This window comes from Hyla sarda, unplaced genomic scaffold (genome assembly GCF_029499605.1).
Source record: "Hyla sarda isolate aHylSar1 unplaced genomic scaffold, aHylSar1.hap1 scaffold_521, whole genome shotgun sequence".
In the NCBI taxonomy this organism is placed as follows: Eukaryota; Metazoa; Chordata; class Amphibia; order Anura; family Hylidae; genus Hyla; species Hyla sarda.
The window spans coordinates 113,252-235,000 of record NW_026610532.1 but is presented as its reverse complement, the minus strand read 5'-3'; the positions used below and the strand labels follow the sequence as shown (position 1 = coordinate 235,000).

The window sequence follows — 121,749 nt, the reverse complement described above, 5'->3', positions numbered from 1 at the left end:
TGGTGGTGCAGTATATATAATGGGGTCACTTGTGGGGGTGCAGTATATATAATGGGGTCACTTCTGGGGATTCTGTTTATATAATGGGGTCACTTCTGGGAGTGCAGTATATATAATGGGGTCACTTCTGGGGGTGCAGTATATATAATGGGGTCACTTCTGGGGGTTCTGTATATATAATGGGGTCACTTCTGGGGGTTCTGTATATATAATGGGGTCACTTCTGGGGGTTCTGTATATATAATGGGGTCACTTCTGGGGGTGCGGTATATATAATGGGATCACTTCTGGGGGTGCAGTATATATAATGGGGTATTTTCTGGGGGTTCTGTATATATAATGGGGTCACTTCTGGGGGTGCAGTATATATAATGGGTCACTTGTGGGGGTGCAGTATATATAATGGGGTCACTTCTGGGGGTTCTGTATATATAATGGGGCCACTTCTGGGGGTGCAGTATATATAATGGGGTATTTTCTGGGAGGGGAACAGTATATATAATGTGGTCACTTCTGGGGGTGCAGCTTTACAAGATGAAGTGCAGCCTATAATTTGTATAATGATTTCCTGAAAGCCAAATGGCTCTCCTCCCCTCTCCTCCCCTCTCCTCCCCTCCCCTCTCCTCCCCTCTCCTCTCCTCCCCTCTCCTCCCCTCCCCTCTCCTCTCCTCCCCTCCCCTCTCCTCCCCTCTCCTCCCCTCCCCTCTCCTCCCCTCTCCTCCCCTCCCCTCCCCTCTCCTCCCCTCCCCTCTCCTCCCCTCTCCTCCCCTCTCCTCTCCTCTCCTCCCCTCTCCTCCCCTCTCCTCCCCTCTCCTCCCCACCCCTCTCCTCCCCTCTCCTCTCCTCCCCTCTCCTCCCCTCTCTTCTCCCCTCTCCTCCCCTCTCCTCCCCTCCCCTCTTCTCCCCTCTCCTCCCCTCCCCTCTCCTCCCCTCTCCTCTCCTCCCCTCTCCTCCCCTCTCCTCTCCTCCCCTCTCCTCCCCTCCCCTCTCCTCTCCTCCCCTCTCCTCCCCTCTCCTCCCCTCCCCTCCCCTCCCCTCCCCTCCCCTCTTCTCCCCTCTCCTCCCCTCTCCTCCCCTCTCCTCCCCTCTCCTCCCCTCTCCTCCCCTCTCCTCCCCTCTCCTCCCCTCTCCTCTTCTCTCCTCTCCTCCCCTCTCCTCCCCTCTCCTCCCCTCTCCTCCCCTCCCCTCTTCTCCCCTCTCCTCTCCTCCCCTCTCCTCCCCTCTCCTCCCCTCTCCTCCCCTCTCCTCTCCTCCCCTCTCCTCCCCTCCCCTCTTCTCCCCTCTCCTCCCCTCCCCTCTCCTCTCCTCCCCTCTCCTCCCCTCTCCTCCCCTCCCCTTTCCTCTCCTCTCCTCCCCTCTCCTCCCCTCTCCTCCCCTCCCCTCTCCTCCCCTCTCCTCCCCTCTCCTCTCCTCCTCTCCTCCCCTCTCCTCCCCTCTCCTCTCCTCCCCTCTCCTCCCCTCTCCTCCCCTCCCCTCTTCTCCCCTCTCCTCCCCTCTCCTCTCCTCCCCTCTCCTCCCCTCTCCTCCCCTCTCCTCCCCTCTCCTCTCCTCCCCTCTCCTCCCCTCTCCTCCCCTCACCTCTCCTCCCCTCTCCTCTCCTCCCCTCTTCTCCCCTCTCCTCCCCTCTCCTCTCCTCCCCTCTCCTCCCCTCTCCTCTCCTCCCCTCTCCTCCCCTCTCCTCCCCTCCCCTCTCCTCCCCTCCCCTCTTCTCCCCTCTCCTCCCCTCTCCTCCCCTCTCCTCCCCTCTCCTCCCCTCCCCTCCCCTTTCCTCTCCTCTCCTCCCCTCTCCTCCCCTCTCCTCCCCTCCCCTCTTCTCCCCTCTCCTCCCCTCTCCTCTCCTCCTCTCCTCCCCTCTCCTCCCCTCTCCTCTCCTCCCCTCTCCTCCCCTCCCCTCTTCTCCCCTCTCCTCCCCTCCCCTCTCCTCCCCTCTCCTCCCCTCTCCTCTCCTCCCCTCCCCTCTCCTCCCCTCCCCTCTTCTCCCCTCTCCTCCCCTCCCCTCTCCTCCCCTCTCCTCTCCTCCCCTCTTCTCCCCTCTCCTCCCCTCCCCTCTCCTCCCCTCCCCTCTTCTCCCCTTACCGAACACGGGACGAGCAGCTCCATAACATATCGGGGGCGTTTCCTACTTTTCAGAAGTGATGAACAGGAAATATGTCCCACAAATGATGGATTTGTGAATTTTTAACACTGTAATGATTCCTGCCAAAAAACGATGGTGTTAAAATACTCACTGTACCCCCTAGTAAATACCTTGAGGGGTCTAGTTTTTAAAACTTCATTATTTTTTGCATTGTCAAAAAACTACAAATGATATTTTCTTACTTTTTCTATGTACATGAAGGACGACGTGTGACAAAAAGAATAAAGTCAGAATTATCGTGATTGACAAAACGTAACCAGAATTATTCTCTAATAACGTCAGACACCCCCGATATAAAATACAGGCCGGGTCTATAAGGGGCGTACAGACCTAATTGTCTTGGTCCTTAAAGGACAACTGCAGCGGTGTGACACTTATCCCCTATCCACAGGATAGGGGATAAGTGTTTGATTGCGGGGGGTCCGACCGCTGGGACCCCCCTGAGATCTCCCTAACGGGGCGCCGCCATCAGCGCTCATGGTGACGTAGTGTCGACCTAGAGGTAGAGGGTGACGCCCCGTCTCCTCCCCGTCCCCATACAGTTCTACAGCACGAACGCTGCCTCCCTGCCTCTCCCATATAGATGTATGGAGGAGGCGTGCCGGCTGCAACGTCATGCTGCGGCCGGCACGCCCCCTGCACGGGAGAGACGCAGCCCCTTACAGGAGATCACAGGGGGTCCCAGCGGTCGGACCCCCCGCGATCAAACACTTATCCCCCATCCTGTGGATAGGGGATAAGTGTTAATCACGCTGCAGATGTCCTTTAAGGGGTTAATCTGCTTAAGCACTGCGAGGCTCTGCCCTTGTGTGGTCTCTGATCTCCTGTATGATCCTGTTGTTCCTTATATTGATGATCCTGGACTGTCTGACATCCACTCTGGTTCCTGATCCTGGACCTGACTTCTGACTACACTTCTTTCCTTTCTCCTGACTTCTGACTACACTTCTTTCCTTTCTCCTGACTTCTAACTACACTTCTTTCCTTTCTCCTGACTACTGACTACACTTCTTTCCTGACTTCTGACTACACTTCTTTCCTGACTTCTGACTACACTTCTTTCCTTTCTCCTGACTTCTGACTACACTTCTTTCCTTTCTCCTGACTTGGGCTTTTCCTTATCACCTACTTTGGCTCCTGATACCTTTCTGTGTATCTGACCCGGTCCCTGGATTCTCCTATTGTTTATTTTAATGCACAGTGAATGAAGTGTTAATACAATGTACGATTGGTGCCACAAAAAACAAGCTCTCAAACTGATCTGTAGATGGAAAAATAAAAGAATTATGGGAATGTGGAGAGGAGGAAAAAAGGAAACAGAAAAGCTTAAATTTCCTGGGTTGTTAAAGGGTTAATACTGATAATAAAATCTGTGTTATTCTCTGCAGATTCTTGTAGCAGGAGATCAGAGGAGAATCTTATATCTTCAGATTATAAAGCAGATGATGATATCACACAAGATACATATGAAGAACATTCCATTATCCCAGATACACCCTCAGCCCTTCACAGCCAAGATCTGTCATCTCATCCTTATATACAGGTCCTGTCTTCTCAGTCATCACAGAAAGGTCACAGAAGGGGTGTTGGACATCAACAAACTCATACAGGAAAGAAACCATATTCATGCTTAGAATGTGGGAAATGTTTTACTTCTAAATCAAGTTTTGTTGTACATATAAAAACTCAAACAGAGGAGAAGCCATTTTGCTGTACAGAGTGTGGGAAATGTTTTATTGTGAAATCACAACTTGTTCAACATCAAAGAACTCACACAGGAGAGAAGCCATTTTCATGTTCAGAATGTGGGAAATGTTTTTCTCAGAAATCAAATCTTGTTAAACATAAAATAACTCATACAGGGGAGAAGCCGTTTTCATGTTCAGAATGTGGGAAATGGTTTGCTCAGAAATCAGATCTTGTTGGACATCAAAGAACTCACACTGGGGAGAAGCCATTTTTATGTTCAGAATGTGGGAAATGTTTTACTCACAAATCACATCTTGTTCAACATCAAAGAACTCACACTGGGGAGAAGCCATTTTCATGCTCAGAATGTGGGAAATGTTTTACTCAGAAATCAAGTTTTGTTGTACATAAAGAAACTCACACAGAGGAGAAGCAATTTTGCTGTGCAGAGTGTGGGAAATGTTTTATTGTGAAATCACAACTTCTTCAACATCAAAGAACTCACACAGGGGAGAAGCCATTTTCATGTTCAGAATGTGGGAAATGTTTTACTCAGAAATTACATCTTGTTAAACATAAAAGAACTCACACAGGAGAGAAGCCATTTTCATGTTCAGAATGTGGGAAATGTTTTACTCAGAAATCACATCTTGTTAGACATAAAAGAACTCACACAGGGATGAAGCTGTTTTCATGTTCAGAATGTGGGAAATCGTTTGCTCAGAAATCAAGTCTTGTTGGACATCAAAGAACTCACACAGGGGAGAAGCCATTTTCATGTTCAGAATGTGCGAAATGTTTTACACACAAATCACATCTTGTTCAACATCAAAGAACTCACACTGGGGAGAAGCCATTTTCATGCTCAGAGTGTGGAAAATGTTTTACTGAGAAATCATGTCTTATTAAACATAAACGAACTCACACAGGGGAGAAACCATATTCATGTTCAGAATGTGGGAAATATTTTACTCAGAAATCAAGTTTTGTTGTACATAGGAAAACTCACACGGAGGAGAAGCCATTTTGCTGTGCAGAGTGCGGGAAATGTTTTATTGTGAAATCACAACTTGTTCAACATCAAAGAACTCACACAGGAGAGAAGCCATTTTCATGTGCAGAATGTGGGAGATGTTTTACTCAGAAATCACATCTTGTTCAACATCAAATAACTCACACAGGAGAGAAGCCATTTTCATGTGCAGAATGTGGGAGATGTTTTACTCAGAAATCACATCTTGTTCAACATCAAAGAACTCACACAGGAGAGAAGCCAATTCAGATCAATAAATGATGCAGATAACACATCTATATATTATCCATGTACATAGGATATCTGACATTTATACATATATCATATACTGCATCTCCAAACTTGTTACCAATTGTTAATAAAAGTTTTCTTTCTTATATGATTTATTATTCTTATATTCATCTCCGCACACTGGACTTATAATAAATGTAATATTGTCCCTGACGTTGTATATAGGGAATGTAACGCGTCAGTGTTGTCCCCGCCCCCTTCTCATTATGATTATAGAGACTTTAATTCAAGGCATCAGACAGGATCCGCGCGTCTCCCTTGAAGATCGTCTCTTCTGAACATAAGACGCTGCAGATACTTTTATTTATCACAAACCCTAGACCAGCGTTTCCCGTCTTGACGTCTATTTTCGGTCTCAGATCATAAAATCCATTTTTCTATATGAGAAGTCGTCAATATCTCAGCGTCCCCCGGGTTCAGTAAACATCGGTGTAATTCTTTTCCTTTTCTTTGTCCTCCCCGGGGTATAAAATCCCTAGAGATCTGATCACATCTGGTACAAGATCTCTTTACTTCACACTTTGCGCCATTATTACACGGATTGAAGACCCAGTTACACGCTCGTAAATTCCCATATATGTCGTGGATTGGAAGGAAAAAGGTTCTTAAATCTTATATTTACCAATAATATTTTATATTTTTACAGTCCGTCCCTATCATAGTACGGAATTGTTATTTTTCTTCTATCCAATGGTTATTTAGTAATTTTGTTAGGATTCAGAAGAGACCACGTGTCCCGTATAGACGCTCACCCTGAAGACATTAGACGGCGGTTTTGTGTTTCCGGATTTACACACTTATTATAAAGCTTTTCCTTCGTCTGGATTATTAGAGCTCGTTCGCTCTTCTTTTTCTCATCCTCCCCTTTATATTCCTCCTCATGTGGATATGGAATTCTCCTCAGTCCCTCCTTCTATAGGGCCCATTTTGTGGCCCCCGCACTCCTCCTTGGCCTCTCTAGTTCTTTCCTTTTATATATAACTTTGTCGGTATTACGAGACTGCTCTACGACTGATTCTGATTTCCCTTCTCCCCTAACCCCACTTTCTTTACTCCCTATGGTTATTACTAAACACATTTTCCCTCTTCCCCTTTGTGGGAACGTTTACATTCTTTTACGTTACGAGATTTATATTCTTCTACTAAGACTTTGGCCATAGAGGAATCTCAGGCTTTCTGGGGTTTTATAAGTAAATTTATCTTTACTCTCCAATGTTTTAAGCGTTATACTAACATACGTCCCTGAAATTGGTTAGAGAGATTGTATTTATTTCCTAAATAATAATACTATCTAAGCTTTATTCTTTTCTGATTTCTTCTGCTCCTAATAGTAACCAAAATGCATCTTATATAAGAAGAGGAGCTGAATATCCAACTCTCTGAAGAACAGTGTGGATTTATCTCTAGCGTCACGTGGCTCCTCCCCCTGTATTCGTATACAGAAGAGTTCATATAAGTTATATTGTCGGGGGTATGGGACTCCTCCTCTCCTTTTTTCACATGGTATTAGAGAATCTTATCAATGTTGAAGGTGTGGGATTGAGTCAGGCCATTAGCCATCAGTCCTTTGATAAAGCTGGGGATCCAGCGAAACATCAGGGAACTGGATACATGGGAGTTTTAATTGCAGCTCGTACAGTTATCTCCTGATTACTAAATATATAGATAGCTCCTGAATGGCCATACAGAATAAGTGCGCATTCCTTCTGAGCTTATCATATTTCCAGCACATTGATACAAAGCTACATTGGGTCTGTAATTTTAACAGTGGTGTGGTTCTGACACCTATTGGTGAATTTTTACATTACATATGGTTTTTGATTTCTTTTGATATTTTAAGTTACATTTTATAGGAAGGGTTCTTAGTTTAGGGTACCCCTTTTAGTGGTTTTCCCCTAAAGTTGTTGATATATTCAGAGTTATCCGGGCACCTTCTGGGGTTCTGTTGTATGTGGATTGAGTTGTGCACTCTTTTACATATTGCAAAAGAAAGAATGAAAAAAATCTAGGGTCAGCTCACCGCCTGAGAATGCCTTCAGTATATAGATGGATAGGACACTTGCATCACATATGGAAGCTAAGAAAGCTGCTCAGCCGTGTCTCAGGTAATCCAGGAAAAGAATGGAGAAATCCAGCTCCCATAAAATGTTTAACTTTATTAAAAAAAACATTAAAAACGTAGTGGATATATCAAAAATAGAATAAAAAGCGCATACGAAGCACTGACACGTTTCGATCTGTCAACAGATCTTAGTCATGGCATAAACTAACAACATTGCAAACAGAATTTATACTGACTAACCCACAGGTGTAAAGGCATTTGTGTCATATATTGCGCCACATCCTTGTATCAGGTGATTAATCATAATACGGTAACATAATACATATATAATCTCTGTTCTTGACAAGTATATTAACCTTACAAACATATGTACGAAAGAAGAAGATCACATAGCTTAATAAATATATGATAAATAATTGCGGAAATTCAGACCTGTTGGAGAACGAGTCTCCAAACATAAGATCCAAAAAGCTTCTCACAAGAATACTTGTTACTCCAGTCTCTGCCTCTAGGTGGAGGACGCACCCTTTTTATCCCGGAGGACCTGCATGGACTCCTAAAAAGTGCCTGGTAAGTCCCCAAAGAGACCTATGTATTGTCCCATATATGGGGCATATTTACATGTTCTAAGAACCTAACTTTGAGCTTCCTGGACGTACATCCCACATATTGTATATTACACAATAAACCCGCAACTATACTGGGAGGCTGCTAAGGCGGTTTTTAGGGGCCGGATTCTGGGTTATACTGCCGCTTAGAAGCGGAAAATAACCCAGCAGATTGGCTTATGCCGCTTTTATGGTGTCTCCATCGGCTGCCACTAAGATGCCTGGTCCTGTGGCTAAGGCAGATTATGAATGTTGGGTGGAGAGGCAGGTTAATTTAGCTCGCTCTAAATTCAAAGCCATCTTGTTTTACCATGGCAACAAACCTGGTCACCTGTTGGCCCGCTTCACTAAAGGGATACTACCTCCAGCTGAAATACCAGTGCTAAGGAATACTTCAGGGTCCTTGCAGAGAGATCCTAAGGGGATCAATGATATGCTGATAACTTATCTTCATTCTCTATACTCTGATGTGGGTCCAGGGAGTTCTTCTTTCCGGGACTAGATAGCGTCAGCTAATCTTCCCATAACACACTAATGCACCCATAACGGAAGAACTTGATGGAACGATTAAGGGGTTGGCGGTAAATAAGGCGCCAGGTCCAGATGGCTTTTCGGGGGATTTATAGCATTCTCAAGGGGGAGACTACCCCGACGTTGTTGGGACTCTTCAACTCTTACCTGCAGGGGAGCCCCATACCCTGCTCTATGAATACAGACTATGTAAAGGTCTTGCCTGGGAAATATCTTCTTACCCAAGATCGTCCCATATCTTTAATAAATCATGACCTTAAATCGGTCTTTAAAATTCTGGTAGCCCGTTTGGCAGCCTAAACACTATACACAAACACTATAATTTATCCTGTGTATATCGTCACTGTATTGATTGGGTTAGGGGTTTTGATGCCTATTCTAATACAGCTCTGGAGTCGGGATTGATGCACCCTTGGTCCTTACCTGCCCTTCTTCACTCTAAGGGGGCTATTCCTGGTCCTTTTAAAGGGCTCAGCTATAGAAAGGGATACGTTGGTGGCGTGGAAGGCGGGGAGCGCAGCAATGCAATCACCATTTTTGATTAGCAAACATATGCCTCTATGGTCCTTGCCCGGATTCCCTTAAGATAGGGAAAAAAGCATGTATTATTCCTCTGCAGTCACATGATCTTATACATTCTGGGAGTTGTAGTTCTCTCCTCTTATTCCTCTGCAGTAAACCTGTTTTTTATACGTAAATGTTGAATATTATTTGGGAACAATCTGATTCAGAAAAAACAATAGTAAACAATGCATAAAAAAGAAGCGTTTCGAATAAGTAACTGAGGATTTGAAGGGCTTAAACGCTGTTGGGCCACCAACCTAAGGGTGGAAATATAAAGAGTAAGGGCCCCGGTATAATACCCAACTATATCCAGCCTGGCCCAAAAAGTGAATTGGCAAGAAAATAGGTGCCAACCTTGCCAACTACATACTTGTTCAGCATATTTAATACGTAACTGAGGATTTCAAGGAGTTAAACCCTTGAGGACCTGGGCAATTTATGTTTTTGTACTTTTGTTTTTTCCTCCTCACCTTCTAAAAAATCATAACGCTTTCAATTTTGCACCTACAGACCCATATAGGGGCTTGTTTTTTGCGACACCAATTGTACTTTGTAATGACATCACTTTTTTTTTCCATAAAATAGTCTGTGACGAAACAAAAGAAAAGCTTATTTCTGGGGTGAAATTTAAAAAAATAAAAGCCATTTATGGCATAGCATTGAACTGTGTATGCAATCAGAAGATTGCATATACAGTGCCTTGTGAAAGTATTCGGCCCCCTTGAACTTTTTGACTTTTTTGCCACATTTCAGGCTTCAAACATAAAGATATAAAACTGTAATTTTTTGTGAAGAACCAACAAGTGGGACACAATCATGAAGTGGAACAAAATTTATTGGATATTTCAAACTTTGTTAACAAATAAAAAACTGAAAAATTGGGCATGCAAAATTATTCAGCCCCTTTACTTTCAGTGCTGCAAACGCTCTTCAGAAGTTCAGTGAGGATCTCTGAATGATCCAATGTTGAACTAAATGACTAATGATGATAAATAGAATCCACCTGTGTGTAATCAAGTCTCCGTATAGATGCACCTGCACTGTGATAGTCTCAGAGGTCCGTTTAAAGCGCAGAGAGCATCATGAAGAACAAGGAACATAGTTACATAGTTAGTATGGTTGAAAAAAGACATATGTCCATCAAGTCCAACCAGGGAATTGAAGTGAAGGGTGTAAGGGGATAAGGGAAGGGGATGTAGTTTTATAATTCTGCATAAGCCTTTATTTTGTTCCAGGAATGTATCTAACCCTGTTTTAAAGCTGTTAATTTTTCCTGCTGTGACCAGTTCCTGAGGTAGACCGTTCCATAAATTCACAGTCCTCACGGTAAAGAAGGCGTGTCGCCCCTTTAGACTAAACCTTTTCTTCTCCAGACGGAGGGAGTGCCCCCTCGTCCTTTGGGGGGGGTTTAACCTGGAACAGTTTTTCTCCATATTTTTTGTATGGGCCATTAATATACTTATATACGTTTATCATATCCCCCCTTAAACGTCTCTTCTCAAGACTAAACAATTGTAACTCCTTTAATCGCTCCTCATAGCTAAGATGTTCCATGCCCCATATTAGTTTAGTCGCGCGTCTCTGCACCCTTTCCAACTCCGCAGTGTCCCTTTTATGAACAGGCGACCAAAACTGAACAGCATATTCCAGTCGAGGCCGTACCAATGCTTTATAAAGGGGGAGTATTATGTCCCTGCCCCTTGAGTCCATGCCTCTTTTTATACATGACAATATCCTGCCGGCTTTGGAAGCAGCAGCCTGACATTGCATGCTATTCTGTAGTCTGTGATCTACAAGTACACCCAGATCCTTCTCTACCAGTGACTCTGCCAGTTTAATCCCCCCTAAGACATACGATGCTGCAGGTTATTAGTATACACAGCCCCCCTCTATATACACAGCCCCCCTCTATATACACAGCCCCCCCTCTATATACACAGCCCCCCTCTATATACACAGCCCCCCTAAGACATACGATGCATGCAGGTTATTAGTACCCAGATGCATAACTTTACATTTATCCACATTGAACCTCATTTGCCAAGTGGATACCCAGACACTTAGTCTATCCAAGTCATCTTGTAACCTATACACATCCTCTATAGACTGTACCGTGCTACAAAGCTCGGTGTCATCTGCAAAGATAGAAACAGAGCTGTTAATACCATCCTCTATATCATTGATAAATAAATTAAACAACAGCGGTCCCAGTACTGAACCTTGGGGTACACCACTAATAACCGGGGACCAATCAGAGTACGAATCATTGACCACCACTCTCTGGGTACGATCCATGAGCCAGTGTTCAATCCAGTTACAAACTAAAGTTTCCAAACCCAAAGACCTTAACTTACCTGTCAGACGTCTGTGAGGGACAGTATCAAACGCTTTGGCAAAATCCAGAAACACTATATCCACAGCCATTCCTCTGTATACACAGCCCCCCTCTATATACACAGCCCCCCTCTATATACACAGCCATTCCTCTGTCAAGGCTTCTACTCACCTCTTCATAAAAGCAAATTAGATTGGTTTGACAACTTCTATCCTTAGTAAACCCATGCTGGCTATCACTTATAATACTATTATCCCCTATGTATTCCTGTATGTAATCCCTTATAAGTCCTTCAAACAATTTACCCACAATGCACGTTAGACTTACCGGTCTATAATTGCCTGGCGAAGACCTAGAGCCCTTCTTGAAGATTGGTACCACATTAGCCTTGCGCCAGTCCCTTGGCACATTACCAGACACCAGAGAATCTCTAAATATCATGAACAGGGGTACAGATATTACTGAACTTACCTCTCTAAGAACTCTTGGGTGTAGTCCATCCGGTCCTGGGGATTTGCTTACATTTATATCACTTAACTTACCTTGTACCATCTCTACATTAAGCCAGTTCAGTACATTACATGATGTGTTACCAGCACTGACCTGTACATGATGTGTTACCAGCACTGACCTGTACATGATGTGTTACCAGCACTGATCTGGCCAATGTCAGCTCCTTTTTCCATAGTGTATACAGAACTAAAGAACCCATTCAGTAGCTCCGCCTTCTCTTGATCGCCCGTGACAACCTCCCCATTATCATTATTAAGGGGCCCTACTTGCTCTGTCCTTGGTTTTTTTGCATTTATATATCTAAAAAAATATTTAGGATTAGTTTTGCTTTCTTCGGCCACCTGTCTCTCATTTTGAATTTTTGCTGTTTTTATTACATTTTTACAGATTTTATTAAGCTCCTTGTACTGTTTAAATGTTATCGCTGACCCATCAGATTTGTATTTTTTGAAGGCTATTTTTTTTGTTGTTTATTGCTCTTTTAACATAATTTGTCAGCCATGTAGGATTTAGTTTTAATCGTTTATATTTGTTCCCCTTTGGTATATATTTAGCTGTATAGTTATTTAGAGTTGATTTAACCCCTTCATGACCCAGCCCATTTTCACCTTCATGACCTGGGCATTTTTTGAAAATCTGACCACTGTCACTTTAAACATTAATAACTCTTTGATGCTTTTACTTATCATTCTGATTCCGAGATTGGTTTTTTCGTGACATATTCTACTTTATGTTATTGGTAAAATTTCACTGATATTTGTATCCTTTCTTGGTAAAAAATCAAAAAATTTCATGAAAATTTAGCATGTTTCTAACTTTGAAAGTCTCTGCTTGAAAGGAAAATGGATATTCCAAATAAATTACATATTGATTCACATATACAATATGTCTACTTTATGTTTGCATAAAAAAATTGACAAGTTTTTACTTTTGAAAGACATCAGAGGCTTCAAAGTTCAGCAGCAATTTCCCAATTTTTCTCAAGATTTTTAAAATCGTAATTTTTCAGGGCCCAGTACAGGTTGGAAGTGGATTTTAAGGGTCTTCATATTAGAAATACCCCATAAATGACCCCATCATAAAAACTGCACCCCCCAAAGTATTCAAAATGACATTCAGTAAGTGTTTTAACCCTTTAGGTGTTTCACAGGAATAGCAGCAAAGTGAAGGAGAAAATTCTAAATCTTCATTTTTTACACTCGCATTTTCTTGTAGACCCAATTTTTGAATTTTTACAAGGGGTAAAAGGAGAGAAATCACCCTAAAATTTGTAACCCAATTTCTCTCGAGTAAGGAAATACCTCATATGCGTATGTAAAGTGTTCGGCGGGCGCAGTAGAGGGCTCAGAAGGGAAGGAGCGACAAGGGGATTTTGGAGAGTGAGTTTTTCTGAAAGGGTTTTTGGGGGGCATGTCCCGTTTAGGAAGCCCCTATGGTGCCAGAACAGGGGACCCCCCCCCACATGTGACCCCATTTTGGAAACTATACCCCTCATAGAATTTAATAAGGGATGCAGTGAGCATTTACACCCCACTGGCGTTTGACAGATATTTGAAACAGTGGACTGTGCAAATCAAAAATTTTATTTTTCATTTTCACAGACCACTGTTCCAAAAATCTGTCATACACCAGTGGGGTGTAAATGCTCACTGCACCCCTTATTACATTCCGTGAGGGGTGTAGTTTCCAAAATGGGGTCACATATGGATATTTATTGTTTTGCATTTATGTCAGAACTGCTGTAACAATCAGCCACCCCTGTGCAAATCACCTGAAATGTACATGGTGCACTCTCCCTTCTGGGCCTTGCTGTGCGCCCACAGAGCACTTTACGCCTACATATGGGGTATCTCCGTAGTCGGGAGAAATTGCATTACAAATTTAGAGGGTCTTTTTTCCCTTTTACCTCTTGTGAAAATGAAAAGTATAGGGCAACACCAGCATGTCAGTGTAAAAAATTAATTTTTTTACACTAACATGCTGGTGTAGACCCCAACTATACCTTTTCATAAGGGGTTAAAGAAGAAAAAGCCCCCCAAAATTTGTAAGGCAATTTCTCCCGAGTACGGCGATACCCCATATGTGTCCCAAAACTGTTGCCCTGAAATACGACAGGGCTCCAAAGTGAGAGAGCGCCATGCGCATTTGAGGCCTGAATTAGGGATTTGCATAGGGCTGGACATAGGGGTATTCTATGCCAATGATTCCCAAACAGGGTGCCTCCAGCTGTTGCAAAACTCCCAGCATGCCTGGACAGTCAATGGCTGTCCGGCAATACTGGGAGTTATTATTTTGCAACAGCTGGAGGCTCCGTTTTGGAAACAGTAGCGTACCAGACGTTTTTCATTTTTTTGGGGAGGGGGGCTGTGTAGGGGTATGTGTATATGTAGTGTTTTTTACTTTTTATTTTAGGTTAGTGTCAGTGTAGTGTAGTGTTTTTAGGGTACAGTCACATGGGCAGAGGTTCACAGCAAGTTTGCCGCTGGAAGTTTGAGCTGCAGCGCAAAATTTGCGCCATCTCAAACTTGCAGCACTCACTGTAAACCTCCGCCCATGTGAGTGTACCCTGTACATTCACATTGGGGTGAGGGGGCAAACATCCAGCTGTTGCAAACTCTGAGCATGCCCTTTGGCTGTCCGTGCATGCTGGGAGTTGAAGTTTTGCAACAGCTGGAGGAACACTGGTTTGGAAACACTAAGTTAAGTAATAAACTTTCAAGTGTTTTGCAACCAAACTTAGTGTTTCCAAACCAGTGTGCCTCCAGCTGTTGCAAAACTACAACTCCCAGCATGCATGGTCTGTCAGTGCATGCTGGGAGTTATAGTTTTGCAACAATTGCAACAGCTGGAGGCACTGAGGTAGGAAACGGACAATGTTTCCCAACTAGTGTGCCTCCAGTTGTTGCAAAACTACAACTCCCAGCATGCCCAGACTGCCCAGGCATGCTGGAAGTTGTAGTTCGGCAATATCTGAAGGATCAGATGTTGCCGAACTACAACTTCCAGTATGCTTGGGCAGTCTGGGCATGCTGGGAGTTGTAGTTTTGCAACATCTGGAGGTCCACAGTTTGGAGACCACTGTATAATGGTCTCCAATCTGTGCTCTTCCAGATGTTAGAGAACTACAACTCCCAGCATGCCTGGACAGACTGAGCATGCTGAGATTTGTAGTTTTGCAACATCTGGAAGAGCACAGATTGGAGACCATTATACAGTGGTCTCCAAACTGAGGACCTCCAGATGTTGCAAAACTACAACTCCCAGCATGCCCAGAAAGCCAAAGGCTGTCTGGGCATGCTGGGAGTTGCAGTTTTGAAACTCCCAGTTTTGAAACTCACCTCCGGGACACAGCGCCGCCGGGACCGCATGGAGGACGCCGCTCGCGCCGGGACCGCTCGGGACACTGCTCGGACGGGTAAGTGACGCCGGGGGACAGGTCAGGGACACTTAGCAGAGCGGTGTGTGTCCCGCTCCCCGTGATCGGGACTCACACACCGCGCTGCTAAGTATTCTGATAGCGAAACGCTGCTATCAGCTAGTCAGATTTGACCAGCTGATAGCAGCGATCGCTGGGGGGGGGGGTGGGGGATGAAACCCCCCGTGGTCGCATGGTAAGATGGCTGGATATCAGTGAGAGCCACCATCTTTCCGGGCGCTGCGGGATGCCGCGAGTAGCGGCAAAAATGTTCATGACGTACCTGTATGTCATGGGTCGGGAACACCTTGCCACCCATGACGTACAGGTATGTCATAGGTCGGGAAGGGGTTAATTGCCTCCAAAATGACGTTCCTCTGATGTATTTTTTTTCGGTCTTTATGTACCTTAGGTAGAAAATAAAAATAAGGTACATTTAGGTTGGGGTTAAATATATATCATGTTTTTCCCTCTTAACTCCTTGGGGACGGAGCCCATTATAACCCTAAGGACGGGAGCATTTTTTGCAATTCTGATCACTATCACTTTAAGCATTAATAACTCTGGGATGTTTTTACTTTTCATTCTGATTCTGACATTGTTTTTTCGTGACATATTCTACTTTATGTTAGTGGTAAATTTTTGTCGATACTTCGTCATTTCTTGGTGGAAAAATTCCAAAATTCGATGAAAAAATTTAAAATGTTGCAGTTTTCTAACTTTGAAGCTCTCTGCTTGTAAGGATATCAGACATTCCAAATAAATTATATATTGATTTACAAATACAATATGTCTACTATATATTTGCATCATAAAGTTGAGATGTTTTTACTTTTAGAAAACATCAGACGGATTAAAAGATCAGAAGCAATTTTCCAATTTTTCACAAACTTTTCAAAATCGGAATTTTTCAGGGACCAGTTCAGTTGTGAAGTGGATTTGAAGGGTCTTCATATTAGAAATTCCCCACAAATGACCCCATTATAAAAACTGCACCCCTCAAAGTATTCAAAATGACATTCAGTAAGTGTGTTAACTCTTTAGGTGTTTCACAGGAATAGCAGCAAAGTGAAGGAGGAAATTCAAAATCTCAATATTTTTACACTTGCATGTTCTTGTAGACCCAGTTTTTGAATTTTTACAAGGGGTAATAGGAGAAAGAGCCCCCCAAAATTTGTAGCCCAATTTCTCTCGAGTAAGGAAATACCTCATATTTGTATGTTAAACCCCACTGGCACTTGACAGATCTTTGGAACAGTGGGCTGTACAAATGAAAAATTTTCATTTTTCATTTTCACAGACCACTGCTCAAAAAATCTATCAGACACATGTGAGGTGTAAATGCTCACTGCACCTTTTATTAGGGGTGTAGTTTCCAAAATGGGGTCAGATGTAGGGGGGGGGGGGTCACTGTTCCGGCATCATGGAGGCCTAAACTCACATGACCTTCAATTTCAGCCAGATTCTCTCCAAAAGCCCAATGGCGCTCCTTCTCTTCTGAGCCCTGTAGTTCACCCGCAGAGCACTTTACATCCACATGTGGGGTATTTTCTGACTCAGAAGAAATGGGGTTACAAATTTTGCAGGGCTTTTTCTCCTATTACCCCTTGGGAAAATGATAAAATTGGGGTAACACCAGTATTTTAGTGAAAAAAATATGCATTTTTTTATTTTCACCTCCAACTTTACCAAAAATATGTCAAACACCTGTGGGATGTTAAGGCTCACTATACCCCTTGTTACTGTACGTTAGGGGTGTAGTTTTCAAAATGGGGTCACATGTGGGTGTTTTTTTTATGTTTATGTCAGAACTGCTGTGACTTTAGGCCTTAAATGTATATGGTGCACTCTCCCTTCTGAGCCATGTTATGCGCCTGCAGAGCACTTTGCGTCAAAATATACAATTTTTTTTTCCTTTTATCTCTTGTGAAAATTAAAAGTATGGGGCAACACCAGCATGTTAGTGTAAAATATGTAATTTGTTTACACTAACATGCTGGTGTAGACCCCAAATTTACCTTTCCCTAAGGGGTAAAAGAAGAGAAAAAAAATGTGTAACCCATAACTGTTCCGTTGAAATATGAGAGGGCTCCAAAGTGAAAGAGCACCATGCGCATTTGAGGCCTAAATTAGGGATTTGCATCCACCACCAAATTACCCTACGGCAGTGCTTCCCAAATTGGGTGTCTCCAGCTGTTGCAAAACTCCCAGCGTGCCAGGACAGACAATGGCTATGCCGATGTTCTGGCCCCTGTATCACCCGTCATTAAGCACAGAGCAAGTATGCTGACAGCAGGGTGCTGCAACCGAGATCACGGGGGTCCTTTGGAGAGGGGATAAGATGTCTAGGTGCGGAGTACCCCTTTAACCCCTTAAGGACGCAGGACGTAAATGTATGTCCTGGTGAGGTGGTACTTAACGCACCAGGACGTACATTTACGTCCTGTGCATAACCGCGGGCATCACAGCCAGGGACCCGCCGGCAATGGCCGACGCCCGCGATCTTGCGGGCGTCCGCCATTAACCCCTCAGGTGCCGGGATCAATACAGATCCCGGCATCTGCGGCAGTGCGTGATTTAAATGAACGATCCGATCATTCAGAACGCCGGACGGAGGTCCCCTCTCCTTCCTCCGTGCAGCTCCCGGCGTCTCCTGCTCTGGTCTGTGATCGAGCAGACCAGAGCAGGAGATGACCGATAATACTGATCTGTTCTATGTCCTATACATAGAACAGATCAGTATTAGCAATCATGGTATTGCTATGAATAGTCCCCTATGGGGACTATTCAAGTGTAAAAAAAAATGTAAAGAAATGTAAAAGTAAAAGTAAAAAAAAAAGTTAAAAATCCCCTCCCCCAATAAAAAAGTAAAACGTCAGTTTTTTCCTATTTTACCCCCAAAAAGCGTAAAAAATCTTTTTTTATAGACATATTTGGTATCACCACGTGCGTAAATGTCCGAACTATTAAAATAAAATGTTAATGATCCCGTACGGTGAACGGCGTGAACGAAAAAAAAAAAAGTTCAAAATTCCTACTTTTTTAATACATTTTATTAAAAAAAAATTAGAAAAAATGTATTAAAAGTTTTTTGTATGCAAATGTGGTATCAAAAAAAAGTACAGATCATGGCGCAAAAAATGAGCCCCCATACCGCCGCTTAATACAGAAAAATAAAAAAGTTAGAGGTCATCAAAATAAAGGGATTATAAACGTACTAATTTGGTTAAAAAGTTTGTGATTTTTTTTAAGCGCAACAATAATATAAAAGTATGTAATAATGGGTATCATTTTAATCGTATTGACCCTCAGAATAAAGAACACACGTCATTTTTACCATAAATTGTACGGCGTGAAAACTAAACCTTCCAAAATTAGCAAAATTGCGTTTTTCGTTTTAATTTCCCCACAAAAATAGTGTTTTTTGGTTGCGCCATACATTTTATGATATAATGAGTGATGTCACTACAAAGGACAACTGGTCGCGCAAAAAACAAGCCCTCATACTAGTCTGTGGATGAAAATATAAAAGAGTTATGATTTTTAGAAGGCGAGGAGGAAAAAATGAAAACGTAAAAATTTAATTGTCTGAGTCCTTAAGGCCAAAATGGGCCTTGAGTCCTTAAGGGGTTAAGAGGGAAAAACATGATATATATTTAAAACCAACCCAAATGTACCTTATTTTTATTTTCTACCTAAGGTACATAAAGACCGGAAAAAAAAAATCCCCTTGTTGTCCGATAGTTGCCTGATGTTTATCTGAATATATAGACCATCAGTTACAGAAATGTGCGGAGTCTTTACCAGCAAACCTCAGAGATAAAGGGCATTTATTAACCCTATAGAGAGATATCATACGGGAATAGGACTATATGTGGGCAACACTAGATGTTTCTTCATTATATAGTAATATACCACATGACAGAGGAGTGGAAGCTGTGTCATCTTTTTTAGTGGAAGATCCCTTGATGTCCATACATCGGAGGAACTTCATTTTGGAGGCCATTAAAGGAGTAGTCCAGTGCTGAAAAGCATCCCCTATCCCAAGGATAGGGGATAAGATTCAGATTGCGGGGGGTCCGACCGCTGGTGGGCCCCCGCGATCTCCTGTATGGGGCCCTGGCTCGCTGGCCAGATAGCGCTTGTTGACCACCAGACGAAGCGGCAGCCGACACGTCCCTTCAAAAAAAGCGCTATGGCAGAGCCAGAGATTGCCAAAGGCAGAGCTGCATCAGTCCCCCCAAAAATTTGAGTTTCTGGATTTAAATATCTATATTCCGGATGGCTGTTTGCATACTGCCACCTATTTTGAGAAGGTGGATGCAAACAGCTACCTCGACTTTAACAGTTGCCATTGGAAACAATGGAAGAAGAACATTCCATTCGGTCAAATGAAAAGAATCTGATGAATTTGATTCTGGTTTTCTAACCCGACCCGAATATAAGCCGAGGCCCTTAATTTCACCCCAAAAAAACAGGAAAAGTTATTGACCCGACTGTAAGCCTAGGGTGGGAAATACATCAACCCCCCATGTAATCATCCAGACCCCCGTCATCATCCCACCCCCTGCATCATCACCGCCTGTCAATCCCTTCATTAGTGGTCTTCAACCTGCGGACCTCCAGATGTTGCAAAACTACAACTCCCAGCATGCCCGGACAGCCATCGGCTGTCTGGGTATGCTGGGAGTTGTAGTTTTGAAACCTCTGGAGGTCCGCAGGTTGAAGACCACTGCGGCCTTCTTCATCATCCCCCTCCCCTTCATCATCACCCCCCCCCCCCTTCATCATCACCGCCTGTCAATCCCTTCATCAGTGGTCTTCAACCGGCGGGCCTCCAGATGTTGCAAAACTACAACTCCCAGCATGCCCGGACAGCCATCAGCTGTCCGGGCATGCTGGGATTTGTAGTTTTGAAACCTCTGGAGGTCCGCAGGTAGAAGACCACTGCGGCCTTCGTCATCATCCAGCCCCCCCCCCCCCCCCCTCACCTTTTTGTTTTGTACTCGCCTCCCCTCGGCAGGAAGTTAGGGTGAGCTGGTCCTAGTGACGTTGCCCTGACGACGATGCACAGGGACATTGTGCATGAACGTCCCTGTGCGTCGTCATCAAGGCAACGTCACTAGTCCGGGACCGGACCCGAAGCGTGGAAAAGAGGGCCCCCTGGTGAAAATGGACAGCCCGCAACGACTAACCCTCCCCACCGGATGGTCCCTGCACCATAGAGGGCCCGAACCAGCTAACCCTTCCTTCCCACCGAGGGGAGGTGAGTACAAAACAAAAGGAGGGGGCTGGATGATGACGAAGGCCGCAGTGGTCTTTAACCTGCGGACCTCCAGAGGTTTCAAAACTACAACACTCAGCATGCCCGGGCATGCTGGGAGTTGTAGTTTTACAACATCTGGCGGTCTGCAGGTTGAAGACCACTGAAAAGGGATTGACAGGCGGAGAGATCACTCGAGTATAAGCCGAGGGGGCATTTTCAGTACGAAAAATGGTGCTGAAAAACTCGGCTTATACTCGAGTATATACGGTAGGTATTACACGTCACACACCAATATTTTTCTTTTATGTTTTTTATTTTTTTGTATAGGTAATATTACCAGCTCATATTATTTTTTTTATGGTTTCCCGTGTCCTGTGCAGTATCTCTCCCAGAAGTCCACTTGATGGCCCACGTGGTGGTCTACACCCCGAAGTCATCAATTCTTACTCTAAGAGAGAGTTTGCAGCTGTTCCTGGAGACGGTTAACATTAACCTCTGCATGGTGGAATAATAGGTCACGGTGTTTATCAGGATCAGTAGAAGCATCACCCACTCGATGATTATGGTGGTGATTTCACGGATCTCGTCCCAGTCTTCATCATCATAGAATAATTCCTGTAATGTTTTATATCCAAAGTAGAAAATTGCGCAGGTAAAAGTCAGGCCACAGCAGGTGCATCTACTATGGTGGATGACTTTGTTTGCTCCTGGTAATTTATACATCTGGATGGACTGCCCAAGGTAGTATAAGGCTTCACATGTAATGGAAATTATCGTGCTGACAAAGTGTATCCTGGGATATTCTTCGGGGGACAATACATGCATGACAGCTGTACCAAAACAGGAGGCCCACACAATGGCCAGCAGGATCCTCTGGATCAGGACCTGATGACCCCTGAACTCTTCAGTATGCATAACCATATACTTATAAATAAGAAAGGTTAGTACCAAAGTGCCAATGGATGTCCCTATGAAACCAATTCTCAATAATATGTTTTCGGGAAAGAAATTTCCCACGTCACTGTGAAGGAAAAGAAACCAATGTTATTATGGATATTTCCTCACTCCCAACCCATGAAATAAGAATCTTGTGCTTGTTTATCTTACCTGATGTGCATCAGTGGCGAGGCGGCATGGCCGAGGACGACCGTCACGATGTAGCTGGTGGCAAGCCAGGCCACACACCAAAACGCCAACAGAAGGGGGACGAACCCCAAACCTTTTAGCTCCATCTCAGTCAAGAAGAAGAAATAGAAGTTGCTAATCGCACTGTAACAATCTACAGAATGAAGGCTCGGACGGCTGTCAGTGGAATGTCAGGACTCCAGCTGTCTATGACATCACATGTCTGATGTCACGATGACTGCTTGTTTCTTAGAGCTGCCATGATTTAGTATCTGCTATGGACAGAACCTGATGTTTCTACTATGGACCTTACAGACCCCAGAACCCAAGTAATTAGTGCAGGGGCTCCATTTTGATCATCTCATATTTCACATTATTTGAGTTCCAGGGCTCGGATACATTTGCACCCTCTATAGCAGTGGTCTCTAAGCTGTGAACCCCCAACCGCTGCAAACCCACAACTCCCAGCATGCCCGGACAGCACCTTTGCATAAGGAAATAGTCTAATTAAACTTTTCTTATATATAGACTCCCCGACATCTCCAAGGATAAGCATCTAAGGGTCTCGTTCGATCTTAATGTTATACCTTTTTTCAATAACATCGATGATTCCAAAATGTATGAATATAGGAATAATTCCATATAAGATACAAAAAGTTAGCATCCTCCATTTCTGGAAAAGTTTCTGAGTTGCCCAAAGCAACCAATCAGATTGCTTCCTTCATTTTTCAGAGGTCTTTTCAAAAATGAAAGAAGCAATCTGATTGGTTGCTATGGGCAACTGCATAACTCTTCCTCTACACTGGTTTTGATGAATCTCCCCCATAGAGAGAGATTTATCAAAACCTGACCAGTGGAAAAGCTGCTGAGATGCCCATAGCAACCAATCAGATTGCTTCTTTTATTCTTGAAAAAGCCTATGAAAAATTAAAGAAGCGATCTGATTGGTTGCTATGGGCAACTCAGAAACTTTTCCTCTGGACAGGTTTTGGGTTTTGATAAATCTTCCTCTCTGGGGGAGATTCAGCAAAACCAGTGCAGATGAAGAGTTGTGCTGTTGCCCATAGCAACCAATCAGATTGCTTCTTTCATTTTTGAAAAGGCCTCTGAAAAATGAAGGAAGCAATCTGATTGGTTGCTATGGGCAACTCAGAAACTTTTCCATGAAAGTAAAGTTTAACCACAACCAGGGGCGGATCCAGAGTCTAGTCTCGGGAGGGGCACTATTAGAGAATTTTGTATTGGCGCACAGAAAATAAGGTGTTTCTTAACCCCTTAAGGACGCAACCCTTTTTCACCTTAAGGACTGGGCTTTTTTTCTCAATTCTGACCACCGTCACTTTACGAATTAATAACGCGAAAACACTTTTACCGAATATTCTGATTCTGAGATTGTTTTTTCGTGACATATTCTATTTTATTTTGGTGGTACATTTTCGGCGTTACTTGCATCCTTTTTTTGGTGAAAAATCCCCAAATTTAATGAAAATTTTGAAAATTTAGCATTTTTTTAACTTTGAAGCTCTCTACTTGTAAGGAAAATTGATATTCACAATAAATTTTATTTTTCTTCACAAGTACAATATGTTCACTTTATGTTGGCATCATAAAATGGACATATTTTTGCTTTTTTTTTTAAATTAGAGGGCTTCAAAGTAGAGAAGCAATTTTCAAAAATTTCATGAAAATTGCTAAATCTGAAGGGACAAATGTTACAGAACTACAACTATTTAAAAAAAAACAAAAAAAACAAAGCGTATAGGGTTCATCGTATTTTCATTCTCAGCACAATACCAACCAAACAGCAACAGCCTGACGTTACCAGGGTGGGCGGGGACCATTGTTACTGGCCCTCCCAAGCCTAAATATCGCCAGCCTGTTACCGCCTAGGCCCAGGAGCACCATTTTTGACGCTCTGGGCCTGTTGGTACCGGCTCTTCCCGGCACCCCTGTGGCGGTGGGTACCGGGGTAATAATTGGGGGTTAGCGCTAGCTGTTTTTGGGGCTAGTGCTAAGCCCTGGCTTAGTAATGGATTCAGTCAATAAGACCAGCTTCCACTACTAACCCTGAAAATTCATTAAAAAAAACACAACACATTGGAAAAATTATTTTATTTAAAAAAACACTCCCCCACAGCCCTCATTAACCATTTTATTAAAAGAAAAAAATAATAATCCACCGTAATCCATCGAATCCGCAGTAATCCTCTGCATACACGGATCTGAAACGAGAAGAAAAAAACCACAAAAAAATGGTTATGACATTTTTGCCGCTGTCCGCTGGGGAGAGCACCCATGATACAATGTCTACCCAAACAGGGAGCCACCAATTGGTGCAAAACTACAACTCCTAGCATGCCCAGACAGCCTCTGGCTGTCTGGGCATGCTGGGAGTTGTAGTTTAGCAACAGCTGGAGTCTCCCTGTCTGGGTAGACACTGCCAGAAAGGTCTGTTCACATTATACAAAACGGACAATGTGAACAGAGCTTCAGATTAACTAGCCTTGTTCCCTTCTGTAGCCCCGCCCCCTAATGACATCATCACTAGGGGCGGAGCTACACAGACCTGCCCGGTACTCGAAAGAAGTAAGCGGACTTCGTCTTCTGTATACACTATATACAGCTATCTATAGATAGCTGTATATAGTGTATACCGCCCAAAGGGTTAACCTACACTGTCCAGCAGTGTAAGTTCACTCTTCCCTTGCTGGGCTTGCGCATAGCGCACAGCTCAGCAAGGGGTTAAGTGAGCCAGCAATGTGTATACTGTATACACATTGCAGGCTCACTGTAAGTTCTTGCTGGGCAGTAGATATACCATGTATACCTACGGCTCAGCGTCAGCTGTTCTCCCGGCTCTGTAGCCATGAGAACAGCTGATCCCGACATTCACATCAGGACATTGCAGAAGGTGTCAGGAGGAGTGACATCCGCTGGGATCTGTCCCTTACTGCAGGTACTAATAGTCCCAACATGGAGCACACTCTGCTCCATGCTGGGAGCTGTAGTACCTGCATTAATAGACATATTGTAGCGAGACATATCACAGCTCTGCGGGAAATATGAATATGTGTATATATACGTGAGTGCAGGGGACCATAGAAGAGCTGCCGCCCCATCTATACAAGAAGATCGCAAGGGACCCCAGCGATCTGTCAATTAGTACAGGTAACTACTACTCCCAACATGGAAGAGTGTGTTCCATGCTGGGAGTAGTAGTACTACCTAAAAAATTTTTTAAAAAAAAAGTGAAAAACACGCACACACTACATTTTCATTATTGTCGGCTACATTTTTAGTGCTTTACCCGCTCACATAAATTGATCCCTCTTTAAAAATTAATAAACATTTCATAATAAAAGAGATACATTTCGTTAGATACAATTTTTTCCATCACTACTGTATCTTTTTTGTTATGATTTTTTTTTATGGTACCCTACGAAACTTTACTAAAAAAGGCATCTCCATAATTTTTTAGGATCGCTAAAGTCCAAAAAAAGAATAAAAAGATTTACCGAATGTACCCGAATACCGAATGTATCCGAAAAAAATCAACCCCAAACACCCGAATACCGAATACTGAATGTATCCGAAGAATCAAAACCGAAAATATTGCCGAAGCGAAAAGTTTTTTCCAAAACGAAAAAACGAAACGAAACAAAACTAAATTTTTTGTAGTGCACAAGTCTAATGTGTGGCAGTGACTGGGACACAATGTCAATGACAGAAAGGTAATATATTATTAATATTAATGCCAAGTAATATTCTTAACCCCTTAAGGACCCATGACGTATGCATACGTCATGGTCTTTTCCTGGTCTCCGCCGCTCACCCGGTGGAGATCGCAAGCGGATCCCTGCTGAAATCCTTCAGCAGGGATCCAGGGCAAACGCCGAGGGGGGCCATGTAGGCCCCCCATGTCGGTGATCGCCGCAAATCGCTAGGGAAATCGCCGCTGTGATCTGCGGCGATACCGGGCTGATCGGGTCTCTGGGACCCGACCGCACGGTAATTTTGCATGATCCCGGCTGTCACAGAAGGCCAGGACCATGCTAAAGTATAGGAGCGAGGTGCCACCTCCTCCTATCCCCTGCGATTCTTCGGTTAGCTAACCGACCAATCGCATGGGGTGGGTGGGGGGCGGTTACTTCCTCCCGCCCTGCCCGGCCCCTGGAAGTCCGGAGAGGACAGGAGGAAGACCGGAGGACGCGACGGGGGAGTGCTGGGGCCCGGCCCCGTTACCTACCTCGTCCCTGAAGACCCGGATCCCGGCGATGAAGACGGCAGCGGCGGCGACAGGTGAGTGGATCTTCAGCCGCGGTCAGGCCCTTTACAGCAATGCACGTCGCCATAAAGCCCTGTATACTACAACTCCCAGCATACCCAGACAGTCCTTGGAGTTTTGCAACATCTGTAGGTCCGCAGTTTTGGGACCACTGTGCCCTTCCAGATGTTGCAAAACTACACATCCTCAGCATGCCCTTACTGTCCAGTCATGCTGGGAGTTGCAGTTCTGTAACATCTGGCCCTTCAGATGTTGCAGAATTACAACTCCCAGCATGCCTGGACAGTTTTGGCATACTGGGAGTTGTAGTTTTGCAACATCTGGAAGGGCACAGATTGGGAACCACTGTATAAGTAGTCTGCAAACTGTAGTCCTCCAGATGTTGCAAAACTACAACTCCAAGTATGCTGGGAGATGTAGTTCAGCAACATCTGGCTCTAAAGATGTCGCCGAACTACTACTTCTAGCATGCCTGAGAATGTTTGGAGTTGTGGTTTTGCAACAACTGGAGCCACACTGGTTGGGAAACATTGTTTGTTTCCTAACTCAGCGTTTCCCAACCCGTGTGCCTCCAGCTGTTGCAAAACTATAACTACCAGCATGCACTGATAGACTGTGCATGCTGGGAGATTCCCCCCCCCCCCCCTACATTCACATGGGCAGGGGCTTACAGTGAGTATCAGGCTGCAAGTTTGCGATGCAGCAAATTTTGTGCGGCAGCTCAAACTCGCAGCGGGAAACTCGCTGTAATCCCCCACCCATGTGACTGTACCCTAAAAACACTAGACTACACTAACACAAAATAAAATAAAAAGTAAAAAACACTACATATACACATACCCCTACACAGTCCCCCTCCCCAATAAAAATGAAAAACGTCTGGTACGCCACTGTTTTCAAAATGGAGCTTCCAGCTGTTGCAAAACAACAACTCCCAGTATTGCCGGACAGCCGTTGACTGTCCAAGCATGCTGGGAGTTTTGCAACAGCTGGAGGCACCCTGTTTGGGAATCACTGGCGTAGAATACCCCTATGTCCACCCCTATTAAAGCCCTAATTCAGGCCTCAAATGCACATAGCGCTCTCACTTTGGAGCCCTGTCGTATTTCAAGGCAACAGTTTAGGGCCTAACAAATTTTGGGGGGCTTTTTCTACTTTCACCCCTTATGAAAAGGTGAAGTTGGGGTCTACATCATGCTACAGCATGTTAGTGTAAAAAAATAAAAAAACATTTACAATAACATTCTGATGTTGCCCTATACTTTTCATTTTGACAAGAGGTAAAAGGGAAAAAAGCCCCCCAAAATTTGAAATGCAATTTCTCCCGACTACGGAGATACCCCATATGTGGGCACAAAGTGCTCTGGGGGCGCACAACCAGAAGGGAGAGTGCACCATGTACATTTGAGGTGATTTGCACTGGGGTGGCTGATTGTTATAGAGGTTTTGACAAACGAAAAATAAAAAATAAAAAAAAACACATGTGACCCCATTTCGGAAACTAGGGGTGCAGTGAGAATTGACACCCCACTGGTGTCTGACAGATCTTTGGAACAGTGGGCAAATTTTGTACAGCCCACTTTTCCAAAGATTTGACAGACACCAGTGGGGGGTAAATGCTCACTGTACCCCTTGTAATGTTCCTCAAGGGGTCTAGTTTCAAAAATGGTATGCCATGTGGGGGTTATTTTGCTGTCCTGTCAACATAGGGGCTTCCTAAATGCGACATGCCCCTCGAGCAAAATTTGCTCTCAAAAAGCCAAATATGACTCCTTCTCTTGAGCATTGTAGTTCGCCCGTAGTACGATTAAGGTCAACTTATGGGGTACCTCCATACTCGGAAGAGATGGAGTTACAAATTTTGGGGGGTATTTTCTGCTATTAACCCTTGCAAAAATGTGAAATTTGGGGGGGAAACACACATTTTAGTGAAAAAAAAAATATTTTTTTTACGTATGCAAAAGTCGTGAAACCCCTGTGGGGTATTAAGGCTCACTTTATTCCTTGTTACGTTCCTGAAGGGGTCTAGTTTCCAAAATGGTATGCCATGTATTTTTTGCTGTCCTGGCACCATAGGGGCTTCCTAAATGCGACATGCCCCCGAGCAAAATTTGCTCTCAAAAAGCCAAATATGACTCCTTCTCTTCTGAGCATTGTAGTTCGCCCATAGTGCACTTCAGGTCAACTTATGGGGTACCTCCATACTCAGAAGAGATGGTGTTACAAATTTTGGGGTATTTTCTGCTATTAACTCTTGCAAAAATGTGAAATTTGGGGGTAAACACACATTTTTGTGAAATTTTATTTTTCTTTTTTAACATGCAAAAGTCGTGAAACACCTGTGGGGTATTAAGGCTCACTTTATTCCTTGTTACGTTCCTCAAGGGGTCTAGTTTCCAAAATTGTATGCCATGTGTTTTTTTTTTTCCTGTTCTGGCACCATAGGGGCTTCCTAAATGCAACATATCCCCCAAAAACCATTTCAGAAAAACGTACTCTCCAAAATACCCTTTTCGCTCCTTCGCTTCTGAGCCCTCTACTGCGCCCGCCGAACACTTTACATAGACATATGAGGTATGTGCTTACTCGAGAGAAATTGGGCTACAAATATAAGTATATATTTTCTCCTTTTACCCCTTGTAAAAATAAAAAAATTGGGTCTACAAGAACATGCGAGTGTAAAAAATGAAGATTGTGAATTTTCTCCTTCACTTTGCTGCTATTCCTGTGAAACACCTAAAGGGTTAAAATGCTGACTGAATATCATTTTGAATACTTTGAGGGGTGCAGTTATAATGGGATCATTTGTGGGGTATTTCTAAGATGAAGACCCTTCAAATCCACTTCAAACCTGAACTGGTCCCTGAAAAATTGTGATTTTGGAAATTTTGTGAAAAATTGGAAAATTGCGTCAGAACTTTGAAGCCTTCTGGTGTCTTCCAAAAGTAAAAACATGTAAATTTTATGATGCAAACATAAAGTGGACATATTGTATATGTGAATAAAAAAAATTATTTGGAATATCCATTTTCCTTATAAGCAGAGAGCTTCAAAGTTAGAAAAATGCAAAATTTTCAAATTTTTCATCAAATTTTGGGATTTTTCACCAAGAAAGGATGCAAGTTACCAAAAAATGTTACCACTATGTTAAAGTAGAATATGTCACGAAAAAAATCTCGGAATCAGAATGATAACTAAAAGCATTCCAGAGTTATTAATGTTTAAAATGACAGTGGTCAGATGTGCAAAAAATGGCTGGGTCCTATGGTGTAAAATGGCTGGGTCCTTAAGGGGTTAATATTTGTCCAGCAAGAGACTATTGGAAAACCAGAGGGCTAAATGAGTAAAGAGAAACAACTAGTTGGAGAAAATACTGGGAATCTGAAGACTCCAATGACACGGCAGTCTGAGGAGCCTGTGAGGTAACGGGCGCGTAATGCTGAATAGTGGAGAGAGGGACAGAGATAGAATCTCGCGGGAACCGCCCAGTTTAGAAGCAAATTCCCATAGCAAACCTCTTCTAAACTGGGCGGTTACCGAGACACGTGTCATCAGAGATTACTTAGACAGAAAATAACAACCTAAACTTCAGAAGCTCATAAGTACTGAAAGGATTAAGCTTTTTTAATAGAAGTAATTTACAAATCTGTTTAACTTTCTGGAGCCAGTTGATATTTAAAAAAAAAGTTTTTCCCTGGATAACCCCTTTAAGGGGTTAAGGAACGCCTATACCTCTTATAACCTATGCCGTGTGCTGATTGGTGGATACCTTGCTGATTACCTACCTGCTATCACCTGCGTTCACCTGTGTTTTTTCTCTTCTTATTTCCGTTAACTCTTTTGCTGCTGTTTTTTCACTAAAAGAAAGATTTGGCACTATAATACTCGCCTCTTGCTTGTAATAAAATCCTGTATTAGTAGGTCTCTCCCATTGACTATGCGTGAAGCAAACATAATTCTGCTGTTAAAAATGGGAAAGAACCTTCTTTCAGCTGATTCATATAGACCCATCTCTCTATTAAATTCAGATGACAAAACTATTGCCAAGTTTTTGGCAATGAGATTGGCAAAGGTTTGTAACAAAATTATTGCTACTGACCAAACCGGCTTTGTACCGAGCCGAAATAGTCATGATAATTTGATTAAGCTGTCTGCTAATATTCATATGCCGGAGTAGGGGCTCCGATCCATCCTGTCGATAGATGCCATGAAGGCCTTCGACAGGGTAGATTGTAGCTACCTCAGGCCGGCGATGGAGAGGTTTGGGTGGCAGATTTTTGGAATGGGTCAGGGTCCTGTATGTTTTAGATCTTAATAAAAATATCAGATTTAAAAAAAAGAGAAGTTTTCCAGGTCCTTATACGGCAAGGACTGAAGGTCAAGCCATCCAAGTGTCACCTGTTAAAGCCACAAGTGCACTATCTAGGACCTGTCGTAAGTGCCGATGGTGTCCAACCTGACCCCCAGAAAATAAGTGTCACGATGCCGGCTGGCAGGAGGTGGATCCTCTGTGCCAGAGAGGGATTGGCGTGGACCGTGCTAGTGGACCGGTTCTAAGTCACTACTGGTTTTCACCAGAGACCGCCGCAAAGCGGGATGGTCTTGCTGCGGCGGTAGTGACCAGGTCGTATCCACTAGCAACGGCTCAACCTCTCTGACTGCTGAAGATAGGCGCGGTACAAGGGGGTAGACAGAAGCAAGGTCGGACGTAGCAGAAGGTCGGGGGCAGGCGGCAAGGTACGTAGTCAGGGTGGATAGCAGAAGTTCTGGTACACAGGCTTTAGACACACAAAACGCTTTCACTAGGCACAAGGGCAACAAGATCCGGCCAGGAAGTGCAAGGGAGGAGCTCAGATATAGCCAGGGAGCAGGTGGGAGCCAATTAAGCTAATTGGGCCAGGCACCAATCATTGGTGCACTGGCCCTTTAAGTCTCAGGGAGCTGGCGCGCGCACGCCCTAGAGAGCGGAGCCGCGCGCGCCAGCATATGACAGCAGGAGACGGGAACGGGTAAGTGACCTGGGATGCGATTCGCGAGCGGGCGCGTCCCGCTGTGCGAATCGCATCCCCGACGGCCATGACAGTGCAGCGCTCCCGGTCAGCGGGACCGACCGGGGCGCTGCGGAGAGAGAGACGCCGTACGCGCTCCGGGGAGGAGCGGGGACCCGGAGCGCTAGGCGTAACAGTACCCCCCCCCTTAGGTCTCCCCTTCTCTTTGACCGGTAACTGCCTCCCCTGGGATGAGGAGACCGGGAAAGGATGGAGGGATTCCTCAACGGCAGGCAGAACAGCAGGGGTAGGAATGAGGAGGGAGGGCAGAGGGCGAGGCCTGGCACGGGGCAGTGTGACACCAGGACGAGGGCCATGAGGAGGCACCGAGGCTTGCCTGACTGGACTGGGAGGGGGGGAGAGGCACTTCTTAAGGCAGGCAGAGTCCATAACGACTTTAGGGAGACCGGATACAGGAGGAACCACAGGGTCACGGCAGGGAGTACTGGGAACCGGTTTAAGGCAGTCCTTGAAGCAAGAGGTACCCCAGCTCTTGATCTCCCCTGTGGACCAATCCAGGGTTGGGGAATGGTGTTGAAGCCAGGGTAGTCCCAGGAGAATTTCGGACGTGCAATTGGAGAGGACCAAAAACTCAATTCTTTCGTGATGATTTCCGATGCACATTAGGAGGGGCTTCGTGCGATAACGCACGGTGCAATCCAACCTGGCTCCGTTGACCGCGGAAATGTGGAGTGGCTTGACAAGACGGGTCACCGGGATGCGGAATTTATTCACCAAGGACTCCCGAATAAAATTCCCAGAGGCACCAGAGTCCAGGCAGGCCACGGCTGAGAGGGAAGAGCTGGCTGAAGTAGAAATCCGTACAGGCACCGTGAGACGTGGAGAAGCCGACTTAGCATCAAGAGACGCCACACCCACGAGAGCTGGGTGCGAGCGTGCGTTTCCTAGACGTGGAGGACGGATAGGGCAATCCACCAAAAAATGTTCGGTACTGGCACAGTACAGACAAAGATTCTCTTCCTTACGGCGATTCCTCTCTTCCAGGGTCAGGTGAGACCGATCCACTTGCATGGCCTCCTCGGCGGGAGGCCTAGGCGCAGATTGCAATGGAGACTGTGGGAGAGGTGTCCAGAGATCTAAGTCTTTTTCCTGGCGGAGCTCTTGATGCCTCTCAGAAAAACGCATGTCAATGCGAGTGGCTAGATGAATGAGTTCATGCAGGTTAGCAGGAGTTTCACGTGCGGCCAGAACATCTTTAATGTTGCTGGATAGGCCTTTTTTAAAGGTCGCGCAGAGGGCCTCATTATTCCAGGATAGTTCTGAAGCAAGAGTACGGAATTGTATGGCGTACTCGCCAACGGAAGAATTACCCTGGACCAGGTTCAGCAGGTCAGTCTCAGCAGAAGAGGCTCGGGCAGGTTCCTCAAAGACACTTCGAATTTCCGAGAAGAAGGAGTGTACAGAGGCAGTGACGGGGTCATTGCGGTCCCAGAGCGGTGTGGCCCATGACAGGGCTTTTCCAGACAGAAGACTGACTACGAAAGCCACCTTAGACCTTTCAGTAGGAAACTGGTCCGACATCATCTCCAAGTGCAGGGAACATTGCGAAAGAAAGCCACGGCAAAACTTAGAGTCCCCATTAAATTTGTCCGGCAAGGACAGGCGGAGGCTAGGAGTGGCCACTCGCTGCTGAAGAGGTGCAGGAGCTGGCGGAGGAGATGGTTGTTGCTGCTGTAGCTGAGACTGAAATTGCTGTTGCTGTGACTGGAGCTGCTGTAGCTGCGACTGGAGTTGCTGTGTCATGGTGGTCGAGTACGACAGCTGGTGCTCTTGTCGGGCGACCAATGTAGGGAGGTCGGCGGCAACTGGCAGAGGAACTTCAGCGGGATCCATGGCCGGATCTACTGTCACGATGCCGGCTGGCAGGAGGTGGATCCTCTGTGCCAGAGAGGGATTGGCGTGGACCGTGCTAGTGGACCGGTTCTAAGTCACTACTGGTTTTCACCAGAGCCCGCCGCAAAGCGGGATGGTCTTGCTGCGGCGGTAGTGACCAGGTCGTATCCACTAGCAACGGCTCAACCTCTCTGACTGCTGAAGATAGGCGCGGTACAAGGGGGTAGACAGAAGCAAGGTCGGACGTAGCAGAAGGTCGGGGGCAGGCGGCAAGGTACGTAGTCAGGGTGGATAGCAGAAGTTCTGGTACACAGGCTTTAGACACACAAAACGCTTTCACTAGGCACAAGGGCAACAAGATCCGGCCAGGAAGTGCAAGGGAGGAGCTCAGATATAGCCAGGGAGCAGGTGGGAGCCAATTAAGCTAATTGGGCCAGGCACCAATCATTGGTGCACTGGCCCTTTAAGTCTCAGGGAGCTGGCGCGCGCGCGCCCTAGAGAGCGGAGCCGCGCGCGCCAGCATATGACAGCAGGAGACGGGAACGGGTAAGTGACCTGGGATGCGATTCGCGAGCGGGCGCGTCCCGCTGTGCGAATCGCATCCCCGACGGCCATGACAGTGCAGCGCTCCCGGTCAGCGGGACCGACCGGGGCGCTGCGGAGAGAGAGACGCCGTACGCGCTCCGGGGAGGAGCGGGGACCCGGAGCGCTAGGCGTAACAATAAGTGCTGTGAGGAACTGGCCTACACCCAAGACAGTACGAGACGTCATAAGTTTCCTGGGATTTGCCGGCTACTACCGACTTTTCATCCCTCACTTTGCACAAATTGCTGGCCCCTTGACTGCCTTACTGAGGGGTACTGCCAAGGAAAATTATAATGGGAGGCTCCCGACACAATGGGCTGAAGACCAAGAAACTGCCTTCCGAGCTTTAAAGTACCTTCTTACAGAACCTCCTATCTTGGCCTATCCTGACTACGGTAAGCCGTTCCGCTTATATACTGAGGCCAGTTTCGAAGGACTGGGAGCCGTCTTATCTCACCTCCAAGATGGTAAAGAGAGGGTAATAGCCTACGCCAGCCGTCATCTTCGAGGCGCGGAAATGAACGATGACAACTATAGCTCTTTCAAGTTGGAGCTCTTGGCCCTGGTCTGGGCCATCACTGAAAAATTCAAGGATTATCTGGCGGCCACCCCCTTCACGGTCTATACGGACAACAATCCCTTGGCCCACTTGAACGCTGCTAAGTTGGGGGCTATTGAACAGTGCTGGGTCTCCCGGTTGGCCAATTATAACTTCAGTATTAAGTACTGCAGTGGAAAATCCAATGTCAATGCGGATGCTCTCTCCCGGATGGCCCCAGGTGAAGAACCCCCTGCAGGGGACGAATGGGAAGATGTGGAAATGCCACCCTTCTACCAACGGTTCATGAGCCAGAATGCTCTAACGGCCCAAGAGGGTGACGAACCCGGACCTCTGGAAGTCCCTGAAGACCAATACACGTGGAAGACTCTGCAGGATGAAAACTGGGTCATAGGGGACCTCTTGAATTACTGCCTCCACAAGAAGGTGCCCACTCGACTCCACAAGCAGCAAGGGGACTTTGAACTGAGACAGTTGTGGCGACAGCGAAATCGCCTATTCCTCCATAAGGGGCTGCAATACAGAAACTCATTGGACCCGGTGTCTGGAGAACATGATATAAAAAGTGACCAAAAATGCACTATTTTGGACTTTGGAATTTTTTTGCGCGCACGCTATTGATCGTGCGGTTTAATTAACGATATATTTTTATAAGTCGGACATTTCCGCACGCGGCGATACCATATATGTTTATTTTTATTTACACTGTATTTTTTTTTTTTATGGGAAAAGGGGGTGATTCAAACTTTTAATAGGGAAGGGGTTAAATGATCTTTATTCCCTTTTTTTTCAAATTTTTTTTGCAGTCTTATAGGTCCCATAGGGACCTATAACACTGCACACACTGATCCCTTACACTGATCATTGTTATCCCATAGGGACCTATAACACTGCACACACTGATCTCTTATACTGATCATTGTTATCCCATAGGGACCTATAACACTGCACACACTGATCCCTTACACTGATCATTGTTATCCCATAAGGACCTATAACACTGCACACACTGATCTCTTATACTGATCATTGTTATCCCATAGGGACCTATAACACTGCACACACTGATCTCTTATACTGATCATTATTATCCCATAGGGACCTATAACACTGCACACACTGATCTCTTATACTGATCATTGTTATCCCATAGGGACCTATAACACTGCACACACTGATCTCTTATACTGATCATTGTGATCCCATAGGGGCCTAAAATGGACAGAGATGTTCGCAGAGAGCACTGTGCTCATGATGTCAGCAGACAGCCGATAGGATGTGACACCGTTTCGGCCAATCAGATCTCAGCTTCTCTGAACTCCGATCAGGAAGCTGTCATGATGGGAGGTTTTAAAACCCCCTGCTCGGCGTTTTTTACACTCATTGCCCGCTGCCTCTGGACAAAGCTGCGTTAAGCAGCGAAACATGTAGTGGGGGGTCGAGTGATTGGTCTTAATTACAGTGATCACTCCAATACCTCCGATGTATGCTGCAGATACACGAGGACACCAAATGAACAATCAATGAAAGTGGCCAGTTCGTTACTCATATGTAATTATAAAATCATATGGAGCGAGTTTCACTGGAATTTTAATTCCTTTGTCTAAGTGTGTTTAGTAAACAATAAAGATAAGTTGTTTATGTATAAGAAAATGGGTATTTTTGGGTCACCTTAGTGACCTATAGGTTGTTATTAGTTAAGGAAGAAAACCAGAAAAGGGGGCGTGGCCACCATGGAAAGGGGCGTGGTCTCCGAAAAGGGGCGTGTTCAACATTTTCACAAAAGCCCAACATATTTACTAAGGTTTCCACATAAAATGTGGTGGATTTGAGCTGAGGAAAACCTGACAGATCAGAAAATGTGTAAAAAAAAAAAAAAGCAAAATATAGGGAAAAGTGCAAAATTATGGGAAACCTTAGTAAAATAAATACCGTGGAAAATAAAATTGTAGGTAATTAAAACCCACAAAGAAACCTGCACAACACTCACTAGTAAATCAGGGCCATTGTACAATCTTGTTTCTCATTATTTTTTGGTACAGCTGGTTTTAATAGTTCTTTTCTATTCAAAGTTTGAACAGTTTTTCCTTTTTTAATCATTTAAAATCATATCCTTTTTCGACAAATTTCTGGATTTGTGTTTTTTCTGACTAATTTCATATTCTTGAAAGTCGGATCATCCAATCATAATCACAAACAGTGTGTCAACAGGGAAGAGGCATTTCAGTTGCACACGCTTTTTACTTCCATGTTATTTAAAGGGGTACTCCGGTGCTAAGACATCTTATCCCCTATCCAAAGGATAGGGGATAAGATACCTTTTTGATCCTGTTTGCAGCACCCAGTTACAATCAGTCCTCGAAGCATGTTTGCTCCGGGTCTGATGACTGGCGATCACAGGGCCTGAGCATTGTGACGTCATGGCCCCACCCCTGTGATGTCACGCTCCGCCCCCTCAATGCAAGCCTATGGAAGGGGGTGTGAAAGCTGTCACGGCCCCACCCCGTGTTATGTCCCGTTCCGCCCCTCAATGCAAGTCTATGGGCTGTCACGCCCCCTCCCATAGGCTTGCATTGAGGGGGCGGAGCATGATGTCACACGGGGCAGGGCCGTGACGTCACAATTTTTCCGGCCCCTTGATCGCCAGTAATCAGACCCAAAGCGAACGTGCTCCGGGGACTGATTGTAATGGGGTGCTGCGTGCTAGATCACGGGGGTCCCCAGGGGCGGGACCCTCGCGATCAGGCATCTTATCCCCTATCCTTTGGATAGGGGATAAGATGTCTTAGAGCTGGAGTACCCCTTTAACAACTAGGAAGATATAATGCGTCTTTTTTTGAACCATGAAAATAAACACTGTGGCCCAGATTTATCAAACTGTATGAGAGAAAAAAAATATAGATATTTCCCCACAGGAACCAATCCCAGCTCAGCTTTCACTTTACCAGAGCTAGTTAGCTGAGCTGTAATTGGCTACTGTGGGGAAATCACTATTTTTTTTCTCTCACACAGTTTGATTAATGAGGACCACAGTGTTTATCAGGCTGATGTGTTTTTATTTACACGTGCTGCAGTCAGTCTGATGTGAAAACCTGTAGGTATACTTTTTTTGCGATTAATCCCTGTACATGTGTGTAAGGGCGCTATGCTTCTTTTATGTATGTTATCATATAGCTCAGCCACCAGGATAGGGATTATGGCTTCTGTTCACACACACTCTGTTTATCTTTGTTCCCTATATCTGTCCAATCTCTCTCTCCCTCTGTATTACTGTATCTATCTCTTTCTGTCTGCTGTTCCCATTGCCATCATGGGGATTGGCTTGTGATCCATTAACTGTGTAAAACCCTACCCCTTGTTGTCTCCTATTGGCCTTTAAGCTGATTGACACTTATAGCAGCAAGTTATATGATAACCTGGGTTATTATGTGATATGCTGTGACCTTGATGTCATGTCACTGCCCCTGCTCCACCCCCTTCTTCCAGAAGCCAAAACCGCACGCTGTTCATGAGATTTCTCACTTTTACCGCTTCGTACTAACCAAACTGGTAAAAGATTTTTATTTTCAAATTTCTCTATTTGTTAACAAGAAAAGAAAAGACAATTCAAAATCATGTTATGTAACAATAACATTCATGTTGCCACAATAACAAAATGACAAATATAAACACTTTAAAAAGAGAACAAGAAAGACGACAAAACAAAAAGAAATAGATAGGAAAATAAATACAAAATCCCGACTTCTAGCCTAAAACTTAAAGGGGTATTCCAGAAATAAAACTTTTTTTTAATTTTTTTTATATCAACTGGCACCAGAAAGTTAAACAGATTTGTAAATTAGTTCTATTAAAAAATCTTAATCCTTCCAATAATTATCAGCTGCTGAATCTGAGTTGTTGTTTTCTGTCTGGCATCGGTGCTCTCTGCTGACATTTCTGCTTGTCTTGGGAACTGCACAGAGTAGGAGAGGTTTGCTATGGGGATTTGCTTCTACCCTGGACAGTCCCCGAGACAGGTGTCATCAGAGAGCACTTACCGTATATACTCGAGTATAGGCCGAGTTTTTCAGCACGATTTTTCGTGCTGAAAACACCCCCCTCGGCTTATACTCGAGTGAACTCCCCCACCCGCAGTGGTCTTCAACCTGCGGACCTCCAGAGGTTTCAAAACTACAACTCCCAGCAAGCCCGGGCAGCCATCGGCTGTCCGGGCTTGCTGGGAGTTGTAGTTTTGAAACCTCCGGAGGTCCGCAGGTTGAAGACCACTGCGGCCTTCAACATCATCCAGCCCCCTCTCACCCCCTTTAGTTCTGAGTACTCACCTCCGCTCGGCGCTGGTCCGGTCCTGCAGGACTGTCCGGTGAGGAGGTGGTCCGGTGGGATAGTGTTCCGGGCTGCTATCTTCACCGGGGAGGCCTCTTCTAAGCGCTTCGGGCCCGGCCTCAGAATAGTCACGTTGCCGTGACAACGACGCAGAGGTGCGTTCATTGCCAACGTAATTCTGCGTCATTGTCAAGGCAACGCCTCTATTCCGGGCCGGAAGCGCGGAGAAGAGGCGCCCCCGGTGAAGATAGCAGCCCGGACCACCTCCTCACCGGACCACCTCCTCACCGGACAGCCCTGCAGGACCGGACCAGCGCCGAGCGGAGGTGAGTACTCAGAACTAAAGGGGGTGAGAGGGGGCTGGATGATGTTGAAGGCCGCAGTGGTCTTCAACCTGCGGACCTACGGAGGTTTCAAAACTACAACTCCCAGCAAGCCCGGACAGCCGATGGCTGCCCGGGCTTGCTGGGAGTTGTAGTTTTGAAACCTCTGGAGGTCCGCAGGTTGAAGACCACTGAGGGCGAATGATGAGAAGAGGATGATGAAGGGGGGGTGTGGGGATGATGAAGGGGGGTGGGGATGATGAAGGGGGGGTGTGGGATGATAAGGGGATGATGAAGGGGGGATGTGTGGGATGATAAGGGGATGATGAAGGGGGGGGGGTGTGGGATGATAAGGGGATGATGAAGGGGGGATGTGTGGGATGATAAGGGGATGATGAAGGGGGGATGTGTGGGATGATAAGAGGATGATGAAGGGGGGATGTGTGGGATGATGACAAGGGGATGATGATGAGGATGTTAATGACGGGTCTGGATGATGACAGGGGGGGATGAGGTATTTCCCACCCTAGGCTTATACTCGAGTCAATAACTTTTCCTGGGATTTTGGGTTGAAATTAGGGGTCTCGGCTTATACTCGGGTCGGCTTATACTCGAGTATATACGGTAAATAGTGCCGTGTCTAAATAGTAAATGCCGATCATCTACCTGAACGGCGATGTCCGGCATAAGTCACAGGTCCTGGCTGCTGATAGCAGCCGGGACCATGCAGGTATGATGCAAGCTCAGCTCCTGAGCTAGATTCATAACCTTGCCGCAGCGCCATTTAAAACAGCGTTCTGCTGCAAGGGGTTAATATATAAATGTGTTATCTGCATCATTTAGTGCTCTAAAATATCTTCTCTCCTGTGTGAATTCTTAGGGTCTGTTCACACTACAGAGTGTGAACGGAATCTCCGCTCGCAGAATTCCGCGAGCTGAGATTCAGCCTGGCAGCCGACAGCGGTGGTAGGACCGCGTGGCACTGCGCCGTCACCATTGATGGCTATGCAGTACTCACGGACTTCCGCACAAAGAATGAACATGTTCTTTCTTTGCGCTGAACAAATTCCGCAGTGTGAATGGGTCTTGCGGAGACCCATTCACACTAATGTTAAATTCACACCGTGGAATTCCGCGGGAATTCCGTAGTGTGAACATACCCTAAGATGTCTTTTAAGTGTTGATTTCTCATTAAAACATTTCCTATATTCTGAACATGAAAATGGCTCCTCTCCTGTGTGAGTATTTAGATGTTTAACTAGTCTTGATTGCTTTATTCTGAACATGAAAATGTTTTCTTTGATGTTTAGCGAGATTTGATTTCTCTGTGAAACATTTCCCACATTCTGAGCATAAAAATGGTTTTTCCCCTGTGTGAGTTCTTTTATGGTTAACAAGTCTTGATTTAAAATTAAAAGATTTTCCACATTCTGAACATGAAAATGGATTCTCACCTGTGTGAGTTCTTTGATGTTTAACAAGACTTGATTTCTTAACAAAACATTTTCCACATTCTGAGCATGAAAATGTTTTTTCCCCTGTGTGAGTTCTTTTATGTTTAACAAGTCTTGATTTAAAATAAAAAGATTTTCCACATTCTGAACATGAAAATGGATTCTTTCCTGTGTGAGTTCTTTGATGTATAACAAGACTTGCTTTCTCAGTAAAACATTTCTCACATTCTGAGCATGAAAATGGCTTCTCCCCTGTGTGAGTTCTTTGATGTTTAACAAGATTTGATTTCTCAGTAAAACATTTACCACATTCTGAGCATGAAAATGGCTTCTCCCCTGTGTGAGTTCTTTTATGATTAACAAGATTTGATTTCTCAGTAAAACATTTACCACATTCTGAGCATGAAAATGGCTTTTCCCCTGTGTGAGTTCTTTTATGTTGAACAAGATGTGATTTCTCAGCAAAACATTTTCCACATTCCAAACATGGAAATGGCTTTTCCCCTGTGTGAGTTCTTTTATGTTGAACAAGTTGCGATTGCTGAGTAAAACATTTCCCACATTCTGAACATGAGAATGGCTTTTCCCCTGTGTGAATTCTTTGATGTTTAACAAGATCTGATTTCTTAGTAGAACATTTCCCACATTCTGAGCATGAATATGGTTTCCTTCCTGTATGAGCTCGTTGATGTCCAACACCCCTTCTGTGACCTTTCTGTGATGAATGAGAAGACAGGACCTGTATATAAGGATGAGATGACAGATCTTGGCTGTGAAGGGCTGAGGGTGTATCTGGGATAATGGAATGTTCTTCATATGTATCTTGTGTGATATCATCATCTGCTTTATAATCTGAAGATATAAGATTCTCCTCTGATCTCCTGGTACAAGAATCTGCAGAGAATAACACAGATTTTAATAACTTTAAAGGAGTATTCACATCTTAAAGACCCTATGTAATGTTGTAGTGCATGTAAAAAAACACACTTGTGCAAATAGTTATAATTACTTTCCTTGAAGCCTTTGAAGGAAACCTCTCCTGGTCTGGACAGTTCCTGACATGGACAGAGGTGTCAGCAGAGAGCACTGTGGTCAGACTGAAAAAACTACACATCTTTCTGTGGAGCATACAGAAGCTAATAAGTACTATTAACCCCTTAAGGACCCGTGGTTTTTCAGTTTTTGCACTTTCGTTTTTTCCTACTTACCTTAAAAAAATCCAAACTCTTTCAATTTTGCACCTAAAAATCCATAGGAGACTATAACACTGCACACACTTATCTCTTATACTGATCATTGTTATCCCATAGGAGACTATAACACTGCACACACTGATCTCTTACACTGATCATTGTTATCCCATAGGGGACTATAACACTGCACACACTGATCTCTTATACTGATCATTGTTATCCCATAGGAGACTATAACACTGCACAAACTGATCTTTTACACTAATCCTTGTTATCCCATAAGAGGCTATAATACTGCACACACTGATCTCTTACATTGATCATTGATATCCCATAGGGGACTATAACACTGCACACAGTGATCATTGTTATCCCATAGGAGACTATAACACTGCACATACTGTTCTCTTCCATTGATCATTGTTATCCCATAGGAGACTATAACACTACACACACTGATCTATTATACTGATCATTGTTATCCCATAGGGGACTATAACACTACACACACTGATCTCTTATACTGATCATTGTTATCCCATAGGAGACTATAACACTGCACACACTGATCTCTTACACTGATCATTGTTATCCCATAGGAAACTATAACACTGCACACACTGATCTCTTATACTGATCATTGTTATCTCATAAGACACTATAACACTGCACACACTGATCTCTTATACTGATCATTGTTATCCCATAGGGGGCTATAACACTACACACACTGATCTCTTCCACTGATCATTGTTATCCCATAGGAGACTAAAACACTGCACACACTGATCTCTTACACTGATCATTGTTATCCCATAGGACACTATAACACTGCACACACTGATCTCTTACACTGATCATTGTTATCCCATAGGACACTATAACACTGCACACACTGATCTCTTACACTGATCATTGTTATCCCATAGGACACTATAACATTGCACACACTGATCTCTTACAATGATCATTGTTATCCCATATGGGACTAAAACACTGCACACACTGATCTCTTACACTGATCATTGTTATTCCATAGGGGAGTATAACACTGCACACACTGATCTCTTATACTGATCATTGTTATCCCATAAGAGACTATAACACTGCACACACTGATCATTGTTATCCCATAGGAGACTATAACTCTGCACACACTGATCTCTTACACTGATCATTGTTATCCCATAGGAGACTATAACTCTGCACACACTGATCTCTTACACTGATCATTGTTATCTCATAGGAGACTATAACACTGCACACACTGATCTCTTACATTGATCATTGTTATCCCATAGGGGACTATAACACTGCACACTGATCTCTCATACTGATCATTGTTATCCCATAGGGGTCTATAACAATGCACACACTGATCTCTTACATTGATCATTGTTATCCCATAGGAGACTATAACACTGCACACACTGATCTCTTACATTGATCTTTGTTATCTCATAGGAGACTATAACACTGCACACACTAATTTTTTATGTTGATCATTGTTATCCCATAGGAGACTATAACACTGCACACACTGATCATTGTTATCCCATAGGAGACTATAACTCTGCACACACTGATCTCTTACACTGATCATTGTTATCCCATAGGAGACTATAACACTGCACACACTGATCTTTTACACTGATCATTGGTATCTCATAGGAGACTATAACACTGCACACACTGATCTCTTACATTGATCATTGTTATCCCATAGGAGACTATAACACTGCACACACTGATCTCTTACATTGATCTTTGTTATCGCATAGGAGACTATAACACTGCACACACTAATTTTTTATGTTGATCATTGTTATCCCATAGGAGACTATAACACTGCACACACTGATCTTTTACACTGATCATTGTTATCCCATAGGAGATTATAACACTGCACACACTGATCTTTTACATTGATCATTGGTATCCCATAGGGGACTATAACACTGCACACACTGATCTTTTATACTGATCATTGTTATCCCATAGGAGACTATAACACTGCACACGCTGATCTCTTACACTGATCATTGTTATCCCATAGGAGACTATAACACTGGATGTACTGATCTTTTACATTGATCATTGTTATCCCATAGGAGACTATAACACTGCCCACACTGATTTATTTACACTGATCACTGTTATCCCATAGGGGGCTATAACACTGCACACACTGATCTTTTACATTGATCATTGGTTTCCCATAGGGGACTATAACACTGCACACACTGATCTCTTACACTGATCATTGTTATCCCATAGGGGGCTACAACACTGCACACAATGATCTTTGTTATCCCATAGGAGGCTATAACACTGCACACACTGATCTTCTTTTACACTGATCAATGGTTTCTCACAGGAAACCATTGATCAATGATTCTGCCGCTTGACTGCTCATGCCTGGATCTCAGGCACTGAGCAGTCATTAGGTGATCGGACACCAGGAGGCAGGTAAGCGGACCCTCCTCGTGTCCTACAGATGTTTGGGATGCCACGATTTCACTGCGGCGATCCCGAACAGGCCCCTGAGCTAACCGGCCTTAGTTTAATTTTACTATAGTCATGGCAATCCACTTTGAACGCCGTGTTTAAGGGTTAATAGCGCAACACCGAGATCAGCGCCGCGCGCTATTAGCCACGGGTCCCAGCCGTTGTTAGTGGCCGTGGCCTCGCGTTATAGAACGGGAGCGGACTCATGACGTACCGGTACGTCATGGGTCCTTAAGAGGTTAAATTACTTTAATAGAAGTAATTTACAAATCTGTTTAACTTTCTGGCACCAGTTGATTTAAAAAAATTGTTTTCCACCGGAGTTCCCCTTTAATTACCAAGACCCATTTTCAAATACAACCTGTGTCTCTCTATGTTGTATTACCTTTGTGGCGCTTTTACTGACTGAAGCGATTCTGATATTGTTTTTACGTGATGTATTATAGTTTATAGTGGAAAATGAAAGGGGTACTCCATGTCTGATCGCGGGGGTCCCACCGCATGCAGCACCCACCCCGCAATATAGCTGTCACGCCCCCTCCCATAGACTTGCATTGAGGGGGTGGGGCATGATGTCCCACGGGGGCGGAGTTGTGACGTCACGATCTTCTGTTCCCGTGGTCGGGAGCCAGAACCTCCAGCGCTGCCTGAAGCAGATACAGGTGGGTGCTGCTTGCTATATTGCAGGGGTCCCCAGAGGCGGGACCCCCTCGATCAGACATCTTATCCCCTATCCTTTTAGTAGGGGATAAGATGTCTAGGGGTGGAGTACCCCTTTAAATCAACTGGTGCCAGAAAGTTAAACAGATTTGTAAATTACTTCTATTAAAAAATCTTAATCCTTCTGTACTTATGAGTTGCTGTTATGATTCACAGAAAGTTCTTTTGTTTTGGAATTTCCTTTCTGTCTGACCACAGTGCTCTCTGCTGGCACCTCTGTCCATAGCAGGATAGGTTTTCTATGGCGATTTGCTCCTACTCTGGACAGTTCCTAAAATGGACAGAGGTGTCAGCAGAGAGCACTGTGGTCTGGCAGAAAGGAAATTAAAAAGAAAAGAACTCCCTGCAGATCATAACAGCAGCTGATAAGTACTGGAAGGATTAAGATTTTTTAATAGAAGTAATTTACAAATCTGTTTAACTTTCTGGCACCAGTTCATTTAAAAAAAGATGTTTTCCAGTGGTGTACCCCTTTAATAGTAAACTAGTTCTCTAGGATTGTGGGGATAAAAGATGAAATTATTAAACTTAAAAAAACAAAAAATAGTCATTATGATGTATTGTGGTTAGATATTAACATAACTATAATGGGACATTAATATAATAGGATAAAAAAAAAAAGATATGACAGAGAAAAAGAAAAAATAAATAAATTAAACATGAAAAAACTTTAAAAAACTTTAAAAAAAATAAATAAATAAAAACTGGTAAAATAAGAAAAAAGTTTTTTTTTTAAATGAAACATTAAATAAAATTAACAAAAAATATAACATTTTAAGAATTATAATTAATAAAAATACAGTAAAAAAAAAATTGGTAAAAAAAAGGAAAGAATGTGTGTAGTGGGAATGATGTAGAGAGGAATAGAAAATAGCAGAGCTAGTAGTGCGTCTTACCATCTTGCCGCACACACTTAGGGCTCATTCACACGAGCTGATTTATATACATGGTTCTTGCTTCGTGTTAGAAAGGGGGATGGGCTCTTCAATGGGGCTTGCGGCGAGTTTTCCGGATCGGAAATTCCACAGCCGAAAATCTCCTGTGGATAGCCCGCCCCCTTTATAACAAGTAGCGGGAAACCTGCAAATAAATCCTCTCGTGTGAACGAGCCCTTAGTGTGATCCCCATTAGTAACAGACGCACATACTCGCCATTTCCCTACGTTTTCCTCTTCTTACAATTGCTCTGAGTTATTGTGTTTTCCAGAGCTCAAATTCACCACGTTTTATGCTGAAACTTTACTAAATTTGTAGATTTCATTTGAAAATATATATTTTCTGAGAAACGCCCCTTTTCCCTGATGGCCCCGTCCCCTTTGTAGGGTTTTCTGAGTAAAGTGGAGAGTTAGTGGGTTTTTTGGATTTTTTGTTGGAAATTCTGGCGTAACACACATGCAACAAAATCTACTCGGAAAAGCCTTAATGGGGTACTCCGCCCCTAGCATCTTATCCCCCATCCAAAGGATAGGGGATAAGATGTCAGAGCACCGCGGTCCCGCTGCTGGGGAGGCTCGCTCTGCACATAATGACGGGCAATACAAGGGCCGGAGCATCGTTACGTCACGGCTCCGCCCCTCCTGATGTAACAGCCCACCCCCCTCAATACAAGTCTATGGGAGGGGGCGTGGCGGTCGTCACGCCCCCTACCATAGACTTGCATTAAGGGGACGGGCCGTGATGTCACGAGGGGCGGAGCCATGACATGACGCTGCTCCGTCCCCTCTGTCACCCGTCATTACGTGCAGAGCGAACTCGCTCTGTGCAGCAATGATAGCGCAGTCCTGCAGCGGCGATCTCCGGGGTCCCCAGCAGCGGGACCACGGCAATCTAACATCTTATCCCCTATCCTTTGGATAGGGGATAAGATGTCTACGGGCGGAGTACCCCTTTAAAGGAGATGTCCAGTACGGATTATTCCTATTCCATCCTGCCCGGGCTGCAAAAAAAGAGAAAACAAACTTTCACTTACCTTCCTACGTCCCCCCCGGAGCTCCGCAACAGCTGATTGGTCGGCCGGGCTGTCTACATCCCACTTCCTTCAGCCAGGGACATCACACAGCGCTTCAGCTTATCATTGACCGAAGCGGGACATCGCTGCGGCAGGTGATAGGCTGAAGCGCAGTGTGACATCCCGGGCTAGATGAAGTGGGATGTAGACAGCCCGGCCGACCAATCAGCTGTTGCGGAGCTCCAGGGGGGGGGACGTAGGAAGGTAAGTGAAAGTTTGTTTTCTCTTTTTTTTTTTTTTACAGCCTGGGCTGGATGGAATAGGAATAGTCCGCACCGAACAGCTCCATTAAAGGGTTTATCCAGGAATGGAAGAAAAAAACAAAAAAATTCTCAGATCATCACAGGACATTCACCTGGCATCTTTTATTCTACTGTGACCTTTGTATTTCCTGTACGTGGCTCTAATACAATGGTCCCTCAACATATGATGGTAATTCGTTCCAAACGACCCATCGTTTGTCGAATCCATCGTATGTTGAGGGATTCGTGCAATGTAAAGTATAGAAAGTTATACTCACCTGTCCCCGCCGCTCCGGACCGCGTCCTCACCGCTCCCGATGCTGTCCCGCTGCTCCGGCGTCTTCTTCGGGATCCTCCGGCTTCTTCCGCATCTTCTCCAGTGTCCGGGCCTCGCTTTCTGGTGACGTTATTACGTTGCTGCGTCGGCACGGCGTGCGTAGCGACATAATAACGATGCAGGAAAGCGAGGCCCGGACCCCGGAGAAGATGTGGAAAACGCCAGAGGATCGCAAAGTAGACCCAGAGCAGCGGGGATAGGTAAGTGAACCTGTCCGGGATGCTTAAACTGCTATCCGACAGCAGCTTAAGCATTTTGCGCTGTCAGATAGAAGTTAATGCGATGGCCCCGACATATAAAAGCATCGTATGTCGATTTGATCATATGTCGGGGCCATCGCATGTCGGGGGGTTACTGTACACATTTTTGCCCACGGTGACCCCCAGTCATATAAGGTCGGTCCCGGTGGCTAATGGTAGCCGGGACCCAGGCCAATACCGGACATCACAGATCGCGGTGATGTCCGGTATTAACCCTTAAGATGCTGCGATCAGCCGTCACGCCCCCTCCCATAGATTTGCATTAAGGGGGTGGGGCGTGACGTCATGATCTCCCGGTGCCGGGAGCAGCAGAGTACCCCTTTAAGTAAGTGAGGCCCAATGTATGCGATCATCTCCAGCCAATGCTAGCACACTGCTGGAGTAAAGGAGAAGATGTAAACCCTCCACCAACCTCTCCATACACTCAACAGTATTATAAAAAACATTTTTGTTTTTTATTTGTTTCCATTCATCTGTAATGGGTTGTTTTATTCGATAACAAGTGATGAAGCGGAGTGTTAGTGCAGCATGTGGTATAGTGTATAGCTTAGTGCAGCATGTGGTACGGTGTATAGCTTAGTGCAGCATGTGGTACGGTGTATAGCTTAGTGAACCTGTGCTGTATATTGTACCGTCATGCTTTGTGTGATTGAAATTTACTGTATGACTTGTAATGACGACTGAATGAGTAGGTGGCTACAAGGGCCCTGTGACCACCAGACTCCTGGTAATCTTTAAATGTTTTATGAATATTTTCATGTATGTTTATATGTATTTGTTTTCCCGTTTACAGTAATACATCTTTTTATCCCCACAATCCTAGAAAACCAGTCTAATTTTCCACTATTTTTTCCAATTTCGTGCAAAAGGGTCACGCACTAGACTAAGATTCTCGGATAAATAATCAGAGTACATCAGCTTGCTATATATATATATTTTATATTGTACTTTATATTAGTAAGTGCTACATTTTTGTTGAAACATTCAGTATTTTTTGTGACAATTTTTTTTCAAATATTGTGAAAAATGTGAAAATTTCTGGCATTTTTTTTTTTTTTACGGCGTTCACTGCTTGGTAAAAATGATGATCTTTATTCTGTGAGTCGGCGCGAGCACGGCAATACCCAATTTATATAGCTTATTATGTTTTTTTCCCATAATAAAATCCTTTTTTCCCCCTTTTTGGTGTTGCCATGTACCTTTTTTTTTCTCGTATTACTACAATCGCTAAAACACCCAATTTGTTTAGTTTTCAATATGTTTTTACTGCTTCGAAAAAATTGCAAACAATTTTTTTTTCTTTTTTTTAAATATACAGCTGTGTTATTTTTTTTTTTTGCGTGATCGGTAGTTTTTATCTTTACCATTATGGCACAAATGGAACATTTTTATCGCTTATTATTCCATTTTTGCTGGGATGGGATTAAAATCAATAAAATTCTGGCGTTTGATTATTTTTTGTTTTTTTGTTTACACTGTTACATTATATTTCAATAGTTCAGACAATTCCTTACATAGGGACTCCAAATTTTTCTGATTTGGAAAATGGTATTGGAGGGGGTGGGGTGGGGGGTGATAGAGTTTAATTATTGTATTTATTTTTAACCTCTAAAAGACTCAGGGCGTACAGGTACACTCTGGGCGCCTGGGTCTTAGCGCATCCTTTGTAATACCCTGGGGATATCCTGTGTGGACTGGAGACATGACAAAATGCCACGCCCCCTCGTAATGTCATGCCATGCCCCCTCCATTCATGTCTATGGGAGGGGTGTGGTGTCACGAGGGGGTGTGACGTAACATCTCGTCTCCAGTCCCGGAAACAAAGAGCTTTTCGCAATTGGAGACGCAGCCCAGCATAGAATGCGGGTGCTGCACGGAGATCACGGGATCAGACATCTTATCCCCTTATCCTTTCCCCTAGTCATTGGCCAGGTAACACCTTTAAGTCTACTTTGGGTAAGACCTTAATATGACTGAGGCCCTAGCAACACAGACAAGGGAACTGTCTCAGGAATAGGGTGAGGGGGTTATAAGGGTCTTCCATCAATTGCTTCAATGGAAGGAGGTGAGGACCCGAAGCTACAAACACATCATCAAAATACCCATGGGCACTGGAGACCACAAGGATCTGCGTGACCACAGAGGAATTAGCCCATGAGAGGATAATCTTATTCATAGGTTTGTCCTTGTGAATCTCTGTGGATGAAGAAAGCCCACCCAAAATCTGTCCCTGGCATGGAACAGGACCAAGTGTTTCCCGGCCAGGATTGGCATGATCAGAGCTAAGGGCCCGATTTGCCACAATAAAGACACAGCCCCTACCTCCTACTCTAATCCCTCTCCTCAGCAGAAAGGGGGGTGGACCTGATCTGCATTGGTCTGACCCTTAAAGAGGATCTGGAACCAGGAGGCATTGGGGGGGGAGGGGGGTTGAAAACCGAGGTAACAATCTGACAGAAGACAGAATGGTGGTAGAATCTGTGACTCTTATCTATATTAAGTGGTTACTACTCACCAAGGCGGTTACTTGTAGGAATATCCTCCTTATACTGCTTATCACCGCTCACATCTGTCTCTTCTTCTACCTCTATGTCTCTAGCATTAATATAGTTCAGATCTTCCCCTGTAGAAATGTCCTCCTTATACTGCTCATCACCACTCACATCTGTCTCTTGTTCTTCCTTTATGTCTGTAGCATTAATATAGATCAGATCTTCCCCTGTATGAATGTCCTCCTTATACTGCTCATCACCGCTCACATCTGTCTCTTGTTCTTCCTTTATGTCTGTAGCATTAATATAGATCAGATCTTCCCCTGTATGAATGTCCTCCTTATACTGCTCATCACCGCTCACATCTGTCTCTTGTTCTTCCTTTATGTCTGTAGCCTTAATATAGATCAGATCTTCCCCTGTATGAATGTCCTCCTTATACTGCTCATCACTGCTCACATCTGTCTCGTCTTCTTCCTTAATGACTGTAGCATTAATACAGATCAGATCTTCCCCTATAGGAATGTCCTCCTTATACTGCTCATCACCGCTCACAACTGTCTCGTCTTCTTCCTTAATGACTGTAGCATTAATATAGATCAGATCTTTCCCTGTAGGAATGTTCTCCTTATACTGCTCATCACAGCTCACATCTGTCTCTGGAGCATTAATATTGTTCGGATCTTCACCCTAAATCATAAGATGTAGAAAAAATATATTAAAAGTCATCAGACAGTAGGAGAAGTCACGTGGGATGTAATAGATGAGCAGGAGATGAGGAGTCATGGAGGGTGAGGGGACTGACCACAAGAGCTTCACAGCCCTTCTACAGATCATAGGGAATATCTCCATCTACCTGATCATCCTGTGGAAATAGAGGACGGGGACACCTCTCTGGTGCTGTTCTCTTACTGGATCTGACTGTAGGGAACACATACAGAGACTGAATTCATTCTTTACATACAAATAATGAGAGGACGTGTGTATATAGTCATGTCTATTACCTGGTGATGTGAGGGGCTGCTGATCCTCCATCATGACCTGATCCTTGTACTGATCCTTGTGTCCTTCTACATACTCCCACTCCTCCATGGAGAAATAGACCGCCACGTCCTGACACCTTATAGGAACCTGACACACAATGATACAGTCATCACCCCGACCCCTCCAGTGGTGTTACTGTATAATGTCCCAGCAGTGTCACCTCTCCAGTCATCACCAGACCCCTCCATTACTGTATAATGTCCCAGCAGTGTCACCTCTCCAGTCATCACCAGACCCCTCCATTACTGTATAATGTCCCAGCAGTGTCACCTCTCCAGTCATCACCAGACCCTTCCATTACTGTATAATGTCCCAGCATTCCCAGCAGGGTCACCTCTCCAGTCATCACCAGACCCCTCCATTACTGTATAATGTCCCAGCAGTTTCACCTCTCCAGTCATCACCAGACCCCTCCATTACTGTATAATGTCCCAGCAGTGTCACCTCTCCAGTCATCACCAGACCCCTTCATTATTGTATAATGTCCCAGCAGTGTCACCTCTCCAGTCATCACCAGACCCCTCCATTACTGTATAATGTCCCAGCAGGGTCACCTCTCCAGTCATCACCAGACCCCTCCATTACTGTATAATGTCCCAGCAGTGTCACCTCTCCAGTCATCACCAGACCCCTCCATTACTGTATAATGTCCCAGCAGTGTCACCTCTCCAGTCATCACCAGACCCCTCCATTACTGTATAATGTCCCAGCAGTGTCACCTCTCCAGTCATCACCAGACCCCTCCATTACTGTATAATGTCCCAGCAGTGTCACCTCTCCAGTCATCACCAGACCCCTCCATTACTGTATAATGTCCCAGCATTCCCAGCAGTGTCACCTCTCCAGTCATCACCAGACCCCTCCATTACTGTATAATGTCCCAGCAGTGTCACCTCTCCAGTCATCACCAGACCCTTCCATTACTGTATAATGTCCCAGCATTCCCAGCAGGGTCACCTCTCCAGTCATCACCAGACCCCTCCATTACTGTATAATGTCCCAGCAGTGTCACCTCTCCAGTCATCACCAAATCCCTCCATTACTGTATAATGTCCCAGCAGTGTCACCTCTCCAGTCACCACCAGACCCCTCCATTACTGTATAATGTCCCAGCAGTGTCACCTCTCCAGTCATCACCAGACCCCTTCATTATTGTATAATGTCCCAGCAGTGTCACCTCTCCAGTCATCACCAGACCCCTCCATTACTGTATAATGTCCCAGCAGGGTCACCTCTCCAGTCATCACCAGACCCCTCCATTACTGTATAATGTCCCAGCAGGGTCACCTCTCCAGTCATCACCAGACCCCTCCATTACTGTATAATGTCCCAGCAGTGTCACCTCTCCAGTCATCACCAGACCCCTCCATTACTGTATAATGTCCCAGCAGTGTCACCTCTCCAGTCATCACCAGACCCCTCCATTACTGTATAATGTCCCAGCAGTGTCACCTCTCCAGTCATCACCAGACCCCTCCATTACTGTATAATGTCCCAGCAGTGTCACCTCTCCAGTCATCACCAGACCCCTCCATTACTGTATAATGTCCCAGCATTCCCAGCAGTGTCACCTCTCCAGTCATCACCAGACCCCTCCATTACTGTATAATGTCCCAGCAGTGTCACCTCTCCAGTCATCACCAGACCCCTCCATTACTATATAATGTCCCAGCAGTGTCACCTCTCCAGTCAGCAGCTCCATCATCTTGTTGATGAGTTCTAGGATCTTCTGTTCATCCATTTCCTCATGTATCAGGGAGTGAGGTGGGGGCCCCGGGATTGGGATCAGGGTTCTTCCCCATCCTTCACACACAGGGGCCCGACAGCGCCCACTAAAGGACTTCTTCACTACTGTGTAATCCTGTGTATGGAGAGACAGATTAATATCACTACATACATTCCCAGAATCCCTCACTTCTCCAGTCATATCCATCTATTATATAGATAAGAATGAGATCATGTGACATCACTCCCAGAATCCCTCACCTCTCCAGTCATATCCATCTGTTATTACATAGATAAGAATGAGGTCATGTGACATCACTCCCAGAATCCCTCACCTCTCCAGTCATATCCATCTGTTATTAGATAGATAAGAATGAGGTCATGTGACATCACTCCCAGAATCCCTCACCTCTCCAGTCATATCCATCTGTTATTACATAGATAAGAATGAGGTCATGTGACATCACTCCCAGAATCCCTCACCTCTCCAGTCATATCCATCTGTTATTACATAGATAAGAATGAGGTCATGTGACATCACTCCCAGAATCCCTCACCTCTCCAGTAAGACGGAAGAGTATCTGTAGGGTGAGGTTTATGATCCTGTCGGCCATCTTGTTCCTGTCTCTCTCCATGGTTGATGGGTCATCCAGGAGAATTCTCTTATATAGAAGATATCAGCAGAGGATCCTGGATTGGAGAAACCTGAAGGGAAGAAGAGGAGACGATGATAAACCGCACCAGATTCTATGGAGAAATAAAATTCATTTCCTGGAGATAATCTGGGGAAACATCTGAGGAGACATTATAGTCACAATCATGGAGGCTGTAAACCTAGTTGGGGATCCATCATAGTCTGTGGTGTAGTCATGGGGGATGGGTAGAATATGGAGACAGGAATCCACCGTCCATGTTATCCAGGAAATACCAGAAGCCACGAGTGGTGAGAAGAGGGAAATGGTGGACAAAGTGTCTGTATGCATACGTATACGCTTATTGTGAGCGGCTTTACCTCATCTCACCTTCTCTCATAGTGGACTGAGGACATCTACACCTGATATTCCTTCATTGTATGTATCCTACTGCAAACAAACCATTGTGCCTCCCCCTTAGGGGGTGTAAAGACTTCTTTATGTCGGGAGTGCCCACATTATGGATCCTTTTCATCTGGAACACGTTGTTTGTGGTAAGAAAGGGGATGGAAAAGAGGGGCCCCTAGCAGAGATGGGAGAATCCTGAGGAGAGACCATATGTTACCGCTGTGCCTCGTGTAGTCTGTGCGGCCGTAAGGAAGGAGGTAGAAGCAGCCACCGGGACCACAGTGGTGGCCATCTTAGATTGCTGTATGGAAGAAATGGCTAGTACCCCGGGAAGACATTAACAAGATGACAGGATGGGCGGGGAGGTGACCTGCAGCCCTTCACTATACAAACACGCCCCTTCCATAAACCTGCATTGAGAGGGCGTAACGGAACAAGGGGCGTGGCTATGCAAGCACAACCCTCGCTCCAATTGTTCTGAACACTGGGGCAGCAGAGTACCCCTTTAATGGGTTAATCATTAGCGGTGAGTTCTGGCTGCTTATGGCTCCTAAGCTCTAAATCCCATATGGGGCGCAGGGTGTAAATGTACCGCATGTTCTTAAAGGAGTTCTGTAGTAAAAAATAACCAACGGATAGGGGACGTTATAGATCGCAGGGGGTCTGACTGCTGGGACCCCCTGCGATCTCTTGTACTAGGCCCTGACAGTCCGCAGAAAGAGGGCGAGCCAACCCCTGCACGGAGTGGTGGCCAAAACGCCCCCTCAATGTATCCCATAGAAATACATGAAGAGGGAGCTTCGGCAGCTGCTTCCTGTGGGTTTCAGATCGCCTGCTTCCTGCAAACTGCTGTGACCCCGTACAGGAAATCGCGGGGGATCCCAGCTGTCAGGCATCTGCAATCTATAACTTATGTTATTTTACACTGCACTAGTCCTTTAAGGGTAAATATTAAACATCCCCAATAATCCTGATCTGATGGTGACCGCACACACATACCTGTATCTGTAGAGGAGCCGTGTACTTACAGGACCTGCGATGATGTCACCGTCATGTGATCAGTCACATGGAGGAGGAGGAGTCACATGATCAGGGGCTGCTGCTCTGAGAGATCTCCACACACAACACAACCGCAGTGACTGCCCCACCAGGACCTGCTCTGTATCTGCTACATGCTGGAGGTGTAGGACCTGTGATGATGTCACAATCATGTGACCAGTACCCATTTCGGGGGGGGGGGGGAGTTTAGCAGTATAGATGTGACTGTGGTTGAAGGACCTGTGGGGAGGATCATGTGACAGTAGTGGGCGGGGCTGAACAGTGCAGGATAGAAGAGATTGTAGTTGAAGGACCTGTGATAATGGTCATGTGACAGCAGAGTCCTGCATACACTGAGCAGATGAGCCTAGAGCAGCAGCCCCTGATCATGTGACTCCCCCTCCTCCTCCATGTGACTGATCACATGACGGTGACATCATCGCAGGTCCTGTAAGCACACAGCTCCTGTACAGATACAGGTATGTGTGTTCTCTCCCTGTCAGGATTCTCTTACGTCCCTCCAGCAGCACAGATGGTATATTCCTCCCCCCGCACACTGGTATGACCCATGCATTGTACTGACAATAAAACCTTACAAGGGTTAATCGCACCCCCTCCCCTATATAGAGGCCGATCCCCTCATCCTGTGATTTCTCCTTTGGGGATTATTTTTATGTATTTTTGTGTTTTTTTTACTTTAATATTATTTTATCTTTGCTCCTGGTGAGAGAAGGGTTAATATATTGTCTTGTTTCTGCTGCTGTTTGTGTTATTCCGCCATCTTTACTCATTTCCTATATCTCCGCCCAGTTGGCCCCCAGCTAGAAGCCCCGCCCTCCTGTCCTTGTGGCCCTATTCCTGTTATGTCTTTACCTCTAATATGTCAGGTTCTTCTTCTCCTTCTGGTTCTCTCCCCGCGGTGTCCACATGTCTCCCCGGCCGCCGCCATCTTGTAGAAGGAGGTTTATGGAGAACTGGGCCGACTCCTCTGTGGATCCAGGCTCTGCCGACACGCCCCCTCCCATAGACATGAATGGAGGGGGTGTGGCTGTGACATCACGAGGGAGTGTGGCTGTGACATCACGAGGGGGTGTGGCTGTGATGTCACGAGGGGGTGTGGCTGTGATATCATGAGGGGGTGTGGCTGTGACATCACGAGGGGGTGTGGCTGTGACGTGACACAATGAACCCTTATAAAGGTGACTCCGCCCCCAGATATCTTCTCCTCTCTCTGGGGGAGGGGACAGACATTGATCTATAGATAAAATATAGTAAAATGATACATTAACCCTTCATCTCCCACATCCTATAAATCTTCCCATCTCCTCCGGCTCTGGTGTCCAAGGTGATAGATTAGTCGCCATCCATGAGTCTCATGATAGATTCTACCAGACGTGGCCCCCGTGGATGTGATTCCAGGATCCTGTGGAGTCGCCGTCCTGTTGTGTCCTCCAGCGTGTTCTCTGCTATATTGCTGGGTCATGTGATTGGTCGTCCATTCCCGCCTTATGCTCCCCCCCCCTTGTTTCCCTTCACCCTCTATCCTCCCTTTTCCTTCTCTTTTCTTTACGTTTACCTTCTTGTCTTTCTTTTCGTGTTCTCGGTGTTTGTTGTTCTGTATTTGATTCTTTGCCGCCAAAGATTCTGAAAGATTTTCTGGTAATTTCCGAGGACGTCATCATAGAGGAGAACTCATCCGAAATCATTGTGACTATAATGTCTCCTCAGATGTTTCCCCAGATTATCTCCAGGAAATGGGTTTTATTTCTCCATAGAATCTGGTGCGGTTTATCATCGTCTCCTCTTCTTCCCTTCAGGTTTCTCCAATCCAGGATCCTCTGCTGATATCTTCTATATAAGAGAATTCTCCTGGATGACCCATCAACCATGGAGAGAGACAGGAACAAGATGGCCGACAGGATCATAAACCTCACCCTACAGATACTCTTCCGGCTTACTGGAGAGGTGAGGGATTCTGGGAGTGATGTCACATGACCTGATTCTTATCTATGTAATAACAGATGGATATGACTGGAGAGGTGAGGGATTCTGGGAGTGATGTCACATGACCTCATTCTTATCTATATAATAAGAGATGGATATGACTGGAGAGGTGAGGGATTCTGGGAGTGATGTCACATGACCTCATTCTTATCTATGTAATAACAGATGGATATGACTGGAGAGGTGAGGGATTCTGGGAGTGATGTCACATGACCTCATTCTTATCTATATAATAAGAGATGGATATGACTGGAGAGGTGAGGGATTCTGGGAGTGATGTCACATGACCTCATTCTTATCTATGTAATAACAGATGGATATGACTGGAGAGGTGAGGGATTCTGGGAGTGATGTCACATGACCTCATTCTTATCTATGTAATAACAGATGGATATGACTGGAGAGGTGAGGGATTCTGGGAATGTATGTAGTGATATTAATGTGTCTCTCCATACACAGGATTACACAGTAGTGAAGAAGTCCTCTAGTGGGCGCTGTTGGGCCCCTGTGTGTGAAGGATGGGGAAGAACCCTGAGCCCAATCCCGGGGCCCCCACCTCACTCCCTGATACATGAGGAAATGGATGAACGGAAGATCCGAGAACTCATCAACAAGATGATGGAGCTGCTGACTGGAGAGGTGACCCTGCTGGCACATTATACAGTAATGGAGGGGTCTGGTGATGACTGGAGAGGTGACCCTGCTGGGACATTATACAGTAATGGAGGGGTCTGGTGATGACTGGAGAGGTGACACTGCTGGGACATTATACAGTAATGGAGGGGTCTGGTGATGACTGGAGAGGTGACACTGCTGGGAAATTATACAGTAATGGAGGGGTCTGGTGATGACTGGAGAGGTGACCCTGCTGGGACATTATACAGGAATTGGGGGGGTCTGGTGATGACTGGAGAGGTGACACTGCTGGGACATTATACAGTAATGGAGAGGTCTGGTGATGACTGGAGAGGTGACACTGCTGGGACATTATACAGTAATGGAGGGGTCTGGTGATGACTGGAGAGGTGACCCTGCTGGGACATTATACAGTAATGGAGGGGTCTGGTGATGACTGGAGAGGTGACCCTGCTGGGACATTATACAGTAATGGAGGGGTCTGGTGATGACTGGAGAGGTGACCCTGCTGGGACATTATACAGTAATGGAGGGGTCTGGTGATGACTGGAGAGGTGACACTGCTGGGACGTTATACAGTAATGGAGGGGTCTGGTGATGACTGGAGAGGTGACACTGCTGGGATGTTATACAGTAATTGAGGGGTCTAGTGATGACTGGAGAGGTGACACTGCTGGGACATTATACAGTAATGGAGGGGTCTGGTGATGACTGGAGAGGTGACACTGCTGGGATGTTATACAGTAATTGAGGGGTCTAGTGATGACTGGAGAGGTGACACTGCTGGGACATTATACAGTAATGGAGGGGTCTGGTGATGACTGGAGAGGTGACACTGCTGGGACATTATACAGTAATGGAGGGGTCTGGTGATGACTGGAGAGGTGACACTGCTGGGAATGCTGGGACATTATACAGTAATGGAGGGGTCTGGTGATGACTGGAGAGGTGACACTGCTGGGACATTATACAGTAATGGAGGGGTCTGGTGATGACTGGAGAGGTGACACTGCAGGGACATTATACAGTAATGGAGGGGTCTGATGATGACTGGAGAGGTGACACTGCTGGGAATGCTGGGACATTATACAGTAATGGAGGGGTCTGGTGATGACTGGAGAGGTGACACTGCTGGACATTATACAGTAATGGAGGGGTCTGGTGATGACTGGAGAGGTGACACTGCTGGGACATTATACAGTAATGGAGGGGTCTGGTGATGATTGGAGAGGTGACACTGCTGGGACATTATACAGTAATGGAGGGGTCTGGTGATGACTGGAGAGGTGACCCTGCTGGGACATTATACAGTAATGGAGGAGTCTGGTGATGACTGGAGAGGTGACACTGCTGGGACATTATACAGTAATGGAGGGGTCTGGTGATGACTGGAGAGGTGACACTGCTGGGACATTATACAGTAATGGAGGGGTCTGGTGATGACTGGAGAGGTGACACTGCTGGGACATTATACAGTAATGGAGGGGTCTGGTGATGACTGGAGAGGTGACACTGCTGGGAATGCTGGGACATTATACAGTAATGGAGGGGTCTGGTGATGACTGGAGAGGTGACACTGCTGGGACATTATACAGTAATGGAGGGGTCTGGTGATGACTGGAGAGGTGACACTGCTGGGACATTATACAGTAATGGAGGGGTCTGGTGATGACTGGAGAGGTGACACTGCTGGGACATTATACAGTAATGGAGGGGTCTGGTGATGACTGGAGAGGTGACACTGCTGGGAATGCTGGGACATTATACAGTAATGGAGGGGTCTTGTGATGACTGGAGAGGTGACACTGCTGGGACATTATACAGTAATGGAGGGGTCTGGTGATGACTGGAGAGGTGACACTGCTGGGAATGCTGGGACATTATACAGTAATGGAGGGGTCTGGTGATGACTGGAGAGGTGACACTGCTGGGACATTATACAGTAATGGAGGGGTCTGGTGATGACTGGAGAGGTGACACTGCTAGGAATGCTGGGACATTATACAGTAATGGAGGGGTCTGGTGATGACTGGAGAGGTGACACTGCTGGGAATGCTGGGACATTATACAGTAACACCACTGGAGGGGTCGGGGTGATGACTGTATCATTATGTGTCAGGTTCCTATAAGGTGTCAGGACGTGGCGGTCTATTTCTCCATGGAGGAGTGGGAGTATGTAGAAGGACACAAGGATCAGTACAAGGATCAGGTCATGATGGAGGATCAGCAGCCCCTCACATCAGCAGGTAATAGACATGACTATATACACACGTCCTCTCATTATTTGTATGTAAAGAATGAATTCAGTCTCTGTATGTGTTCCCTACAGTCACATCCAGTAAGAGAACAGCACCAGAGAGGTGTCCCCGTCCTCTTCTTCCACAGGATGATCAGGTAGATGGAGATATTCCCTATGATCTGTAGAAGGGCTGTGAAGCTCTTGTGGTCAGTCCCCTCACCCTCCATGACTCCTCATCTCCTGCTCATCTATAACATCCCACGTGACTTCTGTCTGATGACTTTTACTATATTTCTTCCACATCTTATGAATCAGGGAGAAGATCCGAACAATATTAATGCTCCAGAGACAGATGTGAGCGGTGATGAGCAGTATAAGGAGAACATTCCTACAGGGAAAGATCTGATCTATATTACTGCTACAGACATAAAGGAAGAAGAAGAAGAGACAGATGTGAGCGGTGATGAGCAGTATAAGGAGAACATTCCTACAGGGAAAGATCTGATCTATATTACTGCTACAGACATAAAGGAAGAAGAAGAAGAGACAGATGTGAGTGGTGAAGAGCAGTATAAGGAGGACATTCCTACAGGAAGAGATCTGATCTATATTAATGCTACAGACATAAAGAAAGAAGAAGAGACAGATATGAGCAGTGATGAGCAGTATAAGGAGGACATTCCTACAGGTAACCTCCCAGGTGAATAGTAACCACAAATGCAGAGAACAGTCACAGATTCTGCTCAGTCACCGAATGTAATACATTTTTTATGCCATTTTTTAAAGGGGTACTCTGATGAAAAAAGATTTTTTTATCAACTGGTGCTAAGTTATAAGTTAGAATTGTAAATTACTTCTATTTATAAATAGTTATCCTTCCAGTACTAATCAGCTGCTGAATGCTCCAGAGGAAGTTGTGTAGTAATTTCCAGTTTGACCACACTGTTCTCCGCTACCACCTCTGTCCATGTCAGCAACTGTCCAGAGCAGGAGAGATTGATAGATTCTACCCTGTTTGTGGCAGAGAACCAAGCCATAGAGGAGGATGTTACAGATGGACTGTACCAGGGGTTCATCCACAAATCTAGTTGAGGCCCCTGGGATTGGTGAGTTGGGGCCCCTGGGATTAGTGAGTTGAGGCCCCTGGGATTGGTGAGTTGAGTCCCCTGGGATTGGAGAGTTGAGGCCCCTGGGATTGGTGAGTTGGGGCCCCTGGGATTGGTGAGTTGAGGCCCCAGGAATTGGTGAGTTGAGGCCCCAGGAATTGGTGAGTTGAGGCCCCAGGAATTGGTGAGTTGAGGCCCCTGGGATTGGTGAGTTGAGGCCCCTGGGATTGGTGAGTTGAGGCCCCTGGGATTGGGGAGTTGAGGCCCCTGGGATTGGGGAGTTGAGGCCCCTGGGATTGGGGAGTTGAGGCCCCTGGGATTGGGGAGTTGAGGCCCCTGGGATTGGGGAGTTGAGGCCCCTGGGATTGGTGAGTTGAGGCCCCTGGGATTGGTGAGTTGAGGCCCCTGGGATTGGTGAGTTGAGGCCCCTGGGATTGGTGAGTTGAGGCCCCTGGGATTGGTGAGTTGAGGCCCCTGGGATTGGTGAGTTGAGGCCCTGTATCAATCGCAGGGGCCTCAATCACATTACAGTCTTATCCAAAGTAACTTCTAGAGAATCTGACCCCTTGTTCTCCACACTAAAGCCAATATACGGGGTTATAGTGGGGTAAACAGCTTTACAAAGAGGGGTCACTTACTCACATCCGTTTAGTATATGCAGAGTTCCGGCGCTGTAATCTTTAGCTGCATTGCTACGTTGCGAGAGATTGTTCTGTATTACAAACTGGAGAAATGTGAATTCCACGAAGGTCACAAAAGTTTTCCACCCTGAAAGCTGCCGTCACCACAGCTCCCATCCTGGGTCACCACAACCCAGCTTTCCCGTTCATACGATGCGTCTGAGACAGAATAGGTGTCTCACCTTCCTACCCCAGAGAGACCATTTTATCCTTATAGCTTTCTTACCAGGAAACTTTCCTCAGTGGCCATCATTTGTCCCTCAAGGAGTGGCCGCACTTGTCTGTGGGTACTACCGGACCTATTCTAATTCTTATGGATCACAAACACTTCATTTACCTCCCTGCGGCCAAATGTTTATCTCTAGGACAGGCTAGGTGGCCTCTATTCTTCTTCTCCCCATTTTATTATGTGTCTCCTTTCTTATTGGCACTAAGAACACTAAGGCCGGGTTCAAATGGCTGAAAATGTGCAGAATGAACACCCAGAAATCATGGACGGACATTCCGCACATTTAAATGATCCGATGCAATCGCTACACCTCACTACCTCCTTGATGGGGTCGGATTATGAGGTCTGCAGTATCCTTGACTCCCATATGTCCAGGGGCGGCCTCCAGTATCTAATCCTCTGGAAAGGCTATGGACCAGAGGAACGGTCCTGGGTCCCAGCTACAGATGTACGTTCTCCTGCCCTTCTCCGTGCCTTTCATGCTTAATTCCTTCACACATCTGTTGCTCCCCTATGTGGAGGGTTTGTTTAGAGGTGGGTACTGTGAGGGCTCTTTCCTTTGTTCCACTTCTGGTTTCTCAGACAACAAAACCTTAGCTGATATTAATAAGCACCTCCTTATTTTCCTGGCTACCTTTCAATCAGCCAGCCCATTCCCTGCTGGGTCCTGGCTATTTAACGGCTTGTTACTAATAGAAGAAATGGAAGACGGCACTCCGGTATTGGTGTCCAAATTCAAAAAAGGTGGTTTATTGATCCCAATACATACAGAATGATGCAACGTTTCGACCTAACAATAAGTTCTTTATCAAGCACAGTGAAATAAGGAACAAACATGTGTTATATAGGGTCACCAATTGATGACATCATAAGGAGGAGTTAACCTCAGAGGCGGAGGGAGTTACCCTTAAAGTGACAATGGGTGTGTCAGAAAATGACATAAGTAAACACAACATAGTGAAATAAACAGTATCGTGTACATAAATAGAAAGTGTTACATAGTAATCCAATATACAGAGTTCCTAAAGAACATCCCGATTCTCCGATCTTCATAACTAACAAAAATACCATACAGATGACTTCTAATTGTCCAACCTGTACTCCGGTATAAACAATGTGGTCAGCCAATCCGGAGAGGGACCCGTATCCATGGTGTGTCCGCTTGTAGCCGGCTTGTAAACAAAGCAAACGCGCATGTCCAACTGGACCATGCGCCGGAAGTTACGTCCATTCACAGGGTGATGCGCCAATAAGTGCCAAGTTGCACGGCGCATGCGTGCTGTGCGGTACCGATATCCCGGCGGCCATTACAAGTATGGGCAGTACCTTCTTTTCTGTACTTGCGCAGTATGTTGGCCCGCTCCGGGTCCGGCATTATAAATTCTGGCAACCAATGGCTAACACAATCTCTAGGGCAAAAAAGGCGTAAAGTAAGCATGGGTCATAAACCAATCATGTAAAACAGACAAACAAAGTCATTACTCTGGTCATAAGGGTAATATTGGTACTGGCTAACCATGTTATGGATAGTGTATTACCATCCATTTCCCATGGTCCGGTGACCGGGGAAACGAACAGTGACTAGGACCGCACTAAGGCGTATTCCCATTCCCAAAGTAACCCCATGTCACACATTGTGCTCTGACCTTATTAAATATACTTTTTTACAAGATGATTTTTTTCATCCTTCTGGAAGTTTACATATATTTTATATTTTTTGTCAATTTACAGGATGGGACGCCATAAGTAATGTAACTACCTTCTCTCTCTTTCGGGCTACACATAGGGGCATTATAATTATTTTTGAGCTGGGTTGCCTGAATGTGTTTTATGACTGTGGTCACCTGGTCAAAATAGGGATATAAGGTCAGAGCACAATGTGTGACATGGGGTTACTTTGGGAATGGGAATACGCCTTAGAGCGGTCCTAGTCACTGTTAGTTTCCCCGGTCACCGGCCCATGGGAAATGGATGGTAATATACTATCCATAACATGGTAAGCCAGTACCAATATTACCCTTATGACCAGAGTAATGACTTTGTTTGTCTGTTTTACATGATTGGTTTATGACCCATGCTTACTTTACGCCTTTTTTGCCCTAGAGATTGTGTTAGCCATTGGTTGCCAGAATGTATAATGCCGGACCCGGAGCGGGCCAACATACTGCGCAAGTACAGAAAAGAAGGTACTGCCCATACTTGTAATGGCCGCCGGGATATCGGTACTGCACAGCACGCATGCGCCGTGCAACTTGGCACTTATTGGCGCATCACCCTGTGAATGGACGTAACTTCCGGCACATGGTCCCGTTGGACATGCGCGTTTGCTTTGTTTACAAGCCAGCTACAAGCGGACACACCATGGATACGGGTCCCTCTCCGGATTGGCTGACCACATTGTTTATACCGGAGTACAGGTTGGACAATTAGAAGTCATCTGTATGGTATTTTTGTTAGTTATGAAGATCGGAGAATCGGGATGTTCTTTAGGAACTCTGTATATTGGATTACTATGTAACACTTTCTATTTATGTACACGATACTGTTTATTTCACTATGTTGTGTTTACTTATGTCATTTTCTGACACACCCATTGTCACTTTAAGGGTAACTCCCCCCGCCTCTGAGGTTAACTCCTCCTTATGATGTCATCAATTGGTGACCCTATATAACACATGTTTGTTCCTTATTTCACTGTGCTTGATAAAGAACTTATTGTTAGGTCGAAACGTTGCATCATTCTGTATGTATTGGGATCAATAAACCACCTTTTTGAATTTGGACACCAATACCGGAGTGCCGTCTTCCATTTCTTCTATTGGTACGTTTGCCTTGGTCAAGCTTGAGGATGGGCACCCACTAACCCTTGCAAGGGTTTGAACACTCTGCATCTCCCATCTTTTGTATTGGATAACGGCTTGTTACTGTTGTTCCTGATTGTGATTCCATTTATGACCCTGGTCTGGCTGACATCCACTCTTGGTCCTAATCCTGGTTCTGACTTTTGGGTGTCCTGACTTTGGCTATTCCTGAGTACCAGCTTTGGTTCCTGACCCCTGGCTGTGTGTTTGACCTGGTTTCCACTATAGTTTATTTTTGTATTTTCTTATTTTTATTTAACCCCTTAATGATGCAGCAAATTTTCATTTTTTTACATTTTTTATTTTATCCTCCTCGCCTTGTAATAGACATAGACATGTTTTTTGCAGGATCCACTGTACTTGTTAATGAAATCCTTCATTTCTTCATTTTCCATAAAATATTCTGTAAAATTTGTAAAATTATTATCTGAGGTGAAACTGAAAAGAAAATGCAATTTTTCCAATTTGATTCTTAGGTCGGTACGATTTAAATGATACCCAATTACTAGTTTAAAAAGAATTTCAAATTCTTAAAAAAAAAATGAATATGCTGAAATATGCCCTGAGCTGACCTCTATAACTTCTTTTAAGTTAATCACTGTAAGGCTAAGTTTCCACTTTGTTTTTTTTCTGGCAGTTTTTGGAAAATCGCCACTGCAGTTTTTGAGCCAAAGCCAGAAGTGTATTCAAAAGGAATGGGAAATATAATGGAAGGACTTACACTTCTCCTCCCTTATGGATCCACTTCTGACTTTGGCTCAAAAACTGCAGTGGCAGATATCCAAAAATTGCCAGAAAAAAACCCAAGTGGAAACATAGCCTAAGGGAGCTTTCACACCACGTTTTCAGCCTGCGGCTGCCGGGTCCGGCTGCGGAGGGGAAAACGCTGAAATCCATTGACTTTAATGAGCCGACCAGAGTCACCGTTTGACTCGGGTCGACTCATTTCTGCCCTGTATCCGGTTTTCTGACTGGACCTAGTAGTATACTACAGTTTTAGGTCTGGTCAGAAAACCAGATACGGGTTGAAAATGAGGCGACCGGAGTCAAACGGTGACTCTGGTCGGCTCATTAAAGTCAATGGATTCCAGCGTTGGTCCGGCTGGGGTACGGGAGCTCACGGTTTCCCCCGGCAGCCGCAGGCTGATAACATGGTGTGAAAGCGCCCTAACTGAGTCATGTGATAAGTCTGACCCACAAAAATCAGTGTTTAATGTGTCAGGGGAAGTAGTCAGTCTTAGGTCAGCTGACATCCTATGAACTACAGGATGACATCATCACATATCAGATTATCCTGGCAGCTCCCAGAAACCTCCTCTCCCAGCTCTATCTGTATATTGCTGCTGTCTTTATGGGATCAGGATATATAGCAGTTATACACCTCCCTCCAGCTCTATCTGTATACTGCTGCTGCTATCTCTATGGGATTAGGATATATAGCAGTTATACACCTCCCCTCCAGCTCTATCTGTATACTGCTGCTATCTCTATGGGATCAGGATATATAGTAGTTATACACCTCCCCTCCATCTCTATCTATATACTGCTGCTATGTCTATAGGATCAGGATATATAGTAGTTATACACCTCCCCTCCAGCTCTATCTGTATACTGCTGCTGTCTCTATGGGATCAGGATATATAGTAGTTATACATCTCCCCTCCAGCTCTATCTGTATACTGCTGCTATCTCTATGGGATCAGGATATATAGTAGTTATATACCTCCCCTAAGGCTGTGTTCATACATTGCATATTTGCCAGGATTTTTCAAAACTGCATAAAAATTATGCTGTTACTATAGTTGCGCAAATTGCGGAAAACTATGTAACCATGGAAACGTGTGAACTAATCTGAAGACTTCAAATCTACAGAAAACAACTACATTGTGAATATAGGTAAAGTTTTGCCTCGCTGCAATATTTCTCCAAAAACCACTCACCTTGAATAAGAAAGTGTCCTGATAAGTTCCATAAGGTATGGGGGGGGGGGGGGCGGTGTGGTTCTCCCTCGGCTTTCACCTCTCTTCTGTCCTCCGCACTCTTAGCTCCTTCTTTTAACCCTTTTCTCTTCTGTCTTTCTCCTTCCTTTCTTCCCCCATGATCAGACATTTTATCCTTTGGAGATGGGAGAAGATGTCTGTGGGCGGAGTACCCCTTTAACCCCTTAAGGACCAAGGACGTACCGGTACGTCCTTGGTCCTGCTCTCCTGATATAACGCGGGGTTACACAGTAACCCCGCGTCATATCACGGCGGGCCCGGCGTCATAGTGAAGCCGGGACCCGCCTCTAATAGCGCGCAGCGCCAATCGCGGCGCTGCGCGCTATTAACCCTTAAGCCGCGCGCTCAGAGCTGAGCCGCGTGGCTAAAAGTGAAAGTTGTCGGCTAGCTCAGTCGGGCTGTTCGGGATAGCCGCGGCTAATCGCGGCATCCCGAACAGCTGACAGGACAGCGGGAGGGCCCCTTCCTGCCTCCTCGCTGTCCGATCGCCGAATGACTGCTCAGTGCCTGAGATCCAGGCCTGAGCAGTCATGCGGCAGAATCGTTGATCACTGGTTTCTTATGAGAAACCAGTGATCAACATAGAAGATCAGTGAGTGCAGTGTTATAGGTCCCTATGGGATAACAATGATCAGTATAAGAGATCAGTGTGTGCAGTGTTATAGGTCCCTATGGGATAACAATGATCAGTATAAGAGATCAGTGTGTGCAGTGTTATAGGTCCCTATGGGATAACAATGATCAGTATAAGAGATCAGTGTGTGCAGTGTTATAGGTCCCTATGGGATAACAATGATCAGTATAAGAGATCAGTGTGTGCAGTGTTATAGTCTCCTATGGGATAATAATGATCAGTATAAGAGATCAGTGTGTGCAGTGTTATAGGTCCCTATGGGATAATAATGATCAGTATAAGAGATCAGTGTTTGCAGTGTTATAAGTCCCTATGGGATAACAATGATCAGTATAAGAGATCAGTGTGTGCAGTGTTATAGGTCCCTATGGGATAATAATGATCAGTATAAGAGATCAGTGTGTGCAGTGTTATAGGTCCCTATGGGATAACAATGATCAGTATAAGAGATCAGTGTGTGCAGTGTTATAGGTCCCTATGGGATAATAATGATCAGTATAAGAGATCAGTGTGTGCAGTGTTATAGGTCCCTATGGGATAACAATGATCAGTATAAGAGATCAGTGTGTGCAGTGTTATAGGTCCCTATGGGATAATAATGATCAGAATAATAGATCAGTGTGTGCAGTGTTATAGGTCCCTATGGGATAACAATGATCAGTATAAGAGATCAGTGTGTGCAGTGTTATAGGTCCCTATGGGATAATAATGATCAGTGTAAGAGATCAGTGTGTGCAGTGTTATAGGTCCCTATGGGATAATAATGATCAGTATAAGATCAGTGTGTGCAGTGTTATAGGTCCCTATGGGATAACAATGATCAGTATAAGAGATCAGTGTGTGCAGTGTTATAGGTCCCTATGGGATAATAATGATCAGTATAAGAGATCAGTGTGTGCAGTGTTATAGGTCCCTATGGGATAATAATGATCAGTATAAGAGATCAGTGTGTGCAGTGTTATAGGTCCCTATGGGATAATAATGATCAGTATAAGAGATCAGTGTGTGCAGTGTTATAGGTCCCTATGGGATAATAATGATCAGTATAAGAGATCAGTGTGTGCAGTGTTATAGTCTCCTATGGGATAACAATGATCAGTATAAGAGATCAGTGTGTGCAGTGTTATAGGTCCCTATGGGATAACAATGATCAGTATAAGAGATCAGTGTGTGCAGTGTTATAGGTCCCTATGGGATAATAATGATCAGTATAAGAGATCAGTGTGTGCAGTGTTATAGGTCCCTATGGGATAATAATGATCAGTATAATAGATCAGTGTGTGCAGTGTTATAGTCCCTATGGGATAACAATGATCAGTATAAGAGATCAGTGTGTGCAGTGTTATAGGTCCCTATGGGACCTATAACACTGCAAAAAAAAAGTGAAAAAAAAAAGTGAATGAATATCATTTAACTCCTCCCCTATTAAAAGTTTGAATCACCCCCCTTTTTCAATAAAAAAAAAAACACAGTGTAAATAAAAATAAACATATATGGTATCACCGCGTGCGGAAATGTCCGAATTATAAAAATATATCATTAATTAAACCGCTCGGTCAATGGCGTACGCGCAAAAAAAATCCAAAGTCCAAAATAGTGCATTTTTGGTCACTTTTTATATCATTTAACGATCAATAAGTCCTATCAATGCAAAAATGGTACCGATAAAAACTTCAGATCACGGCGCAAAAAATGAGCCCTCATACCGCCCCATACACGGAAAAATAAAAAAGTTATAGGGGTCAGAAGATGACAATTTTAAACGTATTAATTTTCCTGCATGAAGTTATGATTTTTTACAGAAGTGCAACAAAATCAAACCTATATAAGTCGGGGATCATTTTAATCGTATGGACCTACAGAATAAAGATAAGGTGTCATTTTTACCGAAAAATGTACTACGTAGAAACGGAAGCCCCCAAAAGTTACAAAACTGCGTTTTTTTTTCAATTTTGTCGCACAATGATTTTTTTTTCCGTTTCACCGTAGATTTTTGGGCACAATGACTGACGTCATTACAAAGTAGAATTGGTGGCGCAAAAAATAAGCCATCATATGGATTTTTAGGTGCAAAAATTGAAAGAGTTACGATTTTTTAAAGGCAAGGAGCAAAAAACGAAAATGCAAAAACGGAAAACCCCCCGGTCCTTAAGGGGTTAAGGTTCCCGGTTTAGGTTGTATTGTGTCTGTAGTCAGTGACTGTGTTATGCAGCTGTCCTCACTCTGTATACATCATGCTGTGCTGAATGGGATTTTGTCATAGACTTCCATGGTCTGTACTTACACTGTACGTCTCTTTACTCACTTTTTACTAAAATAAGTTTAAATAAAAAAAAAAATAAAAAAAAAAGAGTAAAAGATAACTCTATGTTATACATACCGATCGTACCAACCTGATCTATGAGGAGAACAAGTCAATTTTCCGGCACATAACATGATTGCTAGGACTCTGTCACTGCCGGGACTCTGCTATTGATACAGCCTGACTATGGTCGGATCTAATGGATCAATGCAGTAAATACTGTACTGATCTGTATGAGCAATCCAATGACTGCTTATACAAGTTCTATAGAGGGACCAAAAAGTGTTAAAAAAATTATTTTAAAGATTTTTTTTTGAAATGTAAATCCCCCCCTCCAATAATATGTAAACTTTTTTGTTGTAAAAATGTAAAGCAATTTTTGTTTTAATTGTTTTTAAAAAGCAGTAAAGCGTAACAAAAACTATACAAATTAGATATCACTGTGATCGTATGGACCGGACCTATATTTTAATGCACAGTTAATACAATGTAAGATCCGTCCCACAAAACAACAAGCTCTCAAATGCAGTGTAGATGCAGTGTTCCTGTGTTGTTAAGGGGTTAAAGGGGTATTCCAGGAATTTTTTTTCTATGCTACAGGGGCTGTAAAGTTAGTGTAGTCCATAATATAGTGTCTGTACCTGTGTGTGTCGGTTTTCTTACAATTCTTATGTGATTTTCACCCCAATATTTATTTTAAACAGCATACAAAATGACTGTTGTCTCAGATTTTTCCCAGGTTGCAATGCAGCTGAGACCTGACATCACTAGTCACCTGATGACAGGGAGCCTGTCTGCTTCAATGGGTGGAGCGATCGCTTGGTGGGAGAGAGATCAATCTACAACTAATGCAACAGCTGTAGGCACCCTGATTGAAAACCACAGGTCTTTTGAATGGGTGCAGCTCATTTATGTTTCAATGGGTGGGGGTGGCTGATGTGTGGGAGGGAGTAAAATGGAATTATGGGATTTGTAGGCAAAGAAGGAAACTCAAACAGGAAATACCAGTTCACAAAAAGCTAGCCACAGTGTTATGGTAATCTCACAACATAGCCATATAGCCCCAAAACAAGTGCAGATCCTTCCTAAGCATGTCCATTACTGCCTGCCAGGTACGTACTAAAATCACCTTATGGTGGAGAACCCCTTTAATACTGATAATAAAATCTGTGTTATTCTCTGCAGATTCTTGTACCAGGAGATCAGAGGAGAATCTTATATCTTCAGATTATAAAGCAGATGATGATATCACACAAGATGCATATGAAGAACATTCCATTATCCCAGATACACCCTCAGCCCTTCACAGCCAAGATCTGTCATCTCATCCTTATATACAGGTCTTGTCTTCTCATTCATCACAGGATGTTAAGGAAAAAGGTCACAGAAGGGGTGTTGGACACGTAAGAGATCATACAGGAAAGAAACCATATTCATGCTCAGAATGTGGGAAATCTTTTACTCAGAAATCAGGTATTGTTACACATCAGAGATATCACACAGGAGAGAAGCCATTTTCATGTTCAGAATGTGAAAAATGTTTTACTAAGAAATCAGATCTTGTAGTACATCACAGAACTCACACAGGGGAGAAGCCATTTTCATGTCCAGAATGTGGGAAATGTTTTGCTAAGAAATCAGATCTTGTTAGGCATCAAAGAACTCACAAAGGCAAGAAGCCATTTTCATGTTCAGAATGTGAAAAATGTTTTACTAAGAAATCAGATCTTGTAGTACATCACAGAACTCACACAGGGGAGAAGCCATTTTTATGTACAGAATGTGGAAAAGGTTTTACTAAGAAATCAGATCTTGTAGTACATCACAGAACTCACACAAAAAAGAAGCCATTTTCATGTTCAGAATGTGGAAAATGTTTTAATAAGAAATCACATCTTGTTGAACATCACAGAACTCACACAGGGGAGAAGCCATTTTTATGTTCAGAATGTGGGAAATGTTTTACTCAGAAATCAATTCTTGTTGTACATAAAAGAACTCACACAGGAGAGAAGCCATTTTCATGTTCAGAATGTGGGAAATGTTTTACTTTTCAATCAAGTCTTGTTAGACATCAAAGAACTCATACAGGAGAGAAGCCATTTTCATGTTCAGAATGTGGAAAATGTTTTGTTCAGAAATCAAATCTTGTTCAACATCAAGGAACTCACACAGGGAAGAAGCCATTTCCATGTTCAAAATGTGGGAAATGTTTTACTCAGAAACCGCATCTTGTTGTACATCAAAGAACTCACACAGGAGAGAAGCCATTTTCATGTTCAAAATGTGGGAAATGTTTTACTAAGAAATCAAGTCTTCATCAGCATCAAAGAAAAGAACTCACACAGGGGAGAAGTCAATTCAGAGGAATAATTGATGCAGATAACGCATCTATATATTAACCATGTACATAGTGATAGTTGACAGTAATATATATATATATATATATATATATATACACACACACTTCATTTCCAAACTTGTTACCAATTGTTAATAAAAGTTTTCTTTCTTATATTATTTATTATTCTTATATTCATCTCCGCACACTGGACTTATAATAAATGTAATATTGTCCCTGACGTTGTATATAGGGAATGTAACGCGTCAGTGTTGTCCCCGCCCCCTTCTCATTATGATTATAGAGACTTTAATTCAAGGCATCAGACAGGATCCGCGCGTCTCCCTTGAAGATCGTCTCTTCTGAACATAAGACGCTGCAGATACTTTTATTTATCACAAACCCTAGACCAGCGTTTCCCGTCTTGACGTCTATTTTCAGTCTCAGATCATAAAATCCATTTTTCTATATGAGAAGTCGTCAATATGTCAGCGTCCCCCGGGTTCAGTAAACATCGGTGTAATTCTTTTCCTTTTCTTTGTCCTCCCCGGGGTATAAAATCCCTAGAGATCTGATCACATCTGGTACAAGATCTCTTTACTTCACACTTTGCGCCATTATTACACGGATTGAAGACCCAGTTACACGCTCGTAAATTCCCATATATGTCGCGGATTGGAAGGAAAAAGGTTCTTTATTTATTCTTTTACATAAACAATTGCATAACAAATACAAAGTAATAAAGTTTACCTCTTCAAGAAGTTGCTCAAAATTCTAACAATGTTTCTCATATTTAAAGGAGTACTCCGGCGCGCACTTTTTTCCTTTTATCCCGTCCGGGCTGCAAAATAAAAGAAACGCACTTTCTCTTACCTGCCAACGAGCCCCCGGAGCTCCGGTACACTCCGGTACAGGTGTTCGGTCCCCGGGCTGTATTCTTCTTACTTCCTGTTAGTCCGGCACGTCACACGGAGCTTCAGCCTATCACCGGCCGCAGTGATGTCCCGCCTCTGCTGGTGATAGGCTGAAGCTCCATGTGACGTGCCGGGCTAACAGGAAGTAAGAAGAATACAGCCCGGGGACCCAACACCTGTACCGGAGTGTACCGGAGCTCCGGGGGCTCGTTGGCAGGTAAGAGAAAGTGTGTTTTCTTTTATTTTGCAGCCCGGACGGGATAAAAGGAAAAAAGTGTGCGCCGGAGTACTCCTTTAACTGAAAGAAGAGAAACTGGTTAATCAAATGTTTAATATTTCAGAGTTTGTCCAGTTTAAGGAAAATTCTCCTATTGTCTAGTAAGTAAAGATGAGTCGAGAGCAAAGAAAAAAGAAATGAGAGAAAAAGAAAGAAAGAAAGAAAGGGAGAGAAGAGAAAAAAAACAAAAATAAAACCCCAATAACTTAGAAATAGGTTAAAATTGTAACTTTGCCTAAACCTAAATTCCAGCCATTTGGTCCAATCTCTAGTGAACAGTTTTAAATGATCTGTAACAGATGTAATGGATCGCTCCATGGTAACGTTACATTGAACTGTATTAATAATATGCTGAAGATCAGGTATCTCTTCGCTTTTCCAAGTATATGAATTGGGATAGTTATTTCCGAAAAAGGGATTTCTCCCAGACCCAAATGTAATAATGTCACCTCTGGGCCCCAGGGAAAGGTGAACCCCATAATGTGGTTCAAAGTCAAATGAATCTTCTGCCAGAAGTCAGAAATGAAGTCACATTCCCACCATACATGAAGAAAAGTGCCCGATTGTGTATCACAGCGCCAGCGATTCTGGATACATTTTTGAGAGCAGAAAAGGGTCGTGTTTCTGACATTTTCACAAAAACCCAACATATTTACTAAGATTTCCACAGGAAATGTGGTGGATTTGAGCCGAGGAAAACCGGACAGATCAGATCATGTGTAAAAAAAAAAAAAGCAAAATGTAGGGAAAAGTGCAAAATGTAGAGAAATCTTAGTAAATACCGTGGAAAAAAATTATAGGGAATTAAAACCCACAAAGAAACCTCCACAAGACTCTTATAAATCAGGGACATTATGTGACATTTTTGAGCTCCGTATAAAAGCGTGAATCCATTGTTCCTCACTAAAAGTCTTATCTAAATCCTGTTCCCACTTCTTACAACAATCAGGGAGTCCAGGATTAGATAACAAGGTATTAGAAGCTTTTCATACTCCCTTAGTAGATAAACACGGGGTACATTTTTTTTTTACTATATAATGACTTGGATCTGGAACATGTTTAGAGATGAGACTCAATGGCCCTCATTTACTATTCTAAACCTGACCTCTTTTGTCGTTTTTTTTTGTCGCATCTTTGTCTGCGCCATGTCGTAGACATCGTGCTCCAGTCTGCGACACCATGCGACATTTTTTCCCGACGGACCCGATGTGGATTCTCCCAAACCCGAAAAAGGGGGGTTACCCGACATTTCTGTGCTTTCCCACGTATTTATTAAGGTTTCCAACTCGAATTTGTTGAATTGTTGTGGATTTTTTCCCGACAGCTCAGAGGAGTTGGAAACCAAAACCAACAAAACCCACGTGCGACAAATAAGATGCGACATAATAATAAATACCAGGGGAAAAAAGCAGTCGGGTAAGAAAGCAACATAGACTTCCAACCCGATTTTCTTAGTAAATGAGGGCCAATATCGTAACTGTATTTATAACATTCTGTAGTGGGAAGTGAGAATGTTTGAGCAATTTGTTGAACTGGTCGGAGCCGGCTATCCTCTCATATATCGGAATATATAAATATATAAAATTATTATTAGGAATTTGTGTCTGAATTATATCCAGGGGCAGGTCCCTAAGACTTAACAGAAGTATTGAATCAAGGGAAGAGACCAAATACGAAAAGCTGCTAACATGATGGGGCAAATGTTAGGTGGAATACTATATGATAGACGTGATATCCATAGTTCTAAAAATAATGAACCTGAGGGTACAAAGAGGTTTCTATGTCTACCCACAGTTTAGAGCAGTCATTTGTCCACCATGGTTTAACCTGGTCCAGCAGCGAGGCTTCATATCATTATAAATCTGGGCAGCTCAACCCGCCTCTGTCTCCAGAGAGACATACCATATATACTCGAGTATAAGCCGACCCGAATATAAGCCGAGGCCCCTAATTTCACCCCAAAAACCCAGGAAAAGTTATTGACTCGACTATAAGCCTAGGATGGGAAATACATCACCCCCCCCCCCCGTCATCATCCAGACCCCCATCATTAACACCCCCATCATCATCACCGCCTGTCAATCCCTTCATCAGTGGTCTTCAACCTGCGGACCTCCAGCTGTTTCAAAACTACAACTCCCAGCATGCCCGCGGCTGTCCAGGCTGTCCAAGGGTGATCTGGTCCGGGCCATCTATGCTGCAGGGACCGTCCGGTGGGGAGGGTTAGTCTTTCCAGGCTGTCCATCTTCACCGGGAGGCCCTCTTCTCCGCTCTGGGCCAGCCCCGGACTAGTGACGTTGCCTTGACGATGAACGTCCCTGTGCGTCGTAGTCATGGCAACGTCACTAGTCCGGGGCTGGCCCAGAGCGGAGAAGAGGGCCTCCCGGTGAAGATGGACAGCCCGGAACGACTAACCCTCCCCACCGGACGGTCCCTGCCGCACAGATGGCCTGGACCAGATCACCCTTCCTTCCCACTGAGGGGAGGTGAGTAGAAAACTAAAGGGGGGGGGGGTCTGGATGATGGTGAAGGCCCGGCAGTGGTCTTCAACCTGCGGACCTCCACATGTTTCAAAACTACAATTCCCAGCATGCCCGGACAGCCGATGGCTGAAAAACTCGGCTTATACTCGAGTATATACGGTAGATACTGGAAAGCCAAATAAATTACTTAAGATGTTGTTGAAGAAATCGAATTCTGTATTTGGGGACCTGAACCGGCAGGTCCAGAAATAATAAAGAATTTGGATAGTAGAAGCATTTTAGTAGCTGCAATCCGACCACCCATGATGTAGGAAACCTTGAATAATTAGATATATCCCTAGATATTTGGGCGCCTAGAGTGGAATAATTCACAGGGATCATATTAGTCAGGGGCAGGGCTGCCATCAGGGCAGTACTGTCGTCAGGGGCCCGGACCAGGAGCACTGTGTACTGGGGGCCCGGCTGCTTCTGCCGTCTCTGTCACTCTCCTCCCACACTGCATGTTAGTAAAAAAGAACAAGCCCCTTGCAATGCAGTAGGTTCTTTTTACGGAGCTAAAATCATGGGGCCCCGTTCCCCTACCTGGACTTTGCCTGGACTAAGTTCCCCAGCCTCCTGCTGTACACAGCTCGGCAGTCGGGGAATAGGAGGAGGGGGAGGCTGCAGGCTGCACAGTGCTATAGCTTGGAGCAGAAGTGAATCTGGTGGCTACAGAAACTGTGGACCCCCTGGAGCTGTTGAATCCTACCTAAAAAGTAAGTGTGCTTCTGTCTATGTGTATATGGTATGTGTGTATATGTGCTGTGTCTAATTGTGTATATGTCTGTTAGTATTATCAATGTATATTTGTAATGTGTATATATGTGTGTACCCACATTGTGCGGCACTATATGAGTACTCTCTTCAGGGGACTGGGAAAGCTTGGTGACAGGTAATGCACAGTGCAGGGCTCACACTACTTCCTCAGCTTTATGTACTGTCTGTCACCCAGCTTTCCCAGTCTCCTAAAGGAAATATCAGTCTGGTGAAGCAGTTATATTGGAGAGGAGATATGCAGTGAAGTAACAGATGTCCCACTGAGATAAGAATATTGGGGGGCATTTACTAAGGGGTTTAGTCATTTTTTTCTGACTATTTTTGGCGCAAAATTGTCGCAATTGCGCCTACCCTATAAATTGTGCGACTTTCCCTAGCAAGAGCTAGAAAGTCAAATTTTTTTTTCCCGCTTAATTTACGCAAGTTTTCAGTTTTGACTTGCAGTGGTCAGGAATTTATTAACTGAGACAGTCGCAGTTGCGCAATAAACTGTCGCAACGGCCGTAAAAATTGACTAAATTTACTCCAGCTCCAACATGGAGCAGGAAAAGCTGCTGCCGCCCGGGCTCCGACATACTTTCTCCCCGCTACCCTCACTGCGCTACCGGGGCACTACAGTCACTACAGTGATTTACATCCCACCCCTCTCACCTGCCAGCGCCACACAACTCCCATCTGTCTGCTGTTGCAAGACTACAAGTCCCAGCATGGCCTTACAGTGAGGACACGCTGGGAGTTGTAGTCTTGGAGCAGCGGGAGCTGAGCGGCGCGGGCGGGAGACAAGGGGGGGGGGGGGGGGTAGCGGGGAGGCCGTGTGAGGAGCCCGGACGGGAGACAAGGGGGGTAGCGGGGAGGCCGTATGAGGAGCCCGGGCGGCTGCACTGTAATGTCAGCCCGGGCTCCTGCCCTGAGAGCCATAGGCTTTGGCTGTCAGGGCATGCTGGGTGTTGTAGTTTTGCAACAGCTGGAGGGCCACAGTTTGCAGACCACTGGTGTGTGGTCTGTAAACTGTAGTCCTCCAGCTGTTGCAAAACTAAACAGCTGAAGGGGACCGGCGAAGAAGTTCACTTACCCTTCCGAGGCTCCAGCGACGATCGCTGACGGAGATCGTCGCGCGGCACTGTCGCGCGGCAGTGTCGCGCGGCAGTGTCGTGCAGCGCTGGATCCTACGGAAGCCGGTAAGTTGCGCAAGCTTCCCAACCAGGGTGCCTCCAAATGTTGCAAGACTACAACTCCCAGCATGCCTGGACACCCTTTGGCTGTCCGGGCATGCTGGGAGTTGTAGTTTTGCAACAGCTGGAGGCACCCTTGCTGGGAAACACTGGCCTAAAACAGTGTTTCCCAACCAGGGTGCCTCCAGATGTTGCAAGACTACAACTCCCAGCATGCCTGGACAGCCATTGGCTGTCCGGGCATGCTGGGAGTTGTAGTTTTGCAACAGCTGGAGGCACCCTTGTTGGGAAACACTGGCCTAAAACAGTGTTTCCCAACCAGGGTGCCTCCAGATGTTGCAAAACTACAAGTCCCAGGTTGGGAAACACTGTGCCCGGCCTCCGCCCCACCTTACTGTAAGGGCATGCTGGGAGTTGTAGTCCTGCAGCTGGGGGCAGGGGACAAGCTTGTCACATTTATTATCACCTGCTCACACATCTCCTGCACCACACAACTACAACTCCCAGCATGTCCTTACTGTAAGGGCATGCTGGCAGTTGTAGTCGTGCGGGGCGGGAGATGTGTGAGCAGGTGATAATAAATGTACTAACCCATTTTTTTTGTTTTCTTCTCATTTCAGATCCGTTTATCCTGTGGACTCCTTCGGATTCGGTGGACTACTTCGATGACCAGCGTTTTTCTTTGTTTGATTTTAATAAAATGGTTAACGAGGGCTTGTGGGGGAGTGTTTTTTGTAATAAAAAATTTTTAAAACCTGTTGTGTTTTTTTCTTACTTTACTAGACAGGCTTAGTAGTGGAAGCTGTCTTATAGACAGAGTCCATTACTAACCTGGGCTTAGCGCTAGCCACAAAAACAGCTAGCGCTAACCCCCTATTATTACCCCGGTACCCAACGCCACAGGGGTGCCGGGAAGAGCCGGTACCAACAGGCCTGGAGCGTCAAAAATGGCGCTCCTGGGCCTAGGCGGTAACAGGCTGGCGTTATTTAGGCTGGGGAGGGCCAGTAACAATGGTCCTCGCCCACCCTGGGAACGTCAGGCTGTTACTGTTTGGTTGGTATTTGGCTGAGAATGAAAATAGGGGGGACCCTATGCGTTTTTTTTTTTTAAATAAATAATTAAATATATTAAAAAAACGCATAGGGTCCCCCTATTTTTATTCTCAACCAAATACCAACCAAACAGTAAGAGCCTGACGTTACCAGGGTGGGCGAGGACCATTGTTACTGGCCCTCCCCAACCTAAATAACGCCAGCCTGTTACCGCCTAGGCCCAGGAGCGCCATTTTTGACGCTCCGGGCCTGTTGGTACCGGCTCTTCCCGGCACCCCTGTGGTGTTGGGTACCGGGGTAATAATTGGGGGTTAGCGCTAGCTGTTTTTGTGGCTAACGCTAAGCCCGGTTTAGTAATGGACTCAGTCTATAAGACAGCTTCCACTACTAAGCCTGTCTAGTAAAGTAAAATAAAAATAAAACACAACAGGTTTTAAAAAAAATTTATTACAAAAAACACTCCCCCACAAGCCCTCGTTAACCATTTTATTAACATCAAGCAAAGAAAAACGCTGGTCATCGAAGTAGTCCACCGAATCCGAAGGAGTCCACAGGATACACAGATCTGTAGAAGAAGTAACCAAAAAAAAAAAAAGTGTAAGTACATTTAGGGAGAAAAAAACTGTGTTAAAAAAATGTAATAAACACACACACACACACACACTAAACGCCGTTTACCACTTCTGAGCCATGACTACAATTTACAGTGATCCCTCAACTTACAATGGCCTCAACATACAATAGTTTCAACATACAATGGTCTTTTCTGGACCATCGTAAGTTGAAACCAGACTCAACATACAATGCTACAGACAGTCCAGATCTGTAAAACGTGTCAATGGCTGGAAGAACCAACCAATCAAAATGGGCATTCACTGGTAAAACCCCTGTATTACTGAAGTGTATGCACTGACTGGTATTACATGTTCTGTACACTTTACCTGTATCAGGGTTAGCTGCTCTTTTGGACACCAGGTGAGGGCAACTCCATTACTTGTTTTGGACATTGCCTGTACTGTACAGGACCCCTGAAGAAGCTCCTGTCCTCTACATAGACCAGTGTTTGCCAAGCAGGGTGGCCCCATTTTTTGCAAAACTACAACTCCCAGCATGCCCGGACAGCCTTTGGCTGTCCAGGCATGCTGGGAGTTATAGTTTTGCAACAGCTGGAGGCTCCCTGCTTGGGAAACACTGACATAGACAGTGAGTTACAGCTCCCAGCAGATCTTTCTTACTTTTATATGTAGGGATTTGCTTTATCTATATCAGTTATCTACTTATTTTTCTTTGTCACTTTTTCCTATTTTTGGATGACATTTTGATGCCTTTAGAACCAATTACCCTGTTTCCATAGAGTTATGGTCTCAACATACAATGGTTTCAACTTACAATGGTTTTCCTGGAACCAATTAATATTGTAACTTGAGGGACCACTGTAGTTATTGAATTATTTAGATGTGGTGAAAAAGCTAAAAAAAACTCAAAAACAAAAGATCCAGAAGCAAACCAGCAGCCAAACCTATTCAGACAGCAGGAAAAAGGAACAGACTATTTTTTCTACTACATGAAGTAAATTTCCCACTTTTGCCTATGTGTGCCAAATTTATTAATGCCGTGCAGCAATTTAGTAAATTTGTCGCACATAGTCAAAAATGAAGTAGAAAAAAACAGGGTAAAAACCAGACTACATAGTAAAAGATTAGTAAATGCCCCCCATTAAGATTAGGTCTCCCAATATTACAAAAAAACTGAATAGACTAGAAGGGAACCTCTAAAACATAGCTTTTAATATGCACATCTAAAAATGCACAAAGGTAGTATCAAAAAGTAGAAAAATAGAAATTGTAATAATATTAACAGGCCGCCATCAGTATCCTGCCATATAAATATACCTAAGCAAAGCGCATCATCTCTCCAGTCGTAAGGCTAAGTTACTGTAACGCAACCACTAACACCTCCCAAAATCACAGGAGAGACAGCCCGCTATGCAGGTAACACAGACAAATCATTATTCACAATACAATAACCATTATTAAACAATGCTGCAAGAAACTATATTGCATATTGAACCGCTGATTATCTGGCTATTGAGGATAGTGACCTAAATAGGATTCCAGTGCTCTGTATCAAAGGATAAATGAATCAGGATGTCTAGTCCACCAATGTATGCGAACTATAGGTGACAAGTCCGCTGTTCACACTTAGCGCAGCCGCACCTCCAAACAGGTAGCTATCCTTCAAATAGAATACACATCAGTATTACTGGACTTATTTCACGGTGATCACAGTCCACTAGATCATACACTCCAAGATATTCGGTTCAATACGGTATTAAATTGTCCTTGCAGAAAAAATGGTTATTGTCACGGACGTTTGACCAGCATACAGTATTGATGTATATATGTTGTCACAGCATTCAAATAGTATATATGCACAGTATTATAGTGTGGGATTTCTTAGATGTCCCCATCAGATGAATAAAGTAACCGGTTCACACTGTGCGATTTGAGCATATATTCAGCGTGTCTGCAGATTACTCCAGATAGGACTGATATTGTCCACATATAATTGTTAATGTATATTGTCACAGCATTCAAGTAGTATATATGCACGGTATTGTAATGTGGGATTTCTTAGATGGCCCCATCAGATGAATAAAGTAACCGGTTCACACTGTGCGATTTGATCATATATTCAGCGTGTCTGCAGATTACTCCAGATAGGACTAATGTTGTCCACATATAATTGATAATGTATATTGTCACAGCATTCAAGTAGTATATATGCACGGTATTGTAATGTGGAAATTCTTAGATGGCCCCATCAGATGAATAAAGTAACCGGTTCACACTGTGCGATTTGAGCTTATATTCAGCGTGTCTGCAGATTACTCCAGATAGGACTGATATTGTCCACATATAATTGTTAATGTATATTGTCACAGCATTCAAGTAGTATATATGCACGGCATTGTCATATGGAAATTCTTAGATGGCCCCATCAGATGCATAATATAGCCAGTTCACACTGTGCCGTTTAGATTTATATTCAGCGTGTCTGTAGATTTCTCAACATAGGGCTATGTCCACATAAGCATAGGCAATTTGCAGCACAGAAGCCTGGTCTCCTAGTATGCCAGTATTCAGTCCATAGATATCTTAGATGTACATTCACACTATGCGGTATATTCACTCACAGACTGCACACTGAGGCATATGTTGCCGTCCATCAGTAGCTCCGGAGATAGTGCTGTGAGTATATTTAGGTGTGATAGCATACTAGGTAGATGAATATAGGTTGCAGTATATTAAATGGCTTAATCTCCAGATGGATAGTTAGGAGTGCATTTAGACTATTCCCACACTAGGTGGTTTCCAATGTCCCCAGTTAGTTATGCAGACATACTGATATGCTGGCAAATACACTTAGCTGTATCCATAGATGCTGGATTCACGCCAGGACATCTGCATGCTGGTATGTGACGACTGACGGCTCCTTCATATCATATCGTATCCATAAGGGGTCCAACGCGTTTCAATCGCTCAATATCCTCAGGGACCTTTCATAAGCTTGGTCTCCTTTACTGTCTTACAGTGCACTTTTCGCACCTCGCATGCGGCTCTGATGGCGGCCGTCATCGTAACAGATGTCCCCCTAGTATTTCCCCAGCTTTATAAACTCCTTAATGGCAGAATACTAGTGTGACATCTGGTACTTCATGTCTCCAATATGGCTGCTTCACCAGACATATATTCCCTTCAGGAGACTAGAAAAGCTGGGGAAGTAATGTGAGCCCTGCACTGTGTACTCAGTGGCGTTGCGACCCGGGTGCGGGGGGTGCGGCCCGCACCGGGTGACACCAACCTAATGGGGTGACACCAAGACGCTCCACAGCACCCACACCCCCTCCCCAGCTACACTGACACCCCCCTATGTGCCCGACCAGCCTCCCATCCGTCAGCACACCCCCCCTGTGCTGTGTGTGTGGTGCGCCCGTCCGTTAGCGACCCCCCCCCCCTTTCAGTGCGCCCGTCCGTCATCACGCCCCCCCCTCTCACCTTCACCAGTACTGTGCCCGGCCTCCGCTCCCACGTCTGCACCGGCCTGACGTCACACCGCATGGCCGCGCAGGGGGACGTCAGTTACGTCACTCGCATTGCGCCCGGTGAGAAGGATCGCTGCGCTGGATGGGTGAGTGTGTGTGTCTGTCTCTATCTATGTTTGTGTGTGTGACTCTGTGTGTGTGTGTGTGTGTGTGTGTGTGACTGTGTGTGACTGTGTGTGTTTGTGTGACTCTCTGAGTGTGTGTGTGACTCTGTGTATTTGTGTGACTCTGTGTGTGTGTGTGTGTGTGTGTGACTGTGTGTGACTGTGTGTGTTTGTGTGACTCTCTGAGTGTGTGTGTGACTCTGTGTATTTGTGTGACTCTGTGTGTGACTGTGTGTTTGTGTGACTGTGTGTGTGTGACTCTGTGTGTGTGTGTGTGACTCTGTGTGTCTGTCTGTGAGTGTGTGTCTCTCTGACTGTGTGTGTTTGTGTGTGTGTGTCTCTCTGTGTTGTATGTGTTTTTTTTTTTTGTGTGTGTGCATGTGTGTGTGTGTGTGTGTGTGTGTGTGGGGAGACTGACGCATTGTGGGGAACCTGCAAGGGAACCTGCGGCCTAATGTGGGGAGTCTATGCTACCTAATGTGGGGAGTCTATGCTACCTAATGTGCGGAGTATATGCTACCTAATGTGCGGAGTCTATGATACCTAATGTGCGGAGTTTATGCTACCTAATGTGGGGAGTCTATGCTAGCTAATGTGGGGAATCTGTGCTACCGAATGTGGGGAAACTGCTACCGAATGTGGGGAATCTGTGCTACCTAATATGGGGAAATTGCTACCTAATGTGGGGTAACTGGTACCTACCTAATGTGGGGAAACTGGTACCAAATGTGGGGAATCTATGCTGCCTAATGTGGGGAAAAGATGCTACCTAATGTGGGGAAAAGATGCTACCTAATGTGGGGAAACTGCTACCTACCTAATGTGGGGGAACTGCTGCCTACCTAATGCTCCCCCCCCCTGGCAGTAGCACCCTCATCATCCGCCAGCAACTACCCTCCCCCCCCAGCAGCACCTCCATCAGCAGATCCTGATGGTGGATGATGGCGGTGCTCCTGCCAGGAGGATGATCCTGCCGATGGATGATGGGGGTGATACTGCCAGGGGGGATGGCCAGTAGCACCCTCATCATCCTTCAGCAACACCCCCCCCCCAGTAGTAGCACCCTGATCATCCACTAGCAACACCACCAATACCCCCCTCCCGTGGTAATAGCATCAGCTAACGGATGTTGAGGGGTGTTACTGCGGTTGTGGTATTATATTCAGAGGGTGCACTGTATGGCAACGTTATATTCAGAGGGCGCAGTTTGTGGTAGTGTTATATTCAGAGGGCACAGTGGGTGGTAGTATTATATTCAGAGGGCGCAGTTTGTGGTAGTATTATTAGAGATGAGCGAACTTACAGTAAATTCGATTCGTCACCAACTTGTCGGCTCAGCAGTTGATGACTTATCCTGCGTAAATTAGTTCAGCCTTCAGGTGCTCCGGTGGGCTGGAAAAGGTGGATACATTCATAGGAAAGATTCTCCTAGGACAATATCCACCTTTTCCAGCCCACGGGAGCACCTGAAAGCTGAACTAATTTATGCAGGAAAAGCCATCAACTGCCGAGCCGAGAAGTTTGTGACGAGTTGAATTTACTGTAGTTTGCTCATCTCTAAGTATTATATTCAGAGGGCGCAGTGGGTGGTAGTAATATATTCAGAGTGTACAGTATGTGTTGGTATTATATTCAGAGGGTACAGTATGTGATAGTATTATATTCAGAGGGTACAGTATGTGATGGTATTATATTCAGAATGTACAGTGTGTGGTATTATTATATTCAGTGGGTATGGTGTATGGAAGGTTTATAATCAAAGAGTATAGTGTATAGTAGTATTATATTTAGAGGATATAGTGTCTGGCAGGTTTATAATAATAATTGTTTTCATATAGAGGATGAGAATGCGCTGACATAGTGAGGAGACGTCTGGGCGTCACATTCTACAGACAGAAGATTTAGCTGGACCATGCGGTATGTACCTTCTGAATTAGATAAGTGAAGACTATAGAGAAGACGTCACCTGTAGTCACTGATATCATTGTGTATTCTCCTCACTATAGAGAAGACGTCACCTGTAGTCACTGATATCATTGTACATTCTCCTCACTATAGAGAAGACGTCACCTGTAGTCACTGATATCATTGTGTATTCTCCTCACTATAGAGAAGATGTCACCTGTAATCACTGATATCATTGTACATTCTCCTCACTATAGAGAAGACGTCACCTGTAATCACTGATATCATTGTGTATTCTCCTCACTATAGAGAAGACGTCACCTGTAATCACTGATATCATTGTGTATTCTCCTCACTATAGAGAAGACGTCACCTGTAGTCACTGATATCATTGTGTATTCTCCTCACTATAGAGAAGACGTCACCTGTAGTCACTGATATCATTGTGTATTCCCCTCACTATAGAGAAGACGTCACTTGTAGTCACTGATATCATTGTGTATTCTCCTCACTATAGAGAAGACGTCACCTGTAATCACTGATATCATTGTGTATTCTCCTCACTATAGAGAAGACGTCACCTGTAGTCACTGATATCATTGTGTATTCTCCTCACTATAGAGAAGACGTCACCTGTAATCACTGATATCATTGTGTATTCTCCTCACTATAGAGAAGACGTCACCTGTAATCACTGATATCATTGTGTATTCTCCTCACTATAGAGAAGACGTCACCTGTAATCACTGATATCATTGTACATTCTCCTCACTATAGAGAAGACGTCACCTGTAGTCACTGATATCATTGTACATTCTCCTCACTATAGAGAAGACGTCACCTGTAATCACTGATACCATTGTATATTCTCCTCACTATAGAGAAGACGTCACCTGTAATCACTGATATCATTGTACATTCTCCTCACTATAGAGAAGACGTCACCTGTAGTCACTGATATCATTGTGTATTCTCCTCACTATAGAGAAGACGTCACCTGTAGTCACTGATATCATTGTACATTCTCCTCACTATAGAGAAGACGTCACCTGTAGTCACTGATATCATTGTGTATCCTCCTCACTATAGAGAAGACGTCACCTGTAATCACTGATATCATTGTGTATTCTCCTCACTATAGAGAAGACGTCACCTGTAATCACTGATACCATTGTACATTCTCCTCACTATAGAGAAGACGTCACCTGTAATCACTGATATCATTGTACATTCTCCTCACTATAGAGAAGACGTCACCTGTAATCACTGATATCATTGTGTATTCTCCTCACTATAGAGAAGACGTCACCTGTAATCACTGATATCATTGTACATTCTCCTCACTATAGAGAAGACGTCACCTGTAATCACTGATATCATTGTGTATCCTCCTCACTATAGAGAAGACGTCACCTGTAGTCACTGATGTCATTGTACATTCTCCTCTCTATGTCCTATCAGAGCTGTAGTCGCTTGTCAGTTCTACAGTTATGGTCAGTGAAACTACAACTCCCAGCATAACCTCACCACTGCTCAAAGGGGTACTCTACTGGAAAACATTTTTTTTTAATCAACTGGTGCTACAAAGTTAAACAGATTTGTAAATAACTTCTATTTAAAAATCTTAATCCTTCCAGTACTTATTAGCTGCTGTATAAGCGATTCACAGGAAGTTATTTTCTTTTTTAATTTCTTTTCTGTCTGACCACAGTGCTCTGTGCTGACACCTCTGTCCATGTCAAGAACTGTCCATAGTAGGAGCAAATCCCCATAGCAAACCTATCCTGCTCTGGACAGTTCCTGACATGGACAGAGGTGTCAGCAAATAGCACTGTGGTCAGATTGGAAAGAACTACACAACTTCCTGTGGAGCATACACCAGCTTATAAGTACTGTAAGTATTAAGATTTTAAATAGAAGTAATTTAAAAATCTGTTTAACTTTCTGGCACCAGTTGATATAAAAGTAAATGTTTTCCAGTGGAGTACCCCTTTAAGTAATTCTGGGAGCTGTATATTTAAATGGTGAAAACTTCTTTAACACTTTCCCATTCTGTGGCAACTGGTATATCTGATTATTATACTGGAATTTCTCACAATGCGCTACAACAGTGGTATCTGTCACAACAGGCTAAAAACTTACTGGGGGGAGGGGGGAGGTATGGGGGTGACACCATTTTCTACCGCACCGGGTGACACCAACCCTAGCAACGCCACTGCACACAATGTTTGAAATTTGGTTAAAAAAATTATTACATGTGTGTAAGTGCATCTGTCTCCAAAAAATCAGATGGCTAAAGGATTCTATTCGCCAAAAATGATTAAGCAGAGTTAATCCCTCTCCATCTATTTTTTTTTTCATTAAAAAATCACACGCAACAAGCGTTCCGTTGTGTAACGGTTAGCATTCTGCAAAATTCAATTTTATTACTGATAAAATTACCAGTAAATTTAACAATAACACTACCCAAGAGTGTTTAATTACCCCATACATTGCACCAGGAGCAGTCAGGGGATAAGATGTTAGATCGCCGCGTTCTCGCTGCTGGGGACTCCGGGGATCGCTGCTGCAGCACCCGGCCATCATTACTGCACAGAGTGAGTTCGCTCTGCGCGTAATGACAGACGATACAGGGGCTGGAGCAGCGGGACATCATGGCTCCGCCCCTCATGACATCACGGCTCGTCCCCTTAATGCAAGTCTGATGACCGCCACGCCCCCTCCCATAGACTTGTATTGACGGGGTGGGCCATGACGTCACGAGGGGCGGAACCGTGACGTAACGGTGCTCCGGCCCCTGTATTGCCCGTCATTACGTGCAGAGCGAACTCGCTCTGCGCAGTCATGATAGTGGGGTGCTGCAGCAATGATTCCCGGGGTCCCCAGCAGCGGGACCCCGGCGATCTGACATCTTATCCCCTATCCTTTGGATAGGGGATAAGATGTCTAGGGGCGGAGTACCCCTTTAATCCCTGTCCGTATTTTTTTTTTTCATTAAAAAATCACACGCAACAAGCGTTCCGATTAGCAGTCTGGAAAATTTTATTTTATTACTGATATAATTATCAGTAAATTAAAAAAAAAAAAAAAACACTACCCAAGAGTGTTTAATTACCCCATACATTGCACCAGGAGCAGTCAGGAGTAGGCCTCAGCAGTACCCAAGAGGCTTTAATAACCCCTTACCTTGCCCGATCAATTGCGAGATGGAGCAATAACAGGTGTGTTATGGCCTCAGATGTCCTGGGCCGCACTAGCGTTCCACTGAACGGATTAGCGTGTCTCTATCTTTTAAGGACAGGTGCGTGTTGCACGCTGAAACCAGTTCGTGATAGGGATCTGTGATTGCAATTATTTAACCTTAAAACGAGGAATTAACAGTAAGTGAGGGTCATAAGCTGGTGTTTATTAAGTCCTTGCCCTTTGTACACACCGCCCGTCACTATAAGCAATTGTAGTGAGTTGGTTAGTGAGGTCCTCGGATCTAGTGTTGCTCGCAAATTTTTGCAATGCGAATTTTATTCGCGAATATCGCATATTCGTGAATTTGTGAATATTCGCAAATATAGCACTATATATTCGCAATTACGAATATTGTTTTTTTTTTATATTTTTTTTTAATTCACAGTACACATCACAGTGATCATCCCTCTCTGCTTCCAGCTTGTGTGGTGTAAAGAAGGCTCTAATACTACTGTGTGAAACTGGCGTCCGAATTTGCGCATATGCGAAAATTTGCGTAAGGCCCAAGGCCAGAGGCACCAGGGAGGCAAGTAGTTCCTGAAAGACACAGAATGAGTCCAGCGGATCTTCAACGGTTGTTGGCAGGGTCATGTCGAAGTAAGCCACCACCTGCTGGTTTAGGTCCTGCTCCATGTCCACCTGCTGCTGATGAGTAGCTTCACTATGCGGCTGAAGGAAGCTACTCATCAGCGACTGTAGACTCAGGCTGCTGCTGATTGAGCCGGTACTGCTCCTGCCACCCCTCCCCTCCCCAGCAACCGTGCCAGTGGAAGGTGAGCGCAGAGGGCCCCCCGAGTCAGACCTGCGAGTGGATGGACCATGTGGACGTCATCGCGCTGACGAATTGTGACAATTCGGGGGTCACTACGCAAGCAACTCAGCATGCATCGTGCCATTTGTGACAGTGACTCGCTGTGACTACCTGCCTCCATCTCCACTGCATACTGCCACGGTGTGTCTGGGTCCTCTGTCTCGCCTCCCTCGTAATAACCCTCCAGCTCCTCTGGCTGCTCCTGCTCCTCCTCTCCTGTCCAATGACCAGAAACACTGGCCATCTCATCCACCGTAAACTGTTCTCCGCCCCTCTGCCCCTCATCATCCTCCTCCAGTTCATCCCCCACAGGACTCATGTAGCCTTCTGATGTAGGTGCAACGTCTCCATTGCCGTGACCAGCCATGTTTTCAATAATTTTTTGGAGTAAATGTAGGAGTGGAATTACGTCATTCATGGCGTAATTCGAGCGACTAACAAAAATGTGGCTTCCTCAAAAGGCCTCAGCAAACGGCAGGTGTCACGTATGAGCTGCCACTCGTTCACATTGAAGTTACACAGGGGAGTACTCCTATCTGCTTGTATCATCAAAAAATCTGTGATGGCTTTTCTTTGTTCGTATAGTCTGTCCAACATATGGAGGGTGGAATTCCAAAGTGTGGCAACGTCACAAATGAGACTATGTTGTGGGATACCGTTCTGACGCTGCAGCTCAAGCAAAGTGTGCTTGGCGGTGTACGAGTGGCTGAAGTGCATGCAGTTTCCTTGCCATTGTCAGGACGTCTTGCAAATGGGGTGAAGACTCGATGAACTTCTTGACAACCAAATTCAACACGTGTGCCATGCAGGGCGAATGGTTCACACTTCCTTGTCGCAGCGCGGCCACAATGTTCTTCCCATTGTCGGTCACCATGGTTCCCATTTCCAGATTTCGTGGAGTAAGCCATACTCGGATTTCTTCCCTAATGAACTTTAGCAGTTCCTCCCCTGTGTGACTCCATTCACCAAGGCAAACCATGTGAAGGACGGCTTGACACCGCTGTGCCCTACACACGTGGTATGATGAAGGGCCACCGAGATTTGGAAGTGCAGTGGAGGCCGAGGACACGGGGAGGAGGTGCACACTGTAAAAGGACCAACTGCCTGGGAGCCAGAGAGTGGAGGAGGAAGCGGTGTGACCTGTCCAAGTTGCTGTTGTGGCTGTGCAGGAACAACATTTACCCAGTGGGCCGTAAAAGACATGTATTGTCCCTGCCCGTAGTTACAGCTCCACACGTCGGCGCTGCCGTGCACTTTTGAACACACCGAAAGGCTCAAGAACTGGCCCACCTTCTCTTGTACAAACTTATGCAGGGCTGGTACTGCCTTCTTCGCAAAGAAATGACGGCTTGGGACTCTCCACCTCGGCTCGGCACAAGCCATCAATTCCCTGAAAGCTGCAGAGTCCACCAGTTGGAAAGGGAGGGACTGCAACACCAGCAACTTCAGGAGCACATTCAACTTCTGCGCCGTTGGATGAGTGGGCGCATACTGTTGTCTCTTGGACATGGCTTCGCCGATCGATTGTTGGAGGAATGGCTGACTACGAGCGGAGGAAGCAGGAGTGCAAGAAGGAGGGTTTGACACAATGCTCCCTTCGGCTGAGGTGGTGGAGCCTTGGCTGGATGACAGAGGGAGCGGATGGCCACTAGGTGATGCGGCAGGCTGGACCAGTACCTCGGAGCCACGGTTATCCCAGGCCGCTTTATGGTGGCGAATCATGTGTTGATGCAGGGCCGTGGTGCCGAGATTGGGACCCTGGCCACACTTCACTTTCTGCCCACAGATTTTGCATGTGACTACGCTATGGTCCTCCGGATTCTTTATGAAGAACAACCACACTGCAAAGTAGCTGATTTTCCCACCCGCAGTTCGCACTATTTCACTGCTATTGGCGCCGTCTCCAGGAACCCCTGTTCCACTACCTCCCTGAATGGTAGCTTGCCGCGAAGCAGGTGGTCTCCCCCTGGCACGTTTGGCTCCTGAATTTTCACTACTGCCACCACCACGCTGATTGCCAACCGTTCTACCGCCTTGCTGCCTCATAGACAAAGAGCAAATCTCTTCTCCTGATGATGATGAAGCCCGGCTTCTGCACCCGGCTCCCAATTGCGATCGGCTTCATCATCATCATCAAAAGATGTGTGCACGTCACTGATGTCCTCCTCGTGTTCCACAACAGTGTCTGCCTCAGGACCCTGAACAATTGAAACACCGCCTCCCACGTCACTCTCCTCATCACTACTTGCCCGCCTTGCGGAGCAAGGGACGCATGTCTCCTCACATTCTTGGCTGCCCATTAGATGCTGACTGTCCTCTATTACATCGTCCTCACTAAATAGTGGAGCTGAACCCAAAGCATGAGATACTTCTTTGGGAGAGGGGACAGCATAGGACAAAGGCAATGGGATTACAGGGACTGCTCCCGGGCCATGCCAACTGAGGGTTGTGTCTGAGGAACCCACCGACTCTTGACTGGGGTTGTCAGATGTCGCTTGTGATGATGGGGATGAGTGTGCAAACCAATTGACGAGGAGAGATGGGTCGACGACACGACCGCTGGGTGTTAATGGGAGGTCAGGCCTATTGCTGCGACTCCTGCTGCCGCTCGCCCCAAGTCTGCTGCCAACTCTGCCTGACGTATGTAGGTCTCTGCCCCTTCTCTGTGCACGTCCTGGCAGTTCCCTGCCTGACATACCCTTATGAGGGTATAGAACAGCAGCAGGCGATTACTTACGGCTGTCCTTTCAAAGTATATAGGCCCTAGACAGAATAACAGTTACTAAATAGTACACTCCTTTGTTGTATGTATGCCCTTTGCACTGATGAGCGCACTGTTAAGCGTATTTATACGCAGAAAAAAACTCTTTTTTTGTTGTATACACCAGCCAGTGTATACTAATATGTGGAATAGCACTGAATTTAGCACTGAGACAGAAATACAGGTACTAAATAGTACACTACTTGGTTGTATGTAGGCCCTTTGCAATGATGAGCGCACTGTTAAGTGTATTTGTACGCAGGAAAAACTTTTTTTTTCTTTAATACACCGGCAGGTATATAACTTGTGGTATAACACTGAATTTAGCACAGAGACAGAAAAAAAGGTGGTATATGGTACGCTATTTGCTTGTATTTAGGCCCTTTGCAATGATAAGGCCACTGAAAAAGCGTATTTGTACTCAGGAAAAACGTTTTTTTTCTTTAATACACCGGCAGGTATATAACGTGGGGTATAACACTGAATTTAGCACAGAGACAGAAAAAAAGGTGGTATATGGTACGCTATTTGCTTGTATTTAGGCCCTTTGCAATGATAAGGCCACTGTTAAGCGTATTTGTACTCAGAGAAAAAAAAAATTCTTTAATACACCAGCAGGTATATAACGTGTGGTATAACACTGAATTTAGCACAGAGACAGAGTGACAGGTGAAAAATGGTAAAAAGGCACCAAAGTCCACACTAATATGACTTATTTCTGAACAGCAGCAGGACCCAACAGTGCAGCACCACAAAAAAAATAATCCAGGGATTAAACCCTAAATTGCACTCTGTCACACAATTCTGAGCAGCAGAAGATTTGTGGAGAAAAAAAAAATCAATAGAGCTGAAAAATGAGGAGATAAGATGGTGGATAAAGTTGAGGCAGCTTGGAGATCTGTATGAGGCAGCTGACAGCTATCTGCCCCTCTCTGCTGCAATGCTCTATAACGTGAATAGGAGGTTTAGCAATCAATGATCCTTCTCAGAGTAACAGCACAGCACTCTGCACTCCTGCCTTTCCCTAATGCTGATGTGACTAGCAGTTGCAGTGTAACGCTGTGGTATGAGCTATTCACACACACACAGTCCCGTCCTCTCCATCTGACTGCATAGATGAAATGAAGAGAGGCAAGATGGCCGCCGATTATATAGGGCTGTGACATCACAGGGGTCAGTGAACACTGATAGGCTGCATCTCACATGTGGTTCAGGGTCAGACCGCCTACCTTCATTCGCGCCGCTGTTTCCCGCCCTCCCATAATCCCCTGCCCCATGTACTCACATGTGGATCCGCCATCTTAGCTCTCCAATAGCCTGGAACGCTGTAAAATGGAGTTTAATGAAGCGATTTGTGCGATAGAATCGCGGCGATATTCGTATTCGTTGCAAATCGAATTTTTCATAAAATTCGTAACGAATTCGGGTTTGTAAACTTCGATTCGCTCATCTCTAGTGTTACGGCTAACTGGACCCCTTGTTACGTGCAGCACTAGGACCCCGCAGACTGCATTGTCGTCCCCATAGATGCCAATGCATTTCTGAGCAGATCTCCCTAAAGATCCACCCAGAAATGCATTGCCATCTATGGGGACAGCAATGCAGTCTGTGCGGTCTTAGTGCTGCCGGCTAAATCTCCAGCAGAAATTCTTCCCAGAGATTCCGTAGTGTGAACCTAGCCTTAAAGTTACAGTGGTCAGATGTGCAAAAAATGGCTGCGTCCTTAAGGTGAAAATGGGCTGGTTCCTTAAGGGGTTAAACCCCACTGGCACTTGACAGATCTTTGGAACAGTGGGCTGTACAAATGAAAAAATCTATCAGACACCTGTGAGGTGTAAATGCTCACTGCACCTCTTATTAGGGGTGTAGTTTCCAAAATGGGGTCAGATGTAGGGGGGGGGGGGTCACTGTTCTGGCACCATGGAGGCCTAAACTCACATGACCTTCAATTTCAGCCAGATTCTCTCTCCAAAAGCCCAATGGCGCTCCTTCTCTTCTGAGCCCTGTAGTTCACCCGCAGAGCACTTTACATCCACATGTGGGGTATTTTCTGACTCAGAAGAATTGGGGTTACAAATTTTGTGGGGCTTTTTCTCCTATTACCCCTTGGGAAAATGATAAAATTGGGGTAACACCAGCATTTTAGTAAAAAAATGTTTAATTTTTTTTATTTTCACCTCCAATTTGTCAAACACTTGTGGGATGTTAAGGCTCACTATACCCCTTGTTACTTTACGTGAGGGATGTAGTTTTCAAAATGGGGTCACATGTGGGTGTTTTTTTTATGTTTATGTAAGAACTGCTGTGACTTTAGGCCTCAAATGTATATGGTGCACTCTCCCTTCTGAGCCATGTTATGCGCCTGCAGAGCACTTTGCGTCAAAATATACAATTTTTTTTCCCTTTTACCTCTTGGGAAAATTAAAAGTATGGGGCAACACCAGCATGTTAGTGTAAAATATTAAATTTGTTTACACTAACATGCTGGTGTAGACCCCAAATTTACCTTTTCTTAAGGGGTAAAAGAAGAGAAAAAAAATTGTAACCCATAACTGTTCCGTTGAAATATGAGAGGGCTCCAAAGTGAAAGAGCACCATGCGCATTTAAGGCCTAAATTAGGGATTTGCATCCACCAACAAATTACCCTACGGCAGTGCTTCCCAAATTGGGTGTCTCCAGCTGTTGCTAAACTCCCAGTGTGCCAGGACAGTCAATGGCTATGCCGATGTTCTGGCCCCTGTATCACCCGTCATTACGCACAGAGCAAGTTTGCTGACAGCAGGGTGCTGCAACCGAGATCACGGGGGTCCTCTGGAGAGGGGATAAGATGTCTAGGTGCGTAGTACCCCTTTAAGAGGGAAAAACATGATATATATTTAACCCCAACCCAAATGTACCTTATTTTTATTTTCTACCTAAGGTACATAAAGACCGGAAAAAAAACACCTTGTCGTCCGATAGTTGCCAGATGTTTATCTGAATATATAGACCATCAGTTACAGAAATGTGCGGTGTCTTTACCAGCAAACCTCAGAGATAAAGGGCATTTATTAACCCTATAGAGAGATATCATACGGGAAGAGGACTATATGTGGGCAACACTAGATGTTTCTTCATTATATAGTAATATACCACATGACAGAGGAGTGGAAGCTGTGTCATCTTTTTTAGTGGAAGATCCCTTGATGCCCATACATCGGAGGAACTTCATTTTGGAGGCCATTAAAGGAGTAGTCCAGTGCTGAAAAACCCAAGGATACTGGAAAGGTTTCAGATTGCGGGGGGTCCGACCGCTGGGGGCCCCCGCAATCTCCTGTACGGGGCCCTGGCTCGCTGGCCAGATAGCGCATGTTGACCACCAGACGAAGCGGCAGCCGACACGCCCTTAGCCTCTTAGCCCTTGATAAAGCCACAGCCTGTGGCGAAACGTCGGGCGGGCGGGCAATGTGTTAGATTTTTAATTGTCTCACACTATAGATTGTGGACTGCAGCCACAATCTATCTTTTCAATTCAATTAAGATAGCATGCAGTGTCATGCCAATCAATGGATTATGGATCAATATGTGTGAGGTTATTTTAATCTTGGCTCAATAAACGTTAAGTTTTATATTGGGTGGGAAATATAGGGTCTTAGTGACCGCTTAGCGGTCAAATGTTAATAGTACCCCTTTAACTCGTTGGGGACGAAGGGCGTATGCATATGCTCTCGCGTCCCGTCACTTAAGGACGGCGAGTGGCAGTGATCGGACCGGGAAGACTACTGATATCTATCAGCAGGCATCCCGTGGCTATGCCTAGGATGGTCCTGAGACCCCCCCATATCGGCGATCGCAGCAAATCGCAGGTCAATACAGACCTGTGATTTGCCGCGATCCGGGCAAATCGGGTCACTGGTGACCCGATCTCCCGGAAAATAAGACTGATCAGAGCTGTCAGAGACAGCTCCGACCAGCCTAAAGGATAGGAGCGAGGTGGCAGTGTTGCCACCCCCTCCAATCCCCGGCCATTGGTCGGTCAGGCTGACCACCAATGGCAGAAGGGGGGCGGGGGGATTAGAGTTCATTTCCCCCACTCTGGCCACAGATCGGAAGTCGGTACAGAGCGGGGGAACACGGGCGGAGAGGGGGGAGCATGGCCCGGCTTACCAGGACCTTCGGAGGCGGCATCTGCGGCATCCACGGAGCAGCGGCTGCAGCGGGAAGAGCGGCAGCCGGAAAGTGCGGCGGAGAAGGCTGCAGTGAAGATCGCGATAAATGATCTTTACTGTGGCCTTCTAAAAGCTGCAAAACTACAACTCCCAGCATGCCCAGACAGCCAAAGGCTGTCTGGGCATGCTGGGAGTTGTAGTTTTGCAACATCTGGAGGGTCACAGTTTGGAGACCATTGTGTAGTGGTCTCTAAACTATGGTCCTCCAGACGTTGCAAAACTACAACTTTCAGCATGCACTGACTGTCTGGGCATGCTGGGAGTTGTAGTTTTGCAACATCTGAAGTGGCACAGTTTGGAGACCACTATATGGTGGTCTCCAAACTGTAGCCTTCCAGATGTTGCAAAACTACAACTCCCAGCATGCCCAGACAGTCAGGGATGCTGGGCGTGTAGTTCTGCAATATCTGTCCCTTCAGATGTTGCAGAACTACAACTCCCAGCATGCCTGGACAGTCTGGGCATGCTTGGAGTTGTAGTTTTGCAACATCTGGAGGGCTACAGTTTGGAGGCCACTACTTAGCGGTCTCCAAACTGTTCTTCCCCAGTTGTTGCATAACTACAACTCCTAGCATGCCCAGACTGTCCAGGCATGCTGGGAGTTGTAGTTCTGCAACATCTGAAGGGACAAATATTGCAGAACTACATGCCCAGCATCCCTGACTGTCTGGCCATGCTGGGAATTGTAGTTTTGCAACAGCTGTAGGCACACTGGTTGGGAAACACTGAGCTAGAGTCTGTTTCCCAACTCAGTGATTCCAACCCATGTGCCTCCATCTGTTGAAAAACTACAACTCCCAGAATGCACTGACAGACCATACATGCTGGGAGTTGTAGTCTTGCAACAGCTGGAGGCACATGAGTTGGAATCACTGAGCTAGAGTCTGTTTTCTAACTCAGTGGTTCCCCACCAGTGTGCCTGCAGCTGTTGTAAAACTACAACTCCCAGCATGTACGGTCTGTCAGTGCATTCTGGGAGTTGTCATTTTGCCACAGCTGAAGGTTTGGCGCCCCCCCCCCCCCCCCCCCCCCATGTAAATGTACAGGGTACATTTACACGGGCGGGTTTACAGTGGGTTTCCTTCAAGGAAATGAATGTACCCTAAAAACACTACACTAACAAATAATAAAAAGTAAGACACTACACATACACCCCATACACCCCCTTACACGTCGCCCCCCCCCCCAATAAAAATGAAAAACGTCTCATACGGCAGTGTTTCCTAAACAGCGCCTCCAGCTGTTGCAAAACCACAACTCCCAGTGTTGCTGGACATAGACTGTCCTGACAGGCTGGGAGTCTTGCAACAGCTGGAGGAACCCTGTTTGGTAAACACTGCTGTAGGGTTTTGGTGGAGACAAGCCCCATCCTTGTAATCGGGTCCACCCCTACTGCAAATTCCTTATTCAGGCCTCAAATGCGCATGGCGCTCTCTCACTTCAGAGCCCTGTCGTATTTCAAGGCAACAGTTTAGGGCCACATATGGGGTATCTCCGTACTCGGGAGAAAATGTGTTACAAATTTTGGGGGGATTTTTCTCCCATTACCCTTTGTAGAAATGGTAAATTTGGGAAAAAAAACTGCACTTTAGTGAAAAAATTTTTTTTTCATTTACACATCCGAATTTAACGAAAAGTCGTCAAACACCTGTGGGGTGTTAAGGCTCACCGGACCCCTTGTTACGTGCCTTGAGGGGTGTAGTTTCCAAAATAGTATGCCATGTTTTTTTTTTGCTGTTCTGGCACCATAGGGGCTTCCTAAATGTGACATGCCCCCAAAAATCATTTCAGCAAAATTCACTCTCCAAAATCCCCTTGTGGCTCCTTCCCTTCTGAGCCCTCTACTGCGCCCGCTGAATACTTGCCATACACATTTGAGGTACTTCCATACTCGAGAGAAATTGGGTTACAAATTTTGGGGGGCTTTTTCTCCTATTACCCCTTGTAAAATTTCAAAAACTGGGTCTACAAGAACATTTTCCAAAAGTAAAAACATCTCAACTTTATGATGCAAATATATAGTAGACATATTGTATTTGTAAATCAATATATAATTTATTTGGAATGTCTGATTTCCTTATAAGCAGAGAGCTTCAAAGTTAGAAAAATGCAAAATTTTCAATTCTTTCATCAAATTTTGGAATTTTTCACCAAGAAATGATGCAAGTACTGACAAAAATTTACCACTAACATAAAGTAGAATATGTCACGAAAAAACAATGTCAGAATCAGAATGAAAAGTAAAAACATCCCAGAGTTATTAATACTTAAAGTGATAGTGATGAGAATTGCAAAAAATGCTCCCGTCCTTAGGGTTATAATGGGCTCCGTCCCCAAGGAGTTAAGAGGGAAAAACATGATATATATTTAACCCCAACCTAAATGTACCTTATTTTTATTTTCTACCTAAGGTACATAAAGACCGAAAAAAAATACATCAGAGGAACGTCATTTTGGAGGCAATTAAAGGAGTAGTCCAGTGCTGAAAAACATCCCCTATCCCAAGGGTAGGGGATAAGTTTCAGATTGCGGGGGAGGGGTCTGACCGCTGGGGGCCCCCGCGATCTCCTGTACCGGGCCCTGGCTCGCTGGCCAGATAGCGCATGTTGACCACCAGACGAAGCGGCAGCTGACACGCCCCTTCAAAAAAAGCGCTATGGCAGAGCCAGAGATTGCCAAAGGCAGCGCTGCATCAGTCCCCCAAAACATTTGAGTTCCTGGATTTAAATATCTATATTCCGGATGGCTGTTTGCATACTGCCACCTATTTTAAGGAACTACCTCGACTTTAACAGTTGCCATCGGAAACAATGGAAGAAGAACATTCCATTCGGTCAAATGAAAAGAATCCGGAGGAATTGTTCTTCCACACAAAAATGCCGGCAACAACTAGATAACCTGGAGAATCGTTTTAAACAAAAAGGGTATCCCAAACCCCTTATACAAGGAGCACGCCAGAGAGTGGACGAATTAGAACAAAGTGCTTGCTTGGAAAATAATAAACAGGGTAATGCAGAGGGAGGTTATAATGATGAATTTGATTCTGGTTTTCTAACTACCGTATATACTCGAGTATAAGCCGACCCGAATATAAGCCGGGGCCCCTAATTTCACTATAAGCCTAGGGTGGGAAATACATCATCCCCCCATGTAATCATCCAGACCCCCGTCATTATCCCCCCCCCCCCTTCATCATCACCGCCTGTCAATCCCTTCATCAGTGGTTTTCAACCTGCGGACCTCTAGATGTTGCAAAACTACAACCTCCAGCATGCCCGGACAGCCATCAGCTGTCTGGGCATGCTGGGATTGTAGTTTTGAAACCTCTGGAGGTCTGCAGGTTGAAGACCACTGCGGCCTTTATCATCATCCCCCCCTTCATCATCATCCCCCCCTTAATCATCATCCCCCTCCCTTTCATCATCACCGCCTGTCAATCCCTTCATCAGTGGTCTTCAACCTGCGGACCTCCAGATGTTGCAAAACCACAACTCCCAGCATGCCCGGACAGTCCGGGAATGCTGGGAGTTGTAGTTTTAAAACCTCTGGAGGTCCGCAGGTTGAAGACCACTGTGGCCTTTTTGTTTTGTACTCACCTCCCCTTGGCAGGAAGTTAGGGTGAGCTGGTCCTAGTGATGTTGCCTTGACGACGACGCACAGGGACGTTGCGCATGAAGAGGGCCCTCCGGTGAAAATGGACAGCCCGGAACGAGTATCCCTCCCCACCGGACGGTCCCTGCAGCATAGATGGCCCGGACCAGCTCACCCAAACTGGGGGGGTGAGTACAAAACAAAAGAGGGGGGGGGGGGGCTGGATGATGACGAAGGCCGAAGTGGCTGTCTGGGCATGCTGGGAGTTGTAGTTTTACAACATCTGGAGGTCCGCAGGTTGAAGACCACTGAAAAGGGATTGACAGGCGGAGAGATCACTCGAGTATAAGCCGAGGGGGGCGTTTTCAGCAAGAAAAATGGTTATACTCGAGTATATACGGTAGGTATTACACGTCACACACCAATATTTTTTTTTAATGTTTTTTATTTTTTTGTATAGGTAATATCACCAGCTCATATTATTTTTTTGTATAGGTAATATTACCAGCTCATATTATTTTTTTTATGGTTTTTCCGTGTCCTGTGCAGTATCTCTCCCAGAAGTCCACTTGATGGCCCACGTGGTGGTCTACACCCCGAAGTCATCAATTCTTACTCTAAGAGAGAGTTTGCAGCTGTTCCTGGAGACGGTTAACATTAACCTCTGCATGGTGGAATAATAGGTCACGGTGTTTATCAGGATCAGTAGAAGCATCACCCACTCGATGATTATGGTGGTGATTTCACGGATCTCGTCCCAGTCTTCATCATCATAGAATAATTCCTGTAATGTTTTATATCCAAAGTAGAAAATTGCGCAGGTAAAAGTCAGGCCACAGCAGGTGCATCTACTATGGTGGATGACTTTGTTTGCTCCTGGTAATTTATACATCTGGATGGACTGCCCAAGGTAGTATAAGGCTTCACATGTAATGGAAATTATCGTGCTGACAAAGTGTATCCTGGGATATTCTTCGGGGGACAATACATGCATGACAGCTGTACCAAAACAGGAGGCCCACACAATGGCGAGCAGGATCCTCTGGATCAGGACCTGATGACCCCTGAACTCTTCAGTATGCATAACCATATACTTATAAATAAGAAAGGTTAGTACCAAAGTGCCAATGGATGTCCCTATGAAACCAATTCTCAATAATATGTTTTCGGGAAATACATTTCCCACGTCACTGTGAAGGAAAAGAAACCAATGTTATTGTGGATATTTCCTCACTCCCAACCCATGAAATAAGAATCTTGTGCTTGTTTATCTTACCTGATGTGCATCAGTGGCGAGGCGGCATGGCCGAGGACGACCGTCACGATGTAGCTGGTGGCAAGCCAGGCCGCACACCAAAACGCCAACAGAAGGGGGACGAACCCCAAACCTTTTAGCTCCATCTCAGTCAAGAAGAAGAAATAGAAGTTGCTAATTGCACTGTACCAATCTACAGAATGAAGGCTCGGGCGGCTGTCAGTGGAATGTCAGGACTCCAGCTGTCTATGACATCACATGTCTGATGTCACGATGACTGCTGCCATGATTTAGTATCTGCTATGGACAGAACCTGATGTTTCTACTATGGACCTTACAGACCCCAGAACCCAAGTAATAAGTGCAGGGGCTCCATTTTGATCATCTCATATTTCACATTATTTGAGCTCCAGGGCTCGGATACATTTGCACCCTCTATAGCAGTGGTCTCTAAGCTGTGAACCCCCAACCGCTGCAAAACCACAACTCCCAGCATGCCCGGACAGCAACTTTGCATAAGGAAATAGCCTAATTAAACTTTTCTTATATATAGACTCCCCGACATCTCCAAGGATAAGCATCTAAGGGTCTCGTTCGATCTTAATGTTATACCTTTTTTCAATAAGATCGATGATTCCAAAATGTATGAATATAGGAATAATTCCATATAAGATACAAAAAGTTAGCATCCTCCATTTCTGGAAAAGTTTCTGAGTTGCCCAAAGCAACCAATCAGATTGCTTCCTTCATTTTTCAGAGGTCTTTTAAAAAATGAAAGAAGCAATCTGATTGGTTGCTATGGGCAACTGCACAACTCTTCCTCTACACTGGTTTTGATGAATCTCCCCCATAGAGAGAGATTTATCAAAACCTGTCCAGAGGAAAAGCTGCTGAGTTTCCCATAGCAACCAATCAGATTGCTTCTTTTATTCTTGAAAAAGCCTATGAAAAATTAAAGAAGCGATCTGATTGGTTGCTATGGGCAACTCAGAAACTTTTCCTCTGGACAGGTTTTGGGTTTTGATAAATCTTCCTCTCTGGGGGAGATTCAGCAAAACCAGTGCAGAGGAAGAGTTGTGCTGTTGCCCATAGCAACCAATCAGATTGCTTCTTTCATTTTTGAAAAGGCCTCTGAAAAATGAAGGAAGCAATCTGATTGGTTGCTATGGGCAACTCAGAAACTTTTCCAGGAAAATAAAGTTTAACCACAACCAGGGGCGGATCCAGAGTCTAGTCTCGGGAGGGGCACTATTAGAGAATTTTGTATTGGCGGACAGAAAATAAGGTGTTTCTTAACCCCTTAAGGACGCAACCCTTTTTCACCTTAAGGACTGGGCCCTTTTTCGCAATTCTGACCACCGTCACTTTACGAATTAATAACGCGAAAAAACTTTTACCGAATATTCTGATTCTGAGATTGTTTTTCGTGACATATTCTATTTTATTTTGGTGGTAAATTTTCGGCGTTACTTGCATCCTTTTTTGGTGAAAAATCCCCAAATTTAATGAAAATTTTGAAAATTTTGCATTTTTCTAACTTTGAAGCTCTCTACTTGTAAGGAAAATTGATATTCACAATAAATTTTATTTTTCTTCACAAGTACAATATGTTCACTTTATGTTGGCATCATAAAATGGACATATTTTTGCTTTTTTTTTTTTTAATTAGAGGGCTTCAAAGTAGAGAAGCAATTTTCAAAAGGGACAGATGTTACAGAACTACAACTATTTAAATAAAAACAAAAAAAAAACGTATAGGGTTCCCCGTATTTTCATTCTCAGCACAATACCATCCAAACAGCAACAGCCTGACGTTACCAGGGTGGGCGGGGACCATTGTTACTGGCCCTCCCCAGCCTAAATAATGCCAGCCTGTTACCGCCTAGGCCCAGGAGCACCATTTTTGACGCTCCGGGCCTGTTGGTACCGGCTCTTCCCGGCACCCCTGTGGCGGTGGGTACCGGGGTAATAATTGGGGGTTAGCGCTAGCTGTTTTTGGGGCTAGCGCTAAGCCCTGGCTTAGTAATGGATTCAGCCAATAAGACAAGCTTCCACTACTAACCCTGAAAATTCATTAAAAAAAACACATTGGAAAAATTATTTTATTTAACCCCTTAAGGACGCAGGACGTAAGTGTACGTCCTGGTGAGGTGGTACTTAACGCACCAGGACGTACATTTACGTCCTGTGCAGAACCGCGGGCATCGGAGCGATGCCCGTGTCATGCGCGGCTTATCCCGGCTGCTTATCGCAGCCAGGTACCCGCCGGCAATGGCCGACGCCCGCGATCTCGTGGGTGTCCGCCATTAACCCCTCAGGTGCCGGGATCAATACAGATCCCGGCATCTGCGGCAGTGCGCGATTTAAATGAACGATCGGATCGGCCGCAGCGCTGCTGCGGGGATCCGATCATTCAGAACGCCGGACGGAGGTCCCCTCTCCTTCCTCCGTCCGGCTCCCGGCGTCTCCTGCTCTGGTCTGTGATCGAGCAGACAGAGCAGGAGATGACCGATAATACTGATCTGTTCTATGTCCTATACATAGAACAGATCAGTATTAGCAATCATGGTATTGCTATGAATAGTCCCCTATGGGGACTATTCAAGTGTAAAAAAAAATGTAAAAAAATGTAAAAGTAAAAAAAAAGTGAAAAATCCCCTCCCCCAATAAAAAAGTAAAACGTCAGTTTTTTCCTATTTTACCCCCAAAAAGCGTAAAAAACATTTTTTATAGACATATTTGGTATCGCCGCGTGCGTAAATGTCCGAACTATTAAAATAAAATGTCAATGATCCCGTACGGTGAACGGCGTGAATGAAAAAAAAAAAAAAAGTCCAAAATTCCTACTTTTTTAATACATTGTATTAAAAAAAATTATAAAAAATGTATTAAAAGTTTTTTTATATGCAAATGTGGTATAAAAAAAAGTACAGATCATGGCGCAAAAAATGAGCACCCATACCGCCGCTTATATGGAAAAATAAAAAAGTTAGAGGTCATCAAAATAAAGGGATTATAAACGTACTAATTTGGTTAAAAAGTTTGTGATTTTTTTTAAGCGCAACAATAATATAAAAGTATGTAATAATGGGTATCATTTTAATCGTATTGACCCTCAGAATAAAGAACACACGTCATTTTTACCATAAATTGTACGGCGTGAAAACGAAACCTTCCAAAATTAGCAAAATTGCGTTTTTCGTTTTAATTTCCCCACAAAAATAGTGTTTTTTGGTTGCGCCATACATTTTATGATATAATGAGTGATGTCACTACAAAGGACAACTGGTCGCGCAAAAAACAAGCCCTCATACTAGTCTGTGGATGAAAATATAAAAGAGTTATGATTTTTAGAAGGCGAGGAGGAAAAAATGAAAACGTAAAAATTAAATTGTCTGAGTCCTTAAGGCCAAAATGGGCTGAGTCCTTAAGGGGTTAAGGACCGAGGGTTTTTCAGTTTTTGCAATTTCGTTTTTTCCTCCTTGCCTTTAAAAAAATAATAACTCTTTCAATTTTGCACCTAAAAATCCATATGATGGCTTATTTTTTGCACCACCTATTCTACTTTTTAATTACGTCAGTCATTTTGCCCAAAAATCTACGGCGAAATGGAAAAAAAAATCATTGTGAGACAAAATTGAAAAAAAAAACCGCTGTTTTGTAACTTTTGGTGGCTTCCGTTTCTACGTAGTACATTTTTTGGTAAAAATGACACCTTATCTTTATTCTGTAGGTCCATACGATTAAAATAATACCCTACTTATATAGGTTTGATTTTGTCGTACTTCTGGAAAAAGTCATAACTACCGTATTTATCGGTGTATAACACGCACCCCCATTTTAACAGGGAAATTTAAGTAAAAAAAATAAAATGTAAAATAAATGACTTGGACTAAATGCCACATCATCCCCCCAACTTCGTTTTCTTCTGCACCTCAGTTTGGTCCCGTCCCCTCCAGTGCCACATCATTCCTTCCCTTTTATCTGTTCCTGTGCCACATTTACCCCTCTCATCGCCACCCCCCATATCTCATCATTCCCCCCTCATCATCCCCCACCCTGTCTCATCATTTCCCCCTGTCTCATCCCCCCCTCATCATTTCCCCGTCTTATCCCCCCTCATCATTTCCCCCCTCTTCCCCCCATCATCCCCCCTCTCATCATTTCCCCCTGTCTCATCCCCCCTCATCCCCCCCATCATTTCCCCCTGTCTCATCCCCCCCCATCATTTCCCCCTGCCTCATCCCCCATCACCCCCCCTCATCATTTCCCCCTGTCTCATCCCCCCATCATCCCCCTCATCATTTCCACCTGTCTCATCCCCCCTCATCCCCCCATCATTTCCCCCTGTCTCATCCCCCATCATTCTTCCCTCTCATCATTTCCCCCTGTCTCATCCCCCCCTCATCATTTCCCCGTCTCATTATTCCCCCATCATGTTCCTCCTATGGCATTCAGTGGTCTTCAACCTGCGGACCTCCAGATGTTGCAAAACTACAACTCCCAGCATGCCCGGACAGCCAGCTGCTGTCCGGGCATGCTGGGAGTTGTAGTTTTGCAACATCTGGAGGTCCACAGGTTGAAGACCACTCTTCCCCTTTCCTTACTTGTCTGCACTTCGGCTGTCTTGCGGGGTCAGTGAAGCAGATGAGTTACGCCCTCTCCCGGCTCCTCTGCACGGCATCACGGAGGTCACTTTTCGGCGGCGACTACAGGAAATAAAGTGATGCCGCACAAAGAAGTCGGCAGAGGACGTAACTCATCTGCCTCACTGACCCCGCAAGACCCTCCGCCTGACCTGCCGAAGCGCAGACAGGCAAGGAAAATAAACGAAACTATAAAAAGCAGGAAAAGGGGGAATGATGAGGGAGGGGGGAGGGAGGGAAAATGAAAAGTAAAACTCACTTGTTTTCTCCTGCACTATCCACAGGAACTGGTTGATAGTGCGGGAGACGCTAATTAAAAGGTAGCGCAGATCCGGACAAGGTAGGGCTCATTTTAATCAGCATCTCCCGCACTATCCACCACACCAGTACCTGTGGATAGTGCGGGAGAAAACAAGTGACAGTGCGGGGAGGAGACACCGCTGGTCACTGATTTAAAGTGGCCACGGTCGTGCTGTTAATACTTAACAAGCAGACGCTGCTGCGGCCGCTTTAAATCAGGGACCAGAAGACTTATCGGCGTATAACACGCAGGAAGACTTGTTGCCTTAAATGTAAGTTTTAAAAGTGCGTGTTATACGCCGATAAATATGGTACATGCAGGAAAATTAATGCGTTTAAAATTATCATCTTCTGACCCCTATTTTTGCATTGATAGGACTTATTGATCACTTTTTATTAATTTTTTCATGATATAAAAAGTGACCAAAAATTCACTATTTGGGATTTTGGAATTTTTTTGCACGTACACCATTGACCATGCGGTTTCATTAACGATATATTTTAATAATTTAGATATTTCCGCACGCGGCGATACCACATATGTTTATTTTTATTTACACAGTGTTTTTTTTTTTATGGGAAAAGGGGGGCGATTCAAACTTTTAATAGGGAAGGGGTTAAATGATCTTTATTCACTTTTTTTTCCCACTTTTTTTTTTGCAGTGTTATAGCTCCCATAGGGACCTATAACACTGCACACACTGATCTATTACATTGATCACTTATTTCTCATAGGAAACCAGTGATCGATGATTCTGCCGCTTGACTGCTCATGCCTTGATCTCGGGCACTGAGCAGTCATTCGGCGATCGGACAGCGAGGAGGCAGGTAGGGAGCCTCCTGCTGTCCTGTAAGCTGTTCGGGATGCCGCGATTTCGCCGCGGCTATCCTGAACAGCCCACTGAGCTAACCGGCATACTTTCACTTTAGACGCGGCGTTCAACTTTGAACGCCGAGTCTAAAGGATTAATAGCGCGCGGCACCGCGATCAATGCCGTGCGCTATTAGCCACGGCCCGACCCGCTATTATAGATCGGGAGCGGACACATGACGTTCCAGTACGTCATGTGTCCTTATGGAGTTAACTTACTAAGGGGTGACTAGGATATAACTAGGGAAGCGGACCCTGACAGGGACTGTGACTTTGGGGCCCCCCCAAACAAGGCACAGTATGAAATACGTGCCAGGACACCACAAACCCCCTTACTTAAAACAAGTAGACCCCGACGCCTGTCCCCTAAGGCAGAGGGACTAGGACAAGGACAGAATTATTAAAGAGTCTATACATCCTGACAACATTTTCTTTTAATTTGCCTAGTATTCTTACTAAACAATTATGAAGCTATCTAACATTTAGTCTCTAGCTCCTTAGACATCTTTATAGCTCTTTCTATACATTTATGAGGCTAACTAGACGTTGATAAAGCTCACTAGACATTGGATGAAGCTGTCTAACATTTAGTCTCAAGCTCCCTGGATTTTTATAGAGAGCTCTCTATACATTTAGTCTCAAGCTGTCTAGACATTTTTGAAAACTCACCACATTTTCTTTTGTTTTGCCACGATGAGTCACCTGTTAGTACACAAAAGTTATATTGGCTTGCCTGAGGCTATCTACCAATAAGTTTAGCCACCAGGGTCTATTGGCTACACGCTTCTTACCTCTAGAACACAACAGTATACCCTTACCTAGGTTACCTTTAGAAATATGTGTTTAATTTTAGCACTCAAAAGCATCTACTGGCCAGGTAGAGCATTTCATACACGTAATAAAGAAAAGAGAGATTAGTGTACCTAACAGTGGCAGGAATAGAATTTCAATAGGCTACAATTCCTAAAGTGTTTCTTGAGTGTGAGACATATTTATATTTTACTTTGTGTATTGAAGAAGACTGAGATAAGTAAATTTGAGTGAGCTATTTGAGGTACTATGTGTGCACGTACTGCTTAAAAGTTAGTCTTAATACCTTAAGGGTAGTTCACCCTGAGTAGTCCTTTGAGACTCTCGCAATATCACCCCCGGGCTGGCAGGAGTCTCTTCACATAGAGATTCTGCGGAAACTTCAGTCCCCGAGGGACCAGCTTGAAGGCTGGACACAGGAGCAACATCTTCGGTTGGACTGGGAGATTCTCTGAAGTCAGGTAGAGAAGGTGTAGCAGGACTTGGAGTAGCCACAGGAGCAGGACTGGTGCTGGAGGAAGCAACCAATGGTGGCTGACTGGATGGAGCAGCTATTGGTAGCTGGCTGGGCGGAGCAACCAGTGGAGGCTGGCTAGGTGGAGCAACAAGGGGCGGCTGGCTTGAAGCTGAACATGGCATACCCCAAAACATGACAGGTTGGTGAGAAGAGAATAAAGGAACGTCCATACTGGGATGAATTCCTTCTCCTGGTACATATTCCCTGGCTGGCCTGGCTGGAGGAGGAGTAGGGAGAAGTGCAGGAGGAGGGGGTCCCGGTAAGTCTTCCTTCAAGCACACTTTTATTCGGTTTTGGTGGACCACCTGTGGCTCAAACCCTTTTTTCTGTATCTCATACACATCTGTGTCGGGATAAGGAATTGCAGTAATAGTATAGGGTTCCCATAGAGAATCCAGCTCATGAGTTCTTGGGAATTTCCTGAGCCAAACTTTGTCTCCCAGCTGCAGGGGTTAAGCCGAGGCATGCCGACTTTTTTGCTGTCGGCCCTGGGCTTCGCCCATTTTTTCTCCACAATGTCTCGGGCTTCTTTGATTCTCCTGCGATGTTCAGAGACCCAGTCCTGCAAGACTTGAGGGGAGTTATTGAAAGGGGCCTGTAGCCCAAAAGTTCTGTCCTTCGGCAATTGACCATGTCTTCCCATCATGAGAAAGAAGGGGGTATACCCTGTAGAACAATGAGTAGTGTTGTTGTAGATTTCCAATAACTCAGGCAGTAGTCGGGGCCACTCTTCATGTTTCGAGACAGAAGCTGCTCGGAGCATATGGATAAATACCTGGTTGATCCTTTCACAGAGCCCATTTCCTTGAGGATGGTAAGCTATCATTCCGAGCTTCTTACAATCATGCAGCTGGCAGAGTTCCTGGAACAACTGAGCTTCGAAGGCCGTCCCTCGATCAGTGAGGACTGCTTCGGGACACCCCAAGGGCTGGATCCAGTGGCTGTAGAAGAGTTATGCTGCCGTCTTGGCGGTCAGATCCTAGACGGGAACAACAACCATCCACTTAGAGTAATGTTCCACCATGGTCAAGGCATAGCAATAGCCAGATCCAGTGGGGGTCAGCTTCACATGGTCAAGGGCAACCATTTGATTAGGCCTCTCAGTATGGATGGGGTGCAAGGGTGCTCTTGCATCTTTTTTGGGGTTCCTGATGACATTGCACGTGGTGCATTCAGCACACCATATTTCGATGTCTCCTCGCATTCCTATCCAATAAAATCTTCGGCGAATAGTGGCCTCTGTCTAATGGATTCCAAAATGCCCCGACTGGTCGTGATATGCATTCAAGACCATAGCTGCATCTCTTCTGGGGATTACAATTTGATGCACCCGTTCTCCAGACACCGGGTTCAATGAGTTTCTGTATTGCAGCCCCTTATGGAGGAATAGGCGATTTCGCTGTCGCCACAACTGTCTCAGTTCAAAGTCCCCTTGCTGCTTGTGGAGTCGAGTGGGCACCTTCTTGTGGAGGCAGTAATTCAAGAGGTCCCCTATGACCCAGTTTTCATCCTGCAGAGTCTTCCACGTGTATTGGTCTTCAGGGACTTCCAGAGGTCCGGGTTCGTCACCCTCTTGGGCCGTTAGAGCATTCTGGCTCATGAACCGTTGGTAGAAGGGTGGCATTTCCACATCTTCCCATTCGTCCCCTGCAGGGGGTTCTCCACCTGGGGCCATCCGGGAGAGAGCATCCGCCTTGACATTGGATTTTCCACTGCAGTACTTAATACTGAAGTTATAATTGGCCAACCGGGAGACCCAGCACTGTTCAATAGCCCCCAACTTAGCAGCGTTCAAGTGGGCCAAGGGATTGTTGTCCGTATAGACCGTGAAGGGGGTGGCCACCAGATAATCCTTGAATTTTTCAGTGATGGCCCAGACCAGGGCCAAGAGCTCCAACTTGAAAGAGCTATAGTTGTCATCGTTCATTTCCGCGCCTCGAAGATGACGGCTGGCGTAGGCTATTACCCTCTCTTTACCAACTTGGAGGTGAGATAAGACGGCTCCCAGTCCTTCGAAACTGGCCTTAGTATATAAGCGGAACGGCTTACCGTAGTCAGGATAGGCCAAGATAGGAGGTTCTGTAAGAAGGTACTTTAAAGCTCGGAAGGCAGTTTCTTGGTCTTCAGCCCATTGTGTCGGGAGCCTCCCATTATAATTTTCCTTGGCAGTACCCCTCAGTAAGGCAGTCAAGGGGCCAGCAATTTGTGCAAAGCGAGGGATGAAAAGTCGGTAGTAGCCGGCAAATCCCAGGAAACTTATGACGTCTCGTACTGTCTTGGGTGTAGGCCAGTTCCTCACAGCACTTATTTTCTGGGGGTCAGGTTGGACACCATCGGCACTTACGACAGGTCCTAGATAGTGCACTTGTGGCTTTAACAGGTGACACTTGGATGGCTTGACCTTCAGTCCTTGCCGTATAAGGACCTGGAAAACTTCTCTTTTTTTTTAAATCTGATATTTTTATTAAGATCTAAAACATACAGGACCCTGACCCATTCCAAAAATCTGCCACCCAAACCTCTCCATCGCCGGCCTGAGGTAGCTACAATCTACCCTGTCGAAGGCCTTCATGGCATCTATCGACAGGATGGATCGGAGCCCCTACTCCGGCATATGAATATTAGCAGACAGCTTAATCAAATTATCATGACCATTTCGGCTCGGTACAAAGCCGATTTGGTCAGTAGCAATAATTTTGTTACAAACCTTTGCCAATCTCATTGCCAAAAACTTGGCAATAGTTTTGGCATCTGAATTTAATAGAGAGATGGGTCTATATGAATCAGCTGAAAGAAGGTTCTTTCCCATTTTTAACAGCAGAATTATGTTTGCTTCACGCATAGTCAATGGGAGAGACCTACTAATACAGGATTTTATTACAAGCAAGAGGCGAGTATTATAGTGCCAAATCTTTCTTTTAGTGAAAAAACAGCAGCAAAAGAGTTAACGGAAATAAGAAGAGAAAAAACACAGGTGAACGCAGGTGATAGCAGGTATGTAATCAGCAAGGTATCCACCAATCAGCACACGGCATAGGTTATAAGAGGTATAGGCGTTCCTTAACCCCTTAAAGGGGTTATCCAGGGGAAAACGTTTTTTTTTAAATATCAACTGGCTCCAGAAAGTTAAACAGATTTGTAAATTACTTCTATTAAAAAATCTTAATCCTTTCAGTACTTATGAGCTTCTGAAGTTTAGGTTGTTATTTTCTGTCTAAGTAATCTCTGATGACACGTGTCTCGGTAACCGCCCAGTTTAGAAGAGGTTTGCTATGGGAATTTGCTTCTAAACTGGGCGGTTCCCGCAAGATTCTATCTCTGTCCCTCTCTCCACTATTCAGCATTACGCGCCCGTTACCTCACAGGCTCCTCAGACTGCCGTGTCATTGGAGTCTTCAGATTCTCAGTATTTTCTCCAACTAGTTGTTTCTCTTTACTCATTTAGCCCTCTGGTTTTCCAATAGTCTCTTGCTGGACAAATATTAACCCCTTAAGGACCCAGCCATTTTACACCATAGGACCCAGCCATTTTTTGCACATCTGACCACTGTCATTTTAAACATTAATAACTCTGGAATGCTTTTAGTTATCATTCTGATTCCGAGAATTTTTTCGTGACATATTCTACTTTAACATAGTGGTAAAATTTTTTGGTAACTTGCATCCTTTCTTGGTGAAAAATCCCAAAATTTGATGAAAAATTTGAACATTTTGCATTTTTCTAACTTTGAAGCTCTCTGCTTATAAGGAAAATGGATATTCCAAATAATTTTTTTTATTCACATATACAATATGTCCACTTTATGTTTGCATCATAAAATTTACATGTTTTTACTTTTGGAAGACACCAGAAGGCTTCAAAGTTCTGACGCAATTTTCCAATTTTTCACAAAATTTCCAAAATCACAATTTTTCAGGGACCAGTTCAGGTTTGAAGTGGATTTGAAGGGTCTTCATCTTAGAAATACCCCACAAATGATCCCATTATAATTGCACCCCTCAAAGTATTCAAAATGATATTCAGTCAGCATTTTAACCCTTTAGGTGTTTCACAGGAATAGCAGCAAAGTGAAGGAGAAAATTCACAATCTTCATTTTTTACACTCGCATGTTCTTGTAGACCCAATTTTTTTATTTTTACAAGGGGTAAAAGGAGAAAATGTATGCTTATATTTGTAGCCCAATTTCTCTCGAGTAAGCACATACCTCATATGTCTATGTAAAGTGTTCGGCGGGCGCAGTAGAGGGCTCAGAAGCGAAGGAGCGAAAAGGGGATTTTGGAGAGTACGTTTTTCTGAAATGGTTTTTGGGGGATATGTTGCATTTAGGAAGCCCCTATGGTGCCAGAACAGGAAAAAAAAACACATGGCATACAATTTTGGAAACTAGACCTCTTGAGGAACGTAACAAGGAATAAAGTGAGCCTTAATACCCCACAGGTGTTTCACGACTTTTGCATGTAAAAAAAGAAAAATAAAATTTCACAAAAATGTGTGTTTACCCCCAAATTTCACATTTTTGCAAGAGTTAATAGCAGAAAATACCCCCCAAAATTTGTAACCCCATCTCTTCTGAGTATGGAGGTACCCCATAAGTTGACCTGAAGTGCACTATGGGCGAACTACAATGCTCAGAAGAGAAGGGGTCATATTTGGCTTTTTGAGAGCAAATTTTGCTCGGGGGCATGTCGCATTTAGGAAGCCCCTATGGTGCCAGGACAGCAAAAAATACCCACATGGCATACCATTTTGGAAACTAGACCCCTTCAGGAACGTAACAAGGAATAAAGTGAGCCTTAATACCCCACAGAGGTTTCACGACTTTTGCATACGTAAAAAAAAAATTTTTTTTTTCACTAAAATGTGTGTTTCCCCCCCAAATTTCACATTTTTGCAAGGGTTAATAGCAGAAAATACCCCCCAAAATTTGTAACTCCATCTCTTCCGAGTATGGAGATACCCCATAAGTTGACCTTAAGCGTACTACGGGCGAACTACAATGCTCAAGAGAAGGAGTCATATTTGGCTTTTTGAGAGCAAATTTTGCTCGAGGGGCATGTCGCATTTAGGAAGCCCCTATGTTGCCAGGACAGCAAAATAACCCCCACATGGCATACCATTTTTGAAACTAGACCCCTTGAGGAACATTACAAGGGGTACAGTGAGCATTTACCCCCACTGGTGTCTTTCAAATCTTTGGAAAAGTGGGCTGTACAAAATTTTTAATGTGCACAGCCCACTGTTCCAAAGATCTGTCAGACACCAGTGGGGTGTCAATTCTCACTGCACCCCTAGTTTCCGAAATGGGGTCACATGTGTTTTTTTTTTTTTTTTTTTTTTTTTTCCGTTTGTCAAAACCTCTATAACAATCAGCCACCCCAGTGCAAATCACCTCAAATGTACATGGTGCACTCTCCCTTCTGGGCCTTGTTTGTGCCCACATATGGGGTATCTCCGTAGTCGGGAGAAATTGCATTTCAAATTTTGGGGGGCTTTTTTCCCTTTTACCTCTTGTCAAAATGAAAAGTATAGGGCAACATCAGAATGTTATTGTAAATGTTTTTTTATTTTTTTACACTAACATGCTGTAGCATGATGTAGACCCCAACTTCACCTTTTCATAAGGGGTGAAAGTAGAAAAAGCCCCCCAAAATTTGTTAGGCCCTAAACTGTTGCCTTGAAATACGACAGGGCTCCAAAGTGAGAGCGCTATGTGCATTTGAGGCCTGAATTAGGGCTTTAATAGGGGTGGACATAGGGGTATTCTACGCCAGTGATTCCCAAACAGGGTGCCTCCAGCTGTTGCAAAACTCCCAGCATGCTTGGACAGTCAACGGCTGTCCGGCAATACTGGGAGTTGTTGTTTTGCAACAGCTGGAAGCTCCATTTTGAAAACAGTGGCGTACCAGACGTTTTTCATTTTTATTGGGGAGGGGGACTGTGTAGGGGTATGTGTATATGTAGTGTTTTTTACTTTTTATTTTATTTTGTGTTAGTGTAGTCTAGTGTTTTTAGGGTACAGTCACATGGGTGGGGGATTACAGCGAGTTTCCCGCTGCGAGTTTGAGCTGCCGCACAAAATTTGCTGCATCGCAAACTTGCAGCCTGATACTCACTGTAAGCCCCTGCCCATGTGAATGTAGGGGGGGGGGGGGGAATCTCCCAGCATGCACAGTCTATCAGTGCATGCTGGTAGTTATAGTTTTGCAACAGCTGGAGGCACACGGGTTGGGAAACGCTGAGTTAGGAAACAAACAATGTTTCCCAACCAGTGTGGCTCCAGTTGTTGCAAAACCACAACTCCAAACATTCTCAGGCATGCTAGAAGTAGTAGTTCGGCGACATCTTTAGAGCCAGATGTTGCTGAACTACATCTCCCAGCATACTTGGAGTTGTAGTTTTGCAACATCTGGAGGACTACAGTTTGCAGACTACTTATACAGTGGTTCCCAATCTGTGCCCTTCCAGATGTTGCAAAACTACAACTCCCAGTATGCCAAAACTGTCCAGGCATGCTGGGAGTTGTAATTCTGCAACATCTGAAGGGCCAGATGTTACAGAACTGCAACTCCCAGCATGACTGGACAGTAAGGGCATGCTGAGGATGTGTAGTTTTGCAACATCTGGAAGGGCACAGTGGTCCCAAAACTGCGGACCTACAGATGTTGCAAAACTCCAAGGACTGTCTGGGTATGCTGGGAGTTGTAGTATACAGGGCTTTATGGCGACGTGCATTGCTGTAAAGGGCCTGACCGCGGCTGAAGATCCACTCACCTGTCGCCGCCGCTGCCGTCTTCATCGCCGGGATCCGGGTCTTCAGGGACGAGGTAGGTAACGGGGCCGGGCCCCAGCACTCCCCCGTCGCGTCCTCCGGTCTTCCTCCTGTCCTCTCCGGACTTCCAGGGGCCGGGCAGGGCGGGAGGAAGTAACCGCCCCCCACCCACCCCATGCGATTGGTCGGTTAGCTAACCGAAGAATCGCAGGGGATAGGAGGAGGTGGCACCTCGCTCCTATACTTTAGCATGGTCCTGGCCTTCTGTGACAGCCGGGATCATGCAAAATTACCGTGCGGTCGGGTCCCAGAGACCCGATCAGCCCGGTATCGCCGCAGATCACAGCGGCGATTTCCCTAGCGATTTGCGGCGATCACCGACATGGGGGGCCTACATGGCCCCCCTCGGCGTTTGCCCTGGATCCCTGCTGAAGGATTTCAGCAGGGATCCGCTTGCGATCTCCACCGGGTGAGCGGCGGAGACCAGGAAAAGACCATGACGTATGCATACGTCATGGGTCCTTAAGGGGTTAAGAATATTACTTGGCATTAATATTAATAATATATTACCTTTCTGTCATTGACATTGTGTCCCAGTCACTGCCACACATTAGACTTGTGCACTACAAAAAATTTAGTTTTGTTTCGTTTCGTTTTTTCGTTTTGGAAAAAACTTTTCGCTTCGGCAATATTTTCGGTTTTGATTCTTCGGATACATTCAGTATTCGGTATTCGGGTGTTTGGGGTTGATTTTTTTCGGATACATTCGGTATTCGGGTACATTCGGTAAATCTTTTTATTCTTTTTTTGGACTTTAGCGATCCTAAAAAATTATGGAGATGCCTTTTTTAGTAAAGTTTCGTAGGGTACCATAAAAAAAAATCATAACAAAAAAGATACAGTAGTGATGGAAAAAATTGTATCTAACGAAATGTATCTCTTTTATTATGAAATGTTTATTAATTTTTAAAGAGGGATCAATTTATGTGAGCGGGTAAAGCACTAAAAATGTAGCCGACAATAATGAAAATGTAGTGTGTGCGTGTTTTTCACTTTTTTTTTAAAACATTTTTTAGGTAGTACTACTACTCCCAGCATGGAACACACTCTTCCATGTTGGGAGTAGTAGTTACCTGTACTAATTGACAGATCGCTGGGGTCCCTTGCGATCTTCTTGTATAGATGGGGCGGCAGCTCTTCTATGGTCCCCTGCACTCACGTATATATACACATATTCATATTTCCCGCAGAGCTGTGATATGTCTCGCTACAATATGTCTATTAATGCAGGTACTACAGCTCCCAGCATGGAGCAGAGTGTGCTCCATGTTGGGACTATTAGTACCTGCAGTAAGGGACAGATCCCAGCGGATGTCACTCCTCCTGACACCTTCTGCAATGTCCTGATGTGAATGTCGGGATCAGCTGTTCTCATGGCTACAGAGCCGGGAGAACAGCTGACGCTGAGCCGTAGGTATACATGGTATATCTACTGCCCAGCAAGAACTTACAGTGAGCCTGCAATGTGTATACAGTATACACATTGCTGGCTCACTTAACCCCTTGCTGAGCTGTGCGCTATGCGCAAGCCCAGCAAGGGAAGAGTGAACTTACACTGCTGGACAGTGTAGGTTAACCCTTTGGGCGGTATACACTATATACAGCTATCTATAGATAGCTGTATATAGTGTATACAGAAGACGAAGTCCGCTTACTTCTTTCGAGTACCGGGCAGGTCTGTGTAGCTCCGCCCCTAGTGATGATGTCATTAGGGGGCGGGGCTACAGAAGGGAACAAGGCTAGTTAATCTGAAGCTCTGTTCACATTGTCCGTTTTGTATAATGTGAACAGACCTTTCTGGCAGTGTCTACCCAGACAGGGAGACTCCAGCTGTTGCTAAACTACAACTCCCAGCATGCCCAGACAGCCAGAGGCTGTCTGGGCATGCTAGGAGTTGTAGTTTTGCACCAATTGGTGGCTCCCTGTTTGGGTAGACATTGTATCATGGGTGCTCTCCCCAGCGGACAGCGGCAAAAATGTCATAACCATTTTTTTGTGGTTTTTTTCTTCTCGTTTCAGATCCGTGTATGCAGAGGATTACTGCGGATTCGATGGATTACGGTGGATTATTATTTTTTTCTTTTAATAAAATGGTTAATGAGGGCTGTGGGGGAGTGTTTTTTTAAATAAAATAATTTTTCCAATGTGTTGTGTTTTTTTTAATGAATTTTCAGGGTTAGTAGTGGAAGCTGGTCTTATTGACTGAATCCATTACTAAGCCAGGGCTTAGCACTAGCCCCAAAAACAGCTAGCGCTAACCCCCAATTATTACCCCGGTACCCACCGCCACAGGGGTGCCGGGAAGAGCCGGTACCAACAGGCCCAGAGCGTCAAAAATGGTGCTCCTGGGCCTAGGCGGTAACAGGCTGGCGATATTTAGGCTTGGGAGGGCCAGTAACAATGGTCCCCGCCCACCCTGGTAACATCAGGCTGTTGCTGTTTGGTTGGTATTGTGCTGAGAATGAAAATACGATGAACCCTATACGCTTTGTTTTTTTTGTTTTTTTTTAAATAGTTGTAGTTCTGTAACATTTGTCCCTTCAGATTTAGCAATTTTCATGAAATTTTTGAAAATTGCTTCTCTACTTTGAAGCCCTCTAATTTAAAAAAAAAAGCAAAAATATGTCCATTTTATGATGCCAACATAAAGTGAACATATTGTACTTGTGAAGAAAAATAAAATTTATTGTGAATATCAATTTTCCTTACAAGTAGAGAGCTTCAAAGTTAAAAAAATGCTAAATTTTCAAAATTTTCATTAAATTTGGGGATTTTTCACCAAAAAAAGGATGCAAGTAACGCCGAAAATGTACCACCAAAATAAAATAGAATATGTCACGAAAAAACAATCTCAGAATCAGAATATTCGGTAAAAGTGTTTTCGCGTTATTAATTCGTAAAGTGACGGTGGTCAGAATTGAGAAAAAAAGCCCAGTCCTTAAGGTGAAAAAGGGTTGCGTCCTTAAGGGGTTAAGAAACACCTTATTTTCTGTGCGCCAATACAAAATTCTCTAATAGTGCCCCTCCCGAGACTAGACTCTGGATCCGCCCCTGGTTGTGGTTAAACTTTACTTTCATGGAAAAGTTTCTGAGTTGCCCATAGCAACCAATCAGATTGCTTCCTTCATTTTTCAGAGGCCTTTTCAAAAATGAAAGAAGCAATCTGATTGGTTGCTATGGGCAACAGCACAACTCTTCATCTGCACTGGTTTTGCTGAATCTCCCCCAGAGAGGAAGATTTATCAAAACCCAAAACCTGTCCAGAGGAAAAGTTTCTGAGTTGCCCATAGCAACCAATCAGATCGCTTCTTTAATTTTTCATAGGCTTTTTCAAGAATAAAAGAAGCAATCTGATTGGTTGCTATGGGCATCTCAGCAGCTTTTCCACTGGTCAGGTTTTGATAAATCTCTCTCTATGGGGGAGATTCATCAAAACCAGTGTAGAGGAAGAGTTATGCAGTTGCCCATAGCAACCAATCAGATTGCTTCTTTCATTTTTGAAAAGACCTCTGAAAAATGAAGGAAGCAATCTGATTGGTTGCTTTGGGCAACTCAGAAACTTTTCCAGAAATGGAGGATGCTAACTTTTTGTATCTTATATGGAATTATTCCTATATTCATACATTTTGGAATCATCGATGTTATTGAAAAAAGGTATAACATTAAGATCGAACGAGACCCTTAGATGCTTATCCTTGGAGATGTCGGGGAGTCTATATATAAGAAAAGTTTAATTAGACTATTTCCTTATGCAAAGGTGCTGTCCGGGCATGCTGGGAGTTGTGGTTTTGCAGCGGTTGGGGGTTCACAGCTTAGAGACCACTGCTATAGAGGGTGCAAATGTATCCGAGCCCTGGAACTCAAATAATGTGAAATATGAGATGATCAAAATGGAGCCCCTGCACTAATTACTTGGGTTCTGGGGTCTGTAAGGTCCATAGTAGAAACATCAGGTTCTGTCCATAGCAGATACTAAATCATGGCAGCTCTAAGAAACAAGCAGTCATCGTGACATCAGACATGTGATGTCATAGACAGCTGGAGGCCTGACATTCCACTGACAGCCGCCCGAGCCTTCATTCTGTAGATTGTTACAGTGCGATTAGCAACTTCTATTTCTTCTTCTTGACTGAGATGGAGCTAAAAGGTTTGGGGTTCGTCCCCCTTCTGTTGGCGTTTTGGTGTGCGGCCTGGCTTGCCACCAGCTACATCGTGACGGTCGTCCTCGGCCATGCCGCCTCGCCACTGATGCACATCAGGTAAGATAAACAAGCACAAGATTCTTATTTCATGGGTTGGGAGAGAGGAAATATCCATAATAACATTGGTTTCTTTTCCTTCACAGTGACGTGGGAAATTTCTTTCCCGAAAACATATTATTGAGAATTGGTTTCATAGGGACATCCATTGGCACTTTGGTACTAACCTTTCTTATTTATAAGTATATGGTTATGCATACTGAAGAGTTCAGGGGTCATCAGGTCCTGATCCAGAGGATCCTGCTGGCCATTGTGTGGGCCTCCTGTTTTGGTACAGCTGTCATGCATGTATTGTCCCCCGAAGAATATCCCAGGATACACTTTGTCAGCACGGTAATTTCCATTACATGTGAAGCCTTATACTACCTTGGGCAGTCCATCCAGATGTATAAATTACCAGGAGCAAACAAAGTCATCCACCATAGTAGATGCACCTGCTGTGGCCTGACTTTTACCTGCGCAATTTTCTACTTTGGATATAAAACATTACAGGAATTATTCTATGATGATGAAGACTGGGACGAGATCCGTGAAATCACCACCATAATCATCGAGTGGGTGATGCTTCTACTGATCCTGATAAACACCGTGACCTATTATTCCACCATGCAGAGGTTAATGTTAACCGTCTCCAGGAACAGCTGCAAACTCTCTCTTAGAGTAAGAATTGATGACTTCGGGGTGTAGACCACCACGGGGGCCATCAAGTGGACTTCTGGGAGAGATACTGCACAGGACACGGGAAAACCATAAAAAAAATAATATGAGCTGGTAATATTACCTATACAAAAAAATAAAAAACATTAAAAAAAAATATTGGTGTGTGATGTGTAATACCTACCGTATATACTCGAGTATAAGCCGAGTTTTTCAGCACCATTTTTCGTGCTGAAAACGCCCCCCTCGGCTTATACTCAAGTGATCTCTCCGCCTGTCAATCCCTTCTCAGTGGTCTTCAACCTGCGGACCTCCAGATGATGCAAAACTACAACTCCCAGCATGCCCGGGCATGCTGAGTGTTGTAGTTTTGAAACCTCTGGAGGTCCGCAGGTTAAAGACCACTGCGGCCTTCGTCATCATCCAGCCCCCTCCTTTTGTTTTGTACTCACCTCCCCTCGGTGGGAAGGAAGGGTTAGCTGGTTCGGGCCCTCTATGGTGCAGGGACCATCCGGTGGGGAGGGTTAGTCGTTGCGGGCTGTCCATTTTCACCAGGGGGCCCTCTTTTCCACGCTTCGGGTCCGGTCCCGGACTAGTGACGTTGCCTTGATGACGACGCACAGGGACGTTCATGCACAATGTCCCTGTGCATCGTCGTCAGGGCAACGTCACTAGGACCAGCTCACCCTAACTTCCTGCCGAGGGGAGGCGAGTACAAAACAAAAAGGTGAGGGGGGGGGGGGGGGGGCTGGATGATGACGAAGGCCGCACTGGTCTTCTACCTGCGGACCTCCAGAGGTTTCAAAACTACAAATCCCAGCATGCCCGGACAGCTGATGGCTGTCCGGGCATGCTGGGAGTTGTAGTTTTGCAACATCTGGAGGCCCGCCGGTTGAAGACCACTGATGAAGGGATTGACAGGCGGTGATGATGAAGGGGGGGGGGGGGGTGATGATGAAGGGGAGGGGGATGATGAAGAAGGCCGCAGTGGTCTTCAACCTGCGGACCTCCAGAGGTTTCAAAACTACAACTCCCAGCATACCCAGACAGCCGATGGCTGTCCGGGCAAGCTGGGAGTTGTAGTTTTGCAACATCTGGAGGTCCGCAGGTTGAAGACCACTAATGAAGGGATTGACAGGCGGTGATGATGCAGGGGGTGGGATGATGACGGGGGTCTGGATGATTACATGGGGGGTTGATGTATTTCCCACCCTAGGCTTACAGTCGGGTCAATAACTTTTCCTGGGTTTTTGGGGTGAAATTAAGGGCCTCGGCTTATATTCGGGTCGGGTTAGAAAACCAGAATCAAATTCATCAGATTCTTTTCATTTGACCGAATGGAATGTTCTTCTTCCATTGTTTCCGATGGCAACTGTTAAAGTCGAGGTAGCTGTTTGCATCCACCTTCTCAAAATAGGTGTCAGTATGCAAACAGCCATCCGGAATATAGATATTTAAATCCAGGAACTCAAATTTTTGGGGGGACTGATGCAGCTCTGCCTTTGGCAATCTCTGGCTCTGCCATAGCGCTTTTTTTGAAGGGGCGTGTCGGCTGCCGCTTCGTCTGGTGGTCAACAAGCGCTATCTGGCCAGAGAGCCAGGGCCTCGTACAGGAGATCGCGGGGGCCCACCAGCGGTCGGACTCCTTGCAATCTGAAACTTATCCCCTTTCCTTGGGATAGGGGATGCTTTTCAGCACTGGACTACTCCTTTAATGGCCTCCAAAATGAAGTTCCTCCGATGTATGGACATCAAGGGATCTTCCACTAAAAAAGATGACACAGCTTCCACTCCTCTGTCATGTGGTATATTACTATATAATGAAGAAACATCTAGTGTTGCCCACATATAGTCCTCTTCCCGTATGATATCTCTCAATAGGGTTAATAAATGCCCTTTATCTCTGAGGTTTGCTGGTAAAGACCCCGCACATTTCTGTAACTGATGGTCTATATATTCAGATAAACATCAGGCAACTATCGGACAACAAGGGGATTTTTTTTTTCCGGTCTTTATGTACCTTAGGTAGAAAATAAAAATAAGGTACATTTGGGTTGGTTTTAAATATATATCATGTTTTTCCCTCTTAACCCCTTAAGGACTCAGCCCATTTTGGCCTTAAGGACTCAGACAATTTAATTTTTACGTTTTCATTTTTTCCTCCTCGCCTTCTAAAAATCATAACTCTTTTATATTTTCATCCACAGACTAGTATGAGGGCTTGTTTTTTGCGCGACCAGTTGTCCTTTGTAGTGACATCACTCATTATATCATAAAATGTATGGCGCAACCAAAAAACACTATTTTTGTGGGGAAATTAAAACGAAAAACGCAATTTTGCTAATTTTGGAAGGTTTCGTTTTCACGCCGTACAATTTATGGTAAAAATGACATGTGTTCTTTATTCTGAGGGTCAATACGATTAAAATGATACCCGTTATTACATACTTTTATATTATTGTTGCGCTTAAAAAAAATCACAAACTTTTTAACCAAATTAGTACGTTTATAATCCCTTTAT

At 44.8% G+C, this 121,749-nt stretch overlaps 4 protein-coding genes across 5 annotated transcripts; 2 read left to right on the top strand and 2 right to left on the bottom strand.

Annotated features, from left to right (window-relative positions):
* Positions 1-3,628: 3,628 nt before the first annotated feature.
* Positions 3,629-71,718, top strand: LOC130338380 (oocyte zinc finger protein XlCOF6-like; the record flags this gene model as incomplete). The annotated part of the gene is made up of 2 exons (XM_056554003.1): positions 3,629-5,073; positions 70,783-71,718. Coding segments are annotated over 2 exons (2,362 nt in total), but the record flags the coding sequence as incomplete, so codon positions are not given.
* Positions 20,236-70,505, top strand: LOC130338378 (gastrula zinc finger protein XlCGF66.1-like). Of its 2 annotated transcripts, XM_056554001.1 has the most exons (6): positions 20,236-20,444; positions 56,424-56,571; positions 57,070-57,249; positions 59,801-60,185; positions 66,164-66,257; positions 70,483-70,505. In XM_056554001.1, exons 2-5 carry the CDS (start codon positions 56,494-56,496, stop codon positions 66,214-66,216), a joined length of 696 nt encoding a protein of 231 aa, XP_056409976.1. In that variant the 5' UTR covers positions 20,236-20,444; positions 56,424-56,493; the 3' UTR covers positions 66,217-66,257; positions 70,483-70,505. The 2 variants fall into 2 exon arrangements, with proteins under 2 accessions (XP_056409976.1, XP_056409977.1); XM_056554002.1 differs by lacking the exons at positions 66,164-66,257; positions 70,483-70,505 and adding an exon at positions 59,366-59,640 and having other exon boundaries at positions 59,801-59,930.
* Positions 20,799-21,730, bottom strand: LOC130338376 (DNA damage-regulated autophagy modulator protein 1-like). Its single transcript, XM_056553999.1, has 2 exons — positions 21,552-21,730; positions 20,799-21,465 (listed from the first exon to the last, which is right to left on the bottom strand). The coding sequence occupies exons 1-2, from the start codon at positions 21,674-21,676 to the stop codon at positions 20,865-20,867; spliced, it is 726 nt and encodes a 241-aa protein (XP_056409974.1). The 5' UTR covers positions 21,677-21,730; the 3' UTR covers positions 20,799-20,864.
* LOC130338373 (zinc finger protein 436-like) lies at positions 39,091-55,023 on the bottom strand. The gene is made up of 7 exons (XM_056553996.1): positions 54,568-55,023; positions 53,086-53,233; positions 52,485-52,664; positions 50,764-50,890; positions 50,616-50,680; positions 49,783-50,449; positions 39,091-40,894 (listed from the first exon to the last, which is right to left on the bottom strand). Exons 2-7 carry the CDS (start codon positions 53,161-53,163, stop codon positions 39,801-39,803), a joined length of 2,211 nt encoding a protein of 736 aa, XP_056409971.1. The 5' UTR covers positions 53,164-53,233; positions 54,568-55,023; the 3' UTR covers positions 39,091-39,800.
* Positions 71,719-121,749: the final 50,031 nt, after the last annotated feature.

Coding starts and splice junctions, on each gene's coding strand:
- LOC130338376 (XM_056553999.1), bottom strand. CDS start 21,676: ATGGAGCTAAAAGGTTTGGGGTTCGTCCCCCTTCTGTTGGCGTTTTGG. Junction 21,466..21,551: donor TCGCCACTGATGCACATCAG/GTAAGATAAACA, acceptor TTTCCTTCACAG/TGACGTGGGAAATTTCTTTC.
- LOC130338378 (XM_056554001.1), top strand. CDS start 56,494: ATGGAGAGAGACAGGAACAAGATGGCCGACAGGATCATAAACCTCACC. Junction 57,250..59,800: donor TGGAGCTGCTGACTGGAGAG/GTGACCCTGCTG, acceptor CTTATGAATCAG/GGAGAAGATCCGAACAATAT. Junction 60,186..66,163: donor TCCTACAGGTAACCTCCCAG/GTGAATAGTAAC, acceptor CTGTTACTATAG/TTGCGCAAATTGCGGAAAAC.
- LOC130338373 (XM_056553996.1), bottom strand. CDS start 53,163: ATGGAGAGAGACAGGAACAAGATGGCCGACAGGATCATAAACCTCACC. Junction 52,665..53,085: donor TCTTCCGTCTTACTGGAGAG/GTGAGGGATTCT, acceptor CTCCATACACAG/GATTACACAGTAGTGAAGAA. Junction 50,681..50,763: donor GCAGCCCCTCACATCACCAG/GTAATAGACATG, acceptor TGTTCCCTACAG/TCAGATCCAGTAAGAGAACA.